General features: G+C 37.0%; 1 protein-coding gene and 2 pseudogenes across 3 annotated transcripts; 1 reads left to right on the forward strand and 2 right to left on the reverse strand.

Moving 5' to 3' along the window:
* Positions 1 to 9507: 9507 nt before the first annotated feature.
* Positions 9508 to 12569, reverse strand: LOC110215087 (F-box only protein 38 pseudogene; annotated as a pseudogene).
* Positions 12570 to 15673: 3104 nt separating this feature from the next.
* LOC110215110 (ATP synthase F(1) complex subunit epsilon, mitochondrial-like) lies at positions 15674 to 15981 on the forward strand (annotated as a pseudogene).
* A 7715-nt stretch (positions 15982 to 23696) lies between these two features.
* On the reverse strand, positions 23697 to 91454 carry EFEMP1 (EGF-like fibulin extracellular matrix protein 1). Of its 3 annotated transcripts, none has more exons than XM_020996277.2 (12): positions 91236 to 91454; positions 89690 to 89771; positions 88898 to 88924; positions 86233 to 86281; positions 85774 to 86046; positions 42073 to 42195; positions 38338 to 38457; positions 37240 to 37359; positions 34659 to 34778; positions 30064 to 30187; positions 29743 to 29938; positions 23697 to 25148 (listed from the first exon to the last, which is right to left on the reverse strand). In XM_020996277.2, the coding sequence occupies exons 2-12, from the start codon at positions 89768 to 89770 to the stop codon at positions 24987 to 24989; spliced, it is 1395 nt and encodes a 464-aa protein (XP_020851936.1). In that variant the 5' UTR covers position 89771; positions 91236 to 91454; the 3' UTR covers positions 23697 to 24986. The 3 variants fall into 3 exon arrangements, with proteins under 3 accessions (XP_020851936.1, XP_020851935.1, XP_020851937.1); XM_020996276.2 differs by having other exon boundaries at positions 89690 to 89777; XM_020996278.2 differs by lacking the exon at positions 88898 to 88924 and having other exon boundaries at positions 89690 to 89777; positions 91236 to 91452.
* Positions 91455 to 144179: the final 52725 nt, after the last annotated feature.

The raw sequence follows: 144179 nt of genomic DNA on the forward strand, positions 1-144179 counted from the left end.
ATTGGCTTTAGGATAAAATAGAGATTATTCTGCTGAGCATTTAAAGCTCTTCACAGTCTCCCACTCGGACTTTCCATATTTGATATTACTCCCTCTCGTGTAATCTACATTCCGGCCTACTGGAGGCAGCTAGGTGGAGCACTAGATAGAATGTTGGCCGTGGAGTAAGAAAGGCCTGTGTTCAAATCAGACATCAGATACTTACCAAGTCTACGACCTTGGGTAAGTCATTAACCTTTGTTTGCTTGGTTTCTTCAATTTTAAAATGAGGATAATAATAGCATCTATCTTGAAGGGTTATTGTGAGGATCAAATTAAATAATGTTTATAAATAATAATGCTTAAGACAGTGCCTGGCATATAGTAGGCATTTCCTCTTCCCTTCCCTCCTACTAGCCTACTTGCTGTTTCCCAAATATGACATTCCACACCTCACCTCTATGCCTGGAATACTTTTAAAAAATATTTCAAATTTATGAAATAATGCAAGCATTTCCATAACATAGTAGAATTGAAAAAAAGATGATTGCACATGAAATTGTGAATCTATCAGGTACAACTTACTATTCCCTTTAAATCTATGATAGTTATCATGTAACTTTCTTTGTTTTTTTTGCTGTTGGGGTTAAGTGACTTGCCTAGGGTCACACAGCTAGTGAGTGTCAAGTATCTGGTCTGAGGCCAGATTTGAAACTCAGGTCCTCCTGACTCCCTGCAGGACCAGTGCTTTACCCACTGTGCTACCTGGCTGCCCTTTAGCTTTCTTTTTGTTTTCCTTTTTTCCTTCCCTTCCCCCCTAAGATGCCTAACATTAGACACAAATATGTATGTGTGTATGTGTGTGCGTGATCATTCTATACAGATTTCTATTTATCAGTTCTTTCTCTGGATGCAGAAAGCATCTTCCTTCATAGGTCCTTTGTAGTTAATTTGGGTATTTATAATAGTCAAAATGACTTAGTAGCTATAAAACCGTTGGCGGGGAGAGATTCTTTTCAGTTTACCACCCAGGTTTTCCTCGGCATGTGATGAAGCATCCTCAGCTCCCCAACTTCCCTGACACTATCAGTTAGCAACTTAATGTAGTTGCTATGAATAAGGTCATGAAAGAGCCTATTTCCTGTCTGGCTCCTGCCAGAATAACTACGATTCTTAAAAAGGTCATGGAATGTAGAATATGGCTTTCTATAATGAATATAGGATAGGATCTCCTTGATCTAGTTTTGCTATCCCTGAGAAGTTACATGGTCTGAATCAAGGGAGACTGTTTTCTCTCTCCTTTCTTTCTTTCTTTCTTTCTTTCTTTCTTTCTTTCTTTCTTTCTTTCTTTCTTCTTTCTTTCTTTCTTTCTTTCTTTCTTTCTTTCTTTCTTTCTCTCTCTCTCTCTCTCTCTCTTTCTCTCTCTCTTTCTTTCTTTCTTTCTTTCTTTCTCTCTCTCTCTCTCTCTTTCTCTCTCTCTTTCTTTCTTTCTTTCTTTCTTTCTTTCTTTCTTTCTTTCTTTCTTTCTTTCTTTCTTTCTTTCTTTCTTTCTTTCTCTCTCTCTCTTTCTCTCTTTCTTTCTCTCTTTCTCTCTTTCTTTCTCTCCCAGACTTGTTGTGAGGATAAAATGAGATAATATTTGTAAAGTGCTTTGCAAGCTTTGAAGGCCCTATACAAAGTATCCCAAAAGTCTTAGTGCTGTTTTAAGATTTAACATATATGTACACACACACACACATATATATAAATTGAATAAATGTTAGTTATGATGATGATGATAATGATGATTTCATACTCCCTGTGTTCCAAAACTTACTACTTACAAGCTGGTGGAACTTCCAATGTATGAATGAATGGGTTAAAAAATATTTGTTAAGCACTTATGTGCTATTTATTAAGCACTTATTAAATGTTCAGAATACAAATACAAAAGCAATGATAGTCCCCACCCTCAATATTCTTATAGGGGGAGGAAACTCATCTAGAGAAAAGAATTTTGATTTGGGAAGCCGCAGGAATGGAGAGTGCAGCAATGGAGAAATGTATTGACATGTCTTCTTCAGAAACAATGGCGATGATGATTTGATTACAGCTGATCACAATATTGTATTATAATATCTCAGAACAAGGTGGAAAGCTGAGGAGGAAGAGAGCTGATAAGCAGACGGTGGCAGAACAGAAAGTGCCTGGGGTGAAGAAGCAGGGTCCCAGAAAATTCTGAGCTGAGAACAATGTATGGAATAGTAAGTATCTGAAACACAGGGAAGGAAGGAGTAGCAGCTGGTGTTTCTGTAGCACTTCACAGAATTCCAGCATTTCAGAGTTAGAAGCGGCTATCTAGTTTAACCTGTACCAGAAAGCTTCCACTAGGAAACACCCTACAAATAGTGAATAATCAACCAACCAACAGCTATTCATTATGCATGTACTTGTAGGCCAGTATTGTGTTAGGTACTAGGGATAGTTCTCGCCCTCTAGAGAAGTAAAAGAATGTCTACTAGGGATATTGAATGTATTCACAGGTAAAGAAATCCACGACATACACAGCTTTTGCTTGAATGTATCTGTAGTAAGGGGGAACCCACTACTTCTCAAGGCAGCCCGTTGCATTTTTTGGTATCTCTAATTATAAGGAAGTCTTATTTGATCCTTACAATAATCCTGTGAGGTAGGTATCATCACTCTTTTATAAATGAGTAAAATGAGTTGAAAAATGGTTAAGTGACTTGCCCACAGAAGAGAACATTCAAAGCTATGTTTCTCCTGATTCCAAGTCTTGTTTCCAATACCCCATGCTACCCCGTGCTCACTTTATTCCTTCCTGCATGTTCAGCTTATAACTGGCATGCTTTTCTATGGTAACTGCAAGAAGGAATAATGGAAACGTTCTGGATCCTTTTGTTCTCCATAGGATGGAATCCAGGATTCCCATTTTATTTTGGTCATTTTCTCTTTGTCTGTGGCCTAATATAACCTGGTTTATTGGCATACCATAAAGGATGAAATTGTGTATGTGCAAGTGGAAACTGCTTATGTGAAAATCTAAAGTCAGCCCTGACCAAAATGTGGTTGGAAATTTTGACCAGGAACTATAAAACTGTCAAGAGCTAGGGATTGATCTTGCTGCCACACCAAATAGCTTGTTACGGAAACTATTGAGAAGATAAAGAGTCATAGATTTAATTTGCTTTGTGCTGAGCATTGTTTGCTACGGCAGCATCTGGCAGAGTTAAATAGCTTTGCATTACATCATTTTTCATCTCTTGCTTTTCATTTATCATTTCCATTGATTTATTTGACACCGAAACTGGTCCCACCCTCTTCTGAGCACGTCCTGTAGAATAAAAAATGTGCATCGATATCATTCAATGTCGTCAAGATGAAGTATCTTCTTTGATTTGGTTTGGCCCTTTAGAAAAAAAGAGAGGTTTCTTTGATGCTTTTGTAGCAGATGGTTTTATTTCTCCATTCTCATGAGCAAGGGTGGGCAGCTTGTACGCCGAAAGGATTTCAGATTTCAAATTCTATACTGGACTTTCTATTGTTCTGTGGCTCGCATTCACAACCCTGGGTGTCTTTCTTTATCTTCTTTACATAGGCCAAGCCTGTTTCTCCTTCCAACTTGATTGCTTCCCCTACCATTCACCTCGGCCTCCAGAGCTGGAAGCCTTGGTGTCCTCTTTGACAGGCAGTATGGTGTCATGAAAACAGTACTAGACCAGCAAACAGGAGGCCTGCTTTCAAGTCCTTATTCTGACACTAGTTTGTGTGCTCAGGCAAAATCACTTAATCTCTCTGAACCTCGATTTCCTTACTGATAAAATATAATAGTACTGTTGATACGGCTTACCTCATAGGGCTATTGTGACAGTAATATTTTGTAAACTTTAAAGCGCAGTATAAACATGGGTTATTATCACTATCTTTGAGCCTTCTCTCTGCCTCAGCTTTCATATCTAGTCCTGTCAATTCTGTCACTGCAGGAGCTCTCTTCCTCTCTATTCCAACTGCTGCCACTCATCAAGCCTTGATTAACACCCACCTGCACTATTACAACCGTCTCTTAGTAAGTCTCCCTATTATTTTTCCCTCTCTTTTTCAAACCATCCTTCATACCTCTGTCAGACTAAGCAGAGGTAATGAGGTTTAATGGAAAGAACATGGCACTTGTAGTCAGGAGTCCTGGGTTTGAATCCAAGATCTGGTATTTACTAGTGATGTGCCTATGACAAGTGACTTAATCTTTATGAAACTCAGTTTCTTCACCCAAAAAACTGGAATAATTATAGTTATGGGATCTATATGACAGAGTTAGTGTGAGGAAAGCACTTTGCAGATCTTAATGTGAATTATTATTATGCACATGCCACTCATGTTCAAAAACTTCACTGTCTTCCTATTGCCTTAGAGGTGGAGTTCAAATACCTTTTGAGATACTTTACATCCTAATTTGCTGTCTACCCCAGCCATCTTTTTTCCATCCCCCTGTTACTGCATACCTTGAACCCACAGACCCCCAGAGAGCTTGCCCTGGACGACTTACTCTACTCAGCTTTGGAACTCCTGCCCTGGGCAGGAGCTGTCCTGATAATGACCTAGTAGACTATGTTTCACATACCATCCGGCTGTCCACTCTGGCTGTCTTCTTGACGTCTGTCCCACCTGCATCTTCTTTTGCCTCACCCCCTCCTCCTCCATTTTTCACTTTTTGCTCTGGAAATGGTAATCAAATCAATCAAATCAATCAAATCAGTACTACCTGACTTCAAAAAAGAACATCTCAGTTCTTTTCACTCACTGTCTCTGTGACTTACCAGACTTAAACATCTTTCCCTGGACATTATATTCCTCTACATTGTCTCCCTATTAGAATATAAACTTCTTGAAGGCAAGGACTCTTACTTCTCTAAGTAAATGATTCTGTATTGAATCCTCAGTGCTTAACACAGTGCTTGGTATATAGTAAATGTTAAATAAAAGCTTTTCATTCATCCATTTCATTCATCCCTTTGCCTGTTATAAAAAAGACCTTCACGATCTAGTGCCATCCAACCTTTCTAGTTTTATTTCATTTTGCTTACGTTTACACTCTAGTCAAACTGGACTACTCTCTGTTTTCTAAATAGGTTTCTTCCTTCAGTCCTTTCTTCCTTTGTAAAAATAAGATTTATGGCTTTTACCTTTAAATCACAACCATTTCTGGATCTTTCCTGCCCTTCCCCCATGCCCACCCAAACTAAACTTTCCTTTTTAATAAAGAAAAAACAGTGACCAATTTGATAATGTATGCAATATCATGGTCCTGTAGTCCTCCATCTCACTGCTAAGAAAAGAGAAATATTTCATTTGCTGTTTTCAAGGACCTAGACATAACAATAGCCATTTATAGTTTGGCTTCATTTTAATTTTTTTTCATTAATATCCTTTTAGTCACTGCAAACTGTTTCCCTAGTTCTTACTTCACTCTGTGCGGTTCAATGAAGTCTTCCTTTAAATTCCTCATATTTATTATTTCTAACTGCACAATAATATTCCTCTATTTTTATTGGCAACAGTTTGTTCAACCATCCCCTGGCTGATGAGTATCCACTTTGTTTCCAGCTCTTTGTTGCTATCAAAAAGTATTGTTATGCCCTTCACTTTCCTGTCTATACTTGCACTCACACTGTTTCCTGTGCCAGAAATTTTAAAATCTCTTTTCAGTTGTTGAATTCCTACCCATTTTTGACAGCCCAATTCAAGTGCTACCTCTTCTATGAAGGCTTCCTTGGTCTCCTCCATTTGGTAATCACCTTTTCCATCTTGGATCTCACAAAGCATCTTTCTTTTTTTTTTTTTGCACTAAAGTACCTATGATGTCAGCTCCTTGAGGGCACAGACTCTAGTCTTATCTAAACTTTGTATACATTCACTGGCCTAGTGCAATTCTCTGCAGACAATAATTACTAATTGTTTGCTAACTCATAACTCATTCTAATTTAAGGTAATTATTTGCAGTCTCGGTTTTGGGATACTTCAGATTTATCTCTACTTTTCTCAAGGGGCATCACAATATTCTCAAAGTGGTCTCTGAACAAAAATACTTTCCTATTATCAATTTGAGATTTAAAAAAAATGTTCTTTTGGGAAAGATGAGGAAGTAGAATAAGTTAAAACTAAGCACAGTAGGATGCTGCAGTTCTGCAGAAGTTGGGAATCACCGCTAAGAAGAGGAAAACAGAATGGATCACATGTGCTGAAGCTCCAAAGTTCCCTTTTAAATGAGCCTCTTGTTCAGGCCCAATCACAAAGAGAAGAGTGGAATAAATCCCTGATGATTTGTAAACAGTTTCTCCTGTTTGTATTATGCATGAAGCTAAACGGACTAGGCTTGTTATCTAGAGCTTTCCACAGGGCTAATTAGGATTGCTCTTACAGAGGGGAAGGATGCCAAATCTTGGACATGTTGTAATGAAATTTGCCTTATTCTTCAACAGGTCTGAATTAATTATAATTTAGCATCTTTTTATTTCCTGCTCTGGAAATTTTATTTATGTAATTTTATTGGTGTGGAAACTTTTTCTATTGATACAGATGGGACCATTCATCTGAAACTTAGTCTAATCCTCTTCTCTCTACTCACATTGTCATCCCCTCCCCCCTTGTTCAGGCCCTCATCACCTGTCACTTGGACTATTCAAATAGCCTCTTAATTGGTCTCCCTCCTTCAAGTCTCTCCCAATATCAATCAATCTATCCTCTACACAGCAGCCAAATGATTTTCTTAAAATGAGGGTCAGACCATGTTACTCCCTGCTAAAAAGTCAAAACAAATCTCCAATAGCTCTAATTTACCTCCAGGATCAAGTATAAATTTCTCTGGTATTTAAAGCCCTCCACAGTCTGGTCCTATTGGCCCAATTTGCCTTTCCTGTTCAGCCTTATTATTATATATTACGTTACCAATGTTCACAGACATTATGGTCCTAGCCTTCTTACTATTCCTCATGTAATGCTCTTCATCTCTTCTTTTCGTGTTTGTGCTGATTGTCCCCTATTCCTGGAATGTAGTCATCCTCACTACTTCTTAGACTCATCACTCAAGAAACATCTTTGCATGGATCTTTTCCTGATTCCCCCTCTCCCCATCCTCAAACCCCAGCTAGTAATAGTCTACCTCTAAAACTACCTGGTGTCTTATTTTTTTCAAACCTGTCTACGTACATTTTGTCTTCTCCAGCTAGGTTATAAGTTTCTAGAGGACAGGGATTGTTTCACTTTTATCTTTATGTCTCCAGAGTCTGGTACAGTGCCTGGAATATACTAGGTAAATAATAAATGCTTGTTGCTTGGTTGATTAATAATAGCTAGCATTTATATAGTTCCATCTAGGTTTTCAAAGTGCTTTGCAAATATCTTATTTGATCCTCACAACCTTGAGAGATAGGTGCTATTATTATCCCCATTTAACCAATGAGGAAACCGAGGCAAGCAGAGGTGAAATGATTTGCCCAAGGTTGTACACTCTCTGAGGCCAGATTTGAACTTAGATGTTCCTGATTCCAAGTCCTAGGCTTTGTCCACTGCACCCCCTAACTACGTTTCATTTGATCTTGGCACATACATGGCTGACTCCTAGTTGGAGGACAGCCTGTAAGATTTTATTTTTCTCTACCAAATTAAATGCGTTTTCATAATTGACAAATAATGACTAGAGTCATTCTTTTTGTTCCCTGTAGCTCTCATTGCCAACAATTTTTTTAACTACAGCAAATTTCATAAAAGCCACCAACTAAGGCAGAGAAATACTGTGTTCTATATCAGCAGAGGGAATACCTATATGAATGAAATAATTGCTTCCTGAAGTGTTGAAACACTCTAGGTGCAGATACCTGCTATTAGATCCTTTCTTGAGAACAGGTTCTAATATGAGGGTGTAGGCAAGGGTGTGCTGGTAAATGTTAAACAACCAGCTCTCAAAAAAATGTTCATACAACATACTTTTAAGTTTAGTCTGCATTATTAAGATTTTTCTCCATCATTTTCTTAATTCTAGACAATCAACAGAGCAATTCAGCATTTCTTTTTTTAATTAATTAATTTTTAGTTTTCAACATTCATTTCCACAAGATTTTGAGTTCCACATTTTCTCCCCAACTCACCCCTCCCAACCCCAAGATGGCATGCTTTCTGTATACCTCTTCCCCTAATCTGCCCTCCCTTCTATTACCTTCCCCTTCTCTTATCCGCTCTCCCTGCTATTTTCTTGTAGGGAAGAATAGATTTCTATACCCCATTGTCTGTATATCTTATTTCTCAGTTGCATGTAAAAACAATTTTTAACATTTGTTTTTAAAGCTTTGAGTTCCAAATTCTCTCCCTTTCTCCCTCCCCACCCACCCTCATGGAGGTGGCAAGCAACTCAATACAGGTTATACATGTGTAGTCATGCAAAACACTTCCATAGTAGTTATGTTGTGAAAAACTAACTATATTTCCCTTCATGCTGTCCCACCCCCTGTTCATTCTATTCTCTCTTTTGACCTTGTCCCTCCTCAGGGGTGTTTTAAAGCAAACATTTCTGAGGTTTAAATACTCCTACTAAAAATTTAACAATTGGCTCTCATAAGCTGCTTTGAGCTGGCTCCCACACACCCCTGGGTGGAGAAGAGGGCACAAATAGAAGTGAGGAGAGAAAATGATGAAGTAAGCTTTAGGTTGTTATCCCTTCCTGCTCCCTCTCCCTTCCCACCTCCCTTGCCAGCTCTGAATTTAGGTTCTTCTCCAGGAAAGATGCTTTGCCTGTCATGATGAAGGAAATCATATTTTTATGGAAAAAAAAATCAACCAGTGTCATAATTTTTTTTCAGGTTTTCAAACTCAGGAAATTTCAGCCCATAAACCTTTTTTATTTATTTGATTTTAAGAAATGTGGAAACTGCAATACTTTTAAAAAATAGATAATATTGTCTCATACAGAAAATCTTATTCCACCCTCTCCAATCGTGTTCTCCTATGGTATAGCACTCAATTTTTTTTTAATGCACAAGAACCATGAAAACTGCTTAATAGATTTACTCAAACAAACTTAGTTAAGAAGAAAAAGGTACAGATTTCAGAAGATGCTGATGATTTTTCTGAATGCAGCAACTGAAGTCGTGGCTTGGCAAATGAAGAGACACTTAGGAATGAAAAGAGCCAAGAAGAAACAAACAACTGTGTCTCAGCTCTTCTGCATTACCTGCTTTCATTAACATGAATTTTTAAATTAAATTGCATAAACATATAATATAAAGCCTGAGGTCCAAGAAACTTCTTCCCCCCTCCATTTTCCCATTATGTACAAATCTTTGTACATGCTTCTAACGTTCTTATATATTTACTACATACTCTAAACAAAAACAGGCTAGGATCCCTGAACCCTTTTGAGGATTTGGCCCTGAGAAATTGTAGTGCACTAAGGTAGTCTGACATATCCTCTTATTTTCTGCCAGAGGAGTAGCTGGAAAGTGGGAGTGACCAGTGGCTGGTGGAGCACACTCAACCCCATCATATGTAGTCATCCTCTACTGGCTCTACATTGACATCGCAATACTGGCTAAAAATGGTCATCATTCACTGAAAAACTCCTTTCTTCATCTGAAGCAACTTTGAATTTCCTCCTCTATTGTTGCCATACACATGTTGGCAGACTTTTGCCCTTTCGTCTGAGGATCATAAATGGTCGTTCTTTCATCATCCTTAAAGTCATATTTTGAATAGCTGTTAGGCTCTGCTGTCCATAGTGACCTCAGCCATAGAAGTCTATAATCATGGAATATAAGGCTCCATCCATAACACCTTCTAGAATATAAATCTCTTTTCCCCAAGGGAACTTGGTATATTTCTTCAGGTCTCCTTCACTTTATGTGGCTTCAGGAAAGAACTCATATTTACTTAGTTCTAGATGGATGTTTGCTACTATATCCATCCAATGGTGAATGTGAACTCTTTTCCATACATTGGAAGGTTACTAAATTTGTGAATAATACAGATGTGATAGGGACCACTGAATATCTTCTACTCCAAAGTTGGAGTGTTGACCTGCTGCATTGGGCAAAAAGGTATAAGATTTGATTTCTTTTTGGTGGAATACTTACAATTTGATCTAGTACCTGACTTATGTTCAATTTCTGGCTCTGAGCAGTCAGATTGGTTTGCAATTGGTGTATTCTTGACTTTAAGTACTTTAGGGCTTGACATCTTGCAGAATGAATGAACATCATCTTAGGACAATCTTTTAGTATTTTATCTGTGATTCCACAGTTGGTCATTGTGATTCCAATAAGATTTTTGAATTTCAAACACTGCACATGATCATCTTTGATAATAGGCAATGTTCATGGACATATTAGTTGTACTTTTCCACATCACAACATGGCTTTGGTTTGGCAACCTCTGATTCAGATACCAGTGGTCCATGGGAATGTTTGTTCCTGGCTCTCATGGGAGGTCTTTGAGGGTAGTCTTCATTATACTCCATTTCAAAACTCTCAGTTGGGAGAATCCTAAAGAAAAATTTTGATCCACAGGGACCTTTTACAACACAGTCTCTACTGGTCAAAGGCTATTCATCATTAGAACCTGCTAGTTCTGCTATATGCTTCCTGAAATCTGTTGCAGAAAACTGAGTTTTCTCTATCAATGACCCTTGAACTTTCAGTCTTATAAGGAGAGCAGATACATGGCTGGGATGGGTCTAGTGCTGTGGTGCTGGGCTCACCAAAGTTTCCAGTTCCAACCCTTACAAAATCAGGGCTTTGAGAAGCAGTATTGCATAAGGGGGATCATAGGACCTGTACTATTATCACAACTGGGATAAATATCTTTGCTTTTCTTCTTCTTGTGTATGTTGCTGGGTGCTTTCATATCTGCTTGGATCTGTTTGCTTGTGACCTGGCAGCCTTTCTCAAAGCTATTTTCTTTGCTAGAGATGATTTCATGTGGCCCATTTCATGAGAGGAGTTGCATCTCTTTAGAAATGGCATCTTGCCTTTTTCGCCCACTGGGAATTGCCTGTATTCTGCTGGCTTTCTGATTTTGTCTTTTTTGTCAAAGTAGTTCTGAGAATTATTCTTAGCAATGCAGGTTCCAGGGACTCCCATACTCTCTTTCTCATCTTTGTTGTCTGAATCAGGAAGGGTAATTGGTGGTGCTTTTGCAGCATGCCAAAGATTACTGAGCCCTGTTTGCTTTTCACCAACCTCTATGGGTTGATGGATTGGTAGGTTTCCCACAAACTCCATGGAACAAACAGCCTGGCTGTGAATTGGGCCTTCATTTCTGCTCTATCTTTGAAAGGCACTTCTTATATTTCATTCAATGCCTCAACTGCAATCTCTTGATCTGTGGCCTGTTTGTCCTAGTAGTCTTATTCTCCTCATTCTGGTTATTGACCTTCTGGGAATTACTATTGGACACATTGGGGCTGATGTTTTGATGATGGTCATTTTCATTATTGGAATTCTTGTTGCTCACAAGAGCTGATGAAATGTCAATCCCTGTACCTGCAATCCGACCAACACGTCCACAATCCTTGGATGGTTCTCAAAACCTCCAGGCTAAAGAAATAAACTTCAGGATTGGCAACAATTCTACCAACTGATGGAAAGTTTCAAGTTTTATTGTATAATGTCTCACCAAGGTAATACGGTCAATAAGCTTGAATGGTCTGTGATCCAATTATCTGGAATATGCAAATGAAGGCAATTATAAATGAGCAGGTATTTGATATAGGAAAAAACAAACCTCATTGACAGCCTTTGTTCTGTTAACTGTGAGAATGCCAGGATTTTCTACAACATCAGCTAGGCCTTCACCAATTCATCGCCTGTCATTTTTCACCGAAGTAAAAACTCATTTACATATCCTAAGGGGAGGGTTTCAAACTGTGGGAACTCCAATTCTGCCATCTTTAGTGCAGAAAAGATGTCATTTTTGGTTAGAGAAGGCTGTATTCTAACTTCATGTAGCCTTCAAGCAGCAGTGTTGATGAGGTAGCCAAGATTTACTTCAAGAACAGCTCCAAAACAATAGCATACAAACTTCAAAAACAACCTGATCACCAATGGTATCCAGCTATGTGTTGGATTGTTGGATGAGACTTTCAAGGAAAGGAACTTGAACCAATTCTAATTGTTCCAGGTTTCAAGCAGAAGCTAATCCTGTTATCGGTGGTGAGTATTTCAAAGAGTTTGTAGACCCTCTTTCCTCATGACAAAAGTGCATATGCTGATGCAAAGGAAATCTTTAAAAGACTGGGGCTTGGTGAATTTCGCCCACTTCAAATACAGGTGCCTAAGCATTGGGATACAAGGAATTTTAGGAACATTCATCCCTACTAGATGCAAGATTTGAATTTTGGCTCTGATGAGAATTTTCAGTTTGTTTTCAGAAGAGATGGGAAAAACTTCATTATGATTATGAAACTTCCCCAAAATATGAACTTGAGGTTTATACATCCAGATGGCTTCCACTATCTCCAAATGTGGTCTCGTGCCCAGGAAGTTTGAGCAAGCCTTCAAGATTTCTCACATATCAGGAATGCTAAAGGCCTCATGGCTATGGACCATTGCCTCTCAAGGTAAATGACATAGAACTGCTTCTTGAGTGTTAGAACTGGAATCAGTTGGTATATGTTCCCACAAGTGGCCTGCACAAGAATCTACAATTTTCACTACTGGGCCATTGCCTCCTTCAGCTTCTGGAAGGGGCATTCCATACATGATATCCTCCACAGTGAGATACCTAAAGATATGGCAGAGTACTTCATGTGAAAGCTGGTTCACGTAATCTTTTGTTTTATCTGATTTTGTCACCTCAGGGTTTCCTTTCTTGGGAGACATACTTTCACAGTTATCCTTCATGGGCTTATCCTCGTGATGATTCCAGGAAAAAATGACCAATTGCAACTTGGTTGGTTATTTGAGTTCAAAATTGCAGTCACCTAGAGGCCAAGGCTATGGTGCAGGCACCCTGGAGGACCGTGTTCTAGCTGTTTGGCTGCAGGGAGACACCAGAACAACAATAACAACAAGGGTTTGGCATGAGGTCTCTGCACAGAGAGAAGGACTTCCAGAACAGGCGATGGGAGATAAACCTTGTCACATGTATTTCTTACATCTGGGCCTCACTACTGTTATGTTTTAAGTTTAAGCCAACTCCTCCCATGGATGCTGTATGTACTTGTGGGGAGTGAAACGGGTTCCTAGAAGAAGATTTTGTATTAATTGTCTTTACCATGAGATTTCAGAGTAGTAGTAGCTGCCCTTTGGGGATCCAACCTGTCAATTCAAACAGAACTTGGGAAATGCTGCTATTATTTCTTTTCTCCTCCTCTTCCTCCTCCTCCTCCTTCATTATTTCTTTTTAAAGCTGAGACAATTTACTTTTGTCCCGTGTAGTTTTTTTTTAATTTCTTGAAATGTAGCTCTGAACAAAAGGCTTAAAAAAGCCCATTGCATTTTAAATGGAGCTACTTGATTACTCTTTAAACTCAAATCATTCTGACTTTCATTGAATGGCCAATAATAGGCCCAGACCAAGCCTCTGTGGCTCATTGTTTAGATTTTGATGGCTTAGAACAAGTGTAAATAGAAATTGTTTTCTGTTCAGGCTAGAAACTCTGGGGGTCTTGATATCTTTAGGATGGTAAATTGGGCCACCTTTTGTTTCAGTTCTTACCTAGCCCTTATTCATTGAATGGGTATGACCTCAGACAAACTGAGACCTGGGAAAGACCTTAATTTAGAAAGGCCAAAGTCACCCACTGCATTCTGGGCCATCATCAATTGTCTTGACTTTCATCTTGCTATGGACTCTAATGACTCTGGAGGACAGAGCAAGGCTGATGGCTATGCTCAGCTCTGCCTCACTCCAATTCATGAAATCACTCTCGTGATGTCATTGGTCCTCTTTGAGAATGAAGGACAAACAACAACAATCATAGAGGAAACATGGACTCAGAAGAGGTGCAGTTGCCATGGCTGGACCCAGGCTGGAGCCTCAGAAAACTCAGCTGGTGCTAATCATTGTAATTTTTAGTATCATGGCAATGCATTTTAATGAATTTTCTTAGAGAACGTAAGCCATGATAATGAAGGTTACTATTATTGGACCCTGGGGAATAGTACGGAAATTTTATTGTACAAAGGTAGCTAGCTACTTGATGAAGTCTCCCTAGTCTCCTTTATAGCTAAATAATGGACCAGATATTTTGTTTGTTTTACAGGGCTGAGATGCTATTGTCACCCCCAGATAAAAAAGACAGAGTTTGTTCTAAGAGACAAACAGATTAGGGCGTGTGTGTCAAGTTTTTATTTCTCTCAAGCTGGTTTGACATGCATTGCATGGGAGTTCAGTCCTTAAGGGTGCCAGTTCAGAACTGGCTCAATTTGGGATTTGGGGGTACAGGGTTACACGTCCTTTGAAGAGTAGTGTTCCCAAGGGGTGCCAATCAACTCTGATTGGTCAACACACTGGGAGGTGGCCTATATTAAAATGAGATCTTGATTTAGGTCACTTAATCTTAGTCAAAAAGGGCTGATATCACCCAGCCATCCAGACAGAGGAAATACCACCCCCAGTCTTGGGCTATCTAGGCAGAAGAATCTGTCTCCACCCAAACCTGAGCAGATTAAATCAACCCAGGCTTGGGTTGGAATTTGACCAAGATAAGACTCCATGCAATCTTACTATCAGTAATATCCTTCTGAAGAACTTTTCAGAAGGGGGATGGCTGGGGGGAAGCTCTGAGAATCATTTTTCACGCTATACATACATGTTACAAACTGGGAAAACTTACAAAAAACAGTCTCCTCAAAACACATCTCCTTTTGTCCCCTTGGATCTTGCCAGCTTTGATGCAGGCAGAAGTTGGACTCCCCCCAGTTAGAGCCCAGTCTGTGTTTATGCAGCCTTCTTTAAATGCTTTCAAAAATGGAAAGAATTCCCTGAGAACCATTAATCAAAGTTATGTCATGCCTAGCTACAGAACTGTAAGAATTGGGCCCTTGGTTGTCATGGGCTGCCCTAGTTTGGTGATCTTTCTATTGGTTCATAGCTCAGTTCTCTAGAAGGCATTAAAATCTGTTGCTGAGATTTTGATGGGAGTTTTTTTTTCTAATTAGGTTGGCTATATTTGGTATATATTTCTCCAGGCAGACTAAGATAAACAAAAAACTATCTCATTTGATTATTTTACCTGGTAAATTTTACCTTTCCTTGTTCTAGACAAGACCTTATGGCAATTCGTTTTCACTTCATGCTCATAACTGAACCAGTCAGTATTTGTGGAATTCTTAAGGCCACATATCTTCTATGTTGACTTTTGTATTTGGAACAGTGCCAGGTTTTTTTTTTTTTTGGGGGCAATTCTAACTGGTATTCCAGAACAGGGAAATGTGACATATGTGACATATATTAGGATGTAACTTTTAAGATTTCTTTTTCTTTTTTTCCTTCCTTCCTTCCTTCCTCCCTTCCTTCCTTCCTGCCCTGGCTGTTTCTAAAAGTCAAATATTTAGACAAACATGTGGATTCTTAGATCTAAAGCAATCACTTTTTTCTTTCTTTCTTTTTTTTTTAAATAAACTGGTATTTATTTTCTATCTCTCCTAACTACTCCCCATTTAAAATTTAAAAAAAAAAAGGTTGGTCACCTGCCTTCCCTGCAGCCATGGTGGCCTATTGGAGACAGGCTGGACTCAGCTATATCTGATATTCCCAGATCTGTGCAAAAGCAGTAAGAGATGCACTGAAGACTGAATTCAAAGCAAATGCTGAAAAAGCTTCTGGCAGCAGTGTAAAAATAGTGAAAGTTAAAAAGGAATAATATAACCTGACTAATGCTACATTTTCAAAGTGAAGCTTTCAGTTATATGTTATGGCAGATTGGAAATTGTCTCACTTCACGTTTTGCTATTGAGAGGAAAACACCTGAATGTAAATTGACATGCCAATAAATTAAGCCCTGGTTCAATAAAAAAAAAATTAAAAAAAAAAAGGAAAACCCTTGTAACAAATATGCACAACCAAGCAAAATAAATTCCTAGGTTGTACATTTCCAAAAATGTACTTTCATTCTGCACCCTTTCCATTAGGAGGTGAGTAGAATAGTTCATTATCAGCCCTGTGGAATCGTGGTTGGTCACTGCATGGTTTAGAATTCTTAAGTCTTCCAAAGTTGTTTGTATTTGCAATACTTTTTTATTGTATAGATTGTTCTCTTTTTCTTGCTTACTTTACTTGGCATCAGTTCATAAATCTTCCCAGGTTTTTATGAGCCCACTCCTTTCATCTTTTCTTACGGCATAATAGTATTCCATTACATTCACATGCCATAATTTGTTCAACCATGTCCTAATTGATAGGCATCTTGTTAGTTTCCAAGTCTTTACCACCACAAAAAGAACTAAAAAAGTAGTTTTCAGTCTCTGACCTCTGCAGCATTAGAAAGTTTGCTGTAAAAGGTCTGAAAATCCATATATGCACCAAGCACTGGCATTTTGTAGGCTGAATAAATATATCTCACATGTATGGCTTACTTTCAAAAAATGTACACAGATGATATTGGAATTAATAAACATAAATTCATTTAAAAACATTACTAAATTCTTAGTAGTTTTTTGTTATATATTTTCTCAATCAATGGATGCGAATAGTATAACTATTATCCTGCGTGGGTCTGTAGAACTTTTGGATGCTAAAAAAGGATCCTAATACTGAGAAAAGTTAGGAACCACTGATCTAAAATTATACTAATTGTTGAATCTCAAAGCAAATAGCAAAGTAGATGTCATAATAAAATTGGGTCTGAGGTCCTTTTCTATGAAATTCATCCTAAAATACTCCCTATTCTCATATCTAGAGATATGTTATATGGAGTTTTTATGTCTGGAGATATCTCAGTTCTCATATCTGGAGAAAACAGAACTCAGCTGTGTTTGAAATCACACTACAGTTGTCAACAGTCACAAAGGCCTCAGGGAAGCAATGCAGCCATGCTTAAGAAGCCTCAGGATTATTTAGGTGGATGTCCATGTGTGTGCTAGACAGGACCATATGTGGGAAATTCCACTTGTGGTCAGGGGGAAGTCATTTTACTTACAGTATAAATTACAAGCCCCAGCAGACTATCATTGATGCTGGGCGAAGCTGGTCAATGGATCTTTGCATAGGTAAAACATAGAAGATAGCAATTAGTTTCTGTATAGTAGCAGAAATTGGGTTGATATGAGGAAATAATTTTTTAAGCCATAATGTACTATAGAAATATGATTTATTTTTAATTTTTAGCTCCTTCTAAAAGCTTCCTTTTGTTTACCTACACTATCTTTTCATTATCATTCAGTTACTTCTTTAAGTAATAGAAGACTGACTGTCCTTTTTGAGACAGGGTGAGTCACCTGGACAAACCACCCCCATGGGAGGCCCGTCTTATTGGATATGAATACACAGAAATATGGGAACTAACTTTTTCTTTATCCTTGACTTTGAAAGGGGGAGGATGATAAAAGGAAGAAATGTGAAAAAAAAGAATTGGATTTCAAAATAAAATGGGAAATCAGAATCTGCCCTTTACTCCCACAGACTGTGCCTTTTACCTGGGAGAAAGAACAGCTATTTTCATTGCCCAGCCCTCTGTCCACCACAGTGTGGCATAATAAATAGAGGGCCTACGTTGGGGCAAGGAAGAGATGAGCTGAAGTCCTAACTGATGAATATTAGTTGTGATAACATGGGTAATCTACTTAACTTCTGTGGCCACTCTCTAAAGTCTAAGATACAGATGAACAGTTGATCTGTATTGGTGGAGGGAGTTTCCATGCTGGTAATTACCTAATGTGATGATCCTTTAGTTTATTGTTTGTCCTTTGTTCTCAAAGATGACCATGACATCAGGAAGGTGATGTCATGGCTTGCAAGTGAATTGGAATTTAAGTGAGGGAGGGCTGGGTAAAAGCACCAGTCTCACTTTCTCCTCCAGAGCCATCTGAGTCCAGTGGCAAGATACAGATCAGAATGACTGGTGATGGTTCCAGATACAGTAGGAGACTTTGGCCTTTTTAAGCTAAATTCTTTCCTAGGTCTCAGTTTGTCTGAGGCAATGCCCATTTAGTGATTAAGTCTAGGTAAGAAATGAGGCAAAGAATGGCCTCTTTTACCTAGCTAAACACACACACACACACACACACACACACACACCCCACAAAACAAAGCAAACCATAATCAATCTGGGAGGGGAAGGCCGCAGGGTTTCTGGCCAAAACAGAGACAATTGCTATTTACACTGACTTTGAGCCATCAGAGCCCTTCTTTCCTTCCCTCCTTCCTTATTTCACTCCTTCTCTCCCTCTCCCTCTGTCCACATAAGGAATCATACCCTTACCTGTGAGTGCTCTGCCCGAAGGAATATAAATTTTAATCACTGAAAACACACAAGATATCTTGGGGTTTCAAGATTTCTTTTTTAAGGACTATGCCTTAAACCCAAATCACTCTGGCTCTCACTGATGGGCCAACAATAGGTTCCAGCCTAAGCCTCACTTAGCACTCTAATGAAATCACAGGTCCAGACCCTTCCTCCCAAAACAAAAATATTTTGGGCATGATAGGAAACTTCCAGCTATACCACATATATTAGAATAGTGAGGCTGGTTTTGGGAACAAGAATACATGCAGGCTTGTAGTGTTGATTTCTCTGGAGTCTCTGTTAATTTGTTACTGTCTCATCATCAAATCTTAATGGAGAATAAAGGTAAGAAGACTTCCGGTGGCAACCAGTTCAGAAACACTCCACTAATTGATAGGAATGTGGCTCAAAGACCAAGCTAACTCTGACAAGAAGAGATAATAATAGCTAGCATTATATAGCACTTTAAAGCTTGCAAAGTACTTTACAAACACTTCATTTTATTCTCACAACAACCCTGGGAGATAGCTGCTATTATTATCTTTATTTTATAGATGAAGAAACAGAGGCACAGAAAGGTTTAATGAATTGCCCAGGGTCACATAGCTAGTGTCTGAAGCTGGCTTTGAACTTGTGTTTTCCTGACTCCAAGTCCAATACTCAATTGGCTGTGCCACCCAGCTGCTTGCATTTCCCATACTTTGGGTGTAAGTCAAGTGTCAGCAACTTTTCTAGACTTTTTTTCCCCTAGACTTTCTAGTGCCATCAATGGAACTAAATAAAGAACCATCTTTGGGTCATGCCAGTGCAAGGGCCCCTCTGTCTTGACTTTCAGCATCTGCCTGGTCTAGAATATTCTCCCTATTCCTTTCCATCTGTCCAAAGCTTACCTGTCCGTCAAGGCCCTGCTCAGGTTCCTCTTGCATGAATCTTTTCCCTGTTATTTCTCATTTCTGAATTCATCTCATTTAGTGTACATACCACCTATTTGACAATTAACCTTCCACTCTTTTCCTTTATATAACATCACTACATTTAGGATGAGAAGAAACCAGGTATATTTTATGAGGTCAAGATTAGATAAGTTTGGCTGATAAGGCACCTCAGTCTTTAGCTGCAGAGGTGAGAAATCAATTGAGTTTAAAGGAAGTATTATGACTCCACTATACGCCCACCTTTACCATTTACAAAGTGAATTGCTTGCAACAAACCTGTGAAGCAGAAAGTCAAAGTATTTTTTATCCCTACTTTATACAGAAGAGCAAATTAAGGCTCAGGGAAATTAAAACTGAACCCTGAGTTCAACTGAATAAAAACAGCACATTTTATAAGACAGAGAAGTGTGATTTAAGAGAATTTTAAATTGCTTTGCTGGGATTAGTGTGTGCTGTGTCTCCTTGTTAAATGACAATACTTTGATATGGAAGAATGTTTTCTTAGGGAAGATTAAAATTGAGTTGCTGCATTCATATCTTTAAAATTCTCTTAAATCACACCTGTCTTATAAAATGGGTCTGTCTCCTGCTAACAAACATCTTACCTAGACATCTTTATTGACCAGATAGGAGGAGTTCATTTTTTTTTTACCCAGTTTTGTTCAGTGGACCTGATATCGTGGTCTACTGGCCAGATGAAACAATTCTGATTTTTGGTACCAGATATATCATAGCTTAGGTTTGTGTTCTACAGGTGTTCTCCCAGCTGGGAAGTTTGGAACCTTGCCACAGTTTTGAGATGATGATTTGGTATAGAAATGTGAGAGTGTTAAAAATAATTCTACATGTTAACAGTGGGTTTTGTCCCTGGTGGGCTCCATATGTATAACATATGACCATTCCGGCAGCTGCTCTATATTTTAACAGGATAGTTATAAAGTTAGAGACATGCATGGCTATTCAAAACATAAGCAGTTGCTTGGAGTCATGGAAACAAGATTCAACACTAAACTTGATTTTTGAAGTTTCCAAAGAAAATAATCTCATCATCCTATGTTCAGGTGGTCTTGGGGTATTGAATGAACTTTCTATATTTTCAGTTTGCTGAAACATTTAGTCCCTAGAGGCAGTGTAGAATAGAAGTTAGCACCATTAGCTTTTTTCTTTTTCTACAGTTTTCATTTAACACATTGTGAAGGAAGTAACAGATATGTTGGGATTCTGCAATAGAATATTACCCTATTCCTGGCTTCTCAGTCAAAGGATTTGTGCAGTGGCAAACTTTAAAGGTTACATCATGTACTTTAAGATCCTTTCCAGTATTAGTGGACAGTGTGTGTGTATGTGTGTGTGTGTGTGTGTGTGTGTGTGTATACACATACATATATATATGTATACATACACAATATGATAATGTGAGGTGTGCTAATACAAAAATACTTATTTTCATAAATATTCTCATAACTCACATTATCATAACTCTCTTTTTTCTCTGGAATGGACCATAAGAGTGTCATTATCTACATTTATAGATAGAATACTTCAAGATCCAGAGAAAATCTTGGCCACGGTTATGGAGATGGTGGTACAATGATGACTAGTACTCCTATACTTCCAACGTTATCAAACATCAACTGTGAATCACACTAAGCTTATGATCAAGTGAATTGGAATTCTATTTAAGTTATTTGAGTATATATTGTAATCTAAACTTTATACAATTTAGCCATGTTGATTTTATATGTATCTATATTTATATTTATATGACATATATATGTATATGTGTGTGTGTATAATTCTTTTATGGCTGATGTATCCAATATCACAGTAGGAGTCATTTTTTCACAGGCCACACTGTTCTCTTCCATGGTTTAGCCCTCTGCATATTTATCCCTCATATTGACTGCAGTGAAAAGGAACTACATAATATAAAAGAAATAGCTATTCAAAGTAAAGTCTACTTTTGAGGCATGAAGACACCATATTGAGAGAACATGGCACCCATCATTATCCACATGAACCATGAGAGATTCAACTTTCTTTCATGTAATAATAATGCAGTTGAAATATTCACCCCACCTCACCTCAGTCTACTTTGTTCCTTCAACAAACTATGGTTTCCTTCACTGATTTTTCTGTCCACCCATCCTGTGCATCAGAGTTCCATGGTTGACAATTACCTGAGTAAGTTAGGGGCAGTCCATGCCAATTTACAGGACATTCTACTGGTATGGAAAAAAAGGGGTATAAAAACTGGGGCTCAACCACCATAGCATCCCTGGGAGGAGGTTTTAGGTATATTAGATCAGATCTGATTATCTTTTGAAACTTATATACCAATCAATTTTGGAAACTTGTAGGCAAGGTCATAACATGATCACACAATACTTGTAGTGAGCCATTTGGCCCTATTAATTAGGACTATTTTCTTTGTACACAGAAATCTTATATTCACTTAATCCTTACCGTAGGGGGTTCACCTTGGTCCCTAAATCCTAATCCATCCTAATAATCTTGGAAGCAATAACAAGATGTAGTCAAAGACAGCTATGACTCACAATAGGCTTCCTCAAGTATCTGGTGGTCTGGAAAGGACCTGTGAGGTGAAGTGAGACAAGGCATAGCACAGGGGGAATGAGGAAGGGAGGTGAAGGGACCATGGATATTATAGCCATAAGAGACAAGAGAAACCACTGAGGAAGGGCCTGTGGAGAAGGGGAAATGAGGCAATTTAGGGTCCAGGGCAAATTATAGAGGAGACATGAGACTGAGGGAGGGAGAGATGAAAACTTCCCTTCTCTGCCCCTCAATTTCTTCATGAGTAAAATGGGTGCATTGTAGATAAGACGTGTCAAGCACACAGCTGTGGGCTGCACATGGCTTACAACACCCTTGGGTGTCACCTGAACTAGATGAAAATGTAATTGGGAAATATTTAACAAGTAATATACAATAAACAGATAATATTGCATTTTAAAACTGTCAATATGTGGCTTGTAGGGATCTTTGTATATAGTTTAGTTGTTCCTGTTTCTGTTTGAGTTTGACATTCCATTAGATGACCTCCAAAATCCTTTCCATCTGTAATATTGTATGTCCTATGAAGGGTTATGGCCCTGAGAAGAGGAAGAGAGGAAAACGTGTGTATCTCAGGTCACAGACTTGAGTTCTGCTTTTGACTCCATCTTGTGACTCAATTCTGGAGCTAGTTCGGTTCCCTTTCTATTCAATTATGGTTCTAGTCTAAATTTGGTCTTGTGAGAAACATTTATTCAATTGTGGGAATTAAGAGAAAACCTTATTGCATTGTTTGAACCTAGGTCTTCATGACTGGGAAACCGGACCATCTCTTCCTGCTGTTTAGAGACCCTTAACCAAGAACCTAGGCTATGCTGGGCAGAAACTCAGTCAGCTCCAAAGAGTGATGCAAGGAATTTTCTCACAATTGTCTGTCTCAAGCAACCCATGTGTCTTATCTGAAAACTAAACAATTATTGTTTCCATGTTCCTTTGTTCATAGACACTTGGGGGGAGGTGGGATACCTCTTTTTCTGAATTACACCTGTTCACTCTCCCCCTCCCAACTTGGAAAGTCCCTAATCTTTTGTCCAGTTAGAAATCAGATTACCTAATGTTATATTATTTCCTTTTAATTAATTGGCCTTTTTTATTAATTATTTTTAATGTATAAAAATCTCTTTCCCCCTCTATTTGGGGTCCATCCCGAAGCTAAGGAAGTGGCCTGGTCCAATTTGTTAGGTAATTAGCATGCATTGCTTAATAAATTGATATTTTTGGAAGATCGAATCTTTCCTTAGTTATTTTATCTTTCACTTGCCACACTTTCTAGACGGGAAGGTAGTGTCTGGTCTCACAATGATGCTGATACAGCACATGAAGCAGCAGTCATGGCTGTGATACCACCGCAATAAAAGAATGATGCTTTGGGTGAAGACGTTACATGAGAGAAACCAACCTTTTGCCAATACCCATTGCTCAATCAAGAGAATTTCCTTGTTCCACCTTGTGGTAACTAACCTAGGTTTTAAACTTTACTGTAAACTACTTCTTGCCTATTTGGATTGGGTTGACAGTTAAACTAGTAACTTTGCATTGACTGGTACAATATTGTTTTGTGGTTTTTTTTTTCCCCTTTATATCAAGATCTGAACCATGCCCTCATTCCTCAGGAGGTTATTTTTACTTGAGTAAATCCTATTAATTGATCTTAACTACCAGAATGTGGTAGTCCACCTCCCATAAGGGGCACAGATTTGGAATCATCTCATTTTTTTCCAGAAACCAAAATTGTACAGGCTGTCAGAATCTCACGTAGGCCAGAGACTAGATGATCCACTATAAGAATTACATTTATTTTTATAAAAAATATATTTGTACATCAAAGTAAAAACTGTTACATTAGAGACAAAGAAGAAAACACTAAAGCTTTTTCACATATGTAAATGGAAAGGTAATTTGATATTGTTCTCTTGCATGTCAATTCCCAGCCCCTCCCTAATCTGGACATAAGGAATAAAATCTTAAGTCATACATCATACTAGCCCTGCTTTTTTTTTTCTCTTTGTACATATGTCATGTACTAATTAAAAGCTATGTTTACAAGGCAGCAAACTTTGGAACTTAAATTCTAACCAGGAAGGCAAACCGCTTCAGCAAAAGAATTCTGAAAAATTGTGTTTTATCTTTATTTTGTTTCATGTCACGTGGCACTCTAATGTCACAAGAAACCCTCCTGTTCCTAGGGACTCTTCAGATCAGTGACAACAGGTGTGCCATAGGGCTAGAAATAGTCATGATTTTCTTATACAAAGAACACTGAAAATATTTTTCAACACTATAATTTTCTATTAAAAGTTTCATGCACTGTTGTACAAAATTTACAGTGCCTGGCACATAGTAGGTGCTTAATAAATGTTTATTGAATGTATTGAATAAAAGAATGAATAATCACAGTCCATATTTTTAAAGAAGAAAATTAGGATGGCTCTTGGAAATGAACATCATCATATTGTAATCAAAGCTTCAATACAATCTCTCCTCTGCCATGTAATAAATAACCACCTCTAAGCCAGATGTAAAAATCAACACAAATATAAGATAGGTCCTCATTTTCTAAAGAAATAGATTTTTATTGACCTTTTCTCTTTCTTACAAGGCAGTTAGAAAAAGAAATACATTTAACCTATTAGATAAATTTTCACTTGTATGTTACTTAATGTTAAATTTTTGTTTCCTTTATGTGATTGTCAGTAGAGTTGTATTAAACTGTTTTTTAAACCATTAAAAGTGTCATGTTATCTTTTGCTTTGTCCTATTGTGATAGGAAAAAACAAACCAATCCTGCAATTTCGCAGGATAGTATATGCATAGATCTCTTGAACTAGCCCTCTTTAGTGGATTAATGTCTAATTCAGATACAATAATAAAGGCAAACGTTGAATCTTGACAATATTTGGCAATGCCCATTTATAAACACGGTGCTAATTTTTTTGAATTATAGGTGAGTGTACAGATTACAGATGTAGGCTTACTAGATATGTCTATAAATAAAATATTAAGTGCTTTAAGATAACAATATTCTTTGGCTGATTTAAGTGCCTATGTTGGTTTCTGATGAATGACTAAAATGAGTATGGCCCTACTATTATTGTTAGTCTTAACAATGAGCTGGTCCGGAAGGTTCCTATGCTGTTGACTGTCAACATCTCGAGATCTACAATATATTCTCTTGGTCCAGATAGTGACTTCACTAACACGAGCATTGCACTTATGGCACTTGTTTGGCTGAAATGAGAAAAAAAAAAGGGAGAGTAAGAAAAGTTTCTCTCAGGCTGCTACTTTTTTCACTAGGAACTATAGCTCTTTTAAGAGCTGCGGGAAAATCTGCAGGAAAGGTATCATCTTCTTACTACCCTACCCTTTTCCAGTGTAGCCTGACTGTTAAGCTCACCTTGTTCCCTCTTCACCTCCAACCATTATTACCTTCTCACAGGTACCCAATTTCTGCCTTCCTGACCGTACCTTGTCATCTAAGCTTCTGTCTGTGCTTATAGTCTTCCTTTTTTTTTATATATATGGTCTTCCTTTTAATTAAACCCAACTTTAGCTAAAGACCACTCAGATGAGAAGTGGATCATTTTAAAAATAAAGGGAAAAAGTCAACATGGTATTATTATCATTGTCTCAATGGGATGCTATTGTTTGTCCTTCATTTTCAACAAGACTTTGCATTTTTGTGAGTCACACACTAATTGTGTGATCCTGGGCAAACCACTTAAGCCTGTTTGCCTCAGTTTCTGCATGTGTAAAATGAGCTGGAGAAGGAAATGGTAAACCGCTCCAATATCTTTGCCAAGAAAACCCCTAATGGGCTCATGAAGAGTGAGACATGAAAAGTCTCAATGGGACAGGAATACACTGACTCCCTATTGGTGGAGGGGAGGCATGGACTATGTGAGAAGGATGGTGAAAAATTGTAAGAACTATTGCCTTGGGAAATATCAGTGATTTATGGTTATAAGTCATTTAAAAGGATTTAACATACTCTTCAGATAGTGTTCAATGCCATAATACTAGTGTATCTCTTAAAATTTTGTTCCCATAACTAAATAAGTTATGATATCATATGTTTTAAAGATCATAAACAATAAAATTATGCATATATAATGTACAAATGGTTGTTTCAGCATGTGAGTCTCTAATTGGGTCAGTAAGTTCATGAGTAGGTTCTAAGGTTGGCAAATTCTCAGGCTTTAATGTTTCCCAAGTGTGGGAATTCAGTTAATATCTGTAACTGTAATAAATATATACAATAAATTTAATGTTTAATCTTTAGTCATTTGCTGGTATGCCTATACTAATAAGCATATTAAAAGTACTGAACAATCACATTTATATTAAAGGGACAGTACCATATCCCTTTATTCTGTATAATATTATGAATTTCTGGAGTTGAACAGCTTACAAATCTTTCTGTAGTCCAAAAGACATTTATGGAAAAACCACAAGGTATCTCTGTTTAAACACTACTGTGTTTGGTTGAATGAGATTTTACAATGTTTAAGGAAAAGAGCCTGGCCTCTTCAAAAAGTCAGAAACAAACTATTTTCAGATGTCTCTGACAGAGACAGTAGTAAAACGCACAAAGCTTATTAAAGAAACTGATGTGCATATACAAGGTGGATAATCAGAAGGAGGTAGAATGTTCAAGCAAGTTAGGTGATAAATGTTTGTTGAGTGACATTAGCTAAATGGTCACATGAGTGAAAATTATTCCCTTTGGACTGAAAGTAAGCGGTCTCATGGTATGGTGCAAGGGGCAATGGCTTTGATGTCAGAGAACCCAAGTCTAAAAGTCTTTTCTACTTACTTACAACAGGTGTGATTTTGGGAAAGTCAATTAATGTTAACTCCTTGAGCCTCAGTTTCCTCATTTTTAAAGTAAAAAAAAAGTTGGATTAGACTATATATATATGTATATGTGTGTGTATATATGTGTATATATATACATACATACATATATACATATATATATGTATATATGTGTGTGTGTGTATATATATATATATATACATACATATATACATATATATATGTATATATGTGTGTGTGTGTGTATATATATATATATATGGTTGTTGTTTTTTTTTGAGTGAGGCAATCAGGGTTAAGTGACATGCCTAGGGTCACACAGCTAGTAAGTGTCAAGTGTCTGAGGGTGGATTTGAACTCAGGTCCTTCTGACTCCAAGGCCAGAGCTCTATCCATTGCACCACCTAGCTGCCCACAGACTAGGTATTTCTTAACCTTTTTCAAGTCATTGGCAATCTGGTAAAGCCAATGGACAATCCATTTCAAAATATATTTTTAAATACATAAACTAAGGATTACATAGGAAATAAATTATATTGAAACACAGTTACCAAAATATTAAAAACAAACAAGTTCAGGGGCCCCAGATTAAGAATGTTTGCACTAGATGGGTGACATGGATATCGTGGGAGTCACCCTGTAGCATTTTACCCCTCTCTTTCTGTTTATTGTAAGGTAATCCAAAGGGCAAATAAGACTAGAGAAGTAAGAGTATGAATGCATGCTTAACACCAGTTGACAGAGCAAGAAGATATGAAGGTTGATGGAAATGATCTATAATGACTTTTTACATAAACTTGTGTTGAGGCTTGGAAGAAAAGGAGCGATATAGTCAGAGGTGTCTATGTACCACAGAATGCTTTCTTACACAATGTTCCTTCAGCAAGTATTTCTTGAGTACCTACTATGTACAAAGCACTGGCAAATTCTCAGGCTTTAATGTGTCAGAAATTGTGAGGGACACAAAAAGTGCCCACAAAGAAAAATTTTAATATTTGATGATTAACATTTGTGACAATTTTAATCAGTATTTATTTGATAGGAAAATGAAAACTGATAGACTTCATGCATTATTGTAAAAAAGCTACCTGGTTGGCCTCTGCAGTCACTGTTCATCTGATTGCAGTTACTCAAATTGTCATCATTGTACTCAAGAGGGAATGTCAAAGCTCAGTATATTTCTCATATCCAGGAAGCTTTCTCTGACTAACTGTAGCAGTTCACACTGTTCTTTCTTTCTTTCTTTTTTTCTTTTTTCAATAATAGTATTATCAACACTAGTTGGTTTGGTACAGAACTGTTCTATGCTTGTTTTAGATTTGTTAATTTTGTCTAAATATAACTCTCTGAGGGCAGGAATGCATTTAATATTTCTTCTTCATCCTGCAATACATCCAGTATGGGGTGGGGCACAGTAGTTACTAAGTAAGAAATTCGTGAATCCCTGATACTTATGGGTTAAACTTTTAACATGAGTAAAAATTCATTGGGAGAAATTTTGCAGCAACTGTTTTGATTACTCTTGAATTATGGGATATGAAATAACCATGCTTACGGATATCATACTCTTCCCACAGACATTTTGAAAATTGTTGTTGAATCAAATAGGAAAAAAATGGCTAAAATTTAAAATCCCAAAGCTGTCAGTGCTTTATCTCATTCATGGCAAGGAAGATTCATTACTTTCATCTGGGAAAGCATTTGGTTCATAAATAAGCAAGCTGAATGCACTGTATTGATAACAAATAATAAGGGATTTAGTTAACTTTTAAGGAGTGCCCTAAGATGAACTACACTCAGCTTTCAAAGAGTACATATTTTATGTTAATAGGAAAGGACAGATTGAACTGTATCCCATTTTTAACTTCTTGTTAGTTGTTCCAGGATTATTTTCTTTAGGTCTTAAATTATGCTTACTTTAAATTCTAAAGTTAATTTTCCAAAAGGAAGATTTTGAGAGGTTTCTATCCAACTGTTGTGCACTATCATGTTTATTTATATGATCCAATATTGCTGCCCTAGCATTATCTGAGTAAGAAAAAAATCACCCTAATAAGTTTTACGTCTGGCACTTTAGGCTTTAGACACTAAGTATTGAATAAATCTATGCTTCCTTATAGGTAAACAAAGGGAGTCGCAAAGAGCTGTAAGTCAAATTATAGATGGCCATTTTTTTATTTTTAGAAGTCAGTTATAAGAAATTAATCATATCTAGCTTATTGGCAAAGAAACACATACACATCACAGAACTGTGTAAACACGTAAACATTTAAAAATGTACAAACCTTACCACAGACATAGTTTTCCCAGTTTATTTTTCCTTTTCTTAAAATGAAACCTTGACTTTTAAAGTTGATTAAGAATAAACTATTCCTAAAGGGATTTTCGGGAAAGTTTTAACTTCATGAATAAGGTTATTTTAGAATGAAATGGCCCCTACCAACTTGTAACTGCTCTGTGAAGGGTGTTGATCCTATCTTAAAATGTGCCAGATTGAAGACCAAAAATAAACTCCCTGAGATTATGTAGGCTGGCACAGGGGGAGACTGAAAACAGTGAGACCAAGTGTACTAGGAGGCTACTGCAGTAATCCAGTTGTGATGTGTTAAAGTGCCTGAACTCCAGTGGTGACAGTTGTAAAGAAAAAGTAGTTTTGAGAGACACTCTAAGAAAGGGCTCAGTGAAAAATGGAGGGGAAGGAGAGAAAATGACTTTAAGGATTCTAGCTTGTGATGACTGGGAGTATGGTGATAGTACCAGTGCTAGAAATGGTTCACTTGGGAAGGAGAACATTTCTTGACCCATTTAGAGAAAGCATATGCATATGGTTGCATGTGAAAAATGAAAAATTTGTGAGATTAACAAAAAAACAAACTTTTAAGGATTATTTTTCTATTTTTGTTTAAGACTGTTTGGAGGTACCTGACTTGGTGCAGCGCACTTGCATCCTATCAAGAAATAATACTGCCACCCCTTTCCACAGCTGAGACAATGTAAAATACTTACTCGTAAGTAGAACTCTCCATTTTCATTTCCAGATTTAATCCTGAAAGTGTTAATAGTGTTGGCATAAATAGTAGTGGCCTGGATTTGGAAGATATCAGATGGCACAGACCTATCTGATCGGATACTCATATACTTATAAACTATAGACTGAGGAAGATCTCGGCACACCGCATTTGCTACAGGGCAAATACAACGACTGCAAAACAAAACAAAACAAAATAAAAGCATTCAAAATGGACATATATTCATTAAGCTGCTCACTGTTTTGGCTTTCTGAGCTGTGAAGAGTGCCATCTTTGAAAGAGATACAACTTTTCTTACTTCTCTGATGTCAGGATGTAGGGATCTGGGCAAGGATTTCGTGGATAACAGCGGAATCCACCATGGTAATTCCAACACATTTCCTCTTCTCGGCATTCATTTGCTGTCTCACACTCATTTATATCTAGAGATGATGGGTCAGAATAATTTTCATGCAAAAATAAAGGTGTATACATGTCAAATACTGATTTTTATAAAGAAAAAACTTTTTACAAAGAATGGAGGTGGTTTAATTTTCAAAAATGTTTTATAGAAGCCTTTTGCATCAATGTCACAGTAATTGCCCACCATTTCCATTATGACAAAGAAAAACAATTAAGCAAAAGTATTAGATATAATAAGTGTACCTGATAACATATACAATATGAAAGTCTCCTATCTTCACTATTTCTCCTCTGAGACTTTGAGTCTTTTGAGTTCTTTCAAATTCTATTTCCTTTTAGTGAACTTTTCATTTACATTGTTGTAGTCCCTATGTATATTGTTCTCTTTGTTCTGTTCTCTTCCCACATTTCTCTTGAATTACTCAAACTCATTGTTTCTTACTGAAAATAGACTATTCCTTTATAGTCATATGCCACAATTTTTTTCCAGCCATCCCCAGATCAATGGGCATAGATACATTGTTTCCAGTTTTTTAAAGGAGACCTATTTTGAATATTTTGAAATATACTGGAGTTTAGTTTCTGTCTTTGACTTATTTTCCTATAGGGTATGTGCCTTGTTGTGACACTACTGGAACAAAGGGTGTGGACAGTGTAGCAATTTGTCTTGAATACTTTCAAAATGATATGTAGAATTGTTGGACACAATTCTACCGATAGTGCATCAATATGCCTTTCTTCCTGTAATCCTCCCAAAATTGACTATTCCAACTTTTGTCATTTTTGCCATTTTCCACTATATAAGGTGAAACCATAGAATTGTTCTAATTGTCATTTATCTTAACATTAATGACTTGGAGCAAATTTTGAAATGGTCATTTATGGTGTGTAATTCTTTTAGAAACTGTTCCCATTCTTGTTTCTCTTCTAATCCTGTCTCTCTTGATCTTATTAATACAAATGTTTTAAAATTTCACGTAGTCAAAAGTGCCTATCTTATGTTTTATAATCTTTTCTATTCCTCATTTGTTTGAGAATTCTTCCCCTGCCATAGCTGAGAAAGGTTTCTGATTTCATTCTTTTCCATTTTTTAGTGGTGTGACCTTTTATATTTAGTTTACCTATCCATTTTGAACTTATTGTGGTAATATGGTATATGATGTTGTTGTAAACCAAATTTCTGCTATATTATTTTCCAGTGTTCCCAGCACTTCTTGTCAAAAAGGGATTCCTTCCTTGATATAACTGCTTTTGATTACTTACACTTCTTATTTATCTAATCTGTTCCACTGATCTGTTTTTCTGTTTTATAAATCAGTGCCAAAAAATTTAATTACTATTACTATATATCTTAAGATCTAGTAATGTTGAATCCCTTCTTGACCCTTCTCAGTTTGCATTTTGGGGCTTTTTATTCATTCTACCATCTTTCCAGTATTTTTCCAGGTTTATTTTATTTTTTGGGGGAAGCTTTTGGAATCTTAGTCATAATAATAAGGAAGGGAGATAGTGCAGTGGATAGAGTTCTACGATTGGATTCAGGAATAAATGAGTTCAAATCTGGCTTTAGACTTACTAGCTGTGTGACCTTGGGCAAGTCATTTAACCTCAGTTTCCTCAACTGTAAAAAATGGGGATTATAATAGCACCTGCCTCCTAGGGCTGCTGTGAGGATCAAATGAGATGATATTTGCAAAGCACTTAGCACAGTGCCTGGCACATATTAAGCACTATATAATTACTATATAAATATTATTATCATTTATATAGTGCTTCAAAGTTTACAAAGTATTTTACAAATATTATTTCATTTGATCCTCACAACAATTCTGGGAGAAGGTGAGGCAAATAGAGGTTAAGTTAGTTGCCCAGGGTCACATAACTAATAATTGCCTCAGGCGGAAATTTGACCTTAGGTCTTCTGGATTCCAAGTCCTGGAGTCCATCAACTTTACCACCTAGCTGCCAAGATCCCTATATCATCACCACCATGAATCCTGAAAGGATAGTGGCTTGGCCATTTCAAACACTGGTATCTGTTTTCCTTTTAAAAATTATTAAGAACAGATATTTTTGCCTTAATGTAATGTATTTGCATATTACTTTACCTTTCATCAAAACACTTTTATATCTATTTCGTACTTTGAACCTCACAACAATCTAGTGAGGTAGAACAGGGCTAGATATTAACCTCATCTAATGGAAGAAGAAATGGAGTTATAGAAGGGTCACATGATTTGTCCATGGTCAAAAGTTGGTGATTGAACCAGGATCATGCCCTGGTCACCACTATTTCCACCACAACATAATGAATGGCATTCAAATGAGTGTCTTCCACATCTCATTTTATTAAGAAAAAAGTAAAGAATGAATGTTCTGGGCCTCTGACTTGTCTATAATTAACCTAAATCTCTAAAAAAGTCATACAACTTTTAAGATCCAATGATTAAGAGAGATTTCTTATAAACTCAATGGGGTATTAATAGAAATCTTAGATTCCACCTGAATAAATTTCAGGAGACTTTTCCCCTTAATATTTTTTGTTTATTTTTTTTTTGAAGTATAAAGGTACCATTTGTTCTCTAGTTGCACCAGAAGCCAAGAGTAGTTTGTTAATTAAAGGCTAGAAACTGCTAAAAGAAACTTTATGTTGCAGTTTCATTCATGACTTCCAGTAATGTGAATTTTGATTTGACTCTTTTATCTATCTAGATGGGCTTTAAAAGACTGCTTTTGCCTCATATAAGTACTTAGTGGTGCTACATGATTTTGATGGTTTATGCAAATTCTAGTACTTGGAGTAAGGATGCTGATGTGAAGGATGGAGCTATTCAGCTCAATTCAATCTGAACAACAACAACAAGTCAGACAGGTTTACAGAATATAAGGTAAAAGGTGTTTTTCCCTTTATAACTTAAAAGAACTAAGCTTCATCTTAAAAAATGCCCTGGTCTGGATCTCTTTATGCTCTCTTTAGGAGCTGGGCAATAGGTAAACAGAAGTATGCAGGATAAAAAAAATTACATATATATATATCATCCCCTCACATTTAGTGTTAATACGTTTATTAGGCATAGTCCAAGGTAAAGTCAATTCAATTCAACAAACATTTATTAAAATCCTAATATGTTAAATGTACCATGCTAGGTCATAATAATAGCTAATGTTTATATGGTTCCTACTATATGCAAGGCAATGTGCAAACAGCTTACTTATTATCTCATATTGATCCAAATATTAACTCATTTGATCCTCATGACAACCCTGGAATATAGATGCTATTATGATCCCCATTTTACAGTTGAGGAAACTGAGGCACACTGAGGTTAAGTGACTTGCCCAGGATCATGCAGTTATTAAGTGACTGAAATGAAGTGGGGCTGAATTGAACTCAGGTCTTCCTGACTCCAAGCCTAGTTCTCTTTCCACTGTACCACTTCCCTGTCTCTATCCATATCATGAAGATAGAAAGACAAAAATGAAAAATAGTCTCTGCCCTGAAGGGAATTATATTCACCTCCAAGCGTATTCTTGGCCAGCAAGCCTTTATTAAGTACATATTGTGTGATGGGCACTACTCTAAGCTTTGGGGCAAAACTATAGCCTTCAAAGAGCCCACTGTAATGAGAGAGACAAGCTGCAAATAAGTAGGTACATAATTGAGTTTATCCAAACCCTGCTTTCAAGAACAGATCTGATATCACTTATCAATACCTGAGTGTGCATTTGGTACATGCCTTTTGAGCTTTATAACAGATGACCTTGTTCCCACATTTAGTGGAATTTGGCTCCCACATTAACAGAAATTCACATTTTTACAAGTAGGTGAGAGAGACATATTTTTTTCTTGAATTCTTGAAGTTATACTACCCAGGTGGTTTCTTACTGTTTCTTGGCATAAACCTTATTCTTAAGTGTAACACATAGAGATTGAGATTAATAGGATTTTTTTTCTCCAAAGAACTTAAGCTATGTCCAGGCAGCAGGTTCTATGAAAAAAGAAATCCTATTTTCCTAGAATCTGTGACTTTTTAATTTGAACTTTAATAATTTAGGTAGCTTCCAAAAGAACCTAAGTAATTTACTTGAAGATTGGGCACTGAGAGAATCAAGCTCACTGAAGAACTTTCTTTTCCTGGTATACTGGGAAGTTATTGATCATATATAGCATAACAAAGTTCTGTAATACTAAGATTTGTGTTTCATAAAAGTTCCATCCATGAAAAACTAAGAAATGAGCTAGAAAACAACTGGCTCCCAAATCTCAAGAAAAGTCAATATTTTAAATCATTTGTGTAATTAGGCAAGGAGCTTTGATCTAATACCTTTCTTGCTGAATGAAGGAGGAAAGAGCTAGATGTAACATGAACTAGCATAGAGAAATGAAGGCCAGCAGTAGAAAATTCAATAATTTTTTTCTTTAAACCTCCCCCATGTGAAATTCCCAGCTAATGCCAAGTAATTAAAAAGTACTGAGATAAGGAAACTCACCTTGACAGGTTCTACTCGCAATGACCTGGTATCCCTCAGGGCACACACAGGAGAATTTTCCAGGCTCATTGACACATTGATATTGACAAAGGTAGCTTGAAGTTCTGCATTCATCAATGTCTATAGAAGAGAACAAGAGCTAATTCATTGCGATCAATTAGGGCATCTACTACGTGCCAAGCACTGTTCTAGGTGCTGGGGATATAAATACAAAAAATGAAATAAATCCCTCCTCTCAAGAGCTTACATGCTAATGTGAAAGCAGGGACAGAGTTCTCTGTCACTCGGATGCATTTACTGAGACAACTTGTTGAAAACTTCAAAGAGATTCACAGATCGTATAGATGTTAGACTAGATAATAATAATAATAATAAGTTAAGGTTTATGTAATACTTAACTAAGTGTCAGGGATTGTGTAAGCACTTTACAATTCTTTCATTGGATCCTCACAACAACTCTGAGATATAGGTGCCATTATTATCACCATTTTACAATTGAGAAAACTGAGGGAAATAGAGGTTAAGTGACTTGCCTAGGGTCACACAGCTAATTCATTTCTGAGGCTGGATTTGAACTCAGATCTTCCTGACTCTAGGCTCAACACTAGGCTCTATCTACTTTGGCACCTAGTTACTCCTAGATGTTCTCTGAAGTCCATGCCAGCTCTAGGATTGTATGATTCTGTTTAAAAAATAAACACGTTTGATAAAAATACAATTCTAACATTTAGGAAGTGCCTGATGCGTGCAGGACACTGTGTTCCTTGTTGGAGAAGAAACAAAGTTTAGATAAAGCATACTACCCTCATGTAGCTCATGCAGGGGAATAAGAAAAAGTCTAGAGACTTATACTGGGTGCTAATTTCATCATATTTTACTTTTATAAACTTCGAGATGAGCAATAGAATGGAAATAAACACGCAAATATTTTAAGACACAAACAGAATTATATAATATGAGAAGCAAAGGCAAGTTTTAGCAAAAGCTAACAATATTAGCTGCTCTTCAGAGCACCAAGTGATTTAGATAGAATCTTTTCTGGGCGTTGCGGGAGTTTCTAATCCAGACCGAATGAACTATTTAATAAATTATAGCTATTTCTCTTGCTGTTGAGTAAGCAGTCTTAAAGCATACTTTAAAAAATTAAACTTCTCAGAAATTGGGTGCATTTGCCATAAAGATGATCTGAAGATTGACTAAAAAAAGTCCCAACCCTGGCAGGGTGGGAAGGCCTGGCAGGCTTTGGGAAATGGCATGCTCAGGCCTGGAGGCAAGGAGTGCTTTGCATTTCTTTGTGGTGATGTCCCTCTCATTTGCTCAGAAGGGGCAAATGGCAAGTTCCAGGGAGCGACTCTTTTTCAGTCTGAAGTACAGTAGTCATGATGTGGGGCTTGCAGGGTGGGGTATGACCCTCACGGCCCCAAGTGAAACTTGGAGGATCCTTTGGGTGGAAAGGGAAATGAAATGTGGATGATATCACCCTCAGGAAAATCTCATGCCTTTTGAATTATACTTGTGGGACTTTGCACATGCATGCTCTTCAAGGGATAAGCTACTTTTCCTTCCCATATCAACTAAATAACAAAGAAACAAGTCTCAGTTCAGTACCACCATGATTCTGGGTTATAGAAGATCATGTCTTTGGAAACAGGGGATCACATAGTCCTACCTCTTCCTTTTACAAATGAGGAAACTGAGGCATTGATCAGTTAAATCACAGAGAGAATGAAAAGTATGTTGGATTTGGATTGCTAAGATCCAAATTTGAATCTTTCTACTCATTTCCTGTGTTTCCTGGGACAAATTGCTTCACTTCTCTGGACCTTAGTTTCCTTTTCTGAAAAATGAGGGGACAGCACTAGATGACCTCTAAGGTCACTTTCACTTCTAAGACAATGGCACTATGACATAGGTAGTAAACAGTAGAATTTGGATCAGAACCCTGTAGGAACTGAGGTCCAAGAGTTGAAGGGACTTGATCACAGTCACATCACTGAAAAAATGGTGGCAGGGATGGAACCATCTTGAATCCCTATCTGGTACTCAGGTGCCTACATCACATTATTCTCTGACAGAAATTAAATGGTCTACTTGTCACCTATCATAAAACCATATTTATTTTGGTTTCTTCTGTTTCCTTTTGATAACTCATACTCCAAATCTGCTTCTATTTGTTGTTATTCAGTCATTTTCAGTCATGTCCAACTGTTTGTGACCCCATGTGGGGTTTTCTTGACAAAGATACTGGAGTGGTTTGCCATTTTTTTCTCTAGTTCATTTTAAAGATGAAGAAACTGAGGCAAACAGGGTTAAGTGACTTGTGTAGGGTCATGCAGCCAGTAAGTGTCTGAGGCTAGATTTGAACTCAGGAATATGAGTCTTCCTGACCTCAGGCATGGCACTCTATCCACTGTACTATCTACCTGCCCTAGTTTTATAGCTATAATCTTTTAATTGGAATTCAAAGTTGAATTTCTTTGAGCAAAAATTCATTTCACAAAAGGTACAGGATTCCTTCCCACTTCCTGCCACCCCTACCCTTGTACTATTTATAGTAGATGTGATTTGAGAAATAACTCACCTTCACAGTTGAGTCTGTCACTGCTTAACTCATATCCTTGGTTACACTGACAGATGAATGAACCAAGAATATTGTAGCATTGCTGAGCACACTGATTGCTGGCATCACATTCATTGATATCTGAAAGGACAGGTTTCGTATCTTTACACATATTTTCTTTCTTTGTACCAGTTGCATCAGCTGATGACAAGTACTTGATTTCCCTAGCCGAATCCTTTGCCCTGCAGAAGCTCAGTGGAGAGCATCAGTTTAGATTTCATAGCTGCTGGAACAATTTCAGATCAGGGCTTTACATTCCTTTTTAGAAACACTGGAATCATTTTTCGAGGAATGACAGCTATTCTAACGTGTGATGAACCTTTCCAAAAACAATTTAGTGCCGCTATTAAACTGTACATTCCAGCATCTTTCTTTTTTCAGGTACAAAATGCCAAGTCTATAAATAATTGATATAAGAAACACACACTGATATGGTCTCTCAGCATGCCGTGGTGAAGATTTATCTGTGCTATTTATTACTTTTTAAATAGGTTCTGTTAAATTCCATTACAATTATAACATGGGCCTTTGAGACCCATACTGAGTTTTGCAATGCTCTGAGGCACTGAAAATATTGTGAAAAGACATTTTTCCCGTGCTAGATTCTTTCCATGTCATGCCAATCTTAAAATTGTATGCCGTGACAGTGCATTCTGAAAAGAGAAGCAGCATGTGAGAATTGGAGGTGCTGTCAGTGGAAAGTTTATGTACATGAACTTGCAATAACCCCCAGTCCCTTTGGCACCTCCAATCCTTATTTCACACGCTATTGACTAATTGGTGTGTGTACATCAACTGCTCTGTAGTTTTTTTTAAAATGCATACACAGAGGAGAAATAAAACCAAGAGTAAAAAATTTTCCATTCACATCTTGATATGTTTTGGAAAACAGATTGGTTATTGTCTTTTTTTGTTTGGGGATTGCTTAAAGGATCCTGATGAAAACCAGTTCACTAAAACACATCAAACTGGAAATAACAATGCTGTTATTTGTCATGAACTTTTTTTGGAGACCTAAATAAGCGAAGGGAGCTGTTGCCCCTTCCTGAGAAGGCTTACCTACACAGGTGTAGTTGTTTGCTGCCAACTGAAATCCAGCACTGCACTGGCAATAAAAGGACCCTGGTGTGTTCACACATCTTTGCTGGCAGTAAGGAGGGATGCTGCATTCATCTATGTCTATGGTATCACAGGACAAAAATATCATTACCTTGTCATATTCCCCAGTGGTTTGTGTTTATGCCCCTAGTTTAGAAGTGTGAATGCAAATAAGTCTCACAAAGGAAATTCAAAAACTTTTTTCCCTCTGTACCTGGTACTGTGGGGTATAGCTAATATTACCTTGAATACTCTGGTCTAAATTTCACCATGGTGTTAGGGAGGTGGGAGGATGTCTTTTCCTTCACTTATCATAAGCTTCTAAGAAGAGCAATGAGTTATTTATGCAAATCAGTTATGAACAATATCGTGTGTACATAAAACTTAAACGAATACAATGATTACTTTCAAATATTAGTGTGTCATTTAGGGGGTTATATCTTTAGAATACCTAAACATGAATAAGTTAAACGAGAATTCAAATTTCAAGGGTGACACATTGGAAAAGATCCATGTCTAAGAACCTAGAAATCTAGGTTTTAAGCCCATCACTGAATATTTGGCAAGTCACTTAGCCTTTCAGTGCTCAGTTTCTTACTCTGTAAAATGGGGCTGATAAAATCATGCTTTAGAAAAGTAGCACTACCTACTCTCCATCATGAGTCAAAAGAGAGTTATTCCTCCTCTTAGCTAATGCTAATAACTTTATCTCTCACCATCTTTTCAGGACTTCGTTCCAAACTCACTTTATTCCTATCTGCCAACAAACATATTCAGATCTTCCCAATTCTAAAAAAAAATCCTTCCTTTGAGCTTTATACACCATCTAGCTGTCATCCTATTTCTCTCCTCTTTCGTAGCTAAAATCCTTGGTAAAGTAGCCTGAATTGCTAACTTCACTGCTTCATTAGGTACTCTTCTTCTAAAACCTCTTGAAATCTGGCTTTCACTCAGCCACTAAAATTTTCTTTTGAGGTGGCATAATAGATAGAGTATTGGACCTGACTCAGGAAGACCTGAGTTCAAATCCTCCTTCAGACACTTACTAGCTCTGTGGCCCTGAGGAAGTCACTTAAGCTCTTTTGGCTTTAGTTCTCTCATTGGTAAAATAGGGATAATCATTGCACCTACCTTCGAAGGCTTTTCTGGGGATCAAATGAGATAATACATAAAGTGTTTTGCAAACCTTAAAGGACAACATAAATACTAGCTATTATTATTTCTCAGGTTACCAATAATAATAACCAAGTCCAGTGACCTTTTTAAAAGTCCTCATCCCCTTTGACTTCTGCAGTGTCTGATTCTCCTTATTTCCCCTTTCCCCCGCAAACTCCAGATACCTTCTCTTCCCTTGGCTTCTGAAACACCAGACTTTTCTGGTTCTCCTGCCTCTATCCCTGTTCTTTCTTTGTCTCTTTAGCTGTCTCCTCTTCCCCATCTTGATCTCTTTAGATGAATATTCTTCAAGTTCTATCCTTGGACCCTCTTCATTTCTATAATTTCTCATCTACTTCCCTGGTTTCACCTGTCACCTTTATGTAGATACCACTGAAATATGAACATTCAGCTAAGATCTGTTTACTGAGCCCAAAGTTTCAGTTCCGAATGCATTTTTAGCATCTCAAACTTAGATATCCAGAACTAAATTTAGAAGCCTCCTTTTAAACCTGCCTTTTCTTCTGCATTCATTATTTTTGTTAGTGGCATCAATATTTATAAGCTCTCCCTAGGCATTGTCTTTGACTCTCTTTTCCTCTATCCCACCCCTCATCCTCTCATAGACAATAAATAATCTAAGCCCTATTGATTCTATCTCTGAAATATCTCTCTACTCCCAATGCTATACTGCCTACTCATTACCACCTGCCTAGATTATTGAAGTAGCCTCCCAACAGGTCTCCCTACTGCCATTTTCTCTGTCCTCAAGTCAATCCATTTCCATCAATGCCAGATTAATTTTCTTTATGGTTAAGTCTGATCAGGCCATACCTTTGGGCAAAACACTGCAATGGCTTTCAACTGCCTGCTGAGGAAAGTTAGCTCTTCTATTTGGCATTCATGGTCAGCTATAATCTGGTACCTCTATATTTATCTCTTATAATTCCCTTCCATGTATTACATGCTTCAGTCTAATTGCTCTACTGTCTTTCCCCACTGACATTTTCAAGGCTTTTTGCCCTTGACAACACTGTTCCCCACACTTGAAACCCCTTCTTTGAATTCAACCCATCATTTAAAAGTCTAACTCAAGTGCCACCTCTTCCATGATACATTCCCTTATTACCCTGCCAGTAATGACCTTTCTATTCTTATATTTCACTTAACACTTTTCTTGCACACTTTATATGCTGATAAAATCCTAGATTTAGAAATGCAAGGGATTTCAGAGGTCATCTGTTCCAACCTCCTTATTTTAAAGATGGGTAAAGTGAAGCCTAGGAGGGCTAAGTGACTTGCTCATGGCATCACAAGCATTGAGAACCAGGTCTCTAACCCAGGTCTTCTGATTCCAATAGCAGGATATGTTCCACTCTACCATGATGTTTCTCATCTGTTATTTCATATTTTAGATATTTGATTGTGTCACATCTTCTTACTAGACTGTCAGTTACTCAGTATTATAGATCGTGACTTCTCTAAACATCATATCTACTTCAGGTCCTAAGCATGGTGCTCTGGACCTAGTAGGTATTTGATAGTATTTCCCAATATAAGTTTACATTAAAGCAAAAGAGAGAAAGGTTAATATTTTCAGTAAAACATCTAATAATTTAGAATTGTGTCATATGTAATTCATATTGAGTTTTTATGTCTCTGATACTACTATATGGTGGAGCTACCTGATGGTAAAAGAAATTTATACTGAGATCCTTTAAGTAATCGGTCTTCATGATGAACTTGCAAGATCTGAATTGAAACCTTTGACACAAGCTTGTAAAATTTCCGAATTCCATCCTATTGTAAATAATATTATAGGAAGGCTCCAGGGTGAATATCTAACTTTCACAATAATTTGGTATTAAGTTACATTTGTGCATTGCTATTCCATGAGTTTTTGTGCCTTTTTAATGGACGTTTGTCAAGTCAGTCAATAAACATTTATTAAACACTTAATATGCACCAAATACTGCTAAGTGCTGTGGATACAAAGAAAGATAAAACATAATCCCTGCTCTCAAGTAGCTTACAGTCTCTATTTGCTTTATTGTCAATATTTATTCTATATCTTTGAGAAGATTGTATGCTCTTGAAAAGACTGAGCGTGATTTTTTTCTCTCTTCAGCAATAATGACTTTTATATATCATTTATGTTCAATAAATTGTTGTTATTTGACAAAGAAAGAGGTGAGCAAAAGTTGAGTTCCTGTTGATTTTTCAGACTGTCTTTTTCTAACCCTACGGTTTAGCCAGCAAAGTCAAAGATTAGAGTTCAAGTAATGGCCAGGCACTTTCCTTAGCATTCAGGTCCAGGCTGGTGGCAGGAGAGTGGATAACATTTGTCAAGTACTTAATACAGTGTTTGGTAAATAGTTAGGTGCTTAATAAAGGCTTGTGCTCTTCCCTTTTCCTCTCCTTTCCCCCCATCATTAACTGTAATCTCTTATGAATATAGAGATGGCTTGTCATAAAAACCTATACACTTAAAAATAAAATGTCATCCAGAACCAGCATGCTTTATCACACTAGAGTACTTACCAACACACTGATCTCCTCGCTTCTGATAACCAGGGCGACACTGACAGCTAAAAGATCCTCTTAAATTGATACAGACTTGGTCTGCTCTACAGTTATGAGTCCCTGTCGTGCATTCGTCGATGTCTTTCAAAAACAAATAGATATAGAGATGTAGTTTTAGCCAGCTGTGAAAGATATTATTTCTATCTCTTGCAATTTTCTGTTTCCATTTTATTCAGAAGACATTGCTACTAGAAGGACTGGATAAAGAGCTCCAACACATTGGGTTGATCCTCCTTAAAGGATTTAAGGAAAGGCAGAGATAAGTAATGAACAGCATGAGAAAGAATACTTGGAGGGACTGCGATATGCACCAATGGAAGGAATACCCACAATGACAAAACCAAATCATCATAACATAACTTCTGTAAGTAGCCCTCTTACTCAAGTTCTACTGAACTCTATCAATAGTCAATTTTAATCTCACATTTTTACCAGTTTGTTTCCTGACCTACAAATACCATTGCTATTTTTGAAAACTTTATAATTTGAATATAAAGAACAAAACCATGCAAATTTCAAAATGAATTGAAACACGTTTGGCTATATCCTAGTGGGGTACTACAGAGTACTATAACTTAAATGTTTAATTTCTCAAAGCTTCTTGGTTTTTCTAACAGAATAACTTAAAATGTTAGATTGTGTACCCCCCCCTTTCCTTTCTAATATCCATACATGTGTGAAAATCTCATGTGAGGCCTATTACAAGAGAAAAGGACAGATTTTTTTTTTAACTTCAGATCTAACACATGATGCAGTTACTTGGAAGAATTTCAATTTGAGCTTAAAGCATGATTTTTGTGTGTGTTTCTGGGTGTGTATACATATATGTATATTCACATGTACTATATATTGTAATAGGTATCCTAATATATGCAATCAGCAATTTATACAATTTAATTTCAGTTTCCTTTTCTATATCATCAAACCATTACTTTGAATGATCTTTATTGTAAAGTTGTAAATGAAAGGATTATGCAATCTTTCAACAACTGGATCAAAACTTGTGAATTCTAGTTGACAAATATCTTAGCTGAACTGGCTGTTTATATAAGCACTGGGGATTTCAGAACATCACAGTGGCAGACCCTGGGTGGTGCTTTGGAAAAAATGATGGATTCTTTTATGTACTAAATGAAAATGATTTTGACCACAGAAGTCAGTTGAAAATAGACCATTAACAATGTGAATTTAATTCTCAATGCTTGCCTTCCCCTGAACACATAGAAAGTATACAGATATTTTGAGAACACATCTTCAAATCTAGCTGGTTTAATTATGGTTCAGACTTTACTACAGACTTGTCTTTTACATGTCTGTGTGGATTACTAAAGCATAAATATCTTCCTGAGTTGCCCTATTCTGCCAATGGAACAGCTTGAGTTCAGGCAGAGGGTAGGATTTTCAGACATCAATTCAAGCTGACTGGACATTGAAATGATATGACAGGTTCTTTCTCTGAGGAAAAGGGAGGGGCAGGTGCTAATAGACAAGTGTAGATGTCCACCTGTTTCATATCAACTCTCAAAAGATTAACTTTTAACCTTGCATTGGGCTTGTGAAAATGCCCTGTCAGATTCTTAATTTAATCAAAATTATGCTGCTAGATAAATATACTTGACAGACAGATATATACCAATGTGACACCTATGGACACGTACTGACATATTCCTATGAATGTACTGTAAAATTCCTTGGCCGTTCAACAGTCTCCTGAGAGGCAGTAATTACCAGCTTTTTTTTTTTTTTTTGCTATGGATTGTGCCAGAGGTGGAGCCTACCTCCCCTTGGAAATGTGCGCAATCTTTATGCCTTCTATTATATTCTCGTTTGCAGCTGATGAAAACATTCTTGTAGGGATTTCTTCAGTACTTTATGACTCTCTCATGCAAAATGACTGCAGGATTCCTATTGTTTTAGGTCAAGAAACTTTGCCAGGACTTACAGTGATAACTGCCCTTAGAGATACTGAAATGTTAGATTCAGATATGGCAAGATTCCCCATTTAGCAAGTGCTGGCTGTCAATTATGGATTTGTGTTTGTATTGCTCCATTTTCTAAGGAAACCTCATAAATGACTGATACTTTTCCAAGACTTCTCTATTCATAATGTCTCCACCCCATTCACATTTTTTATAGCTTGGGACTCTTCTATATTTCCATTTATTTTGTATTCCAAAATCTTCTTTGATAAAACTGATTGAGATTTTTTTGAGTTTTCTTGTGAGGTAAATTTAGAATTAATTAGCTTTCATAAATAAATTCAGTGTGGCCTAAACCTTTTATTTCCTGAACACTATGTCCATTTATCTCTAGGCAAGGATTTGATATGAGATAAACACTACCAGTGTTAACTGAAGTCACTTAGAATTCAATAAAGTATAGGCCTCCACTCACTCCTTCCTTCTCCCCATCTAATCCCAAATCAGGAATATGAGGTCCTTGAAGGAGGTGTTTCATTTTGTCTTTGCATCCCCAGTGTAGTGATAACCATGCGTTTGTCAGCCTCTGTAATCAGTATTTTACTTTCTATAGGCAGCAACATTGGAGAAGCGACTCCAGGGTTTAGGAAGCAGCTTTAAGCAACAAGATCTTGCTCTCAGCAAACAAACTAATTACTTAGAAAGATTAAAACAAAATACCTTATGCATCAAAGCTAAATTGTTAAAACAAATCCTCTGTCATTTTAAAAGAAGCATGTATGGAATAGAGCAGTAGTGACAAATTTAGAAAGAAACAAGAGTCAATAAACTATAGAGTATATAAGGATCCCTGAGGGGTCACATATTGACTTAGAAACCATACATATTTATATATTTCTTTTTTTTTATTAATACATCAACACATTAAGATCAGATAGGAATTATGGTTTGGTCTGGCTCAGGTCATGCTAGAGAGTGTTGTAGTCTGCATGCAGCCCACAGGCCAAGTGACCCCTCTGCGATATAATAGTATTATTCCTATAACACTTCTAAACACATACTGAGCACCATGGATACTAGGTGTAAGGGGTATCAATGAATCGCTAACTCTGTCAGTTCTTTCCTCTACTTATTCTTGCCTTGGCTCATGCTATTTCTTCAGACCCAAATGCCCTTCCTTATTCTCACAGCTTATTTCAATATTTATCTCCTGTTTCGGGTGTACCCCCTAACTCACAGGATAGGTACCCCAGAGAATAGTTATATTGTATTCAAGGTACTCTGTTAGTCTACGTTCCTAAAGCTAAGCTCATGAGCCCTCACCAATGTGTTTACCTTTAATAGTCAGAGGACACAATGAGTTCAAAGCAAAGATATTTACTGAAAAAGTAGGGCAAGAAAAACAGAAACAAACCACCTCTCCTATTAATCTGGGATGTCCTCTCTCACAAATATACTCAGGATGAGTATGGAGAACAGACACACATAAAGGTTATATAAAGGAGTAGAAAGGCATGTATGGGGCCAGTATGTACCCGGGGAGGGGCAACTCCTACCTCTTATGCTATAGGAACTCTAATATCTTTACAATGCTTCTTGCTGACCTTGGTTTCCAGTGTCCAATAGAGGCTGCTCTATTGATTGCTGCCAGACATTGCTGAACTGGATTCTGCAGGATGTTGCCTTGCTGGATGCTGCCAGAGTCTGCTCAGCTATGGTTTCCACTGCTTCCAACATCTGGTGAAGTTGAAATGTTTGGATAACTTACTGTGAAGCTCTTTTAGAAAGAGCAGGAACTTTCATCTGGTTTTGTGTTCCAATCAGGACACTGCCCAGGACCATGCAGATTATTGCCTTCTTTCTCTGAGGAGCAGAATGCTCTTCCCTCTTTAGAAGATACAGTGCCTAAGCTTAGGAATTCTTGAGCTTGGAATTACTTATGAAATAGCTTTCAAAGTCGGTATTGTCTCGGAGGTAGTATGGAACACCACATAAAGTGCTGGATTTGGAGTCAAGAATACTCAAATTCAAATCTCACCTCAGACACTTACTCCTGTGTGATTTTTGGAAAGTCCCTTAAGTTTTCTCAGTTTCCTCATCTGGAAAATGAGGGGACTGAACTCAAGGACCTCTAATGTCTCTGCCGGCTCTAAATATATGTGATCTCATGATCACAGGATTAATTGTACATTCTGAGAAATATAGAATGAAAAGTGTCATCAGAAGTGGAAATCATGGAAGGTTTCTTGAGGCATTGAATTTTGGATTGGATTTTGAAGGTCTGGTTTGTTATAGAAGAGTGGGGAGGAGATTCCTAGGCAGAGGGAATGGTCCACACAGAACAGAGGGCCAAGAACATGTAGGTCTTCTGTGGAGAATGGTAATTAGATTGAGCTGGCTGAAGCAAATAGTCCATGTAAAGAAGACATGAGGCCAGGTGGTAGAAGGCTTGGAAGGCCAAGCAAAGGGCTGTGGCTTGGATATATAATAACAGAGTACAGAGCCTAAAATCAGCTACAAAACACTTACAATAGTGCAACTCCATAAAATGTTATAAAACACAAGTCAAGTCACATTTCCTTATTCTAATGCCTGAAATATAGCTAATAGTGATAGTTGGCGATTCTCTCATTTTCCAGAAATGTGGCTACCTCTTCCCTTTCCCCCGTGGTACACTGAGGTGTATACAGTATATACTGTGGTGTCCCTATTGCTGATCTTGGCAACACAATCTTCAGTTCTGAGTCATCAGTTGCTTCAAATAAACCTGTCTGACCTATGCTTTGCTTTCCCTTTCAGACTCTTTGAAACACTGACCCTCGTGCCTTTCCTCTCTTGATTATTTCCTATTTATCCTATATGTATATAGCTTGTTTGTATGTCTGTTTGCTTATTGTTCCCCCCCCCCCAAATGAACTCCTTGGGCTGTCTTTTGCCTTTCTTTGTATCCTCAATGCTTAGCACAGTGACTGGCACATAGCAGGTGCTTAATAAATGCTTACTGACTGTTTCATGGCATTACATATTTTGGTTTCTCTCAGAGCTTAATGGGGACAATTGTGTCCCCATTTCACTTATGTCCATTCAGACCTTGGTTAGTTTCTCATTTTCTAAACCATGAGTTTGGCAATTTCTCCTTATTCTGTGACTCATATTTCCCAAACCCCTGACTCATGCTGCTTGCTCTCTGTCTTATGCAACATTTTAATCTCTGCAATGTTCTTTCCACAACTTGATAACTGCACTGCACATGGGCATTTTGGTGAGTTCTCACCAGTGCAAGAATTAACTTCACTGGAAACATTTCTGTAAAGCTCCCCTCAGGGCCTTTTTTTGATTTATGAAGATCCTCGGTGTTGGATCTGTATTAAAATGGAATAATTCATGATCATTTTTTTGAGACACTATAGAACAAAGGTAAAAGGAGTACTCAGAAGCAGGGGACTTGAATTCTTTATGGCTTGGCTTTTCATTGTGTAGCTTTTGGCAAGAATTCCAATATCCCCCCCCATCTATAAAGTGGACATTACGTCTACCCCAGCCCCTTTCATAATGATTATGGAAAAATTAAAAAACAAACAAACACCACTTTCCTGTAGGACAAAGACTGTATCTTTGGCATATTCTGAGTGGGGGTATAGTACCTGGAACAATGTTGATGTTTCACAATTTTTATTTAATGGATATATTTTTTTAAATCCTGGCAGGGAAAATGCCAGGTGTTTCTTGATTTGTATGTATTTAAAAACTTCAATTTGTGCTTGGTTTCCAACTGGAGCCCTTTCACATTGGGAACATATGAGAGAAAATGGCAGGAAGGATTTATATTTGGTATAAGTAACAACTATCTAACTGTCTAGTGAGTATCAGACACAACACTTACAGTTGTTCCTTCTTTAGAATATTTTGAGATTTGAATCTATGCCAGTCTGTCTGGGATGGTTTAGGCACAGTTCTCTCCTGGGGAGAGGGGGCTGAATTAGTTTGACCTCTAGGGCAGTGGTGTCAAATTCACATAGAAATGGAGACTACGTTCTGTGCCAGTGGAGGAAATATACAGACTGACAAAATCCCAGATGACTGGATATCAACAGTTCTTATCTTTTGAAATTTACTTTAAGTTTCTTGAGTATTGGGATTACAGGTATCACAGAGCTTTTCTGATATTACCACATAGTACCTATGTCCTACACACAGATGCTATGTAAATACTGCTGAATAATTGAATGAAAGGAAGGCCTCACAGCTGCCTAATGTCATCTCATGTACATAGAGCTCTCTTGAGATGTATCTTCAGAAGATGAGTTTAGGGAATGTCTAGCTTTCTTGCACTGATAAATCTGTCCTCACTTGCATAACCTCTGGCTTCATTATCTACCTATCCTTAAAAGTCTACTTCTTGCCTAATGCTGTTTAGAATTCATCTGATTTGTTTTCACAGATGTGTTGGCTTATTTCCAAATATTCCAAATATTTTAACTTTTTATTTTCTAATTAAATATTCTCAGTTTAATCGGATTTTTGCAACAGTTATTTCATTATCTCAATTCTTTAATGTCTCTCTAAATAGTCATGCTCCTTAAATATAGTTAATGAAGCAAAGACTCTTTATAAAGGTTGCAGTTTAGATGTCAGTAAACAGAGCACTGAGCTGCAGTTAGGAAGACCTAAATTAAAATCCAGCCTGAGATAATTACTAGCTTTGTGACCCTGGGCAAGTCACTGAACATTTTTGCCTCAGTTTCCTCAGTTGTAAAAAATGCAGATAATAATAGCACCCACCTCCCAGGGTTGCTGTAAGGATTAAATTACATGATATCTGCAGAGTGCATAGCATAGTGCTTGGCATATAGTAGGTGCTTAATGCATACTTATTCTCTTTCCCCTATGGAATAATGTTGGGTATGGCACATTTGTAAACTTTTCTTAATATTTTTAAAAACTATCTCCATTGTCATGATTCTTTAAAAAAGTTGAATGCTTTAAATAAATTTAAATGTATAATTCCTTCTCTATGACAATTTGATATCAAATCAATTCAACAAGCATTTAAATGACAATGGGCTAGACACTGATATAATACAAAGGAAATACTTCTAAAGTACTTGTTATTCAAATTCAATCTCAACAAACCTTTATTAGTTTGAATTCATTCAGTCTCATTATACAGTAATAGTGCTAATTGGAATATATGTGGAAACCACTAGGTAAACAAAAGAGTTCTTATGAAGCAAAAATGGATGTTAAATGGTATGTAGCTGATGAGCTTCACTTAAAAGATAACCTATTAGGCTCTTGCTCAGAAATTATTTACTCGTACTTTTTTCACACATTTCTAATGAATCTGGTAATCTGATTTTAAAGCCCACACAAACTTAGAAATAGCAAAATTGACAGGGAGACAGAAGTTGCTATAGGCATGCATTCAAGAAATAAGAGCTGACAGCAAGAGGAGAAAAAGAAAAACTACCAAGAGAAGATACGAGAATTCAAAATACATGGCAATTGGGGCCCATTTGCTGTAGGGTCAAAGAAGCTTACATAGCTAGAAGTCCTAAAAGACAGTACCTTATGACAGTCATATAATCACTAATGTTCATAATGATGATGAGTCATCAAGAAAAGGTTTAACTATATTCAATACACTCTGTTTATGAAAGCTTGGTTGAAAAAAAAAAGGCTTGGTTGAATGTGGTGCATTTCAAAAATGCATTTATAAATGGTGAAAATAAAATAATGTTTGGTACTTCATGGAGATAAAGCCTGAACTTTCTGGACAACTCTACTACCTAGAACAACCCACTCCTTGAGGATTCCAGAGAAATGTATTGCTCTTCTCATTTGTCCTATTTTTCCTTATGAAGGTTGTTACTTTGTAGTTTTTTGGTTCCTCCCTTGATCCTTCCTTTCATATTAGAATAACATTCATAATGTTCCAAGTTTTCTGGGTTCCCTCCCCAATCCTCAGCCAATTATCAACGATTTCTGTCAAAGACTTTTTATTTTCCTTGCTTCTTCCTTCACAATACTGGGATCAAATTAATCTGGGCCTTATGCCCAGTCCAAGTTAGCTTTTTCACCCTTCTGAAATAATCGGCTAGAATTTATCCATGCTAAACAGTCATGGGAGGGAAAGTGAATGTCAATATTAAGTAACAGAAGAAAACTATCTTTACTGATGTCCAACAAAAGGTTAATAGCTCCAGTTGCTTATCAGTTCTGCAAAAAGAGATGGTAAATAATTCATTGCGCCCTAAATTAAAAACAAAAATCCTTCCCAAATTCAACAAATAGCACTCCAAAGTCCTTTCAGTGTTTCTGTTTTAAACAATGGGACTTAAGTCTTTGCACAAACTGCCAAGTCAACTGTCCTGGATTTCATAACGGAATAATATGCTGTCATTCATATGTAAAAATGATGCTACTGCATGTGTTTTTAGTTGCTTTTTCCAGTAACCCTCTCTTGACTTATCTCCCCTGTGACTAGCGGCACACATCTGTGAAATGGTCAGATGGGGGTTAGAGGTGTGGTCTATGGCTGTGGAAGAGAGAAAAATTAACTGGCTCATGTGGAAATTGATTCCATGACTCATCAGTACCATTCATTAAACACGTGAGCCAATTAGCCAGAGACTTTTACAAGAGTGAGCAAAGAAACAAGGGCCCTAATGATCATTCTTTGGTTGCCTACACACTACCAAAGTGAATACTCCATAATACAATTTATAGAGAACAGAGCACTCTGTAAAGGAGGAAATAAACTTCAGGGATATATCCTGGAATTTTTATAAATGATCTATTATATCCACGTAGAGCCTTCCTGCTTCAGTTTTAAAAAGGGGGGAAAAGGTGACCCCAGAAATGATATTTAAATTTGATACTTTGAAAGACAGTAGGACAAATAAACAATTTGCCACCACTTGGAGGAAAAGAATGTTCAATGAAGCAAACATCATTGTTTTTGTGAAAATTTAATAATGTCAGACCAAGTTAATCACTCCTATTTTCATCACTGCACCAGATTCCAGAAGCTTTTGGCCAGACTATTAAATAGTCTACATGCTACTTAATTTACTTATAAGAAACAGTATTGACCTTGGTAATTTTTCTTTAATTTCTGTTGGCTTCCCAATATCTTCTAAATAAGACTCAAATAAGTGGTTGTTGCTTTCTGAGCTTTCTACCATTGTTTGTATTTTCCTAATATTGTTAGCAGTAGAAAGAATATCAGTGACAACGTCTATGGATGTCCTGCTTGGTTCCTTCCTTGTGCTTAGGTCAGTAGAGTGCCAGTACTGGTAAGCTGCACCAAGACGAAAAGAAAGGCTTTGACCATGGGGCCAGATGGACTCTACGTTTGCTCTCCAAGGGCCAGTCTAGCTAAATTCACAGATGTTTCTTGCTAGGTTAGTTGCAATATTAATGATTAATGTTTTTGGTGATAGAAACTCTCAAATACTTTCAAATATCAACTCCTTGCAGGGTGTTTTTGCTTTTTTTTTTTTCTTGTATCTCTAGTGCTTAACACAGTGCCTGGCAGCTAGAATCTAATTAAAATATTTGTTGATTGATTGCAAACTGCTTCATAATGGAAGTATCCACACTGGTGAAATAACAGATTCTTGAAATGTTAAAAGCTGGGAAAACATCTGTTAATTGTGCTGATTCTGAGAAAGCATGTGAGTAATTGATACACTGAGGCAAATAGAAATAATAATGAATTACTGGTATTTTAAAATTAGCTCTATAATTCTGCCTTGGCAATGTGCATAAATAAGTAGGAGCAAAGAATGAAGCTAACAAAGTTTCTAGGTTCTTTGTCCTGCTGTGATGCTCATTGTTTAAAGGATGGTAGCATCAGATTGTCTCGCATGTACTCTACCAATAGATCTTGCTTGTTTACCTCCATACATACAAGCTGCTTGGAGGGCATAAATAACTGCTTTCTATCTGACATTTTCCTCTTAGGGAATTTTTTCTTTTCCTTAAAATTGTTCCTCTGCAGAAGTGCTCTGGCTTGCCTCTTCATTTCAACTTCCTTCTCTTTACCTTGTGGAATTTCTACTGTGCAACCTAAGTTTCTGATGGTTTAAGTTAACTTGCCAGGCAAAGCATGGGTAGAAAAGACTGGATCTTCAATGATCACTTAGGGTCCTCTAGTCAGATGGGTACTCACACCTAACCTGGACAGCTGATTGTCTAGTCACAGAAGTTCCCAAAGTGGGTGCTACCACCCCCTGGGGGTGCTGGAATAATCCAGAGGGGCAGTAGTAGCTTCGCATGCAATTGGAGGGCATTGAATAAAAATAAAGGGGTGGCAGAAAAGGAAAGGAGAAAAGATTAGAAAATTTTGAAAAATCATTTGTACATGTTTCATCTGCTGTGTAACAGAATTAAAGTTGTAGTGATTACATTATTTTCCTTATAAACACACAAAATGCAAGTTATAACCCATCAGTGGTCAAGTCTGCCAACAGGTCTTAACAAGCAAGTGTTGGCAGGCAAGTGTGTCATGCATTGTTGGGAAGTCCAGCATGCATTGGCAGGAATAGAAGCATGTAATGACTTGTTTATAATATGATACTATAAAGTTACATGACACAATATTGCATCATCAAAATTCCAATGCAGGAAACCCCCCCACAAATTTACAATAAATTATTAAATTTAAGATGCATCATTTAAGAACATTTATATTTTTTGAAATGATGCAATTAAAAAAAAAAGGTAAAGCGTTAAAGAAAGTAGATTTCCAGGGAGGCACTGAGTAATCTTTTTTTGAAAAGGGGGCAGTAGGCCAAATAAATTTGGGAATCTCTGGTCTAGAGTATTTTTGATGACTTTTAATGAGGGAGAATCTGCAACTTTCAATGTGCTTTAAGGCATTTCACATTTATTGGCCAAGATGTTGTAGGTAAACAATGATGATCTTGTGCCAGAGACCTTCATGCCATGAAGTCAAGTAGGAAATAACTCCTTGCTTTGGTTCCATATTGGGATTATAGTCATCATTTCTCTTAGGGTTTTCAATATAATCATATTTTTCTGTTGTATGGTTTGATTGATCCATGTTTTAATCCATCTGGGTATTCCTTGTACCAATATAGATTGCAACCTTTCCCTTCCTCCTTAAACAATGTGATTTTTGTTTATGTTTTCCCATAAATCCTCCATAGAGAACTCACTTAAGGCCTTCCTTTTTATTATGCTGTCCAGGTCCATAGTGATGTTGATGCAATAGAGTTGGGGTGTGTGCGTGTATGTGTGTGTGCATATTATTACCATCTATCATACTGATGCCATAAATGTATACTTGAGTACAGAAGTTGCATGAGAAAAATGATCATTTCAGTGACACCTACTATTCCCTTAGTAGTATGTTTCCCCCTGATGTATTGAACTCTCTGGCTTGGACTCTTGCCGTCCATTCCTTTAATATTGCCTACTCCCTTGGATTTATTTACCCTTTGAACTTTGGCTTCACCTGGCACAATATTCTGTTTATTCTCTCAGAACACAACTTGAACCACAGCTTCTTTTTGGATATAAGGTCTCTTCCTTAGGCTCTTACCCAAATATACAAAAGAGCTGAGATCTTTCTGATTTTGTCAGTATGGAGAATGCAAGGTAGTAGGCAGTTTGCAGCCATCTCTAACCTTGTAGGTAAGTCCTAGGGAGGTGCCAAGCAATTGCCCAGGGTCACACAGAAGGTACTGAGAAGCAGAACTCAAAAGTAGGTCTTCCTGACATTAAGCCTAGCATTCTATTTTCTCTTCACATTGGCCCTTTTGTTTGTAAACAATCATTGCTCTAGAAGTGGGGTCTCAATCCTCTAGAGTATGAAGTACCACTTTAGCCCTGGGGCTGTCCGTTTAGATCTCATTCTTTCTAAAAGACTGTCTAACCTACTTTCTACATGATGCCTCTGAGGTTACTTTTCACATGCAAGTCATTCTTAGTAACATGCATTAATTCCAACCACCAGAAGCCTTCCATTGCCCTTTGGGTTCTTGGTTGTTTTAATTTTTCATGATATTGCATCAGATTTAGACATAGCATTATAGTATACTGGCCTTGAAAGCCCCAACCTCTGACACAAGTCAGGTCACCACTTTGTGCCTAAGTTTCTCATATGGAAAACAGAGATTATGATATGTGCACTATCTATCTTATGGGGTTGTTGTGAGAAAAGTGCTTGTAAAATGTAGAGGACTATTATTTCTATTACCAGAATCCAGAGGACATTAATGTTAAAAGGAGTTGGGGATCATTAAAAAGCAAGATTCTTCTCATCTTACTAATCAATTTCCATTTTATGTTGATAGCAGATACAAATGATTAATGCCATGGGCTCTCTTTGTATTTTACCATGTTAGGGAAAAAACAAAAGTAAGTGAGCATCTATCAGATTTGCTAGCTTCTTGTGAAACAACAGCATTGAAATAATTGCCTAAGTGTTTATATACAAACAATACCTAAAAGCAAGATGGGAAAAAGGAAAAACTATTTGTTTAATGAAAGTACTTAAGAAAGCTAAGTGTTTTCATTTAAAAAAGTTTCTCAGGAAGAAATCACAACCCCCCCCCCATTCTTCTGCTCTTTAAATATGCTTGAAAAATTTCACCTGAAGTTCCCATTGGAAGTTAGCTTTCTTGAATTCCCAAATTCCAGAGTAAAATGAAATTTTAGGTTCCCATTTTTAGAATTCCCTCCACATTTAAATTGAGGAGCCAAGGCAAACATGAATGATAAGGAGCTCCCTAATCAAAGGGGCAAAAAGTAGTCTAGAAATGACCCTTCTTTCTCAACTAGGTAAATGACTAGTTTCTTCAGGATAGTTGACCTATTTAATTTTCATTTCATTTGTACAAGTGTGTTGGAAATAACTTTCTTTTTGAGAATTACCCATGCAACTATCCTCAGCAAGCATTTATCAGGGACCTACTGTTTGCCAGGTATTGTCAGCGAATTGGGGTTCCAAAAGAAAATAAAAAAAGAAAAAAGATACAACACCTACTCTCAAAGGAGCTGTGGTGTTGCTTGATTGTCATTAAACTACAGAACTGCTTAGTGTTTGGTAAATGCAGAAAAAAGTCATAAAAGGAAACAATGGGTAATGCACACAGAGAACACAAAACAAAGAAGAGATGTCACATATTTGATTTAAGAAAGAGAGACAGCCAAATTAAATAACCCTCAAAGTGAATTTCTTAGCATTAAGGAATATAGATCAAAAAGTTTGCTTTGCTTTACTTTCCATGGATATGGTATATATTCCTTAAAATAATTACAGTATGAAGTGCTCCCATAGATTCTATAATATTGTTTTCTTTTTTTCCAAAGAAAAGGAATCAATTTAAAATTCCAATCTCAAAATTAGCTTTTCTCTTACTAACTTAGTGGTTTATTTATGGAAACCTTTTAATAAAGACTTTTGGCTTCAAGCACACAGATTTGGTTAACTTTGTTTATTGTGAAGCTGTCAGACTTGGCTTAAGGGGTCCCAAAAAGTGATCATTAATTGTGAAAACTCTTTTCACTATTTCCAGGGGTAGCTAAACACTGTAATTCTCTTAATAGCACAGAATTACAAATTTAAATGGACACTCTGTTGTTTTTCTTAAAACTACTTTCCCACTTCTGATGTTAGTTTTTCCTTCCCTAAGAAGAACATATTGAAATATAAGAGTTATATAAAAACAAAATGTGCTGATAATTTTTTAAAAAGAGAGGCTGTAAAACCAGCTACAAGGAATCCAAGATTTTATCCTTTAACCTCTCTATATCCCAGTTTCCATAAAATGAAAGGGTTGGAGTAGATGAGTACTGAGGTTCCTTAACAGCTCTAAGTTAATTTGGCCCTATTAATTTGAGAGAGAGTACAGTACAGAGGATAAAGAACTGGTTTTGCAGTCAGGAAGAACTGAATTCAAGCGTCATCTCTGTCATATCCTGGCTACTAGTAGCTGCTGGTGATATAGTAGATAGAGTACTGGACTTACAGTCAGGAAGGCTTGAGTTCAAATGACCTCAGATACTTATTAGCTAGGCAAGTCTCTTAACCTCTCCTGCCTCAGTTTCCTCAATTATAAAATGGGGATAATAATAGCATCTACCTCACATGGTTGTTGTGAGGATCAAATGAAATGATATTTGTAAAAATGTTTAGCGCACTATCTGCACACTACATAGCAGGTACTATATAAATGCTTATTTACTTCCATGATGTGACTCTGGGCAAGTCATTTAACTTTTAAGTGTCCCAGGCAAAGAAGACTATGAATTGCAGAACAGATGCCCATCTGCTTTGGTAAAGGAAGTTTCATACTAATAAAATAAAGTAGAATGAATTATTATTGATGTTTACTACAATTTTTCATGGCAATGAAATATATTTTTATTATTAAACAATGGAATTTTAAAATTTAATATATCTTTCATTAAGGTGAACATATACTGTAGATAATAATGGAAAGAAAAAAATTTCCTGATGGAAACAGTGTCAGTGAATTTTCCCTTAGCAAACTGAATATAAAAAAAAAACCACTTTAGTATTAATTACCATAGTTGTTTGCTGAATGAGAACTAGAGTATAGAAGGTCATTTTTTTTTCCAAATAAATTTTTCTTTGATGAAAGGGCAGCCATTTAAAAAAATGGAATTCCAGGGTTGAGTTCCTTTCTTCCCATCCCAAACTCCCAGCAAGTAACAATTATTACAAGTAGAAACCCATTATGCTATCTGTTGACTGAGCTACTCTGTTGAATACACAAGTGACTAAGTGTACCCCTCAACTCTCACTAGCTTAGTGTTAAGCATGTTGGACTGCTTTCCTCGAGATCAGTGCTCCAGAGTAAAAATGATTAACTCTGACCTCAGACAAATGGAAAATGGTGAAATTATAATTCCTAACATGGAGATACTGCTGTAATGTTTGTATTTCAAAGGTCAAGGTATAAAGAGACGTAGGTGAAAGATTACACTTTTATATCTTTTTTTGGTCAAAGTAGGTAGGAGAAATTTGGCAATAGGAAATGATGGTGAATTGACCATCTTACAGAACAGCAGATACACTCTATCACAGTTCAGAAGTTAACCTATTTTGCAAAGTTTTGAATTGTGAAGATTAAAAAGGGATATTCTAAGCAGACAGACACACAGAGTAAAGGTAAAAGGCTGGAGCAGAATGTATTGTGCTTCAGCTGAAGTAAAAAAGGCAGGGGTAGCAATCCTGATCTCAGACAAAGCAAAAACAAGAACAGATCTAATTAAAAGAGACAAGGAAGGAAACTACATCTTCTAAAAGGTACCACAAACAATAAAACATATATACACCAAGTGGTACAGCATCCAAATTCTTAGAGGAGAAGTTAAGTGAGGTACAGGAAGAAATAGACAGCAAAACTATACTATTGGGTAACTTCAACCTCCCCCTCTCAGAACTAGATAAATCTAACTACAAAATTAACAAGAAAGAAGTTAAGGAAGTGAATAGGATTTCTAAAAAGTTAGATATGATAGACCTCTGGAGAAAAATGAATGAGAATAGTAAGGAATACTCTTTTTTCTCAGTGGTACATGGCTACACCTACACAAAAACTGACCATGTATTAGGGTATAAAAACCTCAATCAAATGCAAAAAGGCAGAAATATTAAATGCATCCTAAACTAGGAAAAGTCAAAACTGAGAAAGAAAATTATAGTCTAATTTCCCTAATGAATATTAATGCTAAAATTTAAAAGAAAATATTAGCAAAGAAATTACAGAAATTTATTACCAGGATAATAGACTATGAACAGGTGGGCTTTATGCCAGGAATGGAGGTCTAGCTCAATATTAGGAAAACTATTAGCAAAATTGACCATATCAATAACAAAACTAACAGAAATAACATGATTATCTCAATATATGCAGAAAAAGCTTTTGACAAGATACAGCACTCATTCCTCATTAGAAACACCAGAGAGCACAGGAATAAAGACAGCTTTCCTTAAAATGATAAGTAATATCTATCTAAAGCCATCAGGAAGCATTATCTATAATGGGGATAAGGTAGAAGCTTTCCCAATATCAGGGATGAAACAAGGATGTCCATTGTCACCTTTATTATTCAATATTGTACTAGAAATTTTAGCTTTAGCAATAAGAAAGAGAAATTGAGGAAATTAGAATAAGCAATGAGGAAACAAGATTATCACTCCTTATAGATAATATGATTTTATACTTAAAGAATCCTAGAGAATCAACTAAATCACTACTTGAAATAATTAGCAACTTTAGCAAAGTTTTGTGATATAAAATAAAACCACATGAATCATCAGCATTTCTATATGTTACCAACAAAGCCCAGCAGTAAAAGATAGAAAAATTCCATTTAAAATAACTGTAAACAATATAAAATACATGGGAATCTACTTGCCAAGCCAAACTCAGGAACTATATGAACACAATTACAAAACACTTTTCACATAAATAAAGCCAGATCTAAACAGCTGGAAAAATATCAATTGCTCATCAGTAGGCTGAGTTAATATAATAAAAATGATGATTCTACCTGAATTAGCTTACTTATTCAATGCCATATTAATCAAATTATCAAAAAATTATTTTATAGAGCTAGATAAAGATAACAAAATTCATCTGTCAAGAATGTCAAGGGAATTAATGAAAAAATGCAAAGGAAGGTGGCCTAGTTGTACAACATATAAAACTGTTATAAAGCAGCAATCATTGCAACTATTTGGTACTGGCTAAGAAACACAGCAGTAGATCAGTGGAATAAATTAGGTACACAAGACACAGTAGTAAATGACTATAGTAATTCACCATTTGATAAATCCAAAGACTCCAGCTTCTGTGATAAGAACTCACTATTTGACATAAATGCACTAGTTGGGAAAACTGGAAAATAGTATGGTAGAAACTAGACAAAGACCAGCATCTCACACTATATACCAAGATAAGGCCAAAATGGGTACATGATTTAGATATAAAAGGTGATACCATAAGCAAATTAGGAGAATAGGAAATAGTTTACCTGTCAGATCTATGGAGAAGGGAAGAATTTATGACCAAATGAGAGAGAACATTATGAAATGCAAAATGGATAATTTTGATTACATTAAATTAAAAAGTTTTTGCACAAACAAAACTAATGCAACCAAGATTAGAAGGGAAGCAGAAAACTGTGAAACAATTTTAACAGCAAATGTTTCTGATAATGGTCTCATTTCTCAAATATGTAGAGAACTGAGCCAAATTGATAAGAAAACAAGTCATTCCCCAATTAATAAATGGTCAAAGAATATGAACAGGAAGTTTTCAGATGAAGAAATTAAAGCTATCTGTGACCATATGAAAATGCTCTAAATCACTATTGATTAGAGAAATGCAAATTAAAACAATTCTGAGGTACCACTTCATACCTATTAGATTAGCTAATATGACAGAAAAGGAAAATGATAAATGTTGGAGAAGTTGTGGGACAATTGGGACACTAATTCATTGTTGATGGAGTTGTTAACTGATCCAACCATTCTGGAGAACAATTTGGACCTGTGCCCAAAAGGCTATTAAATTGTTCATACGCTTTGATTCATCAATAGCACTACTACATCTGTATCTCAAAGAGATCATAAAAAGGGAAAAGGACCTACATGTACAACAATATTTATAGCAGCTCTTTTTTAGTGGCAAAGAATTGGAAATTGAAGGGATGCCCATCAAATTGGGGAATGGTTGAACAAGTTGTGGCATATGAATGTAATGGAACACTATTGTGCTACAAGAAATGATGAACAGGCTGACTTCAGAAAAACCTGGAAAGACCTATATGGTCTGATGCTGAGTGAAGTGAGCAGAACAAGGAGAACACTGTACACACTTAACTTTTTTCAGAAATACAATGATCCAAGACAATTCTAAAAGACTCGCAATGCAAAATACCATCCACATCCAGAGAAAGAACTATGGAAGTTTGAATGCAGATCAAAGCATATCATTTTCACTTTTTTTGTGGTTTTTCCTTTTTGTTTTGTTTCTTCTTTCACAACATGACAAATGTGGAAATATGTTTACATGATTGCATATGTATAACCTATATAAGATTGCTTGCCATCTTGGGGAGGGGGGAGGGAAAGGAAGGAGGAAGAAAACTCAAAATCTTATAAAAATGAATGTTGAAAATTGTCTTTACATGTAATTGGAAAAAATAAAATACTACTTACAAAAAAAGGGATATTCTTCTAAGCCCCATGCTATAGACAGAAGAGTGTCAGTGCTAGAAGGGTCCTAAAAGAATACCTAGTTCGGGGTTTTTGATATTTTTGAGTCATGGATCCCTTCTCAGAATAATATTTTAAAATGCATAAAATAAAATATATAAGATTACATAGGAAACCAATTATATTGAAATAGTTTTTAAAATATAAAAAAAGCAACAACCATGGATCCCAGGTTAAAAAGCTCTGATCTAGTCCAATCAATCTAATAAATGGCTTATCTGAATAAAAGCATCTCTTTATGGAGAAAGGATTATTTTCTAGAGCTCATCACTTTCCTGTCCATGTCCATGATCACTAGTAGGTAAGTATGCTGAACAGAAAAGGAATGCTATTTATATAGATCAAAGCTCAGGGTCAGATTCATTGAGGGTATGTAAGAAATACAAAAATTGGACTGATGGCCTCTTGATGAGTAGACCCTGGAAGACTCCCCCAAACTGCTTGTTGATCAATTCCACATGCACATAATGAAGGAGCATTTAATCTTAGCATCCACATGACTGATTTGGGGCAGAATAAAAAAGTCATGCTGTATGAATCCAGATGCTCAAAAACCACTTCACTGTTTGAGTGCTAATGTCAAAAGTGACCAATAGCATTTGAAAACAGTACAGTATTCTACTTTAAAAAGCTAATTTAATCCCAAATGACAAAAAAAGAATACTTTCACTATAGAAGAAGGCAAATTAAGTGTATATTAGGCCTCAAAGATAGAAGGTATGTTCTATGGTACTTAAAGTTAATAGGAAAGGAAAGGAATGAGCTTTTATGTAACACCTACTATGGGATGGGCACTGGGCTAAGCACTTTTACAAATATTATCTTATTTGATACTCATAATAAGTCTGTGTGGTAAGATCCTCAATTTCTAGTTGAGGAAACTGAGGCAAACAGGTTAAGTGACTTGCCCAGGTTCATCCAGCTAATAAGTGTCAGAGGCCAAATTTGAATTCAGGTCTTCCTGACTGTAGGCCCAGTGCTTTATCCACTGCAATACTAAACTTCCTCTATACCACCAGCTCCTCTGAAAAAGGAAAACTTGAAATAAGATCACAGATTTTCATGGATTCATAAGATCATAACTATTGGGCCTGAAGGTACCTTAGAGGATGCTGTGTCCAACTCCCTTACTTTGCAGATGACAAAACTGAGGCAGACGAAGGTTAACTGATTTGCCCAGTGTCATACAGCTAATAAGTACCAGAGGCTGAATGTGAACTGAGGTCTTGCTTATTTGGAGTCTAGTAGTTTATTCCAGTCTTCCCTGATGTCTTATTTTCTGAGAGTAAAAGGTTGTCTGACAACTCTGACAGGTGGATTGATGGATGTTTTCTTATTGTAACATTCCTCGATTACACACACACACACACACACACACCACACACACACACACATACTGTTGCTCTTTTTTGGGTCCCTAAACATTTGCATTTTCCCTTATTGAACTTTCCGTTCATTTTTATAGGCCATTTCTCTATTACTCTCCACTAAAATTCTTCTTTGCAGCAGCTAGGTGGCACAATGGATAGAGCTCTGGGGCCTGGAGTCAGGAAAACCTGAGTTCAAATATGGCCTCAGACACTTACTAGATGTGTTTTCTTGGGCAAGTCATTGAACTCTACCTCAGTTTCCTCATATGTAAAATGAACTGGAGAAGGAAATAGCAAACCATTCCAGTATCTTTGCCAAGAAAATCCCAAATGGGGATTGGACATGACTGAAACCACTGAACAATAACAAACAAAAATTCTCTTTTGATACTTCATTGTGGTGCTGAGGGGACCTATAATTTTTGAAGGTAATGCCACTGAGCACAAGATTCTCCAGGTTGAATAACTTCAAGTGTGAGCCCTATGTTATGCTTTATGCCTATCATCTGAGAGATGGCCTAAGTATGGAGAAGATTATGGTCTGCATAGGGCACCCACAGGGACAAAAGCACAGCTCCCTGAGAAACTGAAGTGAGGAATATTTATTTTATTAAGATATTTTTGATTGACCCACAATTAACCATAAGTAGGAAGGAAAAACCAGGCTAGATTGTTTGGGAAATCAAGCAGTGCTTTTAATGACCCACGATTCTCACTGAAACAAAAATCTACCTCCTGAACACTAAAATTCCTCCGATAATGCTACATGGCTAAAAATCATGGAATGTTCTAGTCTCCAAATCATCAAAATTGTAGGTGATCTACAGATCTTGCAACATACCCATTCAGTGGGTGAAAGGTTAGGGGACTTCACCAACAACAACCACCTATACATCAAAAGTGGTCTAAAAGGAAATATAGCAACTAAAAATAAGTAGACCAGTGAACAGAAAGGGATAAGAGATGAATAAACCAGTACTGCACGGGTACCGTCATAATAACATAAAGGCACATTGGAGAGATTCCCTCTGAAGGATTTATGTGAGGTCACAATCTGAAATATCAGCAGGGGTTTTAAATCTACGGCCATGAACTTGCTCTTTAAAATATTTTGATAACTATCTTTCAATATAATCGGTTTATTGATTTTACTTTATCAATTTAAAGACATTAATCTGAGAGGGGTCCAGGGGATTCCACAAAGGGTGAAGGGGTTCATGACACAAAAAAGGTGAATAACCTCTGTGTTGGAGGGGATACAACGAAGTCCTAAACCATGCCTTACTGATGCTCCTATGGTTAAGTCTGATTCTCATTCTTTCTTTCTTGTTAGTCCCCACTGTTGTGGGGACATATGCATGGCTGGCATACCATAGTAACACTTAGCTTTGGAATCAGAAAACCTGGGTTCAAGTACCAGTTCTGCTACTTGTGAAATTTCAACTTTCTGGGCCTCATTTACGTCACCTGTAAAATAAGGTCACTGCACTATCTGTAAGGTCTCTTTCAGCTTTAACATTTTTTGATTCTCTGATTCTCACATTCATAGATGACATGAAGCTCCAGACTGCTAATTTGTTCACTAACAATAGGCCAGAATGATGGACTAAACCTAAGAACATGAAATTTCATAAGGGATTTGATGGATAGGAGATATATTAAGTGCTTACTTATGTGCCAGGCAGTGTTCTAAGCATGACAGATACAAATAAAAGCATTTCAGACAGTTCTTGCCCTCAAAGAGCTTATGTCCTTATGGAAGGAAACAACACATAAAAGAGAACTGGGGGGGGGGCTCCTTTTAGGGGAGGGGGATAAGATGACAATTTGATGGAATACTAGGGTCTAGTGAGGTTTTCTTTCTGAGAATGAGAGAGACCTGAGTATGTTTGTAGGCATTAGGGAAAGAGCTTAGGCAGGGGTGGGGAACCTGCATGGCCCTTTGACTGAATCCAAACTTCACAGAATATGTTCTGTGATATTTGCATTCAATCAAAGGGTTGCACTTGAGGACCAAGAGGGCCATGGGTTCCGTACCCCAGGCTTAGGGAAATAGGGAGAAGCTGGATATGACAGAGATAGAGGGGGAAGGGAGGCAGAGACAGAGAGAGACAGAGACAGAGAGACAGAGACAGAGATTGATAGTGGGGACAATTTGCTAGAGAAGATGAGGGGATCAAATGTACATGTAGACAGGTTTAGCTTTGGACAGAAGGGTCATTTCATCATCAGATATTGGAACAAAGGGGCAGAAAATGAAAATGATGTCTAGAGGTTATGAGATGTAAGGAGGGGGAGAAAAGGAAGTTCAGAGTGAATGGTTTCTATTTTCTGAAGTATGAGATGAGATTCTCATCTGTGAAAATGATGGAGGGGGTTGCATGGGAGGCTTGAGGAGAAAAGAGAAAGTATTGTTAATAAATTGCCCCAGGTTTTTTTTTTTGTTTCTCCAGGTTTTGTACCATCTTCTTCACTTTAAAGACTGTTCATTTGTTAATTTGTTTAAAACTACTAAGAAAATAAACACCCAACGCTAGATTTGACTTAGAGGATGAGTAAACAATTCTGTGGAATATAGGAAAAAAGAAATGGACAGATGAAGGGAGCAGTAGCAGTGGTGTTAAAGCACTGCTTTCAGGTTATAATGGCACTTTAGATTCCATGTTTCTTTGCAGTATTTTCCTGAAGCAATAAAAATGAAATCTTCATTTGAAAAATCATACTTCATGCATGTATGAAGACTAGCATGAGCACACTAAAGAGAAGAATAATTTTGTTTATTTTTAAAAATGATAGCTAGGATCAAATGTTTAGAGATTTGTACACCATTACATAGACACTACTTTATTTTTTCACAGGTCTGTGGTCTAGTACACTAAATTAGATTAATATTTAGATTCAGTCTTAGTTATGTTCCAATTTCAGTTCCAAACTACAGCTTGGTCCTTGTTAGTGCAATTAATGAATTCCCTTCACCCACAGTGGTTGCATCATTTGAATTTGCACTGCTTATTTCCATTAGGCTACAACTAGTTATCATATTTTACATAATTTTAACTTTGACTAGTGAGTTCAAATACATACGGCCACTTCATGGGATTTGAACTAATTCGAACCTAGCAGTATCCTTAAGAAAGTTCTTAAATCCTCATTTCAAAATGTAATAGACCCTGAGAGATGACTATCCAGCAAGTCATGATACTTTCTAGAAGAAAAACAAAAGTGGCAGCTTGCGGAGTTTTTTTTTTTTTCTGATAAAAGACTTCTCTCCTTTGAGTAACTTGGATTTTGACATTATAAGTCCATAATAACAGAACCGTACTTTCTTTTTAATGACATGCATCTTTATTTACATTTGTAGCGCTTATAAAATCAGTTCCAAGTAATTATATTAAAAGCCTAACCAGTTTAACCTATTTGTCAGAAATTAGCCTTACAAGAAAATAAAATATATTCTATGGACCAAAGACAACATTTTGCAGAGAATGAAAGGTTGTCAGATTTGCCTATTCAAATTTGCTAACTAGTCACATTAGAGGGAACTCTTTGAAAGATTTGTATTTCAACATGATCTGAGTCATTTTATTAACAAAATATATTCTATTAGGCACTGAAACTAAGCTCATTTCTGCTTTGAAGTGATTTTTATGGATTCTGAAGTCCTATGTTTATGCTTTTCTCTTGTGCTGTTTCTTACAAAGCAAATTCCCTTTCACATGTCAGGACTTAAGATTCTCCAATCTAATGGGAAATAAAAAGGGAAGTCTATACAGTTAATACAGATCATCTCAAGCAGACCTTCACGTCTGAGAAGTACGAGTTAAGGCATGCTCCTTGTTTATGAGGTGTTCCAAGATGGAAACTTAAATTGGCCAATAAATGGATAAACCAGGTGTTTTACCTTTGCCAAATTTTGGCTGTGGGGAGGTCTTCAAAGAAAAGCTGGAAAGTCAAGAATAAAATGGGATCTAAACAGTTAAAATTCCTTTGGAGTTTTACTATAAGCTAGCCAATATATTTTCAGATCCTCTAAGCTCTGATTTTATTAGCCCAGCAATCAAACTCCAACTTTTCTAAATTTTGTTGCATCACACTCTCTTCTCTTACAATTTTTCTCTGAAAAAACCTTTTTTTTTTCCATTGAAGCAGAGGAGAGAATGGATTTATCTTCTTTACCCATTCCTATGTTTTTCCCGGTAGAAGGGTTGGATCAATTAGCTGTTGGTAGCAAAAAAATTTCTCTGGGTCTTGGGGATACTTATCTTTATCTAGAATAAATGTGATTGCTGGACAATTCCTACTATTAACTGGGAAAGCATTTACCCTACTTAGTAGTGAAAATATTGTTTCTAAATGATAGTGATGTATGATTTTTTTTACTTTCTTATCTATAAAGTCATGAGTGTATTTGAAATTAGTACAACTATTTCTTAAGAAATATCCTTACTTTTGACTATCAGACTGATTAGCCACAATAAGGGTAAATTAGCAAAATTAAATTATATATGTGTAATTACTTTGTTTCCCACATTAAAAATATTTGAGGTTAATGCTTTCATTATGTTACTTTGGCTCAAAATCATTCTGTGGTTCCTTACTCCTTCCACCAATGTAGATCCGCAACTGCTTTGCAGCTCATACGTAGTCTTAAAAAAGCTGAATGGGGCATGGAAAGATTAGATACTTCATTTGCACAATGAGAGGGTTGGACAAGATGACCTGTAAGGTTCCCTCCAGCTCTAAATCTAGGATCCTATGGTTTTCTCAGAGTCACAAAGTCAGATTGTGCAGCTTTTGAACCAAGCTTTTCCTGAACCACACAGCCCTGCCATCATTTTCCCCCATTAGTTAGAGAATAACGTCCAAAGTCTTGTCTTGGCATTCAAAGACTCTCTTAATCTGGCTACAGATTAACTTTTTCATCTTCATTTCTCACTCCTCTCTTTTAAAAGCATAGTAGATAGAGCATTGGAACTCAAGCCAAGAAGGCTTGGATTTAAATTTTCCTTATCAACTGTATGAGCATGGGCAAATGTTTCTGAGCTCTACTATTTACATCTACTACATGGAGAGAAATACTTGTAGTACCTGTCTCATAAGGCTGGGGAGTGTAGAAGAGCTTGCCTTAATAATTAGAACTTAATGAAAGTGGAATGGGATCTCCTGGGAGGTTAGTGGGTTTCCCCTAACAGGCCTGATTCCTCAAGCAGAGACTGGATGACAATTTGTTGGGGATGTTCTTAGATTCCTAATTAGATCTTGGTTGGATGACTTTCAGGGCTCCTTCTAATTCTGAAATTCTGTAATTCTATAAATTAAAGGTTGGCTATTAAAAAAAACAAAACATGGTTCTTGATACCTAAATTCCCATTTAGAATCTGCAGAGCATGGAGCTGTGGAAAGTGGCTCCATAACAATGTGCTCTTCCATATTGATTGTCATTTTAATTTACAATTTCCAAAGTGTTGTCTAACTGTTTGGGTGCTGAATGTGTAGACAGTATCCTAGCCATATTTAATCAGAGTCATTTAATCAGAACAGAGACTGTGACTTCATTGTTTAGGGGGCAAACAGGTATCCCTTTTACCCAGAAATTCTTATGCTGCCCTCAGGTGAATTAAGCTCAATACTAATTGGATGGTGGGAATTGGGGTAGCAAGGGAGGGGCAGGGAATAAATCTCGTTTACAAAGTATATCAAATTTTTTTCTTCTGAACCACTGAAAAGATCAACTCTGATTTTAGTTTATTTTTTTAAAGAAAGAAACATACATGACCACTTTTTCAAATTTGTTCCAGATGGATTTAGTCAGAAGATGATTGATTATCCACTCAGCTTTGCAGCTATGTGGTTAAGGTAAAAAAAAAACGTAAAACAAAGTGGTTTGGATCTGTCTTTCATAGTAAGTAGCAGAAAGGGCAATCCTTAAACTATCAATCTGGATTTAGTGATGAGAAGAGAGAAGAATTCAGAGGGTCTACTTACGTCATGAAAATGGATTCACAAATAGATAGGTACGCCATACAATCAAAGTACAACACAAAGAAAACCAAAGGAAACAAAGCTTCTCTTTCCAACCTAGACACCCTGGGGCTTACCCCAGTAAGGAATGTACACCAGGGCCGCCACTTTGGAATTGCCCAGAATCCCTGGTTATGGCCCTGGATCAGGGTCACCTCCTTATGCTGGAGCCAGAGGCTAGCATGTACCTGGCTTGCATGGCACCCATTCGTCACCTAATTGCACTTTAATAGAGCTGCATAATGTTTTTTAATATTGGCATATAAAAACTAAACAAGCATGGGAAAATCCAGATGAGAGAGTGAAGAGAAGAGAAAAATGACTGTCTTTCACACAGTACTGTATTATGTGGTTTTTAAAGTACTTAGGAATATTTTATTTCTTTCCATCTTCCCCACAGAATCCTCTTTGGTCACTTCTCTTCTTAGATGCTATAGCATTTTTCTTGTTCTTTACTGATGCCAAGCGTTTCTCTTGTAGTTAATTCAAAATGGGCTAATAAAATAACTTCCCATTTTTGTCTGTTTCCTAAGATTTTGCTCATACTTCTCATCAAACATTTTCATCCTTCTCTATGCTCATCTCTCTTTCATCATTTTTCTCCTAACAATAAACCATTGTTTTCCTTAATAATAATAGCTAGCATTTATATAGAACATTAAGATTTGTAATATCTTTTACAAATAACATCTTATTTGATCCTCAAAACAACCCTGGGAGGTAGGTGCTATTATTATTCCTCAGTTTACAGTAAGATGAGAAAACTGAGGCAGACAGAGGTGAAATGGTCTGCTCAGAGCCATATAACTTTTAAGTGTCTGAGGCTAGATTTGAACTTAAGTTTTCATGACTCCAGGTTTGCATACACTCTATCCCCGATACTACCCAGCTGCCTCTTAATAATACGTCCTCCTCAAGGCACTGGAAAGTCTGTATTGAAATTAGAAGTTTCTGAATTTGCTATCATACTCAATTCCTCTGAAACACAAATTCCCAAACTGTACAAAAAGTAATTAATATAAAGCAGAAATGGTGTTTACTGAATTTCCTTTATACCAGTGAAATATGGGAACATGCCAATCTTTATAGATTAATTTAGCATGTATATTTTTCTACTTTCTTTTTGTTTCATGGATATTCTTTATGTATAGATTCAAATAAAAGTGCTTTTTAACTTTAACAATCAAAACAGAGAACTCAGAGGATAGCCACGATTATTAAGTCATTTAGGAATAAGTTGATACCATTTTTAGAAATTTCACTTTTATGGGGAAAATAGATTAGATTTATTAAACCTCCCAGAAAGATATTAGAAGCAGCCCAAATCTTCTTTTGGACAGTATACTGTCTATTCTGACCACACCCATCAGGCTGTGTATCTGAATCATCCAGGCTCCTGCCCTTCTGGGGTTACAAGTTTTTCTTTTAACTCCTACTTAGTTTTTTTGGGAAAAAATTAAAAATCCAGATGTAACTAGGAAGGTCTGGCTCAAGAAAAATAGAGACAAACATTGATATCCAGGAACCAAAACTTAGCACCTTAATTAATTAAGGTTCTACTTGTAATTCTTTTGTGAAAGATAATCATATATTAGCTCAAGCAAAACACTGAGCAATGCTAATTTTTGATTAAGACTGAATCCCAGCTGGGGAAATTTAGAAGCATATTATTCGATATCAACAATGACTAATAATGTCTCTGATGTAGACAGGAGAGGTTAGTCGAGCAAATACATTATGAGGGTTGATAAATCAAGTATATATAAGTTCTTTTTGGTTATGTGATCCTTTAGCATTGTCTTTTTGCCTTCTTTGGTACTCCAGTGCTTATTAGCACAATACCTGAAAGACTGTAGGTGCTTAAAAAATGTTCTTACCTTATCTTTGAAATTCTGGATTAATCATTGCCCTTCCATTTTCTTTTTAAGCACTGTCTAAGAAATTATTTCCCTGCTTTAAATCCATCTTTGAGGGAAATGGAGAAAGAACTACTCTGGGCTCTTGATATTATCTTGACCTAAGTCTAGCATCATATAATCATAAGCAAAACAGCTTACTCTAATCTCTGAGGGGTTATACATTGTGTAATACAGAAGAAACTCAAAGATTAGAATTGAGTTAAAAATCTTTAGCTCCTGAATATACTACAAGATAAAAAATTTCTACTCTTTAAAAGCTTAAGCATTATGGTCCAGACTTTAGCAAACAACTAGTACTAGTTCATAGATTTAGGAGGGACTCCAGAAACCACTGAGTCCTAAACCTCTCCCTTCAATTCTGCAGAAAGAAAAGGGACTTGCCTCTGGTCACACAACTACTAGGTGTTCAAGGTGCATTTTGATCCAAGTCCAGCACCCTTGCTCCTACGTCACACATCACACTTCCTGTTTTGCATATACACAGCATCAGAACCTTAAAACTTTTGGGTTCTTGTCCTTGAGTTATTCACATCATGGTCATAGATATGCATGAATTCTTCTGAGGGCACATTTTAACATGCTTGATATATTTTCCTGATAAAGATACCATCCAAATAACAAAGAAAAAGTCTATTATTAAAAAATTACAAATATGTGGTATGTATCAGTACTGTATATTAAATAGGATTCTAAAGTTTTGAAACTTATGCATATGTCAATAATCAGGGAGTTAAAAAAACTAGTATCTTCATCTCTTGCTTTCCCATTACATTAAAGCAGAAAGTCATATTAATTGCCAAGCAATTAAAATAATATCTGTAATAGTAACAGTCACATTTTAATTTGCATTGTAAAATAGTGAAATAAAAAGCAAATTAGAAAATATATTTCTGAATGCCACCCTATAGAAAACTGTTTCCCCAGTTAAAACCCATATATGGTATACATATATGTTGTTATTTTGGTCCAGATCTGTGTCAGCACAGGAATTCCCTGTAAAGAGACTCTCTGTAGTCATGTAGATTAACAGCTCCATTGTAACTAATTGTCTTAGACAACTGTCTCAGAAATTTATCAGGTGATTTCCAAAGTGCAGACCATGGTAATACCCCAAGGGATGCATGATCAACCTCTCAGAGGGTAGAAAGATGGGTCACATCTCACTGTCCCCACAACAGAGAATTCTAGGGCTTGCCTCCAATTCATCCACACCTATACTTACCCCCCAATACTCCTTCCCTTCTTTTCCCTCTCTGCCAACTCCCAACTTGCCCCAGCTTCTGAACTGGGTATTGCACCCTCAGGGGCAGGTATAACCTAAAGTGTCAAGGTACCTACAGCAGCAGCTGTACAACCCACCACTGGGCAAATAATCCTGTGCCTTCCAGATCACCATGTAGCTTCAAGGGGTGTCCCTCAAACTCTGAACCTCAGGCAGTTGTTACCTGTAAGTATGAGTCCTCTCTTTTTCATTTCGGATAGTTTAAAGAGTCACGCAGCATAAGGAGGCAAGGATCGATTTTGATTTTCACCTTACTGTGATCTTATTACATTATCTTTCTCCCCAAACTGTCTCTTCTTCCAAACTTCCCTACCACCATCATTCTAGTCACCCATTTTCACTATCTTCAAGTGTTGAAGTGTTATCCAACTGCTCACTCTCAACCAACATGTCTAGTCAGTCACCAAATCCTGTCATTTCTATTTGCAAAACATCTCTTATATCTGCCTTCTCTTTACTCGCACAGCTACCCCCATGGTTTGGGCCCTCATCACCACTCACCTGGACTCTTTCAACAGCCTCTAACTTAGTCACCTTGCCTCAAGTCTCTCCTCTATTTCATGCTCCACACAACTTCCAAAATGATGTTTCTAAAGGACAAGTCTGACCATGTCACTCGCACCTCTAAGTAACCTCCTGTGGCTCCCTATTAAATCTAGGATCAAATAGGATTTCATCTTTTTCTCATACTTTTTATATTTTTTTTGGCATATAAAAATATATACACTGGTTTCTAGAACATTATTATTTTCTATTTTATTATATTATATTGTTTTACCATAAATTCGGGTTGCTCAATTAAAAAAAATATGTTGCCAGGAGAAATACACATTTGCCTATGAGGGCTGAAGTTGGGTATTTCTTAAGGACAAAATTAAAGAAACTGGATAATGATGTTTCATTATTTGAGATGAGGCAAATTTATACCTTCAGAAGAAACATTTATATTTTTGCCTCTATCCAAGCCTATTTAAGGTTATTTTCCATTAGATGGATGACCTTTTTGACATTTAATAGGAGTCTTAGAACCATTGGCTGAGAAAAACTATATGGTAGCTGTCCAAGGTGCCCCTTTTTCTTTTGATAGAGAAATCACATCACTTTGGAGGTTTAATGTCATATTTAGCAGAGAAAAAAATTCAGAGAAAAGTGAATTGGATTACCATGCACCCCTTTATCATACAATTTTAGTTAGTACAATTTCATATAATAGTTCTCTGTCTATATAAATGGGGTGTGTGTGTGTGTGTGTGTGTGTGTGTGTGTGTGTGTGTTTTACATATAAATACAGCTGTAAATGAGCTAAATCTAGGCAAGGAAGTAAGATGTTAATCCTGAATGAAAAATTGGGCTTTTAAAATATTTTTTAAAAGCTTATGCTGGATTTTTTTCTTTCTGAGATCAGAGATCTTTTGATATCAGGTCTTGAACAAGCTGCTAATGAAAAGACACAACATAACCATTCTTAATGGGGCCATGGATTCAGAGGAGATATACCTTAGACAATAAAATCTATAGAAAAGCCCCTGTATGCTGAAACAATAATGGTTAGAATAAAAGGTAGACTTGGAAAATTGAATTTTGTTGAAACCCTGATTATTGAATAGTCTTTTCAGGGAATTGGGAGTGTGGGTTGAGGCAAGATAGTTCTTCAAAAAGAATTAATTAGTAAATTATCTCTTTCTCTGCAGCATTTGATACTGTTGACTATCACTTCTTCTAGACATACTCTTCTCACCTGGTTTTTGTGACACTGCTCTGATATGATGATTCTCTTTCTGCCTGTCAGACTGACCCTTCTTGGTCTCTTTTCTGGGTTTATCATTCATGCCTCATCCTCTCTCCATATGTGCATTGCAGGGCTCTGTCCTGAGCCCTTTTTCCTTTACACTTTTTTCCCCAATGATCTCATCAGTACCCATGGATTCAATTCCTTCTTTGCAGGTATCTCCCAAATCTACATATTTAGTCCAGATCTCTCTCTTAATTTCCATTCCTACAACTCCAACTATCTGCTAGATTGTCCACCTGGATGTCCCAAAGGCATCCCAAACTCAGTATGTCCAAAATAGAACTCATTATCTTTCCTCTTAAACTCACTTTTCCTCTTAGTTTTCCTGAACTTGTCAAGGTCACCACCATTCTTCCAGTCACCCACACTGGCAATCTAGAAGTCATCCTTGGCACTCTGATTCACCCTCCCACATCCAATCAGATTCCAAGCCTTGCCAGTTTGACCTTTTTGGTATTTCTTGCATCTGTTGACTTCCCTCTAGTCATATCATAACTGCTCTAGTTCATCTCTTCATGGTTTCTCATTTGGACTCTTACAATAGTCTCCTAATTGGTCTCCCTCCCTCTAGTCTCCACTCTTCAATTTATCCTCCACATAATTGCCAAACTGATATTCCTAAATGAAAATCTAACCATGTCATTCCTCTTTTTGAAAAGCTTCAATGGCTCACTAGGGATTATAGACTAAAATCAAAACTTTAGGATAAAATACTAAATGTTAAAACATTTAACATTTAAAACTCTTCACAGTCTGGCTCCAGACTATGTTTCTAGGCTGACTACATGTTACTCATCCTCACATACTCTATGCTCCAGTCTACTTGCTGTTCACGTCATACATTTCATTCCAACGCCTTCTGTGTCTTTGCACAGGCTGCCTCCTTATGCCTAGAATGCCTTCTCTCCTGACTTCTACTTCTTGGAACTCCTAATCCCTTCAAGACTCAGCTTTCTTTGTTTGTCCCAATTCACACTTTAGTTAATAGAAGTAGAGTCTGTTTTAGATATCAAGAATTAGCACTATATTTTTATTGTCTGTTTGTGTAAATGTATCACATCTTGCACATGCCATTTCTTGCATTGCTGTATGGAACCGTTACTTGATTACTGTATTATTGTTTAACTTTTTATGTCATTTCCCTAACTAGACCGAGGATAAGGGCTTTAGCTATACTTTGTATTTTCCATAAGCCCTAACATAGCATTCTGTCTCAGTAGAAATTAATTTAGTATTTGTCTTTAATTGAATTAAGTTCCTCCATTTAAATCCTATTCCTGTGAGGCAGAATGGTGCAGCAGACAGAGCCCTGGACTTGGAGAAAGAGCTGGATTCAAATTCTGCCTCTAATTCTTACCACATGAATGGCCCTGGGTAAATAACTCAACCTCTGTATGCTTTGCTTCCTCATCTGTAAAATGAAGTGGTTGGACTAGGTGATATCTGGCTCTAAATCTATGATCCTATGATCTCATGAACATCACACACTAAGGCAAAGAAGGATTGTAATTTGCACATGTGGAGGGAGTCTATATACCTACAAAATCATGTGTCCTTGACATACTGCATTGATCAGCAAATGACAATCAGGATTTCATCCCATCTGGTTGATCTTTTTTATTCTTGAAGTTAACTTGATCACCAATTATTTAGCATTGAACATCTTTTAGTAGATGCATAGTTACTTGAGAAGCACACAATCTTTTAATTTGATTTTATTCAAAAGCTTCTGAGTTTGGTCAGGGTATGATTAAACGGCCTGATAAATTGGTCTCTTCTTAGTTTAAATTTGTAACCATATGGAAACTACAGCAATAAGCCATTCATGCTAAGACCAGGATATGTGCACGGTGCCTCCCTTTTATATAATTTCCTCACCCTCAGCTTTATTAAATGTTTGCAATCATTTATTTAGGTTATGCTACAAGGCTACAATTGTGGTTAAATGTTTTGTAATGACATGATTTCTTCTGCTAATTTTGGAGCAGCTTAATTTTTCAGCATGCAATTTATAGTTACTGCCTGGAAAAACATGTGGCTGAGTTTTAGATGTAGAATAAATTATATGTTTGTGCATTTGTGCAAAACCAAGAGCATGTGGGAAAAAGCCAGTTTACTCTTTGGTTTTAAAGAAGAAAACTATGCCAATAATTCAGCAAGTGCAAGGGTAGTCTTTATAAGTTGGGCCACTTGTTGATTTCTGAAAAGAAAATATTGAGGCTTTCTACTAGAGAAAGTAACAATAAGCAAAGACCAGTACACATTCCTGAGGCTACTCAGGCTTGCAGTTTTTTACTCAGAACTGCTTCTCATTGTTACTATTATGTGATGTGACTTCATTCTACAGATTGTATCAACTAGTTTTAACAAGAATCATCTCTGATTATTAGAAAATAAATCTTTTAACAAAACTTGAACAAATGAAAATTCTTCAGATGCTTGACAGCTTGATTGTAAACAGTCAACTATAATTAAACTAGATGTGTCTTTTGTTCTTTGAAATTGGGTATACTATAGTGACAAGATGAAAGGTGCATCAAGGCCAAGGCTGAGTTTGACTTCTCCTTGGAGGCTGTTGCCTTCCTGAGAATAATCAGCATTGTATAATGGAAAGACTACCGGATTTGGTAACAGAAAACCTAGTTCAAATCCTTGCTCTGCCACCAACTCCCTGTGTGACCTTTCTGGATCTCAGTTTCCTCATCTGTAAAATGATTGCATTGGACTATGTTACCAATGTTTCCTTCAACTCTAAATCTATTTCCTATGAATAAACCATAAATTGAATTCCTAACTCTCAGGGGTCATCTCATAAGTTTATGTCATTTATCTTAAGGGGGGATGGTTGAAAAAAATTCCATTTCACAACTCATCAGCATGACTAGAAAAACAACTAAAAAGTGAAAACCCTACTGATAGCAGGTTATTAGTGTCACATTGATATATGAAAAAAAGAAAGCTCATGGATTACAGAAAGATGACAGCAGCTTGCTGGTTTTTTAAATGCCCATTTTGGTGGCCTACATCCAAAAACCTCACCCCAATGATTTAGGGAGTTAATTACATGCTTCTAATAAATTCTCAGAATATCTGAGTTGTAGCTCAGATTTTGAAGTCAGACTATTGGCAATCAAAGCCAGTGCTCAGTAGCCAGGTCCGAGAACTAAACAGGAGTGCTAATTGACTGTTCAGAGCCAAGGAACAGAATATAAGCAGATGCTGCCAATATTCTTTTCCTCCTGTTTCCCAAACAAACCGATGATAGAGTTTTTGCCTCTGATCTCCTTTCTCTAGAGCTGTTTATACTCTCCTGAAGTTAAGGTTGGGTTGCTAGAAGAAGAATAGTAGGTTTTTTTTTTTTAGAATTGTACAGAAATGAGAGCTATCCTCTTCATGTCTTTCCTATCCCCCCCCTCTCCTCACATCACTAGCATCCAACCTTTTGGTGAAAATTCCCAAACTTGCTTCTAAGTACAGTTATATAGCAATTCATCACTAAATAAATACAAATATTTTAAAGTGAAAGAAAATTACAAATAAAAGGAATTCTCACGAGTAACTATTAAAATATGACATTAAAATTTCAGAACTGATGATTGTGACTTCTTTAACTTAACATTCCATGTTTGATACCATTAATCCTAAAAATTAGTCTGTAATACATAAAGCTTTAATGAATTTTTAAGTACAGAAAGACTTAATGAACAACCAAAAAGCCTTGGTAGGCTAACACTCATTGTATTGTATATTTTAATACTTTTTTGGGTTAATACTATAATTTACTCAATTATAACACAGAGTTCTCCCCTCTTAGTACATAGTTTCTGATTTCAAAGCTCTTTGCTATACTATGTAATTACACATAACAAAATTTGGTATTTTCCCTACAAAAAATGAACTGAGCTAACTAGACCACAACAACATTATTGTGGATCAACAGCAAGGCAATGTAGAAAGCTATTTGGAAATGATAACCTCAGGTATGCTAACTACTTAGTTACACTGTAATTTAAAAAATCTTTTCTGTATTGTTAGGTAACTTAAGTTGCAAATTAAAGAAGTCGAAGTGGGATATTTTCAACCACTAAGAAGCACCATACATGTTAGTTCAAGTTTCTCTTTTTTTAGAGTAGAAGGCTGGCTAAGATCTTTCCTTTTCAAAACAATATTTTAGCCTTCTTTATGTCTGTAAAGGAAATAACAAAAGATAATAGATGATCCCAGAGGGCATAAAATATTTAATCGCTGAGGATAATCTGCTTAACATCATAGACTTTTTACCAGAGACTAGGCTTTTTGAGCCTTTAAATTGCACCTTAGTCACAGATGGTAAAAATCCATCAATCAATGAATATCCAACTGAGTACTGTGTGTGAATTTGGGGGAACACGATTTTCATCTAATTGAGGATTTTATAAATGAATAAGAATGCACATTTTGGGGATGTAGTAAATTTTCATGTATATCAGTCTGAAATGGTAGAGCTAACTGAAAATTTACATGTATGTAAGGAGGTGCTAATGCCTAGATATCCTGTATGCATGAAGGGGTCCATTTGGACTGACCGAAGTACAGACAAATTTAATTCAGGACTCAACCCCTCTCTCCTCAACAATGAAGTTCATTTAAACAAAAACGGTGTTAAAATAATTACATTGGCAAATTTTACTTTTAAATAATGAAGAGAGTTTTTGTTCATTTTAATGAATTTAAGATTTAAAAGCCATTAATTAAAGAAAGTCTTGAATCAAAACTTTGATTTAATTTTCCCTGGATCTGGACATAATATATTAGTTTACAGATCAGCTCATTTATTAACAGGCAAGTTTCTCATAAGCATGGTTTCTTTTATATTTGAAAACTTGGCAATATTTTGTATTTGTACTTTCATACTCAGTTTGTTTACATTTTTTAAAAAAAGAACCTTAATCAGCTTTGATTATATGACCTGGAGAAGGAGAATAGTGGCAAATATAATGAGAAATGATAGATGCAAAAATCACTTTTATTTTGGCCACAGAATCTCTTCTATGTAGATTTATAAACAGTACTTCTGATGTTCTGTGAATTTATAACACTTTCAGTCAAACATGAAGAACTAAGGAAGAGAAAGAAAATTGTTCAGAATAGCCATTCTGTGTCTTTTGCTTGGAATTCTTCCCTGTTCCATACTCTAGGGAAGACAGTACCATGAGTTCTCAGATTGATGCAAAAGACTAGTTAGTACAAATTAAGTCCCCTCCCCCCAAATTTGTCATGTTTTGACACACCTCTAGTTTGCTAAAAGAATCTATTTAAATTTAAGAAGGCTTTTTTTTAGATTACAGGCTCATAGGGAAATAAAAGTGTACTAAGAGAAAGTGAATAGTGGCAACAAAGGACTTTATCACTTAATCGGGCAACTTATTTCAATGGAGACTTGAAAGGAAGAATTTATATGAGCAGACAGATAACTTGATGACTAGGGGCAGCATAGTGCAGTAGTGGATAGAGAGCTGGGCTTGGAGTTGATAAGATCTAGGTTAAAATATCTCCCTGGACATGTCGTTTAAGCTCCCCAAACTGCAGATTCCTCATAATAATTCTTGTAGCATCAGCTCAAAGGGTGGTTATGAGGGTCAAATGAAATAAAGTATAGAAAGTACTCTGAGACTTTAAAGTACACTATAATCAATTATTACTACTGTAGTTCAGTTTTTTAAACCAATAAATAAAATGAATATGAGGAAAAAACCCATAGATTTTAGTTGTCTGATGATCAGTCTCCCATTGATGTCATCTCTTTCGTGAAATGTTTATGAATCCTCCTAGTTGTCATGCTCCCCTCTTTCTCAAAGTACTTTGTATTTACTTATATGTGTACCCCAATGCTGTAGTGCCCCAGAAGAATGGAAGCTTCTTGAGGGAAGGGAATATTTCATTTTTGTCTTTTTTATCCCCAGTGCCTAGCACTTAGTAAATGTTGAATTGAGTTTATTTTCATTTGTGGCATATCTTAACTAAAAATTTGTAGTTATTATTGTATCAGAAAGCTATTTTAGATCACTGATACCAATTAAAAGAAATGACTTCCATCTTTTTACTATTATTTTCCCTGATGATAATGAATGGCTCTGTGCTTTACTGACACTGGCAGAGACATGGAAGATGTTATCAGTACTTTTATTAGAAATATTATTTTTTTTTGGTGAGGCAATTGAGGTTAAATGACTTGCCCAGGGTCACACAGCTAGTAAGTGTTATGTGTCTGAGGCCGGATTTGAACTCAGGTCCTCCTGACTCCAGGGCCGATGCTCTATCCTCTTTGCCACCTAGCTGCCCTTGAAATGTTAATTTTGAAAATGAACACGATGTGCTAGCAGGGAGAGAATGCTGCTAATTCCTAAGGCCAGAAGTTCCTCAATCTTTACAGTTTTCCTGGGAGAGTCCAAAGAACTACTGCCTGGAAAAAGGCATACCTTTTTCTTAGGGGCAGCATAACATGAAGAGGTATTATTTGCTATTGTGCACTTTAACTTACCATCTCCATATTACTTTGCCAGCTACTCTTCTAGAGAGCCACATAACACTCCTGAGGGTTCCAGAATTGGATTAAAATGTAATTGGGAAATATTTAGCAAAATAAATAAAAATAAAACAAAGATAACATCAACATGTAGTTTTCTGAGTCAATATGCAGTCGGTACTGATCCTTAATGTATGGTTTAATGGTCCCTGTTTCTATTTGAGTTTGACACCACTGACCTACTCCATATATTCCTCTTTTACTCCACCCTTCCCCACCTTATGTAACTATTTCCCTAGATAAGCTTTCCTCTTCCCCTGCCGGCCTCCCACCCCTTGGAGTAGCTAGGTGGCACAGTGGATAGAGCGCCAGGCCTGAAGTCAGAAAGACTCATCTTCCTGACTTCAAATCCAGCCTCAGACACTTACTAGCTGTGTGACCCTTGGCAAGTCACTTTAACCCTGTTTTCCTCATATGTAAAATGTACAGATAAGTTTCCTCTTCTGTAAAATGAGCTGGAGAAGGAAATGGCAAACCACTCAATATCTTTGCCAAAAAACCCCCCCAAATGGGGTCACAAAGAGTTGGACATGACTGTAACTACTGAACAAAAACAACAAAAGTATTTTTTGGGTGCCTAAATACTCGTTTTTGTTCTTTTAAAAGAAACACAATATTTAAAAGAATAAGAAACCACACATTTTTATGTGGCTTTCATTTTTGTCTTTACATAACTAGTCCACACCAGAGTGCTGGCACATAGTAGGTGCTTAACAAATGCTTGTTGATTTACTGATTGATTGACCTGAATGTTAGACTAGTCCAAAGAAGCCTCTCTAGGCTTATAATGGATCACATGTTGATAAACACTGAATTATTTGACCCAGAATTTATCTCAAGACTTCTGTTGCTTTTCTCTTTTTCACTGAAGCCCTAACTGGACAGTTTATAGGAATAACTGATCCACCTGGCATTTACACAACTAGCAATTCCTTGACAAAGGTAGAAACTTTGAGTGGATGTTCATTTCACTTTGTGACCTGTTTGTTAGTCAGGACCATACAATAAGTATATTTGGTGTGGATTTTCCCATGGATTAGGCTGCTAAGAGGTATTACTGTTTTCAGGATCACAGGACCATAGATTTAGAACTAGAAGGGTGCTTAGAGTCTGTTAAGACCACCCCCATTTTTTTACAATTGAGGAAACTGAGGTAGAGAGAGCTTAAGGACTTGTTCAGGGTAACATAGCTAATAAGAGCCTCAGTGCCATGCTATCCCAGGAGTAACAGAAGTCTATGGAAAGGCTTTGAGAATCTCTTGGTCAAACTCCAGGACAGTTCTAACATAATTAGATCTAAATGCTTAGTGTGATGAAATGACCCACTCAGCTAAGGGAGGTCTGAGGGTTTTGGGAATAAGAAAAATTGTTATAGCTCTATGATTACTCAATTTTCATGTGTAGACTATAAAAATATTTAGTGTGAAATGGGGAGGGATCCAAGTACAATCAATGATTCATCATCCAGGTGTGAGTAAGAGCACATATTTTAGGTGAGAAGAAGAAAAGTTATCCAGTTATTTGCCACAGTCAAGACTGCGTGTGAGAGAAATGGGGCCACCTAAGAATAGGAATTTAGAAGTCAATCTCTCTGTGCCTCAGTTTCTTTATATGGAAAATGAGGTTAACTGAGTGACCTCTAGAGTCTCTTTTGGATTTAATTCTACGATGGAAGGATCCTATGAATTAGCTAGCAAGAGATTGTGTCTGTAAGAAAGAACCATGAGATATGGGCCAGGACGACCAAATTCAGGAGGGGCCAGGTCTGGGCCAGTGCCCTGTAGTCTTAGACTGAATGTCATAGGTGAAAGTGGTAACAGCTGTATATTAGGGGATGAACTTGCTTCAGGAGGCCAATTAGGAGAGAGAAAGGGGTGGAATGTCAAGATGAGGGGTGCTACACAAGTGTGGAGACCTTCAGAGGAAGGGGGAAGTAAAGTGTCAAGGAGGGTCCTTTTCAAGTGTCTGGATAAGAAATGCCATGGAAGGTCTGACTAGGTGAAATGAAGGTGAGAGGAAATTGCCCTAGGGTGAATCCATCACCCTATCAAGTAGTATTGTGGTTCCTCAAAAAAAAGAGTATTTTCTCTTTTTTGGTAAGCACTTACTGTACTCCAAACTTTCTACCACTTCCAAGGTTGGCTTTCAGCTTTCTTTTATGTATTGTCTTCTCCCATTAAAATGTAAGCTCCTTGAGGGCAAGGACTGTCTTTCTTTCAGTTTGTATTTGCTGTGCTAAGCACAGTGCCTGGCATAAAGTAAATGCTTAATAAATGTTTATTGACTGATTGACTCCACTATAGTGCTTTCTAGTAAATCCTCTTCAAGACATTCAATACATTGGCATTTTACTCATGGAAAAGCAGGGAAAGATGTGGGTGGGGTTTAAGATTGGGAAGAAGTCTATCCACTCTCAGGGCTCTGGGATTTAGGGAAACTCAGAACTCAGTAAATGGTATCAGTCATTCAGGTTGAGGGCTGGCTGGTGCCAAACTGAGGCTATGTGGGCTCCTAGTCCCTAGCCAAATGGCATCACATTTGGAGAGGTTAAGCCTGGGAGCACCTAGGCTATTAGGTGATCAGAGGGGCCTCTAACTGCTGTGGACAATTGATGACAAACATTTGAAACCCTGAGAAAAGGTTTCAGTAAGGCCAGTCTTAGGCAAAATTGTGGCTAAGGTAAAGTTTGTCTTTGGCACTCTCTTTCCCTTTGAGGGTTCATTTATTCTTCACTCTCTAGGTGGCCTCATGCTGTCCAAGGCCCTTGGCAGCAATGCCCCACCCAGGCTTGCCCTCTTAGGTGACAGCGCCAGGATTCAAACCTAGTTTCCTGAATCTAAGAATAGCAGTCTTTCTGTTCAAAAGCTGCTTTTATATAGGAACAAAATTTAAGATTGGCTTAATTGACTATTGTATAAACACATTTCTTTTAATTAAATCATTAGATAAAAGAAATATATAAATATACATAAACCTGTCTATCTGTCTATCTATCCATCTTTGTACATATGTGTTCCCCACATTCCCCCACAACCCCCGCAGTGATCAGAGTCTATTTTTCTACCACTGCCATTGGTTTGATAATTTTGTTTCATTTTCCACAATCAGGTCTTTATCTTTTGAAAATGTTATGAGTAACAGAAAAAAGACTGGGAACAGAAATCTTTCCTAGTCTTAACTGGTATTTTCAGTTAAACTGAAAGAGTACATTGAGATTATATGATTTGCTATATTATAAAAATGTTGAGAACTAAACAAGACCTTAGATACAGAGCAAGACTAGTATAATTGGCAATTATCCTTTACTCTTTGATGCATTTGGTGGTACATTGTTGTTAAAGCAGCTAGGCAGGGCAATTCATAGAGTACTGGAACTGGAATCAGGAAGACCTGAGTTAAATCCAGTCTCAGACACTTAGAAGCTATGTGATCTTAGGCAAGTCATTTAACCTGTTTGCCTCAGTCTCCTCATCTGTAAAACAGGGATAATAATAGGACCTACCTCCTAGTATTGTAAGGATAAAATGAGATATTTGGAAAGTGCTTGGCAAACCTTCAAGTGGAGATACACACACACACACACACACACACACACACATACACACATACATATATATGTAATATATATTATATATGTATATACACACATATATGTATATATATGCTAGCTATTGTTATGATGATATAAAATTAATTTGGTAAAAGGTTATTTACATGTTAAAAGTCTAGTTTGTGGTAACGGTAAATTTTATCTACTTTATATGTACACAGCTTCTTTCAGTGGAAAATCTTTCTGTGGGTTGCTACTGTACACTCATGGTGAAAGTTTGCCCATGAAGCCACTGAGAATTGTTATTCACATATTATACTGTGGTAACATTCTTTAGTCTTCCCATAAAACTAAAAAAATTTGGAAAAAAAACATAGTAGAAATACACAGTGTTTATTTCACTATGTATTCAGATTTTATGACTGTTTTTCATTCAGCTGATAACTGTTAGTAAAAACATTGATGACTAAATAAAAAGTATCTCTAAGATAGTTTATCAAAAAGCATGTGAATACAATTACCTTATTTTATATTAATGAAAACTTTTTTTAAAATTGGTAACTAAACTATAATGGAAAATTTAAGGAGGAAGCTAGTATGGACTTATCAGCAAATAAGTTATAAAATGTTCTCAGTTTTAAAATATTATGTGCCAATGAACTCCACCTGTTGAAAAATCTGTGGGGAAATGAGAGATACTTTTAGTGCCAGTGTGACTCATCTTTAGGCATTCACTCATTCATTTGTTTGAACACAGCAGCTTATGGTAAATGTGTTTGCATTACCAGGCACAACTAGGCAATACTTAAAAGGGAGTGGGTATCTTTATTATAGCAGAAGGCTCTTCAACCTCCAATATGATGTCAGTAATATAGGTCCTCAGAGTGCACTATTGTTTTAAACAGAGGTCTCCACACATTCACATTGGTTATAAAATATTATTTAGTGCTGCTGGACTGGAATGAGAATGTCATACATCTGTAGGCAATTAGAAGAAGCTGGACTACATGTTTGATTAAATAATAAGGCAAGCCTAAGTGTGACTCTTCTTAAGTTAGTCAGATTCCCTTGACAGATTAGCCAGTTGTTATCATATGAAATGACCCCCCTTTAACAATAATTAAGTAAATCCACATTTATAGGAGCTTTGCAAAACTGTAAAGTGGGAAGAAATCCAATTTAAGCCTTAAGTCATCCAAAAGGCTTTTAACCTTGCTAAAAAGTTATACAGACCCCATCACATTTTTTTTTACAAGATGGATTAGAGAGAATCTTTTTGATTGGAAATACTAGTGTGCACTCAGTTAATCAATAGTTATTTATTGGGTTCATGCTATATATGAAGTATTTAATGATTCTAGCTTACTAATTAAGTTTTCCCCAAACTAAGTACTATAGTTTTTTTCATATTCTTAAATATTTGAGAATAAATTTTTAGTACCCTAAATTTTTCAATGAAAACCAAATATGATTTAGACATATTCTCATCAATAATGTCAAGTGGTGATCTCACAATAAAACCAAAGAATAAGCATCTAAATTAATTTTAATACTAGATATGCTTAATTATAACTACCTATCTGTCCCTTTTCTTTCCTTTTGACTCTAGCCTTGTTCTAGTCTTTATGTATCCTGTAGATCACTTACCAATGTTTACCAGTTGGAATGAATATACAGCACTGGGAAATTATTACTATTTTTCTAAACTGTGGTTGACACAGTGATACAAGCATACCCAAAACTCAAGGTACTGAAAATAATTTAGCACTTTTAAATGTGAGTTATATCTTTGAAAAAAAGTTATAGTAAAATCTACATTAAAACCCCCCCCAAAACCAAGCTTACCAATTTATGTATTTAAATAACAGAATAGAAAGCTGATATGTTTGCAACAATTCAAGACACTTTGTCAGACTTCACTATAATGAACATTATCAGCTCATCAGATTAATTTCCATCCCATGTGACATAATCTTTAAATATACTGGACATCATGCAGATGTTTAAGAATTCATCAACAATATTTAAATACTGACTCATGGAAGTAACAAAAAACAGATGCTAATATGAAGAATCCTCTGAAAAGTGACACAATCCCGTTCCTAGTCAGTACATGATGTGGGAGTACTTTAGAATAAAAAAAAAAGGCAGATGATGGATTTCACAGATGTTAATCTTTCACTGAATGGGGCATTCCAAATTGCAGTGTCTTTTGGGTAGAATATATACATTAAATGAATAGTCATAATGAACAAATACTATCGAATAAGAAATAATCTCCTAGGTGGCTACAGGAGCATAGGTCTGAGAATATTTAATGTGATGGCTGTATTCTCCCTTTCACATTTAGGTCAATGCAAAGCAGTGCACTTTCTCATGGGAGGCAATACTTTTCCTTATTATGAATGACTGTCCTCCTGGGCCCATGCTGGTAGAAAAGGGAGAGGGGGAAGCAGACACAAAAATCACTCACCACAGTCTTGCTATTTGGTGAATAGCCTATATCTCTTCAAAACACCAGATTCTTATCAACTTTGTAAGTTTAACTTTACTGTTGTTGCCACAGTGACACTGTGATGAGTACTCTTTATAAAAACAAACAAAAAATCAGGAAGACAGTGCCAGTGGTGCAAGGGATACAAGTGAAATGTGGTCAAATCAGAGTTTGAAAATACAGTGCTAAATGTGGGTGGGCAAAGAGGACATCATTCAATGGCATCATGGAACATGGTTCCTGTTCCTGAATACCAGAAAGGAAAGAAGTTGGTGGCTAGTTTGAAAAAAACAAAACTAAGTATCTTAAAAAGGTAAGAGTGACACTCTGTTCAATGGCACTATTTCAAATTCCAGTTGGATAAATTGATACCTACTAAGAAAACAGGTGACTGTATGACCCAGTCTCATAATATGATGATAAAATAAGAACTTTAATGTTTAAAAGGCAGTCCACACTTACCTTGGCACACATTCTGCTCACTTGGTTCATACCCTGCCACACACTGAATCTGATGAGGAGGATGGGAAGTTATGCGTTGTGGGTCAGCTGGGGTCCTTCGAATGACAAAATTATTTCGGCCTGTAGGTGCTTCTGGGGCTCTTTCAGGCTGTGATGGCTCATTATTGACAATAATTTGAGCTGTTCTAGGTAAGCAGAGGTATCCACCAAAGTGGTTTACACATTTCATCCCTCCTTTGCAGGCATCTGGGACAATTTCACATTCATCAATATCTGTAGTCAGTAATAAAATAAGTGAGGAATATTCTTAGTGGGAAAAATGTTTCTTACAAGTAGGGCACTTTTCAGGTGTGCATCATACTTTTTCATAACAGTAAATGTACAGAAATGAAATACATTAATCATGAAGTGAAAAATGGAAAGCTAAGTTAAAATAGAAAGCTTTTAGAATTCATTTACCTTTGCATTGCTGCCTTATTGGATCCCATTCATATCCATCTGTACATTGCTGTGTATGAGACATCAAAAAGTGAGTCCATAAAATAATTAATGCATACTTTCCCTTAAAATATTCTGAAACATTAGTCTTATGTTATAGTGACAATCTATGTGTTCTCTATCATGGATCTATGATGAGATAGATGTTTTGAGTACTATCTACCAGCTTGGGAAGAAGTCAGGTAAGCATGCAAACTGGGCATGCCTTTTATTAGTCAAATTTAACAATCTCTTCCTGATTCCAATCCTTGATTTCTCTGTTGTTTCAGCTCTGCTGAGCACTGTCTCTGAGTTTTCTTCATTTGACTGATGTGACACTGATGACTCAGATCTCCTAATTTATTGACTCTTTTGCTGATTTTTCTTCCTCCCACAGTGGAAATTCCCCCAACATTCATTTTTTCTGGGTTTCTTTTTTTGCCTCTAGATTTATATTCTTGGAGAGCTCCTCTACTCTCATGCCTTAAATGGTTACCTTTATCTAATAACTTCTAAATCTATATCCACAAACTCAACTTTTCACCACCTCTCCATTTACATATCTATTGTCATCTATGGGTAGATATCCTGTTAGCTTAATAATGTGAAAACTAACTATATCATCTGACCTTCCAAACCTGTCTTCCTTCCCCACAGTTAGTGACTTCATTTTCTGCTGGTATCCTAGAGTTATTCTGACTCTTCCTCTAATTAGGAATTCCTCACTACTCACCAAGTTCTGCTAATTTTTTTTACATCATTGCCTCCTATTCAAATATGTTCCATTTCTATAATCATCACATCAGTCAGGAGTCTTCATACCTGGACCCCCATATTATGTCAACAGACTCCTAGCTTGTAAACTTATTTCCTATTTCCCAGGGTTGTGGGGCTCAAATGATATAACATGTAAAGCACTGAGTAAAATTTAAAGTTATTATCCTCTATATAGGGCCTAGGTGGCATTGTGGATAGAACACTGGCTTGGAATGAGGAAGACTGATATATTCATGAGTTCGAATCTAGCCTCAGACACTTACCCACTGTGTGACCCTGGGCAAGTTACAACCCTATTTACCTCCCTTTCCTCATCTGTAAAATGAGCTGGAGAAGGAATGGCAAACTGCTTTAGTATCTTTGCCAAGAAAACCACAAATGGGGTCACAAAGAGTCAAACACGACTGAAATGACTGGACAAAAAGCAATAATGCTTTACATACTTGTCAATATAATAGTTCTCAAACACTCTTCACCAAATCATCTCTCTGCCCAGAAACTTGGGAACTGCCATCTCAATTTACCATTTAATCCACCCCTTCTAGTCTAACACATTCCATCCTGTTCAACGTCCTTTCTGTGATATCTTTAATACTTTATATGAGCTATTCTTATCTCTTCATTATTTCTTGCACATTTTATATCTTCCCATTTTCATACTATTCCCTAAAATTAACTCATTTCTCTACTTTGCATTTCTTTCATTCACTCCATTCAAGAACCAGATCAAAACCAATTTTCTTATCTTCTCTAACTAACCTGAGATTGATTACTGCCTTGCCTTACCATGCACACTGTATTACATTATCTGTACAAGCGGTATGAAGGTTGTTCCTCCCACCCCACCACCCTCTACTAATTGCTAACATAGCTGCTTAATGAAATGTGGTCATAGCACAGATGGGTAACACAGGAATGTTTGTCAGATAAGGTGAAATCTTTGCTAAGTTTCCTCTTAATGAGAGAAAACTGATTCACACAAGTAATTGATATGATAATTGAAAATGCTTTCCCAGTTAGTTTTAGGTACTTAACACTAATATGTTTTATATAGAGCTGCTATTAAGCATATACTAAACTAAATCTAGTATTAATGTGAGCTGTAAACATTACTGTCAGAACAACAAATATAGGCTTAGTACAACAAGGTTATTGTTGCACTTAGGAAGTCTTCTATTATGCATGAATAGTAGATTCTAAATCAAGAAGTTGAAATTATTATGTACTCTTAGAAAATCCACAGATATGACTGCTAAGGTTGAAAAAGTTTTAGGTGATTAGTAAAGTGAGGTATATGACAGTATAAATGAATGATATTCACTTACAAGATTAATTCATTCTTTATGTTAACTAATTTATTAAAGCAACAATCTTTATTAAATAATCGAATAAAGAGGAAGCAAATTTAATTTAGCTTTCTGAAAGAGTGACTTCGGGCTGAATTAATAAGTGAACATTAAAGCCTAGAGATTAAAAAAAGGAGATGCACTAATTTAGTATTTCTCTGACCTGGCTTAGTCCCAGGAGAGGAAGAAATCATCATCTGATCATTAAATTAATAGATCATTTATAGTAAATTGTGTTTCATTATAATTAGCCTGAATAACACAAAGATCTTGCCAGATAAAAATTAGCATTTTGAGGATTACATGGTATTGAAAAAGTGAGATGATGTTTATTATCAGTAATACACTTACTCACTTTCAAGAAAATTTTAAAAAATTTCCACAGTATTTGGAGAGAACTTATTAAATTTGCAAATTGGGATCAATTGTTGTTTTGATCATTTTAAGCCAGGGCAAATGTTATTATTCTCCTCATTACACTGATTATTAGAAAGCAGAAAACACAAGCAGGGTGAAAAACTTACCGGAAGTGAGGCAGTCCCGACCCTCCTCTGTTCTTACCACATCAATTCCCGGCAATGGGAGGAGTGAGAAGATATTTCCAATATTTTATTAACCATTGGTCATAACTACACAATTATTTTCTCAAAGAACTATTGGAAATTTTATGTATTCTAATAAAAATTTCATATAACCTACTTGCACAAAGTACATTTTAAGACAACTTTTTACCCAACACTAGGTTTTGACTAACATAAGTAAAGTCTCTCACTAATGGGAAATTTTAAATGCATCAAAACATTTGACTTTGCTGTTGGCATTATTAAACACACATAGCCCTTAAGACATTTAATAAACTAGTGTCCTTTCATATGAGAAATGCCAGTTAGATATATACATGATTAAGGTGCTTCTGTAATGTTCTATGCACTTAACTTAGATTTTAATTGGGAGCAACCTGTCGCTTAAGTTTTTGGCTTTATCAATTAGTATATGACTTCCTACTTACCCTTTCAAGCTTTGTCTGGTTTAATGAATATGTCTAGAATGTATAAATATCTTTCATTTTAGTTTATAAATCAGTTTTTTTTCTTGCCTTGGCTAACATATTAAGTTTTTGTTCTTGTCTCAGTTCATGATGTAAATAAACTTTTGAAAGTCTGCCCCGATGCTGGAGCATTGTTTAATTCATCACACACATCATGGTAAAGACCTCTGGGAGTAATCCCACATCTGCTGCCAGAGGTAGGTAATTTCTCTCTCGTGTCACAGAATCTCTATAAACTGAAGTTATCTCAAATTCCATCAAACCTTACCGTGTATGTGATGGTCTCCTCCGTCTCCTGTGACCTTACAAGAGCAAGAGTCAGAGTGGTCAGGAAGAGTATTTTCAACATCCTGAATCTCAAAGGAAACACAAGACAAATGGATTTTTAATATCTTTGCTGATTGAAAGGCCAAGACTTGGGATGTAATGTAACTTCTAAAGGAGAACAGAGGGCAGAGGAGGCTGAGTACCGTACTGAGAATTCACTTGCTCATCTGTCCCTACCCCGCCCTTCTCTTTTGCCAAACTAGGCACTAAAGGTAGCAAAAAAGCGGCCGAAACCCTTTGGACGCCGTGCAGTGTCCAGCACCTGGGAGACAGATCTACATATACAAAGTCCCCAGTCATAAAGATGTTCTTAATATATACACTGGATATCACACCTAGAGGAAGAATTAACCACAATGGATTTCAAAGGAGATAATGTGCATTCATTGCTAATCTTTTGGAGAGAGGAGGGGTGTGTGTGTGTGTGTGTGTGTGTGTGTGTGTGTGTATTTTTTAACACAACTTCAGATTTCTTAAGGCTTTTCACTATCTTTTTAATGACGAGCTGCAAAGCCCAGCAAAGACCCTGGGGGAAAAACACATCTCCTAGTCTGGGATTTTTGTAGAGATCTCCTAAGCATTTTCTTCCGTCTCCCTGCTTGCTACCCACCCAGCTCGGCAAACTCCTTTCTTGGTAGCTCTCTCCTCCCCCGCACAAATTCTCCCATTGGAGCTCCCACAGACGTTTCCAGCTAACAGTGTGTATAGCCTTGCAAGCCCCTTGCAAAGCACATAAGCAACCTGAGTGCTTGGCTCCCTTTTTCACCGTCCCCACGTAGGACCTGGGAGTTTGCATAGCCTCTAGGCAGAGGGCACAGAGAAAGGCGTCGCAGGGTAGCCAGGGTTGGGGGTTGGGAGGGTTGGGGGCGCGGCTGGCTGTGGACTGGGCGGGCATGAAGGTGTTTTCCTTCTTTTTTGGAGGAGCCTACCTAACTCCAGGGGACAGAGCCGCAGAACTAAGCGCTCCTACTTTTAATTAACTCAGTTCTTCAAGGACTCGAGATTTGGCTTAGGGCACACTCAAGCTGATATGCATACACACCTACAAGCATATGCACACACAAGCAATCTGAAACATACAAAATTGTATTTACATCCACGCAAACTTGCTGATTTACATGTACACATAGTTTGAACGAAGAAAAAACACACTGATGCAAATACAAATTTCTATGCATAGATCTATTCCGATTTATGGACACTCATTCTGGAATATCACCTACCCCATTATACACAAATACACACACACACACACACACACACACACACACGCATGTACACACCTGATACCTAAAGTCTTAACTGGTGCTGAGAGATACGCAGACCTGTGTGTCAGCAGAGTCGCTCCCACATTCCCTCAGTGCAAATCCCAGTTTCTCACCAGGACCCACCTATGAACTTGTGCACACTCGGACGCTTGCGCTTTGCAGCCGCTTGGGCTCTGACTAAACATTAAAAGCCCGACAATCGCCCCAGCGGGCTCTTACCTGCAAGGGTGAGTTTTCCACTCCAGCCCTGGGCAGTAAAGGTATGAACGATGCAGAGCGAAGCTAGAGGAGTCTGAGCTGGTGAGGTCTGGCAGCAGCAGCGGCTGCAGGAGGAGGAGGAGGAAGAGGAGAGAGGGAGGGAAAAAGGGAGGGAACTGAGGGAGGCGCCGGGCCGGTGCAAGTGAGGCAGCCCCTACGGGACACCGCGGCTCAGTTCTCCGCGCGCTCTCGCCCCGGCCGGCGCGCGCCCTCCTCCTCGGCCCCCCTGGTTTCTCCAGACCCGCCCCGCCTCCCCACACCCTGCTCCTGGCGCCTCAGCTCCTTCCCTCCGCGACCCCCCCCCCCCCCCCCGCCACCTCCTCTGCTAGTCCACCTTCAGCTTCTTCCCTCTTTCCCTCCCTCCCTCTGGGCTTTGCCTTTCGGGGAACTATAAAATGTAGGCTGGACTGGGGCACATTTGGCTATGTTTTCTCGTGGTTTGAAATAAGACTTCATTTTCCTTCAGTCCTTCAGTTAAAAACATGCATGTGTATAGCTATACACAGGACACACAGGATTTTAACAGTGATTACTCTTATTCTTTTTAATTTTTTTTTTTAAAGAACAAGTTACTCCCAGTATTTAGAAGATGAACATCCAGTAGGCTCTGCACCTTTGCCTCCCCCCCCTTCCCCTTTCTGTCCTCCCCTTCTCTCTCCCTCTCTCTTCTTGTCTTCCCTTCCCTAATGCAGAATTTCAGGCATTAGCAAGAGGCACCATTTGGGGAAGGGGAAGTCTTTCCAGTCCTGTCAAATCATAACACCTATTTTTAAAGTTTTCATGTTAAAGTCAGACTAATAGCTTGGAAGCATATCTTCAGATAGCAACCTTCTCATCCTATGGCTACTTATTCATGACTACTTCTCATAAATCCTACACAAGGGTCTACTTTAGGTGCAGGGAGCCTTCCTCTGGTCCTTAGGGGCTACTAATGGGTCACATTGTCCATTTGCTATTTTCCCCTCTCACTACAGGATCCATCATACTTTGTTTTCAGACTTTACCTCTCTTTGATAATATCACACCACTGCACAATTAATTGCTGATAAGCTGTAGTCTACTTTTGCCAGTCATGAGCCTCTCTCCTTTTGTGTAATCCACAAATTTAATTGTTTGTACTCTGGTATTCCGTGATTTGCAGCAATACACAATCACGAGAGGAACAGGGATCTTAAAGAGATGGGACTTTCAGGGTCATTAAAAGCCCTGCAAAATTTCCTTTTAATATTTATTTTTATTTTGAACTTAATAACATGGGCAATTCTATATTTATAGAAATACACAAAAGAGGATTTTATATGAAACTGCAGATCTCTATTATATACCGCTCGCTTTACTTTTTAAGTATATAATTCAACCTGTAACTTTCAAAGATGCCCTGCTTGTCTGTTCTCTTTTCATTAACAAAAAAAAAAAGATGACTCGTCCTCTTGACTCCAGGGCTGGTGCTCTATCCACTGTGTTACCTATCTGCCGTCACACAGAATTCTTAAAAAGAACTCAAAGTTATCTTTACACTTTTGCTATTGTATAAATTGTTCTCCTGATTCTGCTCACTTCATTCTGTATCTGTTTTTTAAAATCTTCTCAAGTATCTGCGAAACTATCCTCTTTTTATTTCTTATGGGCACAGTGATGTTCCAGCATATTCATGGTGGTACATATTCAGGTACCATAACTTATTCAGCCATTCCTCAATTGATAGGAATCTCCTTAGTTTCCAGTTCTTTGCCACCACAAAAAGAGGTGTCAGAAGTATGTTTGTACAAACAACCCATTCATCTTACAGCACTAGTAAGTAGTAGCTAGGTGGCACAGCGGATAGTGTACTGGGCCTAGAGTTAAAAAGACTCTTCTTCCTGGGTTCAAATTCAGCCTCAGATACTTAGTAGTTGTGTGACCCTGGGCAAGTCACTGAATCTCAATTGCCTTCCCCCCCCAAAAAAAAGAACTCTGTGTAATGCCAGCCTCAATTCCAGAAGACCAATGATAAAGCAGGTTTTCCACCTTCTGTTGGAGAGATGATAGGCTCAAAGTACAGAATGAGACATGTATTTTTGGATATGACCAAGATGGCAACTTGTTTGGTTATGCATATTTGGCACATAATAGGTGCCTAATAAATGTTTATTGATTAAAAAAAAGCTTCAATGTCTTTCTTCCTTCCCTTCCTTTCTCTTTCTTTTTCTTTTCTTCTTATCCTATTTTCCCTCTTCCTTCCATCTTGTCACACTGAAAGAAGAAATATAACAACTATTCACAGAAATATGCAAAACAAACTCCCACTTTGGCTATGTCTGAAAATATGTCTTATTCTACTTCTTAAGTCCATTACCTCTTTCTCAAAGATGAGTAGCAAGCTTCATCATCATGCCTCTGGAATCATGGGTGGTCATTGCATTGGTCAGAGTTCTCAAGTCTTTCACAGTTGTTTTTCTTTACAATATTATTATTGTATAAATTGTTTTGGTCCTACTTCACTCTAGATTAGTTCATATTTGTGCAGGTTTCTCTGAAGCATTCATTTCATTGTTTCTTAGGGCACAATAATACTATGTTAACTTCATATGGCATAATATGTTATCCATTCTCCAATAAATGAGGCTTTAATTTCAAGTCCTTTGCTAATACAAAAGAGCTGCTGTAAATATTTTTGTACATACATATAGATCATTTTCTTCTTTGATCTTTTTCGGGCGTTTAGGCTTAGTAATGGTATTGCTATACCAAAGAGTGTACACAGTTTGGTAACTTTTGGGACATAATTCCAAATTACCTGGCAGAATAGCTGGACCAATGTACTTGTTTTTTCAAAGCCTCTCCAAAAATTGTCATTTTCTTTTAGTCTTATCTTTGCCAGTCTGATGGGTTTAAGGCAGATCCTTAGAGTTGTTTTAATTTACATTTCTCTAACTATCAGTGATTTGGAGCATTTTTCATGTTTCTTGTTAGCTTAGATTTCTTCCTTTGAAAACTGCCTGTTCATATGCTCTGACCATTTATTAATTGAGGAATGGCTCTTGTTCTTATAAATTTAAATGAATTCCTTCTATATCTTGGATATGAGATATTTATCAGAGAAACTTGCTGCAAAGATCCCCTTCTTGACCCTAGTTACCTATTTCCCTTCTAATTTTAACTGCTTTAGTTTTGTTTGTGTAAACTTTTAAATTTTATACCATTGAAATTGTCTGTTTTATCTTTTGTGATTCTCTCTATCTCTTGTTTGGTCATGAACACTTCCCCTACCTATAGATCCAAAAGTTAATTTCTTCTTTGCTCCTCCAATTTATTTATGGTGTTATCCTTTACATATAAGTCATGCATCTATTTGGATCTTAAATTGGAATATAGATGTGATGCTGGTCAATACCTAGTTCTTCCACACTGTTTTCCAGGTTTCCCAGCAGTTTGGGTTGAACAGTGAATCTTTGCCCCAGCATTTGGGGTCTATGAGTTTACTGATCCCTAATCTAGTGTTTTCTATAGTTTATCAGCCGAATCTGTGCCACTAATCTACCTGTCCATTTTTAAACCAGTACCAAATCGTAGTATAGTTTGAGATATAGCACTGCTACCCCTCCTTCTTTCCTAGTTTTAGAAAATTAGTTCCCTTAAGCTTCTTCACCTTTTGTTTTTATGTGTGAATTTCAATATTATTTTTTCTAGCTCTAAAAAATAATGCTTTGGTAATTTAGTATGACACTGAATGAGCAAATTAGTCCGGGTAGTATTGCCATTTTTATTATATTGGCATGGCCTACTTATGAACAATTAATGTTTTTCCACATCTTTACCTTTGTAAATTGTTTTCCTGAACAATTTCCAAAAAATTAATCTAGCATGCTTTCCTCCTCTTGTTCAATTATGGTCTATCTACATTGTCTATCCAACATATGTGAACTAAGGCTCCCTTGTTCCCCTGTTCCCATCAGTCTACAATCTTGTTGATTCATAGGATCATAGATCTAGAAGGGAATTCAAAGTCCACCTATTTCAAATCCCTCATTTGGTTGATGAAGGAATTGAGGACCAAGAAGGGTTAGTGATTTCTCCAAGGTTTACATAGATAGTAAACATCAGAGGTTGTATTTGAGCCTGGGTCCTTTGACTCCAGAGGCAGTGTTCTTTCTAGTGTACCATAATGCTTCACCACATCTATCTCCTTTCCACTCACATAGCCATCACCCTAGGACAGGACCTCATCAGTTCTCACCAGGACTGTTGCAACAACTCCTAATTTGGTTTCTAGTCTCTCCATCCTCCACACACCTGGCAAGATAATTTTCCTGAAGCATGCATCTCATCATGTCACTCCTCTGCTCTTTGATATTGGGTGACTCCCTATTGCTTATAGGATAAAATAGGAACTATTCATCTGATCATTTGAACTTTTTTATAATCTGGCTTCATTTTACCTTTCCAAGATTATTTTATATTGTTTCCCCTACTGCACTCCACATTTCAGCCAAACCGGCCTACTCGCTATTCCCCGAACTGGGCATTGTGTCTCCTGATGCCATATCTTTGCATTGGCTATCACTTGCATGGAATGCACTCTGTCTTTACCTCTGCCTTTTAGAATCCCTAGCTTCCTTTAAGGCTGTTTCCTAAGCGAAACGTATCCTAATCATAAGTGCTTTCTTCCTCCTCAGATTATTAGACAGATACTTTTCTGTTTGCATGTTGTAGCCCCTTAGTGGAATGTAAGTGTCTTGAGGGTAGGGACTTATTTCTATTTTGGCTTTGTATCCACATCACCTAGTACAGTGCCTTGAACGTAGTAGACATTTAATGAATGCTTGGAATGAATTGGATGGACCAGCTCCAAGGTTTTTCCATCTAATTATATATTGTGATTTGGACAATAAACATTCTTTATCCACTTGATTTTTCTTTTGTAGCTACTTAGGTTGAACTCTTTTGAGTTAGAGATTAGATTGTGGCAGGAACTATATTTTGCCTCTTTTTGTATCCCTGGTGCATAAAAAAGTGCCTGGCACATAGTAGGTACTTAATACATATTTATTTATTGATTCAGGTATGTATCTCATGTAAGAAATTCTGAAGTGTTCCAGTTTGAAATATCAACAAAATGTCATTTGAAAATAGGTCCTCACCATTTGTAGGGGATCCCATTTCCATTTAAAGTCTGTGTTGGACATTCTATATTGCAAGGGCAAATATCTCTGGTGAGCATAAGCTTGTATTTTTTTTGGTATAATATTATTAGTATATAAGCATATATGTTTATAACAGTATTATTATATATGCTTGTATATTGCATTTTATATGTAGCAATATGTTATAGAAGTATATGCTCTATGGTTATGTATTATTTAAATGTTATATATTTATATAATAATCATGTAATATATAACTACATACTATTATATAATATATAATAATATAGTAACAATATAACACATATGTAAATATACAATAAGTCTTAGAACATTAAAATATTACATATTTATATAGTATTATACACATTATCTCATACTATATAATTATAGTATGAGAATATATAATTAGATAATTTGTAGCATATAGTTCAATGAATAATATATAATTATATCATAATTATAAAATACAATTGTAATTATACACAATGCACATGATAAATTACAATATGTTATATATATTAATATGATATGTACTTTAATTGCATATGTGTAAGTGTATGTTACATGCATATATAATACATGCTAATATATAGTATCATTACTATTCTTTGATACTAATAATCAGAGTGACATTGACTAAAGTTATCTCTGTTACTTCTTTCAAAGAAACTTGTGTGATTTTGACTATATATATGTGTATATATGTATATATGTGTGTGTGTATGTGTGTATGTGTGTATCTATATCTATATCTATCTATCTATCTATCTATATATATATCACCTAGTCTTCTAAAGAGAAGACTCCTTAAGGTGACATTTAGCTGTACTGAATCAAATGCTTTTAAAAGTAGTTAATAAATGTTAGCACAGTGGCATCTTACACACTCTATGCATTTCACTCTATGTAATTATGTTGCTCTAAAGACATGGTCTGCTGTGGAATATATTTTGCCTTTGTGTTCCCTTCTCATTCCTTCGTGAAGGATACAGTTGATGTCTATATAGATTATTCTCAAGAACATTTTGTAGAGATGGGAAAGTAGACATTTCAGTAGGTAGTTATTAATATTTTCTCATATGCCTAGTTTTGGTAATAATACTCTTCTGTTCCCCCTTGCCTGTACTTCTTGTTATTCAGTCATTTTTCAGTTGTGCCTGATTCTTCTTGACCCCATTTGGGGTTTTCTTGGCAGAGAGAATGGAATGGTTTGTCATTTCCTTCTCCAGCTCATTTTACAGATAAGGAAACTGAGGCACATAGGGTTAAGTGACTTGCCCAGGGTCACACAGCTAGTAGGTATCTGAGGTCAGATTTGAACTCAGGAAGATGAGTCTTCCTGACTCATCATCACAGACAGAGCTTGGTGCTCTATCCACTTTGCCATCTAGCTGCCACCTGGCATGTACATCCATCTCCTGTTCTCGAAATTCACATCCTGCTTACCATTGTCTTTTAGAGGCTCTAATTCCCTTCAAGGTCAGCTAAAGTGCCACCTTGTAGGTGAATATTTTCTGACACCCACATAATTGTTAATGTTTCATTCTACCAAGAATCATTCATATCTACTTATACATTTTGTATTCTCCATGTATAATTTGTTTCCCTCAATAGCACACAAGCTTTTTCAGACCAGTTTTGTTTCTTCCCTTGTATCCCTATCACTTAGTACAATGACTGAAAGCACATAGTAGTTGAACTGAATCGAATATTGAAGTTTTCAACATACCTAGGCTCTTTACTAATCCTGAATTTCATTTTAACTTAAAAGAGTGCATGCTTATATCCAGCAGGAAGTCTTTCTGTTTCTTTTCAATTCTTGTTTGCCCTTCTTAGCTTTCCTCCCTGGTAATTGCTCAACATGGCATTGATAATCTATTTTATTTTCTTAGGAATCTTTTTTCTTTACTAGAGGACACTGGAAGCTTAATATCTCTACCACAATAGCATATGGGATGCACACATATGATATTTAAGTAGGAATTTTATAAATTTTACAAACTAGATTTATAAACAGGAAGATAAAAGAGTCATTGGCCGACTGGGTGCAAATGCCTTTTCCGTATGTTTGTTAATTTGTTACATTCTGTGTTGCTTAAATATGTACAGTAGTACGTTAATTGTTTTGTGTTTGATTTTGCTCCTTATTTTGTATCTTTATTTATTATTATGGATGCTCATTAATTTTATAGAAGCACTCTGAAATAAGAAATAGAGTACTGGACTTGGAGTCAGCCAAATCTCACCTTTGACACTTGGCTGCGCAAACCTTAGCAAATCCCTTTATTTCTGAGTCTCAGACAATTGTTACTCTCAGAGACTGATATCCTTATTTTAGAAATCATTTTAGTCCTTGATATTTTAACTTCGTAATCATAATTAAAAAACTGTTAGAGATTGTAGAAGCATAGGATTGCAGAAAGAGCAGTGGGCTGTCTAGCATCTTAGGTTCCAAGTCCCGTATCTTTCAGTTTCTGTTCCTTTACCTCTTTGAGCTACAGTTTTCATGCATGCAAAATGGGGATAAAAATTCTCCCCATGTTTATCTTGGTGTGTTGAAAAGTATAGAAGCATTACATAAATGTAAAGTATTGTTATGTCTTCAGCTAAGAAACCATGAGCAATTACAGAGAAGAGAGAAATTTTGCAATTTTGGTTTGATGGAAAGGCTAAACTTAGAACCATAAGATCTGAGTTTGAATTTCCACTCTTCTATTTGCTACCAGGGGAGTCTTGGGCAAGCCACTTATCTTTTCTGGACCTTTTCCCTAATATGTAAAATGAAAGTGTTGGAATAGGTGACTTCTGAGGTCCTTTCTAGATCTAGGTCTATTATTCTGTTGAAAGGGTAGTGGTTGATTGAGTAAATCAATAGTCACTCTGCCTCATTTAAAGTAATAGATAAAAAGATACACCCTAATACTTTAATTAGGTGAGAACAGATCTCAATCAATCAACCAATCAATTATAGTCTTGAGAGTAAGTAGGAAAAAAAATTCCTCAACCAACTAGAATCAGTTATACAGGAAGAGTATTTAGATTGGCTAAAGAAACTAGGTAATGCCTTGGGGAATCTGTAACAAACCAAAGAGAATCTCTAGGAGAGTTGAAAACATTCAGGCTAAGTCCCTGGGAAGGAATCAGCTGGGGGGAAGAGCAGAGTCCTCTCCCCACCCACCTTGACTAGAAGAGGATCTTGTACTTCAGAGGTCCATCTTCCTACGGGTGTCCTAGAAGTGTCCCCAGAGCAGCTGCATCGAGGGTTGAGGGCATATGGAACACAGATTGACAGCTCCACAAAGAGCCAAGGAGAGAAGCAACACCGTAACTAAGGGAAATATTGTGGGGCTCTGGCAAGAGGAATTTCAGGAGCTATGAGTGCCATCATTGCCACATATGTTCTCTAAGCACCAGCCCACTGTCCCTCGGACTTTGCCATTTCCTTCTCCAGATCATTTTATAGATGAGGAACTGAGGTAGAAGGGTTTAAATGACTTGCCCAGGGTCACACAGCTAGTGTCTGAGGCTACATTTGAACTCAGGAAGATGAGTCTTCCCTGATTCCAAGTCCAGTGCTCTATCTACTGTATCATTTATTTACCTTAGTAAATAGCCCTTTCTAAAAGCTAATGAAGTCTGGCTAGTTAATTGGCAAGAAACTGACGACTAAGGCAAGAAGCACACTGGTAGGGGCTCCTGAGCTATGCATTAGAAAAGACTCCCACCAGTCTTTAAGAGCTATCTCTAGACCCCTGAGTCGATGTAGTAGCTATGTTCTGGGGACCTGACTCATCAGTGGGAGCTGGCATAATCATGATCATAATCATAATCATAATTAAAATTTGTATAATGCTTTAAGGTTCGCAAAGTGCTTTATAAATATTATTTTTTTCTTCACAACAACCCTGGAGTGTAATTGCTATTATTAGCCCTATCTTTTTTTTCTGATGAGAATACAGGCACAGAGCAATCAAGTGACTTGCTCAGGGTCTTAGAGCTAGTGTCTGAGGTGAGATTTGAACTCAGGGCTTCTGGACTCCAAGTCCAACACTTTATCTACTGCAACACGTAGCTGCCTATTAGAGTATGTGCTTCATTATGATCACCTGAAGAAAACTCCGGAAGCTTTATTCATTATAGGGACTTGAGGGACTTAGGAAAACATGTAACATGTGGCTGTGTGGATAGCGGAGCCTTCAATATTATGAATTATGGAGCTGAGAGGTGATGTGTTATATGTGTGTGTGTGTGTGTGTGTGTGTGTGTGTGTGCACATATGTAAGTATATATACTTGTGAATTGGGCCCCATGGACAGTTCTTCATATTGTTTCTCAAAGTGTCAGCCATTGGGAATGCCTTGAACTTTTACCAGAGAGAAGTTGTTGTGAGTTTTGAAGGTCTTTCCATTCTGAGGCAGGTTGAATGCTGAAGCTATTTTCTGCTTGGAGCAGCCTCCAAATGGAGTTATTTTTGTGACCTTACACATCCACATCTTCAAAGTTTCAAGGCACTAATTCTTGCTTTCACAATCACTTGATGATGACAAGCATGACTCCTTCAGGAATCTGACTTTGGCTTCCTTTCATGTGGTTTAAGGAAGGAGCCAGTGAGCAGTTCCTAAACAGGTTCCCCCGTTAGCTATTATTGTACTGTTTTACAAAGGCAATCTTACATTCTTAAGTCTTCTTTAACATGTTCTTTTCTTTTAACTCACTGGGCATAAATTCCAAGGGATAAAGTTTTAAAAGGTTCATAATCAGCTTTAACTTCATGAACCTCTTTGTAAGTTATAGAAGTCATAGGGTTTCAACTCCTTAAATCCTGAAGGAGGCTGTTCAATATGACAGTTTTCACAACAGTTTGTAGTGGTTGTAAGGTGAAAACAATGCCAAAAATAAACTTGACAGAGAGGAAGTAAAAAGGAAGTAAATATATAAAGATCTCTTCTAGCTCTAAGATTCTGTGATGCTATGGATTTAATCTTTCATCCCTAGAGGAGACCTAGATTGAATCCAGGATTAGATGAAGAGGAAAAGTACTTTGCAAGTTTTAACTGAACTTGTAGAAAATTATCTGTTGTATAAGAAGTCATGAGGTCTTGTGTTCTGTAGATGGTTGTTTGATTTCTTTGAGAATTCTGAACATTACCCATTATGACTAGGGTGGTCTGTGCTTTGGAAATGTGTCAGATGGGGAATGTGGAGGGGGAACTGCAGATCAGGATTAAAGAATTCTAGCAGAGTAGTATTTACATAAAATTCATTTGCCCGAAGTCTTTCATTGCTGTGAACACCAAGCCCATCTTTTAAAATATGCTTGGTGTTTCTTTCTTGTCTGCAAAATGGGCATGAGAAAACTTGCAATCTTTCATTTTGAGCATAAAAAATACTCTGAAATGCCTGGAATTCCAGTGGAGGCTTGATTTCGTCATAAGACAGAGGCTATCTTGAATGATCAAAAAAGAAATTAATCAGGAATGACTAGACCCACTAGAGAGATGAAATTGTTTAACAAATTTACCACATTACAAAAAACAAACAGAAAAACCCCAAAACCCCCCCAACAAAACCAGGGCTCTTCAACATCATGCTAAATCTAAAAGCTTTTGCTGTGGGCATAGTTGTGGTCACACACATTGTGTTTTGTCTTCTGCTACAATTCTTTTCACCTGACCCACTCTAGACATTATGTCTGCTTAATAAAAACTCTTATGTATTTTAAATAGTTGAGATCATAGATTATTGTGTTGCTAAACATGGTTTGAGAGTATCAGGAACTTCCAAAATTTTTGTTGTTATTTAGTTGTTTTCAGTCCTGTCTGACTCTTCATGACCCTATTTGGGGTTTTCTTGGCAAAGATACTGGAGTGGTTTGCCATTTCCTTCCCCAGCTCATTTTATGGATAAGGAAATGGAGGCAAACAGGGTTAAGCATGACCAGGGTCACATAGCTAGTAAGTGTCTGAGGCTGGACTGGAACTCAGGTCTTCCTGACTCCAAACCTATGATCTATCCACTGTACCACCTAGCTGCCCCTGAAACCTAATTCAAAGTAATTTAAGTATATCATTAAAAACGAAATCCCTGCTCCCCTTTATCATTTCATAGTGATCTAGGTGACCAAAAATTAAGGTAGTAAATCACAAAGTTTGTCAGTTAGAAAAGCTTCAGATACTGGCCTGATGTAGGCTGTCTGTCATACTAGGACCAGCCTAATGAAATTCAATTAAGAGAGGCTCATAGCCAGGAGAGCCAATTAGTGACAGAGGGCTTGTGATATCACCAGCTAACACTAATGAAAACAAAGGATAATAACTGATAGCACTTTCAAGTTTGTAAAACCTGTTACATATATTATCTTACTGGAGCTTCTTGTGAAATAGGCACTACAAGTATTATTATCATCTCCACTTTACAGATGAGGAAACTGAGACTCAGAGACACTAAGCGATTTGAGCATATCACATATCAAGTAAGTGTCAAGCATGGGATCAAAACTTTAGTTTTCCTGCCTCCAAATCCAGGTTATACTCCACTCTACCTTGCTGCCCCTCACATATCCTTGTGGTTTGGAAATATATCATTAAAATGGTTTGCCAGTTTTTTATTTTTGCCTATTTTCCTCAACAGTGTTATAATTTTTTACATATGGCTTTCAAAATATCTTGAATCTTGTCCTAATTATTTTCTTCCTTCATTTTACGAAGGGCCAATCACAACAAAAATGCTCAGTATGTGCACTCTGTGAATATTTGGATCTGCGTTTTGATCCAAAGGAAGATGTGTAATAGCTGGAATCAGACTTAGAGTCAGAAAGACTCAAGTTCTGCCTCTGATACATACTGGCTGTGTGGCTGGACAAGCGATTTTACTTTTTAGTGCCCCAGACAGCTAAGATATTTGAATTCACATCATGAGGAAATGGAAAACTAGAGGAGAAACATTTATAGAATGATAGAGCTAGAAGGAGCCTTAGAGATGAGTTAGTCTACATCTCTCATTCCATATTCCTCATTCTTTCCATGAATCCAGATTCACAACTTGAAGTCACCAACAAGCATTTAATGAGTCAACAAGTATTTATTAGCATGTGCTATGTGCCAGACAAGGTTCGGGTTCTGGGGCTACAAATTATTTGCCCTTGTATTCTACTGAGTCATACTCAACTTTTCACTATCCCTGTTCTTTATATCCAATTACATCTAATACAGTGCTAAGTCTTGTCTCATCTTTTCTATCTCCATTTTACTTTTGCATCTATCCCCTCCTCTCCACATAGTTGGCCACCACTCTAATTCAGGCCCTTGTTACCTATTCCCTGAGCTATTGCAATAGCCTTCTTTTGGTTTCCTTGCCTCTCCCATATCCACACTATCTTCCACCTGACCACCAAATTGCTATTCCTAAAGCAGAGGACTGACCATGTCACTCCCATACTTGAAAACCCTCAGTGACTTGTCATTCCCTTAGGATAAAATACAAATTCCTCTGTTTTGCATTGAAATTCCTTCACAATCTGGCTTGTCTGTCTTCCAGACATGTCACTCCACTTCATGCCCTTGATCAGTTCTAACTAAGTTGTTCTACTTGCTATTTCTCCATAGACAGCATATCATCTCTCACCTCTATACTTCTGCCTAAGCTATCATTCATGCCTGGAATATGTCCCCTCCTCCTCTCAGCCTCAAAGAATCCCTAACTTCCTTCAAGGCTCAGCTCATATGCCATAGCCTATTCAAGGCCTCCCCATGGAACTCAGAGATGGTATTGATATGGAAGAGTATGAGAGAGCAGTGAATTTTGGCTTAGAAAACATCTAAGAACTCAGAAGCATAAGAATACTGGCTAGATCCATAAGACAATAGATTGTTACCTCTTTCATGGTAGCAAAAGTAATGTTGATTTGACCATCAGTCCCAATAGAGAGTTGGAAGCTGGAGTGGTAGTTAAACAGGGCTGGTGGCAGAGTAGATATCCAGTCCCTGGTCCTGCCTGATGGTGCAGGTTGAAGTTGGTGTAGTCCCAAGGCCATTTTTTTATATAGAGTGGTGAAGCATGTTTGGAGTACTCACCCTCAACCAGATAAGTTCATCTGTGCATCAGGACTCACTATGATGTTGAATAGATTTAGATTATTTCTCCATTGGGTAGAAGGAGGAAACAGAAGGGTCTTTGTTCTTAGATAGGCATCCAGTATGGAATGGAAGGAGAAGCATAACCCATGGCCTATCTCTGATGAAACTTGGGCCTAGACAAGTTAAGGAAGGGATTTGCTCAACATCAAATGGTTAGCGGAAGATCCCCTAGGAATATGATACAGGTTTCCTAATTCTCAGTCCAGAGCCCATTTCACTTCAGCATCCTGCTTCTTTGTATGCTAGACTATGTATATAACTCCCTTTTGCCCTTAACTCATTTCTGTTTCATCCTTTTTTATTTACCAAAGTCCCTACTTGCAGATTAAGTGAGCTATTTGGAGGAACTGCAAGGGCAAGAGTAGATATAGCCTCTACTCACAAGTTGTCTATGTTCAAATAGAAGAAATAGAACAAACACAAAGTAAATTGCCCCAAATATCCTAAAAATAAAAATCAATTATTTTAAATTCTGAATTAGTAAGATAGCTGGCTCTTGAAACTGACAGATGCTATGGATAATTAGCAAGTCTTCAGTTTATTCTGCATGCTATAGTCTTGGCATGAACAAGAGTTTTGTTGTTTTAAGGTTTTTTTCTATTTTCCTCCAAAGAAGGAATTTTTCCAAAATATTTGGAATAATTTTTGTTATAGCTAGTTAGGTATTGTTTATCATGGGACATGATTTCCTTTTTATTTAGAATTTCAATTCTGTATTTTTTGTCAATTACTAGTTGTTTTAAAATAAAATCTTCATGATTGAATCATTTGGTAGGCATTTAAGTTACCATTTTTTGCTTGTTTTATTCTTAAAAATACCTTAAAAGAAGAGAAACTCAAGACTAGAAGGGAGTTTTTAGTTGTTTGCTAAAACTTAAATTTCTTATAGGTGTTGTTTTTTAAACATTCTTCTTTCACTTTCTTTCTAGTCTCCTTCATCCTTGTAACATGACTAGCACATGTCCTTTACTGATCATACATTTTATAGGTGAAATTGCAACGAGGATAACAAACAATTTAAAAATAGTGCAAATCTTTCAGTACTATATGAGGAAGTATCCTTGAGGAAAAAGAAAATGAGAAGAACAACTGGACCAAATCAAGTAAGATCATTATTTCCATTCTGGTTTCATCTAATTCAACCAGCTCATCCTTCCAGATGAGGAAAATGAGGACTGGAGAGAGTAAGTGATTTGCCCATAATCATAAAGGCAGGAGAAAGTAGTACTAGGATTCTAATGCAGGTCCTACAATTCTAAGTTTGGTACTCTTCACTGCCCCAGTTTGCCTCCTGAGTGTGCGTGTGTGTATGTATGTATGTATGCATATATATATATGTGTGTGTGTGTGTGTGTGTGTGTGTGTGTGTGTGTGTGCATATGTATATGTATTCTATTTATATACTCTATATACTGTATACTATATATAGATACACATATACATATGCATATATGTACATGTACACATATGTGTGTGTATATATATGCTTATATATGGTATGTTAGAGGTGAAGAAGTTTTGAAAGTATTGTGAGACTGATTTTCAAGTCACCTAAAAGAGGGAATGGCACTCAAATATTGAATAAAATCACAAATGGCATTATTACTCCCAAAAGGTAATTAATAGGATATCAATATCTGCTGACTTATATGCCAGCCTTTGCATCATTATAAAATATCCGTGAGAATGATCAGAACATAGCCTTGATAAAAATATGAGTGGGAACAGGTAGGCTTTCACAAATAATTTTCTGAGGTAGAATACATTTCTACAGTTATAGAATTTGATTGAAAGGCACAGAGAATATAACATCCCATTGTTTCTTGCTTGTTGTTTATAAAAATTTTTTTGACTTGCAGCTTTAAAGACTTTCCTTCAATAAGGAATGTATCTTATGCAGGCTAATTCAGTTTCCTGCAATCTGTTTTGGTTCTATTTTCTTCTCAAGTTCATGACCATAAATGTCCATTTCCACTGAACCTTCCCTAACCAAGACCACAATTTAACACATAGTATCATAGTGTAGTGCCCCCTCTGAGCTCACTCTTTCAACCTCAACTTGTACAGAGAGGTTGGATTCCCAAAGGGTAGCTCATTATTCCTTTCCTTGGTTTTTTTTTGAGATAACTCCAATGGAGCTGGTGTTTCTGACATTATCATTCATGAGCACTCATCTGCTTTGCTCCTCTAATATAGATTAGCTTTTATACCAATTAACTTTTACAAAGGGATATTTTCTGAGAAGGTTTAGCAAGGACAGAAGTTATAAAACCACCCCCAAAATCAGAGGTGCACTCTCCCTTCTGTACCTACTAAGATACTCAAGCTTAAATATCTGAAATGCCATCTAATTAAATTTCTTCTTCCTCTTCAATTATGGGCTCTGCTCATTATCTCTCTATAGATGTCTATCTGAGGTATATATACTGCTAAATTAACTCAATAGATTCCTCAATGTTTTATATGTATAGTCTAAATGATAGACATTCTTCGTACTTTTGGGTTTTCGTATGTGGGATATTATAATGATATATTTTGATAGGCTATGGATCTCATCGAGGATACCCTTTAATATTAGGATCATCCTTCGTGACAGTGGCAAACACCTTTAGCAAGCATACATCTAACTCTATTTTATTCCTCACTCAATATTGGTAATCAGGTAATTGTTGAACAAAGTAATTTCTGTGGTGACATCTGTCAAGGAATCTTGTATGCTATTAATATGTATGCAGTAGGAGACAGCAGAAATAACTTCTGCCATCAATGGATCATTCCATCAAATTTCTGACTTGCCCATAGGTTGCATGTCACCTGGACTTGGTGTCAACTAGGTAGTGTGAATTCTGGTTGGATGTAGGCATTTATAGCATGTCCAGTGGAGGCTGGAAAAGATCTCATGAGGGAGATGGGAATTAATAGAGTTTGATGTAGAAAAGCCAGAGCTGGAGGAGGAGAATGGAGGCAAAACCTTAGAGAGCTGTAAGCAGTAGTTGCTATAGTATGGTACTCGGATCCAGGAAGACTTGTCTTCAAAGCCCCCTCTGACAGTTATGAGCTGTATGATTCTGGGCAAGTCATTTGACCTGTCTGAGATTGTTTCTGTACCTGCAAAGCTAAGCAATTGGACTAGATGATGTCTAAGGTCCCTTTCAGCCTTAAGTCTGATCTTATGAGGATGCCCCTCAGCTGTGTCTAACTCTGGCCAATTCTACAGCGGCAGAAGCAGCAGTGGTGCCAGGGCTTCAAAATGAGCATTAGGTTTTCCCTGTAGGTTATGTGCCAGAAGATTGAGCAAAAAGCTCACACATCCAAGAAATGATGCTGCTATTTTGAGCAGTCAACAGAGATCTCCATGATACTCATCTAATGGCAATAGCAAAAAATCCTATGGAAAAGGAAGTATAATCTGTCTTTCTAGCATCTTTCTGTTAGTTACTTGAGATTTGTCTCTCCTCTTGTGTTGAAGATACACAGGGGCAGTGCATATGGAGTGGGCTCACACATATTTCATCCAGTTCCTTTAGTTTACATCACTGGGATGATAAAGCAATGTGATAAGCAGACATGAGTTTGTTCACAACCTTCCGTCCTAGGGGTTTGGGAGGTAGTAGTTTGGGAAATTAGGGATGTGGGTGTGTACTGATTGATTTAATCCTTTGTTATTTACTTTGCTTTCTGTTTTCAGTAAATATCCTTTACTAGTATAATGGGGAACTGACCAATGAGGGCCTTGTCTTTAAAGCATGCACAATATTCCCTTCCTGGTTTCCATCTGACACAGTGAACTTTAAGGAGCTTTCTGACATGAGTTACTCAGCGGTTGGTGCCACATGGTGATAACTAGTTTCATGGCTGTCTTCAGAGCCAGAAAGACTGATGACAGAGCTGGAACTGAGTTCACACACAAAAGGATTGCTACACCCCTCTATCATCCCTTTCTCGGCCCTCTTCCTTCCTTGCTAGCTTTCAAGTAAAGAACTGCTATGAGCCCATTATTGAATAGGAAGAAGAAATGTAATTGGATTGCATTTGAGATATTGTGTAATCTGTAATTGTGTAATATCGTGATCTATTTGTGTAGATCACCAGCTATTGCCTGAAATAAAACTCCATTAAAAGAAAAAAAAAGCACCAATTTTCTTTCCATGATTGCATATCATGGAATAACACATTCTTCCAAAGAATCAAACCTGTGGGTGGCCCCAAAGTCAGTCCGTCAGTAAGGATTTATTAAATGCTTATTATGTGTCAAGCACTGTGCTAAGTGCTGGGGATGCAAAGAGAGGCAAAAAAGCCCCTACTCTTGTGGATCTATCAATCTAACTGGGGAGATAATATGCAAATAACTATGTGTGAAAAGCTATATGTAGGATAAATAGGAAATAATCATTAGAGGGAAGGCACTAGAAAAAAGGGGAGGTTGAGAAAGGTGTCCTGATATAACCCCAGAGCAAGAGCCCATTGTCATTGTGGATATGAATGCCACAGCATTTTGTATTTGATCCTGGAGGAAACAGGGAGTGACTGGAGTTTATTGAGTGAGGGTAGGCGGAGGCAACATGGTTGGACCTGTACTTTAGGAAAATCACTTTGTTGGCTGAGTGGAGGATGGATTAGAGTTGGGGGAGATAAGCAGACCTATCAGCAGGCTATTGCAAAAGTGTAGGCCTGAGGTGATGAGGGCCTGCACAAGGGTAGTGGCAGGGGCAGAGGGATTGTATTTGAGAAATGTTGCAGAGATAAAATGAATAGTCCTTGGCAATAGATTGAGAGAGAGAGAGAGAGAGAGAGAGAGAGAGAGAGAGAGTGAGTGTGTGTGTGTGTGTGTGTGTGTGTGTGTGTGTGTGAGAAAGAGAGTTAGGAGTCAAGGATGAAAACTAACTTGTGAGCCTGGAGGATTGGGAGGAAGAAGGTACCTTTGACAGTAATAGGGAAAGAAGGAAGGGGGTTTTTTGAGGAAAGATAATGAGTTCATTCTCGGACATGTTGAGTTTAACATGCCTACAGGATACCCAGTTTAAGATTTCTAATAGGCAGTTAGAGATGCAAGACAGGAGGTCCGCAGACAGATTAGGGTTGGATAGGTAGATTTGAGAATCATCAGCGTAGAGATAATTTGATCTACGGGAGCTGATGAGATCACCAATTGAAATAGTATAGAGGGAGATGACAAAAAGGCCAGGACAGAGCCCTGTGGGATGTCCATGGTTACTGGACTGATCTAGATGGAAATACAATAGGTAGAGGAACCAGGGGAGAGAAGTGTCCCAAAAACCTAGAGAGAAGAGAATATCTAAAAGAAGAGGATGATTTACATGTCAGTGATTGCAGAGAGATCAAGAGGGATGAGGACTGAGCAAAGTCCATTGGATTTGGCAATTATGAGATCACTGGTAACTTTAGAGAGACTAATTTCATTTGAATGATGAGTTAGAAAACCAGATTGTAGAGTTAAAAAGAGAGTGAAAAGAGAGGAAGTGGGGGCACCTATTGTAGATGGCCTTCTCTAAGAGTTTAGCCACAAAAGGTAGGAGAAATATGGGATGATACTGGGGATGGAAGGATCAAATGAAGGCTTTTTTATAATAAGAGAGACATGGGCATGTTTGTGGGCAGTGGGGAAGGAGCCAGTAGATAGGGAGAGAGATTAAAGATAAGAGAGAGAATGAGGAAAGATGCATCACCATAGGCCTAAGTAGACTGAAGACAATTATCAGGGATGATTTACATTAAAGGAATGGTGTAAAGGTCTTTTGACTAACAATATATAAATAAAAGAATTTTGGTCATCACAAAATCTTAGAACAGAAGGGACTTAAGTCTAACCTAATTTCTGCCAAAATATCAAATATCATCACAGTGTTCACAACAAATTTTCTGCTTCTCCTTTGAAGAATTCCTGTGATTGGGAACTCACCAACTCCTGAAGAAGCCCTTTCTAATTTCGGATGACTTCAATTGTTAGAAAGTTTTTCCCTGATATTGTGCTGAAATCTAGCTCCCAATAATTTCTACCAATCGATCCCTTTTCTGCTTTCTGGGGCCAAGCAGAACATTTCAGTGGAGAGTGATGGCTTTGGAGCCAGAGGACCTAGGTTAGAATCCTAGGTCTTTCACTTACTACCTGTGTGACCTTGGTCAAGTTACTAAACCTCTTGTGGCCTCGGTTTCTTCCTATGTAAAACGATAGGGTTGAATTGCTGTTCAAATGTTTGAAACCAGCAGTCAATTCCCACAAGGAATATGAGTTGTGCTTTTCCCACAAAGTTAGGAATATGGAAGTATTTGCTAGTTGTTTTTTTTAAAGTCTATTAGAAGGCCTTTTGTTTTTTCTTCAAGATGTTTTGTTCTTAAAGTATTTGATAGAGTTTTGTCCCTTACTTGATTTTCATAGTCACATTTTCTCCTTTCATGTTTCTCCAATGGAATCTGTTTGCTTTCTCAGTTATTTTTCTACTAGTTGATAAGGAAAGCATTCATTTCTACAAAAAAAAAAGGTACTAGTTTGTGAAATAGTACTTTTATGTGGCAAAAAGCAGGGCTCATGTGAAATAAAGGTATGAATTGTCCCTTTCCACTTCTACAGCATTTTCTGAAATTGGCATACTACTTTGGGTCTGACTAAAAACAGAAGAGTTAATTTGAAAGAAATTATGCTTTTAATAGGACGCATAAAAGGTACTATGTTCCCGTCTTCCCTAATATAGATAAGAAAATTATTTCACATTCCTTTTTCTTCTCCACATGTTTGGTAAAAATTTTGTACTGTTAGAGAAAAAGGAAGGAAAGAAAGAAAGGAAGAAAAAATAAAGAGGAAAAAAAAGATCGGTAATTTAAAAAAAATCCTGTCACATTAAAGCCACTATTAATGTTCAATGTCAACCTCTTCATTTTACAGATGAAAAAACAAAAAAGGAAGGGGAGATAGAGAGACAGACAGACAGACAGACACACACACACACGCATGCGCACACACACACACACACACACACACACACACACACACAGAGAAGCTAAGTGATTTGTCCAAGGTCACACATAGCTAATTAGTATCAGAGTGAAGAACAGAATCTGTCTCCTGCTTTCAGGGATGTGTTGATAAATGTTTAGGGGGAAAAAGTATGTATAACTAATTTTAAAGTTTAACCTGCTTAATATTTTCTTCATAATTTTCTGAAATCTAGACAATGAACAAAACAATAATTTGTACCATTTTACAATTTCTGAGGTATAAATGCTTACACTGAAAATTTAACAATTGTCTGTACTGAGCTGGTACGAGCAGTCTTCAGTACGCTTTTGCCTGCATTCCAGTCCAGTACTTTTTCTACTACCCAATTGTGCTTCCTATATTTGATTTAGTTTCATTTCATGGCCAAATTAAAGGTGAACCAGACTAAACTTTTTAAGATTAGTTTTTAAAAAGTAGATAATCTTTATGGAAAATTGTTTGGAGACAGAAGTATTTAATGTGCTGTTGAATAGTAATAATAGAAATTTTGCAAATGTTTTTGATTGAGTTGTCATATATGAAGGTTCTGCAATATTCTCATTGTCAGGGGCAAATTTTGAGTTTTTTTTTATTTCCAGTAGTTTGCATAGGTTTGTCCCTGTCCATCCATCCTCTTTTCTATGGTTCCTTTGTGACCAATGGCATAGATTTGCCAAATTTGGCCAAGTTTAGGGGTTTAGATGATAATAGCTGAATGGAGAAAAAGAACAAAGTCATATTAGGGCATGACTTTTAAAAAATATAATTCAATTTTCAATTAAAATATCCAAAAATTGCACATGAAAGTTAAGGGAATCTCAGAATGCCTTCTTTTGTCTTAGGAAAATGCCATCCTGAAGGAATATGATGAATGAGGGAAAATTTTGGAGAGTAGAAATACATCAATGGTTAAATTTTCTAGAATTGTACTGCAGAATTTTTTTTCTGGTGGATTTCAACCATTTATTTAAAATAATTTAAAAAAATGCACCCCACCCCCAAGACTAAGTATATGCGTGTTTAGGGCAAGAAATGGAGTGGGGAAAAATAATGAAACAAGTATGCTGCCCCCTCAAACAAACCCAACAAGAAAATGGTGAATGTATAAAAATGTTTCAGACTTTAGACAGCTCTGGGTAGAAAAGGTTAAAAGTTAAACATCTTAAATTCATGTTTCTACATTATATGAAAAAAAATTCAGTGTGAGGTTTGCCTTCACTATATTGATAACCAGAATTACTGTCTGTTTGTTTTTTAATGTGTGGCATCTAACTCAGATCTGCTGTTCTTTGGAACAATGTTTTCTTCAAGATCACCAAACACCTATTAATTGCTAAAGCTTATGACCTTTTCAAAAGCCCTGTCTCCGATGACCTTTATGTAACATTTGACACTGTTGTTTCTACAGTGGCAACATCAGTCACATCTATGTTCTCCTGCTTACTTATACTGCAACTACTATAACCTACTTCAGCATGTCACTATCTTTCAACTGCTCGATTTTAATAACTTCCTCATTTATCTCCTTGTCTCCAGTCTCTGTGCATTTTTCACAGGACTACCAAAACAGTCTTTCCAATAAATAGATATGAATGTCATTCCCTTTCTTAAAAAAAAGCCAAAACACTTGAGTACCTCTCTCCTAGTGCCTCTAGGATGAACTAAGACCTTCTTTTTTGTTTTAAGTTTAAAATTTTATTTTTTACAATTTAATGTAAAAACAATTTTTAACATTCTTTTTTAAATTTTGAGTTCCAAATTCTCTCCTTCCCTCCTTCCCCTGGCCCCTCATTGAGAATACAAGCAATTTGATATAAATTATACGTGTGCAGCCATACAAAACATATTTTCATATTAGCCACAATGCAAAAGAAAACACAGACCCCCCAAAAAAATCCAAGAAAAATAAAGTAAAAAAAGGTATGTTTCTATTTGTATTCAGACTCCATCAGTTCCTCCTTTGGAGGTGGATAGCATTTTTCAACATAAGACCTTTGGAATTGTCTTAGACCATTGTATTGCTGAGAATAAGTAAGTCATTTCAAGTTGATCATTGCATAATATTGCTATTACTGTGTACAATACTTTCACTTCACTTTGCATCAGTTCATGTAAATCTTTCCAGGTTTTTCTGAAACCACACTGCTCACCACTTCTTTTTTTTTTAAAATAATTAATTTATTTTTAATTTTCAACATTCACTTTCATAAAATTTTAAGTTTTACATTTTCTTCATCTCCCTATCTTCCCTCCTTCCCCAAGATGGCATGCAATCTGATATAGGTTCTACTTATACATTCATATTAAACATATTTTCACATTAGTCATGTTATAAAGAAAAATTAGAACCAATGGGAGGAATCATGAGGAAGAAGAGACAAAATAAAACAACAGGAGAAAAGGAGAGCAAATAATATGCTTCCCTCTGCATTCAAATTCCAAAGTTCTTTCTCTGGATGTGGATAGCATTTTCCATTGTGAGTCTTTTGGAGTTGTCTTAGATCTTTGCATTCCTGAGAAGAGCTAAGTCTATCAAAGTCAGTCATCACACAGTGGGACTGATACAGTGTACGATGTTCTTCTGGTTCTGCTCATTTCATCCAGTATCAGTTCATATTAGTCTTTCCATGTTTTTCTGAAGTCTGCCTGCTCATCATTTTTTATAGCACAATAGTATTCCACTGCATTCATAAATTGCAGTTTATTCAGCCATTCCCCAATTGATGGGCATCCCCTCAAATTTCCAATTCTTTGCCATCACAAAAATATTTTTGTACACATATGTCCTTTTCTTTCCTTTCTTTTTTTTATTTATTTGGGATATAAACCTAGTAGTGGTATAGTTGGGTCAAGGGGTACACACAGTTTTGTAGTCCTTTGGGCATAGTCCCAAATTGTTCTCCAGAATGGTTGGATTAGTTTACAACTCCACCAACAGTGCATTAGTGTCTCTTTTTCCCCAGATCTCCTCCAACATTTATCGTTTTCCTTTTCTGTCATATTAGCTGATCTTACAGGTATGTATTTCTCTAGTCAATATTGATTTAGAGCTGAAATAGAAACTTCTTAATCTGACATTTAAGGCCAGTTTGACTCCAAGCTATTTTTAGCTTCTTTTCCAATCTCACACTCTATGTTCCTAGCTAAATGGACCACTTATTGGTTTTTGATCCCATTCTGTCTTCTCCTGTCTCTTCGCACTTGCACAGACTACCCCTTATGCCAGCAGACATTCAGACCAATGTCAACTATTCAGGACTAGGAATCCGCTGTAGTCAATCAAGTCTGTTATACATATTTGATTACCAGCTCCCTCTAAACCTAGAGGTGCTAGTTTCCTCTCTTCCCTCAGCTCTATCCCCTTGCAGGTAATATTCCTCTTCTCCTTAGCCTAGGATTGGTGTTATATGTAGATGACCCAATCAGATCTTGGCTTTGCCTACCCTAGGAAAACTTTTCCCCTTTGTCTCCTTCTGATGTTTCCTAATTATACAACTTCTATGAAGTGAAATAAATAAAATAAAATAAAATGTAGGAGAAATGTCTAATCAAAATAGCAAAACAAGAAGTATCAATAATGGTTAGCATTTTGTCCATTTAGTCATGCTTAAAAAAACTCTCACTAAATTCTACCATGTCCACCAGCTATCATCCTATATCTCTGAACTTGTCAGATGAATTCTTTGAGAACACAATCTATGTTTGGTTTTTTCTATTTCCTTTGCTCTCAGTTTCTTTAAAATTCTATGCAATTTGGCTTCCAATCTTGTCATTCAGTTGAAACTCCTGTCTCCAAAGTTACAAGTGCTTTGAGAGTTGATAAATCTGAATGGTCTCCCCCATCCTCATTCTTGATAACTTTGCAGCACTTGCCACTGTTGACTACCATCTCCTAGATTCTCTCTCATCTTTGGGTTTTCATGATTCTTCTCTCTCCTCCTACATCTGTCAACTTTTCAGTCTCTTTTGCTGGATCTTCATCTACATCATGCTAACTTGTGTCCTCCCAGGTGTCATAGGCTTTCCTCTCTTTTTTCTCTACACTCTCTCATTATATGAGCTAATCAGTTCCCTTTGGTTCAATTATCATCTTTATGCAGATGATGTCCAGACCTATTTATGTAGCTCTAATCTGTCTCCTGTGTTCCCATCCTGTATGCCTAACTGTTTATGGACATCTCTAACTGGATGCTCTGTAGGTATCTTAAGCTCAACATATCCTTCCCTCTTTATCTTTTCTCTCAAACCTACCACTATTCAAAACTTACCTGTCACTGTACCATTCTTCTAGTCATGTGTCTCAGCAATTTTGATGTCATTTCCAACTCATCTTTCTTACTTACTCCATATATCTAATCAGTTGGAAAATATTGGAATTTTTTTTCTATAACATCTTTTGCATATATTTCTTTCCATTCACATAGCCAGAACTCCAACTCCCCCTCTCATTAACTTTTGCCTGGATTATTGAATTAGCCTTCCAATAGAACTTACTGCCTCGAGTCTTTCCTGCTGCAATCCATTCTTCACCTAACTACCAAAGTGATCTTTCTGAAAGGTAAGTTTGACCATGTCCCTCCCATATTCAATAAACTCCAATAGCTCCCCATTCCCTTTAGAATCATATGTTAATATTGCCATTTGTTAGTTAAATCTTTTCACAATTTGGCCCATCCTTTCCATTTTTTTAAAAACAAATTATTCCCCTCTAGGCACTCTCCTATCCAGCCATATTGTTCTATTTGCTGTTACTCATGTATAACTCTTGCTCTTCATCTTTGTACTTCTACATTGGCTGTTCTCCATGCTTAGAATGTTAAAATTCTTTTATTCTCCTTTACAAAATCCCTGACTTCCTTTAAGGCTCAGCTAAAACACTACTTTTAGGAAGCTTTTTTTACTCCTCACTTGCCCCTACAGCATTCATCACTTCCGTCTACTTCTGGCTTGTTTGCCAAAGAATATAGAGCCAGCTCTTAAAATCTTGTAAAGGTAAAGGCTGAGTGGTAAAGTTGGGCTGGCTCTGGGCTTGTCATGCTGTCCTGCTTCTTGTTGCTTTGCTTCTGCTCCTTGTCTCTTTATGCACAATGAAATCTTAGGTTGCAAACCAGGCAGATGAAGCTAGGATAGGAACTTCAACATAATGTTAAGTACAGAAGTGGTGCAATGATAGAGCACTGAACTTAGAAACAGGAAGACTTATCTTCATGAGTTCAAATCCAGTCTCAGACACTTAATACTGTATGACCCTGGACAAGTCACTTAACCCTATTTGCTTCATTTCTTTATCTGTAAAATGAATGGGAGAAGGAAATGGCAAACAGTTCCAGTATCTTTGCCCAGACAATCTCAAATGGGGTCACAAAGAGTTTGACATGACGGAAACACACTGGAAAACACTCTCTCCACATCTCTGTTGAAATTCTCTTTCTATAGGGCCCAAGTTGAGTGCCAACACATCCATGAATCTTCCCCTGATTCTCTGAGCTCAGGTTGTTTGGTTTTTTTTAGCCATTTCTTTTTGGGTGTCACGGACTCCTTTGACAGTCTGGTGAAACCTATAGACCTCCTCTCTGAATTATGTTTTCAAATGAACAAAATAAAATATCCCAGATTGCAAAAGAAACCAATTATATTGAAATAAAGATGTTATTTTTTCTCATCCAGGTTCTCAGACCCTCTGAAATCTGTCTGCAATCCTTTTCACTATCTGTAGACCCCAGATTAAGAAGATGTGCCTTTGTTGAAAAAGATCATTTTATCTTTCAAGTTTGTTGGTTTTTTCTTTATTTTTATCACATTCTACCAAGTATTACATTTTTTTGGTATGCTTTCTATCTCCCATTAGAATGTAAGCTTCTTGGGGGGAAAGAATTTTGTTTTTTTATTTTTAAGATTCCGTTTCCTAACTGAGTGCCTTGTATGTAGGAAGCATTTAATAAGTGCATATTGATTTGAACTATACCTTATAATTTTTATTTCTGTAGACTGTGTTTCATTTAAAAAACTGACATAAGGCTGAGATAATTTTAAAAGAAGTTAGTCTCTCCCCCCCCCCTTGTCTTATAGGAGTGGCTGTGTGTGTGGTTAATTCTAATAGCTGATACCTCAAGGTTTTCTTGAATAACCTTGTGAGTTGAGTTTGCCACTATTCTCTCTCAAGTGCTGAAAAATCTAGAGGACTCCTCATTTAATGGGCTTTATATGAGTCCATGAGTTGTTATGTATATATGTTTACCTCCCTATGAGAATGTAAATTTCTCAAAGATGACAACTATCTTCTACTTCTCTTATATCTTTTATTTTCCCCAGTATAATGTTTTGTACATAGTTGGTATTAGTAAGTGCTTTGTGGGCCCCTATTTCTTTCTTTTTTTTTTTTTTGTACTATAGAGTCTTACAGGATTCTGGGGTAACTTGTCACTAGGAAAGGGAAAACCATGCAAATCACATAAAAGGCCTTTCTTCATGAGATAAAAGAGTTATACAAATCTGGAAAATGAATCAAAATGGGCTAAACATCTCTTTGGAGGTAGAATCCAAGTGGTGCTATGGGACTTAACTGGCTTCCCTGGAAAGTTAACATCTGTGCCTGGTCTCTTTGGAAGGAAGATTTAATGAACTCCTAAACTGGACTCTTCTGGGGAATCTATGCCAGATGGCTAGTTTCATCTAGTGAATGACAGGCCTTTTGAAGTTCTTCTATCCACATTCAATTCTAGCTTTATTCCAACTGCCAACCAAGATCAGCCAGCAGTTAAGACTGAATGATTATCATAGTGAGAAGACCCTGTGAGCAGAGAAAAATGACTGACGCGAAAAATTTTCAGGAAGTGGTAATATTTTTTCCATGAAGAAAAAAAGATATGAATGAAGAATTATAAATTATTCCCAAACGTATATGGATGGAGTAAGTAGAGAATAGGGGAAAGGAGAAAAAGGTAATACAAAAGCAAAATCTGGGATTAAAGGAGAAAGAACAAAAGCAATAAACTAACCAATAGAGTAAATTTAAACCTTAAAACATAATTCCTTAAAAGTAAATAAACTATAAGTATTAAAAAGTACATGTTAAATGGAAAGACAGTTGTAACAATGAAGGAAGCCAGTATTGTTTTGGCTGTAGCCAGAATGCATCATGACTCATAGAATGTTAGAATTGGAAAGTGATCTGAGGGAGCATCTAGTTTAACCTCATCATTTTACATGTAACATCTTTCATAGTCTAATCACAGAAAAGTCCAGACAACCAGGGGTTAAAATAACTATACAAATGAGGATGACACCAGATGCAAATTAGTCCATTGAGTGAATAAAAAGGAGGCTATTGGATGAGGAATGACAGACCATGCCTCTGGGTAACCTTTAGGACAGCTAGGTGGTGCAGTGGATAGAGTGCTGGGGCTGAAGTCAGGAAGCCTCATCTTTGTCAGTTCAAATCTGGTCTTAGACACTTACTAGCTGGGTGTCACTGGACAAGTCATTTAACCCTGTTTTCCTCATCTGTAAAATGATCTGGAGAAGAAAATGGCAAACCACTTCAGTGAGCCAATATGCCAAATAAGGTCACGAGGAGTTAGATATAACTGAAATGACTGAACCACTGGGAAACCTTTAAAAATCAATCCACTGAGTCAAGGAGAGAGACTGAGAAGAATTTGCTTGACAATATTAGAACCAGTCTTCTGGGAGCCAAGATGGCAGAGTAAGCAGTAAGTCATTCTTACCCTCCCTTACTGATCTTGAAAAACCCAGAAAATGTTGCCCCAGGAAAAAACCTGGAGCGGTAGACCCAGCAGATACACAGGGTGTAGCAGCTTTTAGCTCAGGCGGGGATTAACAGGCAAGGTCCCTCTTGCTGTGGCTGAAGGGCACCAGTACAGGATGGAAGGCATCCCAGCAAGCCAGTGACAAGTCCCACCTCAGCAAACCAGGAAGAGATCTTGAGCCCCAGGCTGGTGGAGCAGGCAAGTGCCAACACCAGAGGACCCCTCCCCCTCTCCAGCGTACCTTGGCACAGCCAGGCAGACGTTGGTGTGGAGAACCACCACTGCTGGGTGGATAGCTGTCAACCAGCAGCTGAACTTACCTGTGCCTATTGCAGCCCTGGGTGAGGAGTCGACCTCCAGTGGCCAACTACCCCCATTTCCACCCCTGGAACTGCAGTGTCATCCTGGGAAATGCAGAAAAACCCCACCTGGCCTCGGCACACACTAGCCACCAGCAGGAGCTCCTGCTCAGCAGCAGGTAAGCTACCAGACCCCTACAAGCCTCCAGCCTCCAGTGCCTGAGGCCCCAGCACACAAAGCCAGTAACCAGGCCCCTGGCCCCCAGCACCAGAAGCCTGGGACAGTGCCCCCCGTGCCCCAGAAGCAGAGATCAACTTTAAAAGCCAGGAAAAAGGCAAACACCTTGAGCAAAAAGCAACAAAGGAAAACACTGCCATAGAGAATTATTATGGTGACAGAAGATCAAAACAATAATTCAGAAGAGGATAACATTTGTCAATATACCCACAACTGAAACATCAAAGGGGAACATGAACTGATCTCAAGCCCCAAAAGCCTTCTTGAAAGAGCTCAAGAAGGTTTTTAAAAGTCATACAAAAGAAGTAGAAGAAAAATTGAACAATTCCTTTAAAAGGTTGGTAGAACCTCCCATGAAGGTGGAGAAAGGGAAACTACAAGAAGCCATATAGAATCCGGGAAAGTTACTGCCACAAAAAAGGGGCCAGGACTTTGGGGTGAAGTTTCTTGGGTTAATCAATATGTAGGAAAGATGCTGTTTTGCTAACAACACCTCTGCTGTCCACTGTAAACCCCAAGGTGAAATCCTATATTGCTTTTCTCCCTTGGACCTTCTTCACAGGAATCTAAAATCTTTTTCATTAAGCAAGGGAAAGTCTATTTATGTTTCTTTGTTTGAAATGTTTACTTTGTGTTTATAAACAGTGTTATGTATTTGGTAGTTGGGGGTATGCTTATTGGGAATGTAGTTGGGAGGCAGCAAGTGAGAGGGAAACAGTCTTCTAGTTGAACCCAGCTACTGTGACTCTGAATCCCAGTATACCACACTGCCCTTTTGGAAAATGCAAAAAGAACAACTTTACATTTCAAGTTTTTTTTGTAAGAGTGATTGATACTTTAGTTATGATTACATATGTAAGTAGAAGATGATCCGGATAGTCACCAATCAGTGTTAGGAGTTCTCACAATATAAGGTTATGGGTTAGTGTTTGGTGAGGACTGAATAGCAACCTCTTCATAGAAAGTGAACATGGGGGCAGCTAGGTGGCACAGTGGATAGAGCACCAGCCCTGAAGTCAGGAGGACATGAGTTCAAATCCGACCTCAGACCAAACACTGTGTCACTTAACCCCAATTGCCTCAAAAAAAAGGAAAGAAAAGAAAAGAAAGTTAACATGTCCAATGGAACTGTGTTAATTGAATTTCAGGATTAGGGATTTGCTCTCATTGCGGTCTATAAAAGTTAGATGGTTAGTCCTCCTGAGTATAGCAAGGAGGAGAGATGGGATTTCTCTTTTTGCCTCCATCCTCCCCTTCCAGGAACAGTTGATGGTAGTGTGCAGGAGAGGCATATGGTACCAGCAGACATGCTTACATGTGCTCTGAGAAGAGACATCCTGAGAATAGACTTTCTCAGTTTCACAGATGGTAGGAACGGGGGTTCTGAGAAATTTTCTGGAAAAGCACATGGGAATAGCAGATATTTGTATGCCCACTTGGCCTGAAAGGGTAGTTGCTTCATGAGAATCTCAAATTCAAGAGTTTCTGTGTTTGAGAGTTTGGGCCCTGGGGCCATTTAGAGAAAGATTTCTTGAGATAGGCTGTTCCTTGGGGAAAGAGGAAGACAGCCTTTATCATTTCTTTTCAATATTCTACTTGGAGAGCAAAGTCAGGGAATTACTTGGACAATGCAGGTCCAATGGAAAGGAAGTTGTTTGTTCAGCAGCCTTCCAAATATATTTACCTTCTGGGGAGTCTAAACCACAGGGTTTTACTGATTCTGGAAGGAACTGCGTATGACCTGTGAGACAGAGAAATTTCAAGGAAAATTTGTACTGATCTGTTAATTAAGTTCCTTTCAAGGTAGGGGATTTGTTAATTTTGCATACTCTGTTTCTGTATCTATTCATGGGTTCTGGTATGTTCTTTGCATTTTTGTGTTTTATTTGGGAAGAAATAAGATCTCTCCCATACCCAACACCTATATTTTATCTTAAATGCTTATAAGTGTGCCAGAAATCCCTTTTACCTACATTTGTAAAAACTTAAAATGATCTATGCCAAGAATATACTAGGTTATTTTCCTGGAGTAATTCCAGGTTGGGGCAGTGAGTTAGAGAGAAACTGACCCTATTAGGGAAATGCCCTTAGGTTGGAGCCAATTTGTATGAGCTCAGAGTATCAGAAGTGGTATAGGTACCTAGGATGTATGTAAAAGTTTAAACATTTTTTTACATATAATGTTTATGGAATATTCTAATAAAAGAGTTCTTTCCAAATTAAATTTAATGAACACTGAAATATCTTTTTGTCAGGGAACCAACTCTGGGTAGCATCAACTTTGAGGAAATGATGCTTGGAAGAATAAACTACAGCAATAAATTTGAAATTATGTAATACTATATTCGTTAATTAGAACAAAAATTGCTATGGAAATTATGCATTTACAATCTCCAAAGAGCCAATTACATTAGAAAATTCAATGAAAAATTTACTAGTGAAAACACTAATTTGTATTAATGCTGACAAAATGTCCAGATAGTTTCATTGTGTCTTGGAGATATAGCCTACCACATACCATATACCAAATCAACTTATATGCTGATAAAGCGTAAATATTTATTTTCAATGAATATATACTTATGACATTTGAGTTTATTAAAAACATTTTGTCTATGTTTATATGATATCAAAAAACTTTTTGCCAGGACCAGAATCCTAGGCTGATTCTGAAATGATAAAATTTCATAGGGACAAATGTAGAGTTATGTGAGTTTGAAAAATAAACCTTACAAGTATTCTAGTTATACCTTTGTCTAAGTAATAGTTAAAAATCTTGAAAGACTCATGACTAAAGACAGATCTGTGGGAGTCTCTATTAGATAACTTTTTCTAAGTAGGCTTTGAGCGATTGATTAGTTTTTAGGGCTGGTCATTTAACCAATTTCAAATTCACTAAATTATTATGAAGTAGTTTCTATTTTTTCCATCTTGTCCACAAGGATAGCATGAGAGGCTGGCACATATTTGGCTAAAATCTGAATGTACTATATACATGATAGTTCTCTGATTTATCAGTTAAAACAACTGTATCAAAAAAAGAAATGAGTTTAGCTAGGCATTTTTTTTTTGATAAAGCCATGTTGGCTACTAGTGTTCATTGTTTCCTTTTCTAGATGCTCACGAATTTTACCAGTCCATTCCAGGGTTTCAGGAAACTGAATAAGAGGCTTATATCCAACCTTTTAAAGTGCAAGAATTATTGATAATATATACAAATCATCATCAATATAAATGCATACAGAACCAGCTTAGAGGTTTGTAAGCTCCATTCACTTCCTTCCTTCTTTGCTTCCTTCCTTCCTTCCTTCCTTCCTTCCTTCCTTCCTTCCTTCCTTCCTTCCTTCCTTCCTTCCTTCCTTCCTTCCTTCCTTCCCTGGAGACTATGATGGTATAGAGGAGAATGTGTCCCTGAGGTGTTGGGAGGAAATGTTTAGACTTCTGTTCTTACGTATCTTGGAAGTAAATATCTATTTGTAAAAACAAATAGAAGGAGGTTAACTAGAATTGGGGCACCAGTCAGTGGTGATTAACAGTGGTGGGAATGCAGAACACACATAGAATTGGGGCTAGGGCAAATGGCATTAGAGAAAAGACCTCCCAGCCTCTCAGAGGGGACCCCTAGAACACTAAGGGGACAATGTAGCAGGCCTCTAGACTGAAGTCATGAAAGTACTCACTACACCCAGAATCCATTGATTGCTGAGGTCATGAACTAGAGGGTACCTGGGACAGTTCTCAAAGAATTATGGTAGGAGAAAGCCAGGAGCCAGTAGCAGAGTGTCTGATGGCTTCCACCCTGAGGCCATGAAAACTTTTTATAGAGTCAAACAGAATCAAATTTGAGCTTCTGTGTTCTCTCATTTAAAGACTCCCCCTAAAGTTGCTATTGCTATTGTAGTAGCAGTTTCTTGGTTAACAGAACAGTTGAGGTAGGGCAAGAATAACTGTGACTAGAGAGTGCTGAGATTGGTGAATCAGGTTGGGTGAGATCACTCTTGTTGCCCTAATGACAATTCTCCTCTATAATTTGTGCTTTGCTTCTTTGTGAGCTGAAGAAGTTAATGCAGAAAAGCCAGGGCTCCTGAGACAGCTGGCTGCACCCAGTGAGTGTAGACCCACTGTGATTCCCCTTCCCTTCTGTGATTTCTGTCCATTCCTTTGACACTGTTTATTCTAGTGTTACATGTATAGCTGGCAACTAATCTTTGTGTATTGTTATGTGGGTGACAGAAATTGGGAGCCAGAATGGTCTAGAATAACATAACAGACTCATCTAGGGTCCCTTAGAGAGGCTGAGGAATGACTCAATTGTAGGCTCTCATAGGAACTCCCAAACCCAATGATGCTGCCTGCTACCACTGTCTTAGTCAACCTCACTAGGCAGAAATAAATGAATAACCTGAAGTGAGTCATGTTTTTCTGGATTGGAGAGATTTTTAGTGGCAATTAAAAAGTCTGGATGGAATGTGGAAAAAGGGGGACAGGGAAAGAAAAAAAACACAGAAAAAGGGGTGGGGAGAAAATGGGTTGTTTTCTGGGAACCTTTAAGGAGGGTGCTCTTGGATCCTCTCCCTATTCATTGCTACATGAGTCTATCCTGCCAATGTAATCCTATTACACACATGCTACAATGTAGTAGTCACATAGTACAAATGCATAGTACAAATACATGAAGGAGGACCCTTGATACCCTTGGAAGAGTAAACAGAATAAAATTAGATATGAAAACTATCTTCTGTTCTCCTAATCTTATACACAACAAACAATAAGCCTGTCCCTTTTCTGGTTTTCCTTTTGCCCAAAGCATATCTATTAAAAAGTCCATGTTATTTTTTGGTTCTGTTCAGAAATTAATTTAGAATCTGTCTGTCTCATTCACTCTTGTTTTAGGATAGCAAACATTATTCCTGTAGGAAAGTGTTAGTCTTTTTAATTATTGCCAATTTACCATTCTTGCTTTCACTGTCTATATGAGTCTTTAACATCTGAGTGAGATGCTGAATGCCTCTTGAAGCCATAAAAAATGAAGCTGTATTATTTGACTTTGCTGATAGGATTTTGGTCCATTGGATCCCAACTGTTCTTTCTCTTATCATTTGAAATTCTTAAAACCTGGGGTACATATTCAACTATGCTTGACTTTCATCTCCTAATTTTGAATTATGGTCACTTGAACTTTATGAAGGCAAAAGGATACAATGTTTTATCTCAATTAGCACACAGCAATGATAATAGAGCTTTTAAGATTTGAAAGGTTTTTGAAAAGCTGTTTACATACATTATCTCATTTGATCCTCCCATGAGATAGGTGCTGTTATTATCCTCTTTTAAAATGAAGAAATTGAGGCAGAGAGAAGTTAAGGGTCACACAGCTAGTATGAGTCTGGGGCAGGATATAAACCAGGTCTTCCTGACTCCAAGTTCAATGCTCTGCACCACCTATGTGTCAGAGCTTTAACAATTGTTTGGTGTCATGAAAACAAATACAGGATTTGGAACCAAATGGCCTGGTTTGATTTTTTTTTCTTTTTTTTTGGTGAGGCAATTGGGATTAAGTGATTTGCCCCGAGTCACACAGCTAGTGAGTATTATGTGTCTAAGGTAAAAGCAAATCATTTAACCATACTGAAACTCAATTTCTTTATCTGTAAATTGAGGTTGGATTATATGTTATATAAGGTTCCTTGACAATCTAAATGCCTTGACTCTGTGAATCTAGGAACTGGATTTATCGGACTGAATCCGTTCTATCCAAATGCTCGTTTAGAGTGTTGTTCCCTTTGTGCTATTCCATGTAACACCTCCCCTAATATTGTGTTTTTCTGGTATCAATTAATGGTCTTAATCAGAATATGTCTGTATAATGAACCACAGAATCTTAGAGTTACAAGGAACTTTAAAAGTGATATGTTAACTCCTGAAGAAAGCATCTCAGACCATTTTATTCAGCTAGTCTTCAACCTATTTCATTTTAGTGCCTTTTTTCCACTTGAAAACATCACACGACTCAAAAATCCATTAGTGGCTTATAGATAGAAATCTTTATAAAATGTTTAAAAGGCTATGCTTGAAAGGTTATTAGGAAATTGATTTTTTTTAAAGATCAGATAACACTATGGATTTTTTAACATCAATAAATAAAAAAAAGATTTCTTAAATAAACTGAGGCCATGCTAGGATAAATCTTTGAAACATTAAAAAAACCCAGCTCCTTCAGTAGGCTAATACATTAGCCTGGATTACTTATAACATGCAAATAGACTAAAATACATTTTACTAATTAAGTTCATAGTATATAGTACTTTAGGGTATTCCAAATATTCCCATTGGTGTCTAAGGAACAGTACTTCTTATTTCTGTCTAACCTCTGGGCAAATGATATTGCCAAAACGGTTTTATATTACTACACAGAGGTTACTATGAGAATGTGTTCAACTGAGTCATCCTTATAGTAATTAAATCCTTTCTTTCTGATCTGTCTATCACATAAGAAAGAACCATGTAATGGAGAAATGCTCTGAATTATACATGCTACATTATTCTACATACATTTTCTGTATGTGAGCCAAGAAAAGAGTTTAGTTGTCAATTATAGGCTTGTTCTGAACCATTAAAGTTTTTTTGCCTTTTAGCAATACTTTGTATGTAAGTTTAAGATCTAAGCATAGTTTTTTTTTTATTTTTAGAGATGCAAACACCTAAAAAAAGTTGGTACCAGATTAATAGCCAATTTGATGGCTAGACAACATATTAAACCTATCATGGATAGACATAATCTAATGAGAGACTAGTTTCCTTTGTTTTTTTTTAGTGTTTGTTTCTTTTTTCCTTCTTCTATTTTTCCCTGTATGTGAAGCTTGTCTCAGATGTTGTAGCAGAAGAGGACTTGGACAGATGACCTCTTGAGATCTTTTCCACCCTATAATTCTAGGACACATTTTAGGGTGTGTGTGAATTAAGCAAACAGGAAAAACACCCACTCTGTTAATGTTATAGCCTCAGAAATTCACTAAGATATTATATCATTTGACATAACTGCTTTTTAATGTTATGCGTACCTTTGTATATGTAAAGTCAACACATTTCTTCCTAAACAACCCATTTTTCTTCCCTACTTAGCTCTTGGGAACTTGGAGATGCACTCCTCTGGAATTTGCTTTTCTACAAGTGATAATCTCAGTTGTCAGATTTGGGGATGTGGGCCATTTATATTTAATATTATACAACCATCATTCAAAGTCATATCTCTAAGAGAGAACAGGTCTCACCATATAAATCCAGTCTCTTGAAAGAATGCCAAAAGGAGCCAGAAAGACATTACTGATTGGGACTTCACTGAAAGTTATCTTGACTCAACATTTTGTCAGCAAGTTGAGGCATAGCTAGTGATTCATCATCTGATAAGAAATTTTGAAATTTGTTGGGAAAGTATTTGATGTGAAAATGTCCAATATGTGTTTTTAGACTAGTTTATTGGAATGTTCAAGTGAATGTTATAAATTTAACACAAAGCATAGAATCACAGTGGTGGGAAAGCAAATGTTAGTATATATGACTTGATAATGCACCAATTTTTTTGGACTATGGAGTATGGCTGTTGAATTTTAGCATGGTTCAGAATATTTATTCAAATTTATTTTTTAGGCAGTAGTAATATTTTTCTAGATTTGACACATATAAAGAACATTCTCACTTGAAAACTAACTTCCTTAATAAAAAGTTAGATCTATAATGATGAAATTTAGAATTAAAATCTCTCTTTCTGTTCCTACCTCATACACATGAGCATTCTTTCCCTGTCACAGACTAGGTAAAGTTCACTATTAACCTTCGACCTTTGATATTCCTAGTGTAGAGACTAATAAAACATGCCAACTCTAGTATGCATATACTAGCATAAGAAAACTTTCCCCATGGAATGGAGGTCTGTGTAACAACTAGGGACATAGGAGGTAGTATGACTCTTAGTCACTGATGATTTAGGCTAAATTCCACACAAAGATCTAGAGGGGAAAGATTCTAATTTCTTGGGCTTTTCTGCTTGTTTTTCTTTTCATTACATTATTATATTGGATTATTAACCCCTTGTTGTCTTGCCTTGTACCAAACTATAATTTAACACTGAAAAAAATAAAAAGAATTCACAGTTTGGATATCCTCAAGTCTGTAGAATGAATCTTGCTTCATTTACTTTATTTCAACTTTGAACAACAGGTCATTTTTCCTTAAATCATTAGACATAAGATTTTCTTATTTTGTCTGATGGGTTTCACAAACTTTTCATCTTCCTTTTTTTCTTACTTCTTGCCTAAATTAGTGGGTGTACTCTAAGTAGGAGAATATTTGTTTTTCTTTCTTTCTCAAGTTACTTTCTCTATGATTTTTAGTCCAACATTCAGATGCTTAGGTAATCCTCATTTTCTCTTCCCTTCCCTTTAAAATGTCAGGACTTTGTATGGTTAAATTAGAGTCTAGGGAAACAATCAGATGTTCTCGGTTTTTGTCTTCGTAAAGTGATCTGTCTTTCCATAATGAAAAATGTAAAGTTTAAAAAGAGATATAATACTTTGGTATTGATTAAACATGGAGTAATATGGTAAGTGGGGCAGCTAGGTGGCACAGCAGATAGAGTACCAGGCCTGGAGTCAGGAATATTCCTCTTCCTGAGTTCAATTCTAGCTTCAGACACTTCCTAGCTGTGTGACCCTGGGCAAGTCACTTAACCCTGTTTGCCACAGTTTCCACTACTGTAAAATGAGCTAGAGAAGGAAATGGCAAACCTCTGTTATTTCTGAAAAGAAAACCCCAAATGGAGTCCTGATGAGTCAAACACGACTGGAAAACAACTTAAAATATGTCAAGTAATAATAAATTAGTCACGATAAAGGTTATGATGGTATTTTGCAGTGTAATGTCAGAATCTGTGAGTTGGAAGGAATTCCAGAGGCTATCTAAAGTGATCCACACCTGAAAACCATCCACTCTACAACATGCCCAAGAAATGGTTGTCCTCTGGTTGCTCTCCTTTTCATCAACACCCTTCTTAAAATGTGGTACCCAAAATGAATACTAGGTTTTAGAAGTGGTCTGGCTATGGCAGAGGGGGAACTATCACTTCCCCATTCCTGGATATTATAACTCTCTTAATGCAGTATAAAATCAAATTATCTTTTTTGGGCTGATATCACATACTATTGTTTCATACTGAGCTTTCTGATCATAGTTTTTAGATGTCCATTAGTTCTTAGATTGCCTTTTTTGGATGTTTTTCAAGTAAGTTGCTTTTAATATTATAATTCTTAGATTTTCTTTTTTCTTTCATCAATTTTACAATTTTTTCGATATTTCTTTTCTTACTGAGTCATTGTTTTCTGTCTGGCCCATCCTAATTTTCAGGGCAATCAGCTTTTGGTAAGGTTTTCCACCATTTGTTCTAAGGTGTCATTTTTCTTGGCCATTTTTTTATTTCTCTATTTTCCATTTGTATCTCTTGTTTTATTTCCTCCATTTCTTGTTGTCACTGTGGCTAGGATAGCCTTTTTTTTTTTTTTGTCTGAGGCTTGTTGTGAGATCTCTATCCTCTTTGGGGTATACCTCCTTGTTTTTTCTCAAACCAAAGTTTTTTGTTATGGTTTTTGGAGTTTTTCTTTGTTTGCTCATTTGGGGGCCTGTACTTGGTTAAAGCTCCACAACTGAGTGGTGTGGGTAGGCCGGCTTGATCCTGAATTTAGTGGGCTAGACTAGTCTCCTTCTTTAAAGGACCCTGGGGTTGCTACTGAGCTAGCCTCTAACTAGGGACCACCTCTTGTCACAGGGCTCTGGGAACTCTCCACGTTGTAAGCTCTGCCTAATGCTTGTCTGATGCTGGGCTCAAGAACAGCTTTTGCGCTGGGTTACTACCCAGAGACTCTTCCAATTGGATTTTGCCTAGGGCCTATCCTGGGAAGCTGGACTTGGGTCATTGGTGCCAGGCTGAATCCTGACTGAATTGCTTGAAGCTGCTCTTTCTACTACGATAGGGCTGGGTTCAAATCCTGTTAGGTCAGCTCTGTTAAGATTAGGCTAGGAGTGCTACACTGGACATGCTCACAACACCCCAAAGCCATTCTCCTGTAGAGATGAGTCTGGAAACTGCTTGGGCTGGCTGGGCTGGGGCCCTCTGAGGTTTAGGAAAGGAGAACTGGAACTGGAGGATCCAGGCACATCTGCTCTTAGCCCTCTGTTTTTCACTTTTTCCCCTTGTCTATCTCAGAATCTCTACAGGATTGCAAGTGTCCCTCTGTGGATTCTTTGGTTGAGTGAGAGAGTCTAGAGGTGATTCTTTCTCTCTCTTAATAGAGTGGTGTATCTCTAAGTCCCCCAGGAGTGTTTGTGGAGGATCTGGGATCCTCTGTGTCTTAGCTGTCTGCCTTCTGAGATTGGACGAGTCTGTGTGCTGACTACGTTGGAGTCCAAAGTCCTGGGTTGGAGTTCCAGCTCTGACATCTGCCAGTTCTGTGGTGCTGGATTAATCACTTAACCTCTCAGGCCCTCAGTTTCTTCATTTCTTTATTCGTAAAGGCAGCTAGGTGGCACAGCAGACAACTTGGCATCAGAATGACCTATGTTCAAATCTGGCCTCAGACACTCACTAATTTGTGTGACTCTGGGCAAGTCACTTAAATTCCCATGTCTCAGTTTCCTCATCTATAAAATAGGGATCATAACAGCAACTACCTCCCAGGTTTATTGTAAGAATAAAATGAAACATTTGTAAGGTGCTTCGCAAAACCTGAAGTGCTATATAAATGCTAGTTATCATTATTAGTATTAGTATTAGTAGTAAAAAGAGTCAGGAAGACTGGGTGATCTCAATGATCCCTTCTAGCTTAAAAGGTGCTCTCCTTTATGTTGGAATGGGGGTTGCAGATTCTGTATAGTCAACATACTTTTGGGATATCTTGGGAAGTTTATTATGAAACAAATTGCTGACACCTCTGAGAAAAACACCACTCCCTGGTTTTTGAGTTGACTGGTGGCTCACTCTTCTTTCTTATTGAACAGTCAGTCAACAAACATTTATTAATAAATAATAAACACCTATTATATGACCGATGTTGTGCTAAATGCTAGGGATAAAGAAAAAGACAATCTGTGATGTCAAGGAGAGATAAGTTAATGAAGGAAGACAACACACACAAAGGAAGCTGAAAAGGAAAGAGGGGGCACAGGCAGGTACCCAATGTGGGGGCATGGTGCAGATGTGAAAATCCTATCCTGAAGGTCCTATGTATCCATCACAATGGTGAAACCTGTGATGACATGTAGGGAATCAGGCCACTAACACATGGAAGTTCAACTGAAAGTTTGGGATTTCCACTGCAGAGTACACCATCACTGGTTTTAAGTTTTTGTGACACTGGACTGATCCTTTAAGTTCCATGTACTTAGATAACTCATGTTGTGAGCTACTTCATGTTTAAGTTCTATAAGAAGTGATACATAACAATGGACAAGGGTCTGACCACTGGGGACTCAACTTTTATTCTCCAACAGGGTACCTTACTGTTGAAAGAGTGGAAGAATTTCTTTGATGAAATACTGACTAGATAATAATTGATCCAACACAAGGTATAAAAACATACCTGGTGTTACCCAAGACTTATTGCTCTAAGGCCATAAAAGCACTACATGATAATATTAGACACCTGGATCAAGAGACAACTCTAGAATTGGTACAAAATATATTTTGCTGGCCCATAATAACAGCAGATATATGTAGAAGTGTGACTCGTGCTTGACACATTCAAAGGAATGTTCTGCCAACTTGTATTTCTTATTTGGAGAGTATAAGTTCCGGTAAACCTTTGGAATTTGTATACATAAATTTCCTCTCTGGAAGGAGTTAGTATGAACATAAGCAACATGATGGTGGAGACAAAACATTTCACACAGGATGCAGCAGCACCCACAATCAAAAAACAAGAATTTACATTGCCAAGGTGTTGTGGGACAAATTTTCTTAATGCATGCTTCTAGAATCTGTCTGATGAGCGTCAGGATTTTGAGAGCGAGCTGCTCAAGGTGGTGTTACCTTTAGCAGGAATTAAGAAATCTAAAATTACACTTTACAATCATTAAGGAGATCTGCAGTCAGTGTGCTTCATTGAGGTAGCTAAGAGCTGAGCAGAGGGCTCTCTGAAGTAAGTGTGTGGCTTTTTTAATGCATGAATATGATGTCACCGAAAATAGCACTACAGTCTTTGCCTCATAGCTGTTAATGCCATGAATACGTATTAATCTGCATTTTGGAGTTTTAGAGGTTGGAGAAGACATAGCGACACACATATTTTAGCTAAGTGGTAAGTTGAAGGCCATCTTTTGTCTTATGAAGTTCACAGAGAAGAAAAAATGACAGTTTTATGCTAAAGTTCATAAGGGATATCCTTTTGCTAAGAAATCTTGGTGTCCCCTGAAAACACATGATAGTTAACTGTTGGAGAACCACTTCATACCAAATAATTAAAAAATTGGGGAATCTGGGTGTGCAAAAATAGCCCTGGACAACAGTCAAGGACCTTCAAAGACAATGTTACATTACAACTACCTGTTGTCCATAGGACAGTTAGTCATATTTGTTAGTGATCAGGACAAGTGCAATGGAGAATTAGGAAAGAAGGTTCTGAGAAGGGACAGGGATTGATTCTTGGAGCCAGATGATGGCTTAAATGGAAAGGATCCAGATTGTGACTGCGATGAAAAGGAAAGTGCATATTGACAGTAAGAGAGTCAAAGAAATCTAAGACTGGCCAGGCTTGAAAGGGACCTATACCTGAATGGAGGAGTGGGCAAAATACAGAAGCTGCTCATTTCCAGTCCAGAGCTCAAGTAGTAGAATTCTCAAAGGAGCAGAAGTCATCTATAGAGTCTAACCTTTTTGAGTTGGGATCCAGTTATATCCATTCTGGGCTATCTAGGAGCTAATAAGTGGGACTGCAGGTAAGTGGATCAGAGGATAAAAAGAGTGCAGAACTGATAGTACTTTAACACTGAACTGCCAGTGACTAAGCTGATTTATAATGCTTCAGTAGTAATCATAGAATTATAATATAAATTTAAGGAGAAACATATTAGGTATTTTTCACTGCTGTGGCTAATGGGAGAATTCTTAACTAACCAGAGGAGAGAGCTAATCACTGAAGACAAAATGTATCATTGCAATTACATGACATTGAAAAGTTTTTGCATGAACAAGTCAATGCAACAAGGATAAGAAGGGAAATGTTGACTGGAAATTTTTTTTCAATAAATATCTAATATGATCTGATATCCAGGATATATAAGGAACTAACACAAATATATAAAATTAAAGCCCATTTCCTAATAAATATGAACAGGGTTCTTAAAAAACAAATGGCAAAATATTAAGAGGGGTGTGAAAGATTAATCCAAATGCCCAAAAGTAAAAGAAATGAAAATCAAAATAACTTTGTGAAGATAACAAAAGATTAGAATAATCAATGCTATAGGATTATGGAAAGAAACATTAATACACTATTGGTGGAACTTTGAATTGGTCTAATCTTTCTGGAAGGCATTTGGAATTATGCTATGGAAATGACTAACATCTAACTTTTTTTCCTTTTAACTCAGAAATCCTAATCCTAGGCATAATTTCCCAAAGAGGTCAACAATAAAAAGAAAAGTTGCATATGTATATAGTGTGTGTGTGTGTGTGTGTGTGTGTGTGTGTGTGTGTGTATGTGTGTCTGTGTAATGCCAAAATAGAATATGTTCCAAAATCTTGGTGCATTTTTAAGCTACTAAAGCTTCAAGTTTTAAGATATTAAAGATATTAAAGCTATTTTATTATTAAGATATTAAAAGCTATTTAAACTATTAGCAGCACTTTTGTAGAAGCAAAGATTAGAAACAAAGCAGATGCCCATCGATTTGGAAATGGCCAAATTGTGATATATGAATATAATGGAATATTACTGTGCTTTAGAAATGATGAATATGAGTAATGCAGATAAGTATGGGAAGAATTACATGAACTAATGGAAAATAAATTGATCAAAAGCAGGGAAACCATATACATAATATTTACAACAATATTTACAACAAAGTAAATGGAAATAATGATAATAATAGAAATGAAACTGAACTAAATGTTGTGAAATTATAGTAGCCAATCTTGGCCCCATAGAAGTGATCTGAGAATGCACTTCCCTCCTTTTTTATAGAAATAGTGGACTACAGATATGGAATACTACATAAAATGCTGGTCTTGAATGATGCATTGATTAATTTTGCTCAAAAAAATTTTTATTCTTATAAGGGATGGCTATTTGGGAGGGGACAATATTGAGAAAGAAAGATGCTGTAAATACATAAGATGTTAGTAGAAAAAAAGGATAATGGGAGAGAAGGTTATACATGTATGGTGCTAATTGATGGAGTGCTTATAAGGTATGTTTTTATATAATCACAACATGATTTATGTATTACATGTACATATATTTGATATGCGTTATATGTGATATTGTGTGCTGTGTATTACATGTGACCTAGTGACTGATCTACTGAATGCCACTCTAATGTCAATGTAATGTCCGATATGTCTGCCTATGTTCTTCACATTTGAGATAATTACAATTAGCTGTACTATATGCCAAATGATGAATGCTTGCCTGTATGCTCAATTATTATTATGTGATTTGTAGGAACTTCAAATTTTTAAATGAATGTTACATAAATACATAGATCCCTTGTTCCTTCAATTTTTGGAGCCAGTAGACCCTTGCTTATTAGAAGAAATTTTCTTCAAATGATAGCTCCTAGATATTTGTGCATGATCTTTTCAATATGGGGATATCATCCAGCACTTTGGGTAGATACATTTTTACTGTGTGCAGTATAAAACATTGGCAGTGGGTGAATTTAATTCAGTTGACCATTACATATACTACTATGGGGCAAGAATGCCTTAGAAGAGATAAAGTAGCCCTCACAGTCAATAAAAGGGTGGGAAAAGTGGCACTGAAACATAATCTCAAAAATGGCAGAATGATATCTGTTCAAATCCAAGGCAAACCATTCAGCATCATAGTAATACAAGTTTATTCTCCAACCATTAATGCCAAAGAAGCCAAAGTTGATTGGTTCTATGAAGACCTACAGTATCTTCTGGAAATAATACCAAACATGTCTCATTTATCATAGGGGATTAGAAAGCTAAAATTGGAAATTAAAAAATAATTGGAATAATAGGCAAGTTTGGCTTTGGAGTACAAAATGAAGCAGGACTGGGATTAATAGAGTTCTATTAAGATAACTTGCTGGTCTTTTTCAGCAGTCCAAAAGGCAACTCTATACATGGATGGTCAATATGGAAATCAGATTGATTATATACTTTGTAGCCAAAGTTGGGGAAGCTGTACATAGTCAGTTAAAACAAGACTTGGAGCTGAGTGTGGCTCAGATCATGAGCATCTTACTGCAAAATTCAGATTTAAATTGAAGAAGGTAGGGAAAACCATCAGACCATACAAGTATAACCTAAATAAAATCCCTTATGAATATGGAATGCAGGTGACCTGTAGTATTTATTTAAGTGGGTTTTAATGAGGCTCAAATAAGATTTTGGAAAAATTATTTGCAAACAGCAAAGCTTGTACAGAGTGTCTCAAGTTTTTAGTGCAATAGCTTAAAACTGCACTAAAGCTTTTGGGACATTCTGTTTAAGCTATTATTACTAAAACCCTGATAATTGTTTTATGTGTATTTTCCCCCCTTTCTCACAAATAAGAAATGACAAAATGTGAATTCCTTGTGGGCAAGTACCGTCATACTTTCCCCCTCATGTGCCATAAGGCATACCACAGTGTGAATTCAATAAATATTTGTTAATTGAGTGAAAGTAGACTACCAAAAAAATCAGTTATTTGAAGTTTCTGGTTATTTGAATTCTAGTAAAACAGTATAATAGTATGATAGATATAGAAATGGAAGAGTACCTCAGGCATCATCTAGTATAATATCTTCATTCTTACAGATGAAGAAACCAGAACCCAGAGAGGTTAAAAGCCTTGCCTAAAGTTCCAGAGTGAGTTTCCTGATTAGTACAAACAATGAATCCCATGGAATCTGCACTATTTAATTATATGTAAAATATGGCCATTGGTTCCAGCCCAATAGAAATATGCAGACAAATTCCAATAAGGTGACCACTTCATAGGATTTATTATTCACACTAATTGCAACTTGGTTTATTAGAAAAAAGAAGGCTTGATGGAATATAAGCAAGATGCAGAGAAGAAAATTTGTTCAAAGGGCCAGGAAACTTGAATCTTTGGTCAAGAGTACTAGGTGATCAGCTTTCTTAACTTTACATGGTGCTCACCCATAATTGGTTTTAGTTTGTTTTTTTATGTGAACTTGAACTTTTGGGTGGTTTGTTGACTAGAGCTTTTTTATTTGACATTTTTTAAAAAATGATTTGCATTTTATTTCACAACATCTGCCTGGAATATCCTTGAAAAAAGGGGCTGTGTTTACCTTTAATACTTAAAAATCACTTGGAGGCAGTTCAATTGAGCGTGAGAGTATGTGTTTGTGAGAAAGTAAAACATCGCCAGAATGACTAACCTCTGTTCTTTGAGGCTTATTACATATCATTTATGCTTGAAAAAACATAATGAATTTATTTGTTTTAACATCCAAAAACATTGACCCATGAGTTGAAAGAAGTTGGCTGAATGATATAGCAAAAAATAGCAACAGATTTACTTTTTAACAGTGATGATATTTAACCTTATGTCCCTCATCTTCATCATAACACATGCTGAAAACAGCTTGAAGTCATTTTTAATATCAGAAGCACATTTTAGGCTATATCTGCATTGGTACAACGAAGTGTGGGGTTGAGGCAATTATTTAGATAACTTAGGACCCCAAACTGCCATGAAATAAAGCAGAGATTTTTCTCTGGTCTAAATTATTACTCTAGTTAACTTCTTAGTCTTATATCCTTAGTAATTGCTCAATACTCATCTTTTACTTCTATCTCACAGCCTGAGATTTATTAATAACATGAAAGGATTATAAGATTGATGAAACCCAGTAAATTTTTTTTTAATGTAAAATGTAGTTGCTAATTTAGGATATATGCATGCTAGTTTAGTTGAACCTAAAGCAAATTTCATTAATATAGGGTGGCCCAAAAGTTTTATCCCTAAGACTCTTGGGCCACCCTGTCCAGGGTTGTGCTGGAGATAGCTTGTGCTGATATGTGAGATCTGATTGTTAAATTTTCATTATAGACATTTACACCTCAGAAGTTAGCAAATGGTACAAACCAGGGCTTGGTTTATTGTTTTATGGATTGTCTAGACTTAAGAAAGTGCTTGAGAAAATGTTATTAATGCAGGTTCAACTTAAAAGTGTGTCATGTATACATTTTCTTTTGAGAGTTAGTTGTTAAACATTTACCACCCCTGCTATATACTGATACATCCATAAGATTTTGGCCACTTCTCAAAATAATGGTCATGGGCTTGATTATCTGCTCATTTTAAGATCCCTAATAGATCACTAATCCATTCCAAATGACTTCTTTTGTATACCTGATTCTAACAGCATGGATGTTAATTTCTTCTTGGGATCACTACCCCACTGCCATCAATAAAACTCTTAGATTATTTAAGGTTTGGTTTTGGATCCATTTCCCCTTTCTTTCCTTACATCTCTGCCTTATACTTGGTTATGATGTTGGGCAAACCACTTCCCTTTTCTAGGTCTATTTCCTTATCTCTAAAATGAACAGGTGTTACTAGATGATAGATAAATCCCCTTCCAGCCCTAAATCCCATGACCCTATACCGTCCCAAAGACAGTAGATCTAACCAGAGAGAAGACGATACTCAAATAACCAGACTTAGCTCTTGGGAGCTCTAGTAAAATCTAATGGGATTGGGAGAGAAATTTAATGGCCAAAAATGAGATTCATGTCAACTTAAGATATATTTATTAAGTGTGTATCATTTGCCCGGGAATATATTAGAGACAGTGGGGGATGCAAATAGGATAATCTATATCTGCCTTCAAGAAGTTTAAAGTCCATGTAGGGAGATATAAAGCATGCATACATGGAACAAATAACAATAAATTTAGTAGATGATGCCTTAATGAGTACTTTAGGAATACAGAGATCAATTTGAAATTTTGGGATTAACCTTCCCTATTATTTCTGCCTTTTCTGTCTTCCATATATCTAGCCCTAATTTCCCTGAGCTTCAGTCTCATATCACCAAGTGCCTGTGATGTATCTCCACTTGACTATAGGCAGCTTAAACTCAATATGTCTAAAATGACACACATGATCTTACCTACTCTCCAAACTTGTCCATTCTTCAAGCTTCCTTATTTTTTTGAGGACACTACTATCCTTCCATTCATTTTGTAATCTCAGAGTCATTGTTGCCTCTTCCTTCACTCATTCTCCCATACATAATGAGTAGTAAAGTCTCGTCACTTCTATCTCTGTAGCACTTCTTCTATCAGATTCCTTCTCTCCACATACATGGCTGCTATCCTAATTTAGGCCTTTATTTCTTCTCATCTGGACTATTGTAATAGCCTCCACGTTGGCCTTCCAAGCTTCCAGTTTTTTCTCTCTAATTCATCTTTCATGCAGTTGCCAAAATAATCTTCCCAAAGCACAAGTCTTACCATGTGACTCCCCTGCTCATTAATCTTGGGTGGTTTCCTATTACCGGTAGAGAATAATAAACAACTCCTGAGGTTGAATTAAAGTCCTTCTCAATTTGGATCTGGCTTGCCTTTACAGACTTATTTCACATGATTTCTCTTCACATACTCTCTCTTGCAGCCAACCTGGTCTACTTGTGGAACTGGGCATTCCATCCCCTGACTCCGTCTGTACCTTTGTACAGGCTCTTTTTGCCTCTGCCTCTTATTCTTCTTAGCTTGCTTCAAGTTTCAGGCTGCATACCACCTTATCGAGGAAGCCTTTTTTGATCCCCTTAGTGTGTTGCTAGTGTGCTTCCTCCCCTATCAAGTTATCTGGCATTCATTTATCTCTTTACATTTTGAAGCCCCCAGTAGAATATAAGTTCTTAGGGACTCTTTCATTTTTCTCTATGTAGCTGCAGTGTCTAGCTCATAGTAGATGCTTAATAACTACTTATGGAATTAAATTTAATTCTGTCACAGATAATAAAACTGATGAAAATTGACCATGTGGCATTTTTAGGTGGAAAGTTATTTACTAGATTGTAAATGCCAAATATTTATTATATAGTAGTCTACCCTGTATTTATTTATAAAAAGTTGAGACCATCTGGTAAGAGCTTCCCCATATGGATACAGAAAAGTTATTCTCTGAAGGCTTATTGCAACAAGACCGTGGTTTCTCAAAGGTTATGCTAGCAAATCATAAGCTATGGCTGACTCTGTAGCTATTAAGGTTTCAAACTGTGGTCCTAAAGAAAAATTATGTCTATTTTTCGACATAGCTAAGTTGAGAGGCTCACTACCAATAATCTGAGCACCAGGTTGTTTATGAATCCTTTGGTCTTGACAACCCATATCATCTCATCTTCCAGTGTTCCACCCCATCATGAATATAATTATAGCATACATACCAACATAAATTATAGAGATTGAAGAGGAAAAGATTCTGCAAGGAAATTGGAGGTCTTCCAAATTAAATATAACTTTATACTTGTTACTTTGATACAAAGGTGATCATGGGGGAGGATGGTGAAAAACACATTGAAAATGCTCCAGATAAAGAAATGTGAAATCAAAGGCTTGTAGACTACATAGAAGCCTCACATTTATATGTCATAAATATCGTCTTCGAGAAGAAAATCAGGAGGCATTAGACATGATGAACACCAAAGGACATCAAAATATTAAAGTGACTATGAGTTATTGACTTAATCATTTTGGAATCATCTGTCTATGTACATTCAAACCATCAACTTATTAGAGCAATAGTCAAAACTCAATTAGAAGAACTAAATTAGAAGAAAGAATAACAATGAAAATATATTTAATGAAAAATTTTACTAAATTTAGTTAAGTGAGCTATTGATTCTAAAAAAATGGGCAGTGGATATAAGAACTGATAGAGACAAAGACTAGCATAACTTCCTAAAAAAGTATAATTGACATACATCAATTATCACAAAAGAAGGCCGGTATAGTTTAGACACCACTTCAGTTAGCAAAAACTTGATATCTTTGCCAAGTGCAGAAAGATGGAAGCCAAGAACAAAACTGATTCAGAATACAAAAACGTCTGGAAAAATCTTATGTTGAATAATGGAAGATTATGAATAATATTGCCTCTTATACTAGCAAGAAGTGGTGGAGAAGATAAGTTTACAAGACAATAAAACAGCCACCAAGCATTTATGTAGTATTTTAAAGTCAGCAGAATATTTTAGATATATTATCTCATTTGATACTCACAGCAACCCGTTGAGGGGCTATCATTCCCATTTTTTTGGGAGGTGATTGGGGTTAAGTGTCTTGTCCAGAGTCATACAGCTAATAAGTGGCTGAGGCTAGACTTGAAGTCAGGTCCTCCTGACTCCAGGGCCATTGCTCTGTCTACCACACCACTTAGCTGCCCCTTCATTCCCATTCTACAGATCCTATAGCTGAGACTGAGCAAGATTAAATGACTTGCCCAGGGTCATGCAGTCAGTCAGTCAATTAGTATGTGTCTGATATAGGATTAGAATTCAGGTCTTCCTGACATTAACTCTAGCATACTACCTCTTATTGATACCAAGCTGCCTCAGTAGAAAACCCATGGTTGGCCAGATAATCCTGAGAACATTTCAAGATGGAACTGGAAAGAGTATACAAACAAGAAAGATGAAAAAGAACTCTAAGACAAATTACTTTCCCCATCAATGAGAGTGGAACCAGAACATTTGGACTTTAACATCAAAGTCCAATATGTTCTAACAGTACGTAAAAATGGAGCTAAAGAAAACATCAAATCCTCAGTTAAGAAAATCTTTAATGTTTGGAGACAGATTTAGATCTCTGATCTATTTACATTTTGAGTATTTTTTAGCTAGTAACTGAAATCTTCCTTTTTTCCTTTCCTGGCACAAAATGAATGCATGCAATGCAAAGAATTCATGATTTACCTTGGATTTTATGTAAAGGGAAAGTGCTTGAAAAAAAAACCAACACCACAACTCAAATCAAAAGTTACAACAGATTTAAAAACAAAGTATAGAAACTTAGGAGTGAAATTTCTTGCTCTGCAAAGAGAGATAAAACAGAGGGAGAAGAAAGGGTTAAAGGGTGTCACTAGTTCCAGAAGTCTTTGTGGAGAAATAAATTTACCATCCTCTTTCACAGGATTCCTTCATTAAGCAGAATATGGAGCTGAGAAAAGATCTAGCCCCATCAGTGACTGTTGTCAGTCCCAATTTAAAGCATATGCCATTGCATCTTTTGCCTGAGTGATTTCCTCTTCTGAGCCATCCTGGAGCAGACTGCTAGCCTTTCTCTCTTCTGACTCCTTTATCTTGGCTGTCTCATTGGAGATTAAGTCAAAAGCTCCCCGGCCCTGCTCTCAGAATTGAAACCAAATTTCACCCATCATCAGTATGGCTTACAGCTCAGGGCTCAGGGCTCATTCTTGCAATCAAAATCCAAAAAGCTTTGATCTGATTTGCCGAATTTCAACACCGACTTTCCACTGCCATCATACATTTCTCTGTATCCCAGAGGTACTCAGGTTACATAAAAATTGCAAACAAGTCCCAGGAGTGCATAAACAATGCAGAAAACGCACAAATGCCTCACAATAATAGTCCACAACTTACTGGTTATCAGAGGGTGTGTAGAATTTCACCAGGTGTGCCCAGAATTTTATGGAATTTGAACTTGCAAGGGGCCCTCCCCTAGTGGTCTATGACTTCTCACAGCAAAGAGTAATAGTGCATGGGAGAAAAGATGGTTTGAGAACCACAGTCATAACCAATCTATTTAATTTTCCTCTCTCTCTGATGAGTTGTACCTTCCATAGGGTCCTTAAGTCCTTCATACTCAGCAATATCCTGAGGTGATGGCTTTGCCCTTCCTTCTATTTCAGAGAAACTCACCTGGGTTTGTAGCTGGAGAGAATCCATTTTCTCTTAGATTTGCACTTGTCCAAACAACTCACAGTCATAACAGAGGACAAGGTTCAGGTCCTTTGCTTTAGTACCTTGCCACAACTTCTCCACAGTGGGGAAGTAGGGCTGGCTATGTATCTGATTCTTTTCTCCTGCCAAGAGCCATGCTGCCCAGGATGCTCTCTTTCCAATAGAATGCTAGATTCCCAAGTTCTTGAATTACTCTGAATTACCCATGAGGCAACCCCTGTGGTTGGTGCTGCCCAGAAAATTTACTTTCACTTGTTTAGATGGGTAAATTCAAGGATCTCTCTGCCAAGGAATTCCCTTCCTCATGATAGAAGTCTGTGATTCAGAAATTCTCACCACTTGGCAATGGGGCTCTTTCTATGGTTACTGAATGAATCAGAAAGAACAACCATTGCTCTTTGGAGGCAGAGGCCAAGAACTCTACCTTTCCATTCAGGCTACAGAGGCACAAGACCATAGAGTTCCAGTATTCCTTTGTGCCAAGGCAGTCCCCGGGCTTTTGGAATGGGAGGAAAATCTTTTAAGAGAGCACAGTCCTGTATTGTTTTCAAAATGAGTGGAGGAAAGGGGAGAAACTGCCCACCATCTTCTCAGGCTTTGATAGAAGCTGGTCCCAAATTCAAGATTTCTGGGTGAGGGAATGGTCTCTGTTCCTATGCTACAGGCAGTGTGATCCCCTAGCCAAAATCTCCACATGGCTGACTTGCTGCCGTGTTATATCTCTTTGACTTGCCTCTTTGGCTTAGAGGTCTTGGGATGATGCCCTGAATGAAACACTTTGTCCAGTCTTTTTTCTTATACACTCCAATCAGCGTAACAATTAATGACCTTTTGTAATGCCTGAGCTGATCCTTTATAACAAAGTTATTGACCATTCATCTACATTTCTAAGCCTTGTCAGGTATTTAAATCAGAATATAAGCCTGCTGAGGAGTTGTTACCTTAGAAAGAGACTCACCAATTTAATAAATGATAGTAAGTGTTCTTGCAAGTTTATAGGTGGATCTTTGAGATCGTCTAGTGTAACCCATTGATTTGAGAAATGAGGCAGCTGAGGTCCAGAGTGGTATCTTGGCTTGTTCAGTATCATACAGTTAGGTGGGACTAATAATCAGGACATCTGTATTACAGTCCTGAATCTGCCACTCTTAATGATCCTAGCCTCAGACTAAAGTCCCTGTGAGGCACCTAATATAGGCTGCCATGTCCTTTGGGTGTTTTTGTGTCTGACTTGTAAGCAAGAGATGAACCTTACGTATAGTAGCTAGTCAAGAAATATTTGATGAATGAAAATGTAAATAGATGAATGATCAAATATTCAGGCAGATAAGTATTTCTTAGGATATTTTAAGACTGAAAGATACAGAGAATATAAAATTCCATTGTGCCTATTTGTTGATTATGAAAGAACATTTTATTAGGTAGAGCAAAATACCTTCTTGAAGACTATTTTTCAACAAGATGTGTTCTCTTCAAAAATCAGCATCATTCAAGATTTCTTGAAAGACATAACAGAAATAACCTTATTCAATGATGCTCTGATCTTAAACGTCAACTGCAGCACGAAACAGGGAGAAGCATGCTTCCCAACAGTGTCTGCCATTCTGATAGAGGAGATCCATTGTAGCATTGAAGTTAAAGAGTGATTCCCTTGTATGAGAGGTCCTCCAGATCCTGCTGTTTATGTATGTCATTGTGCTAGAGGCATGAAGCCCTGGAAAAATGCAGAACCTCTAGAAAGAGATATGTGACTCCCGAAGAAAAATTGACCTGACTGCCTACATGGTAAAGACAATAGGATAAAGAATGTCTATTATCCAGAGCATGAAATTCGTTTATTTATCTATTTATCTATCTATCTATTTATTTATTTATTCATTCATTCATTCACTTATTTATTTATTTATTTACGTACTCACTTATTTATTTATTTATTTATTTATTTATTGTAACAATGATAGTTTTATTTTTGTTTTGTTCCCTCCCCCCACACATTTTTCTTTATTTTTGTTTAAATTTTTTAATATAAATTTATTTATTTTTAGTTTTCAACATTCACTTCCACAAGTTTTTGAGTTCCAAATTTTCACCCCATCTCACCCCTCCCCCACCTCAAGATGGCATGCATTCTGAATATCCCTTCCCCTAGTCTGTCCTCTC

Source organism: Phascolarctos cinereus, unplaced genomic scaffold, assembly GCF_003287225.1.
Source record: "Phascolarctos cinereus isolate Bilbo 61053 unplaced genomic scaffold, phaCin_HiC Scaffold_2;HRSCAF=192, whole genome shotgun sequence".
Taxonomy (NCBI): domain Eukaryota; kingdom Metazoa; phylum Chordata; class Mammalia; order Diprotodontia; family Phascolarctidae; genus Phascolarctos; species Phascolarctos cinereus.

Excerpts from the sequence above, each read along its gene's own strand:
- EFEMP1 (XM_020996277.2), bottom strand. The coding sequence starts at position 89,770 with ATGTTGAAAATACTCTTCCTGACCACTCTGACTCTTGCTCTTGTAAGG. Across the intron at positions 42,196-85,773 it reads TGAGCAGAATGTGTGCCAAG|ACATCGACGAATGCACGACA; the intron begins GTAAGTGTGGAC and ends TGTTTTTGAAAG. Across the intron at positions 25,149-29,742 it reads ATGGAGAGTTCTACTTACGA|CAAACAAGTGCCATAAGTGC; the intron begins GTAAGTATTTTA and ends TCTCATTTCAGC.